The sequence below is a fragment of the Triticum urartu genome, chromosome 5, assembly GCF_003073215.2.
Source record: "Triticum urartu cultivar G1812 chromosome 5, Tu2.1, whole genome shotgun sequence".
NCBI classification, from domain to species: domain Eukaryota; kingdom Viridiplantae; phylum Streptophyta; class Magnoliopsida; order Poales; family Poaceae; genus Triticum; species Triticum urartu.
In genome coordinates, this window is record NC_053026.1 from 286,883,958 (window position 1) to 287,028,136 (window position 144,179).

General features: G+C 47.4%; 1 pseudogene; it reads left to right on the plus strand.

Moving 5' to 3' along the window:
• Positions 1-139,487: 139,487 nt before the first annotated feature.
• Positions 139,488-141,971, plus strand: LOC125506961 (annotated as a pseudogene).
• Positions 141,972-144,179: the final 2,208 nt, after the last annotated feature.

Sequence of the window (144,179 nt, forward strand, 5' to 3'; positions counted from 1 at the left end):
AGACAAGTTGTCTGCAACAGGGTTCTCAGCTCCCTTTCTATCGGTAATATGCAAATCAAATTCTTGTAGAAAGAGAACCCATCTAATAAGTCTAGGTTTAGCATCTTTCTTTTCCATAAGATATTTAATAGCAACATGACCAGTGTGAATAGTTACTTTAGAATCAACAATATAAGGTCTGAACTTATCACAAGCAAACACAACTGCTAAAAATTCTTTTTCAATAGTAGCGTAATTTCTCCGGGCACTGTCCAGAGTCTTACTAGCATATTGGATAACATTTAATTTCTTACCAACTCTTTATCCTAGAACAGCCCCTACAGCATAATCACTAGCATCACACATAATTTCAAAGGGTAAATTCCAATCAGATGGCTGAACAATAGGTGCAGAAATCAAGGCTTTCTTAAGTATTTCAAATGCTTCTACACAATCATCATCAAAGACAAATGGAACATCTTTTTGTAAGAGATTAGTCAGAGGCCTAGAAATTTTAGAGAAGTCCTTAATGAACCTCCTATAAAAACCGGCATGACCAAGGAAACTTCTTAGAGAAACTCTAGCAGACCCCGCAAAACGCCGGCCCGCAAAACGCATTTGAAGTTCGCGCGAAACAGCTTTTGTGGGCCGACGCGGGCTAGCACAGATGCAGACCCTGCAAACGGATCCGTAAAAAAGTATATTCGCGGAATATGCTTTTTACGGGTCGGCTATGCAGATTCTGCTCGGACACCACCGTGACGACCCGCAAACAGATAAACTGCAAATCTCGCATTTGACATAGGATTTCACAAATAAGTTCAAATTCAAACGACACAAACAGTTTTACGCGTAAATAGAAGCCAAGTTTGTTACGGCTAACGCAAAAGAGGGCCCTGCAAAAGGCTTGCGCCCATGTCCAGCATCATCTTGATCGATCTTCACTCCGCGCAATCGAGTCCACCTTGGAGTTCATCGGCGCCACCGAATCCACCTCCGGCGCTTGTTCCAACTCCCGCACCGAAATCATCCACATTGCCACCATATGGAGCGGAGAAAACATCACCGGAACTGTAGCACGAACCGGCCGACGCCACCATTCTTCTCTTCAAGATTTCCCTCCTTGCCATATCATGCCATGTTTTGGTGAGGTCGTCCATGTCATTGCGGTTCATTGACATGATCTTATTCTCTTCGGCGAGCAACATGGACATTGATTTGTTTTCGGCGGCTCATGCTCTTCTCTCCTCGATGGCAGCTTTGCGCAACCCCTCTTCCTTGAGCAACTGCCACTTTTCTTGCTTCTCCTTCGCCTTCTTCTCGACCAACTCTTTCTTGATCTCCAACAATTTCAACAACATCGACTCGTTAGATTGCAAGAAAAGTTTGTAAGTGAGCCTCTCTTTGGCGGGGATTCTTTGTCGATCAACTTTCACTTCTCGCACTTTTGGAGCAACTCCCAACAATGCTCTAGTTTGAAAAATTTGCCTTCCGAAGCTTCCATGTCCTTGTATCTATGTTGAGCAATCTTTTCGTACACAATGTGAACAAAGTGATCCAATCACTTCTCATGATGCAATATGATGTTGCACAATTTGAACAAAGGCAAAACAAACTCACATGGTTGGACTCCATAGTGCCACTTGGAGGTGCATTGCTTACTTGCTCCAAGCAAGCTGCCCAACGGCTGCACATAGGCTTGATGTTCTCCCAACGCCCTTGAAGCGACTGAAATGTGCGTGGAGTCCTATTGGGATACTTTGCCATAATGCGGAAGTATTGATCTTCTATCCTTTGCCAATATCTCTTGGAAGTTTGAGATGTACCCGTGGTAGCATCAAGAGACACCGCACTCCATGCTTGAATCAAAGCTTGATCTTCCAAGATCGTGTAGTTCTTCGATCTTATGCTTTTCCTAGTTTTTGCTTGCGATTGCTAAAATGCTTCCACTTCGATCTCCTCCAATTCGTCCGCACAACCATGATCATCCACGCCGGCCTCCGTTTCATTGTACTCGAATGGTTTGAAAGGGGCTTGATCAATGTCAATCACGTTCGTGTCCAACAAGTTCATGAACTCGGTTGTTCCATTGTTCGAACCACCACTGTAGCGAACGATAACAAGTCACGCGCTATCGAGAATAATGGCAAAAAATGAAAGGGAGTCGCCAAGACCGAAGGCGCATACCTTCCGGCCATTTCGTCGAACACCTCACTCGCGGGGGGAGCGGCACCGTTGAACGGCATCGCCGGAGCACCTCCTTGCGGCGGGATATAGCGAGAGGTTGAAGAAGGTGGCTTCTTTGAAGCCGGAACCTTCCTCCGCTTTACGCCCGCGACCGTGCCGACCCTCTCCGCCGCCGTCCGGGATTGCGCTTCCGCGTTGGCGCCCGGAGCGCAGGCCATCGCGGCGGGGGCGGCAGGATTCCCGCCCTACACGACAATGTTGCCCTGCCGCTTGCGTGCAGGCACGGCTTGGGCTTGGTCAACGGCGGCGGGGCCAACTTGTCCGACGACGAGATCCACCCGAGCGGAAGGGGCGTGGTTGTAACGCCCTCGATGCGGCTATATCTCCCATGTGTCGAAGCACGACTTAGAGGCATAACCGCATTGAAAGCAATGTCGCAAGTGAGGTAATCTTCACACATCCCATGTAATACATAAGGGAAAGAGATACACAGTTGGCTTACAATCGCCACTTCACACAATTACATGAATAAAGCATTACATCATCCAGATACAATCAAAGGTCCGACTACGGAACCAAAATAAAAAGAAGACTACCCCAAATGCTACACAGATCCCCGATCGACCCCAACTGGGCTCCACTACTGACCAACTAGAACGAAACAACACAAAAGGACAAGATCTTCATCGAGCTCCTCCTTGAGCATGGTTGCGTCATCTGCACGGTTCAACGGCACCTGCAAGCTGGTTTTGGAAGTATCTGTGAGTCACGGGGACTCAGCAATCTCGCACCCTCGCGATTAAGACTATTTAAGCTTATAGGAAGGGTAAAAGGTATGAGGTGGAGCTACAGCAAGCGACTAGCATATTTGGTGGCTAACATACGCAAAAGAAAGCGAGAAGAGAAGGCAAAGCACGGTTGAGAAACTATGATCAAGAAGTGATCCTAGAACAACCTACGTCAAGCATAACTCCAACACCGTGTTCACTTCCCGGACTCCGCTGAAAGAGACCATCACGGTAACACACGCGGTTGATGTATTTTAATTAAAGTCAACTTCAGGTTTTCTACAACCGGACATTAACAAATTCCCATCTGCCCATAACCACGGGCACGGCTTTCGAAAGTTCAAATCCCTGCAGGGGTGTCCCAACTTGGCCCATCACAAGCTCTCACGGTTAAAGAAGGATATTCCTTCTAGCGGAAAGACCCGATCATGCTCGGAATCCCGGTTACAAGACATTTCGACAATGGTAAAACAAGACCAGCAACATCGCCCGAATGTGCCGACAAATCCCGATAGGAGCTGCACATATCTCATTCTCAGGGCACACTCAGATGAGCTCTCCATACAACTAAAACCAAACCTCGAGTTTCCCCGAGGGGGCGCTGCACAGGGCTCTAGTTTGGACCAACACTCAGAGGAGCACTGGCCCCGGGGGGGGGGGGTTAAAATAATGATGACCCTTGAGTCTACAGAACCCAAGGGAAAGAAAAGGCTAGGTGGAGAATGGTAAAACCAATGTTGGGCATTGCTGGAGGAGTTTTATTCAAGGCGAATTGTCAAGGGGTTCCCATTATAACCCAACCGCGTAAGGAACGCAAAATCCGGGAACATAACACCGATATGACGGAAACTAGGGCGGCAAGAGTGGAACAAAACACCAGGCATAAGGCCGAGCCTTCCACCCTTTACCAAGTATATAGATGCATTAATTAAATAAGAGATATTGTGATATCCCAACAAGTAAACATGTTCCAAGAAGGAACAACATCTCCATGTTCCAACAAGGAACAAACTTCATCTTCACCTGCAACTAACAACGCTATAAGAGGGGCTGAGCAAAACGGTAACATAGGCAAACAACGGTTTGCTAGGACAAGGTGGGTTAGAGGCTTGGTTCAACAATATAGGAGGCATGATAAGCAAGTGGTAGGTATCGCGGCATAGGCATAGCAAAAGAGCGAGCAACTAGCAAGCAAAGATATAAGTGATTTCGAGGGAATGGTCATCTTGTCTGAAATCCCGCAAGGAAGAAGAACGAGTCCATGAAGAAGACAAACAGACGTAGTCGAACGGATCCTCACAACTCCGGAACGAAACCGAAGCTAACGCGAGAAGCAACCCGGAAAGAAGCAAACAACATAGTAAACAACTACCACATAAACATGGCATGATGCACAATCAAGTATGATGCATGTCCGGTTTAATGAGGCATGGCATGGCAAAGTGCACAAACAACCCTACAAATTAAGTGGAGCTCAATATGCAACTCCGTTGCATATTGACGAAACACCACATTCAAGTTATTTAGTTCGATCTCGTTTATGTACCCAACAAGATTAAATGTTGTTAGCATGGCAAGAGGTGAAGCATAAAGAAACTATCTATCTAGTCAAGTTTAAATGAGGCCGGAAGCAACGAACAACAATTCCAGTAAATCCCCATATGCATATTTTAGGTTTGGTACTGTTCTGCCCTAAACACAATTTTAGAGTTGTTAAACATGCAAAGTGATGCCACCATGTTAAACTAGACATTTTTCCACCCCATTTACATATAAAGTTTATTAGAATCGGAGCTACGGTTAATTAGTTATGAAATAAATCATTTTAACATGGCATTTAAGCAAATTAAAGCAAACATCAAGTTAAACATTTTAAACATGCATGGAAGTTGGAAATTATGAAACTAGATGAAATTCTAAGCATTTGACATATTTAAAACATTTTAATCCGATGCACGGTTGTTGAGTTATTATATGCATGAACTCAAGGGGTTTTCTGCAAATCTGTAATACTCTGGATAATTGGACAAATTCATAGAACGAGAAAAAAACATGATCGTGCTGAATCCAGCTGGGCCAATAGTTCAGGTGGCTGCTCACATCGGGCTGAGGCCTTGGAGAGGAGGCCCAAGCAGGGCGCTGGAGATGGCGAGGCTGGACGAGGCCCACGCTCGTCGTCCTGCGCTCGAAGACAGGAGGCGAAGCAGGCAGGGCTTGGCGCAGTGGCTTCAGACGAAGCAAGGCGCAGCAGCGGCAGGTCTTGGCGAGGACGCTGGCGGCGGTGAGCTTGCAGGCACGCAGAGGGAGGTCGAAGATGGCAGGCCAGCGTCAGATCTCGACGGACGCGAAGCAGGGCGGGGCCGTCCTGCTCGTGCAGGGGCGAAGCAGAGGAGGCGAGCAGGGCACTGGTGGCCGAGAGCAGAGCGAAGGGGCGACGAGGTCTTGGGCATGGGGAAGCTCGGATCGACCGGATCCAGGGCGCGGGACGAGGGAAATGGATGGATCCGGTGAGGCAGGGCATCCATGGCGCAGACGGAGCTCCTCCTGTTCGTCCTGTACAGAGAAGAGAGAGGATGGATAAGAGGCAGAGGAAGCCACAGGAGGGAAAAATGGAGGGAGGAGGAACGAGGGAGAGAGCACGGGGTCGGCCTGGTGGTGGCTTCGGTCGCCGACGAGGGAAGTGGCTCAGGGTCGATGGTGGGAGCAGCGACGAGGCAGCGGGGTGCTCGGGCAAGACCGAGACCAGAAGGAGGAGGCGAAGGGGATTGAATAAAAAAACAGAGGAGGCACTGGATTGGGCGATGGGGATCCCAAGGAAGATGCGGCGGCGGCGCGACCGGACAGGCTCCCTAGGTTTTAGGGTTTGATCTGATTTGGGTAGGGGTTGGTCTATATATAGGGAACAAAAGGATTATGTTTGGACCCTCCGATCAAAATCGGACGGTTTCGGATAAATAGGTTAGCTAGCCCAATTAAGAAAACAGAGACGTTTTATAGATGTTTGGGGGATGATCCGAACACAATGGTGGCAACTTTCCGGGTCTTGTCCGGGGCAGCTTTCGGACGCGCGCGAGAGGGGGTTTGATGCACTGAGCAAAGAGGGTCTCGGACCGTGCGATCGCATCGGAAAACTCTGGAAGCGAAGAGGGGAAGGAGGATGGACTAGGTGGGCTGTGGCGAGACTGCAAGGGGGAGAAGAGAGAGAGAGGGCCCGGCATCTGTTTCCGGAGACCGAAAACGTCCGACGTTAGACCGGCTATACTGCCGCTATAGTTATCCGTTGGGGCATCAAACGATCTCCGAATGCGATGAAACTTGACAGGCGGTCTATATACACTAAAATAAGACCACCCGTCAACTCTCATCCCATTTCGAGAACATTTTTCAGCCACTTATAAAATACTATTTCGGACATGCCGCGGGCGCGTGCAAGTGTGTCTGGGCTCAGAACGGGCAACGTACGAAACGAGGAGACTGGGACGGATGGAAGTTTCAAAAAACATGATGATGCAATGCACATGATGACATGATGAAATGCAACACGCAAGCAAATGACATGGCAACGACATCGAATAACTGGAAGACACCTGGCGCGTCGGTCTCGGGGCGTCACAGTGGTTGACCTCGACGGTGACGGGGGATAGCAAGGGGTCGTCCATGGCGGCGACGGACGGCCGGGGAAGAGCAGCCGTAGCTTGCGGAGTGGGGGCAATGGTGGCGGAGGGTGCGGGGAGCGGGAAGGGCCGCGAGGAAATGTCCCTCCCGCCAAATCTCGCGCGGGATAGGGGTTGAGCTCGGGTCGGCCTCCCAGCCCATGAAGATAGATGTTGGGAGAGAAGATTTGCCGCGCCCCGCAAAAAAAATTGCAGGCCGGGGCGGGATGCGGGGTCTGCTCATGCAGATTTTCTGGCCCCGACCCGCAATTCGGCGGTTATTTTGCGGGCCGGGGCATTTTGCGGGGTCTGCTAGAGTTGCTCTTATACCTTTAATGTCCTTAGGACACGACATCTTTTCAATAGCATCATCTTTAGCTTTATCAACTTCAATACCTCTTTCAGAAATTTTATGCCCCAAGACAATACCTTCATTAACCATAAAGTGGCACTTCTCCCAATTCAAGACAAGATTAGTTTCTTCACATCTCTACAAAACTCGATCAAGGTTGCTTAAGCAATCATCAAAAGAAGTTCCATATATAGAGAAATCATCCATGAAAACCTCAACAATCTTTTCACAAAAGTCAGAGAATATAGTAGTCATACATCTTTGAAAGGTAGCAGGTGCATTGCATAAACCAAAAGGCATACATCTATAAGCAAAGGTACCGAAAGGGCAAGTAAAAGTTGTCTTTTCTTGATCCTCTTTTGACACAGGTATTTGAGAGAAACCAGAATAACCATCTAGAAAGCAAAAATGTGTATGTTTGGATAATCTTTCTAGCATTTGATCAATAAAAGGTAAAGGGTAATGATCCTTTTTAGTAGCTTTATTCAATTTGCGGAAATCAATTACCATTCTATAACCTGTAACAATTCTTTGTGGGATCAATTCATCTTTATCATTAGGAACAACAGTAGTACCTCCCTTCTTAGGGACACAATGGACAGGACTTACCCACTGACTATCAGCAACGGGATAAATTATACCTGCCTCCAGAATCTTTAGTATTTCTTTTCTTACCACTTCTTTCATCTTAGGATTTAACCGTCATTGGTGATCAACAACTGGTTTCGCGTCTTTCTCCAATTTTATTTTGTGCTGGCATAGAGTGGTACTAATACCCTTAAGATCATCAAGAGTATATCCAATAGCAGCACGGTGCTTCTTCAGAGTTTTCAATAATTTCTTTTCTTCATGCTCTGAAAGGTTAGCACTAATAATAACAGGATATATCTCTTTCTCATCAAGATAAGCATATTTAAGAGTATCAGGTAAAGGTTTAAGCTCAAACACGGGATCACCCTTGGGTGGAGGAGGATCCCCTAGGATTTCAAAAGGCAAGTTATGTTTCAAAATAGGTCCCTGTTTAAAGAATACTTCATGTATTTCCCTTCTCTCATTCATAAACATATCATTTTCATGGTCTAGCAAATATTGTTCTAAAGGATCACTAGGAGGCACGGCAATAGAAGCAAGACCAATAATTTCATATTTACTAGGCAATTCTTTATCATGGGGTTGTCTACGAAATTTACCAAAATTAAACTCATGAGACATATCCCCCAAGCCAATAGTAACAACATCCTTTTTGCAATCTATCCTAGCATTAACAGTATTCAAGAAGGGTCTACCAAATATAATGGGACAAAAGTTATCTTATGGGGAACCAAGAACAAGAAAATGAGCATGATATTTGACTTTCCCACACAAGACTTCAACATCTCTAACAATCCCAACTGGTGAAATAGTGTCTCTATTGGCAAGCTTAATTGTGACATCAATTTCCTCTATCTCAGCAGGTGCAATATCATGCATTATTTCTTTATATAAGGAATGAGATATTGCACTTGCACTAGCACCCATATCACATAATCCATGATAGCAATGATCTCCTATTTTAACAGAAATAACAGGCATTCCTACAACAGGTCTATGTTTATTTTTAGTATCGGGCCTAGCAATTCTAGCAGCTTTATCACAGAAGTAAATAACATGCCCATCAATATTATCGGCAAAGAGATCTTTAACCATAGCAACACTAGGTTCAACTTTAATTTTCTCATAGGGTGTAGGTGTTCTAGTATTAATCTTACGAACTACAGTTGAAGCTTTAGCATGATCCTTTATTCTAACAGGGAAAGGTGGTTTCTCAATAAAAGCAGTCGGAACAACATAATCATTATAAGTGATAGTCTTTTCTTCAACTTTAATAGGTGCAACTACTTTTACTTCAATGTGGGGATTATATTCAAACCACTTCTCCTTAGGGAGGTCAACATGGGTAGCAAAGGATTCACAGAAAGAAGCTACTATCTCAGAGTCAAGTCCATATTTAGTGCTAAATTCATGGAAAGCATCGGTATCCATAAAAGATTTAACACAATCAAACTTAGGTGTTATACCTGACTCCTTACCTTCGTCGAGATCCCAATCTTCAGAGTTGCATTTAATTCTTTCCAATAAATCCCAATTTAATCCAATAGTCTTCATCATGAAAGAGCCAGTACAAGAAGTATCAAGCATGGAGCGATTATGGAGAGAAAGCCGAGCATAATTTTTTTGAATAATAATTTCTCTTGAGAGATCATGATTGGGGCATGAGTATAACATTGACTTAAGCCCCCCAAGCTTGAGCGATGATTTCTCCTTCGCGAGGCCAAAAATTATATATATAATTACGATCACGATGAACAAGATGCATAGGATAAAACTTCTGATGAAATTCCAATTTCAATCGGTTGTAGTTCCATGATCCCATATCATCACATAGCCTAAACCATGTCAATGCCTTTCCCTTAAAAGATAAATGGAAGACCTTCTTCTTGATAACATCCTCGGGCATACCTGCAAGCTTAAATAATCCACAAACTTCATCCACATGGATTACCTGCAAATCGGGATGCAATGTTCCATCACCTGTGAAAGGATTAGCTAGCAGTTTCTCTATAATACCCGAAGGAATTTCATAGTAAACATTTTCAGTAGGTTCGGTAGGTTCAGGAGCAACTCTTTGCTCTACTGGTCGGGGTGAAGATACCCCGGACAAGCCCCTCAAGGGATTACTTTCCATAGTAACAAGTGATAGTAAATTTTAGCACACTATATAAATTTTTCCTTACCAAATTCCACCTACCAAAGGCGCTTCACTCCCCGGCAACGGTGCCAGAAAAGAGTCTTGATGACCCATAAGTATAGGGGATCTATCGTAGTCCTTTCGATAAGTAAGAGTGTCGAACCCAACAAGGAGCAGAAGGAAATGATAAGCAGTTTTCAGTAAGGTATTCTCTGCAAGCACTAAAATTGTCGGTAACAGATAGTTTTTTGATTAGGTAATTTGTAACGGGTAACAAGTAATGAAAGTAAATAAGGTGCAGAAAGATGGCCCAATCCCTTTTGTAGCAAAGGACAATCCTGAACAAACTCTTATATAAAGGAAAGTGCTCCCGAGGACACATGTGAATTATCATCAAGCTAGTTTTCATCACGTTCATATGATTCGCGTTCGGTACTTTGATAATTTGATATGTGGGTAGACCGGTGCTTGGGTACTTCCCTTCCTTGGAAAAGCATCCCACTTATGATTAACCCCTCTTGGAAGCATCCACAACTACAAAAGAAGTATTAAGGTAAACCTAACCATAGCATGAGACATATGGACCCAAATCAGCCCCTTACGAAGCAACGCATAAACTAGGGTTTAAGCTTCTGTCACTCTAGCAACCCATCATCTACTTATTACTTCCCAATGCCTTCCTCTAGGCCCAAACAATGGTGAAGTGTCATGTAGTCGACGTTCACATGACACCACTAGAGGAAAGACAACATACATCTCATCAAAATATCGAATGAATACCAAATTCACATGACTACTTGTAGCAAGACTTCTCCCATGTCCCGAGGAACAAACGTAACTACTCACAAATCATATTCATGTTCATAATCAAAGGGGTATTAATATGCATAAAGGATCTGAACATATGATCTTCTATCGAATAAACCAACTAGCATCAACTACAAAGAGTAATCAACACTACTAGCAACCCACATGTACCAATATGAGGTTTTGGGACAAAGATTGGAGACAAGATATGAACTAGGGTTTGAGATGAGATGGTGCTGGTGAAGATGTTGATGGAGATTGACCCCCTCCCGATGAGAGGATCGATGATGATGACGGTGGTGATGATTTCCCCCTCCCGGAGGGAAGTTTCCCCGGCAGAACAGCTCCGCTGGAGCCCTAGATTGGTTCCGCCTCGTGGCGGCGGAGTTTCGTACCATGAGCTAGCTTATGATTTTTTCCAGGGCAAGAGACCTCATATAACAGAAGATGGACACCGGAGGCCTGCCAGGGGGGCAACGAGGCAGGGGGGCATGCCAAGGGGGTTAGGGGGCGCCCCACCCTCGTGGATGGTGGGTGGCCCCCCTCTGATACTTCCTTCGCCCAATATTTTTTATATGTTCTGAAATGTGCTCATGCTAAGTTTCAGGACTTTTGGAGTTGTGCAGAATAGGTCTCTAATATTTGCTCCTTTTCCAGCCCAGAATTCCAGCTGCCGGCATTCCCCCTCTTCATGTAAACCTTGTAAAATAAGAGAGAATAGGCATAAGTATTGTGACATATTGTGTAATAACAGCCCATAATGCAATAAATATCGATATAAAAGCATGATTCAAAATGGACGTATCAACTCCCCCAAGCTTAGACCTCGCTTGTCCTCAAGCGGAAGCCGATATCGAAAAATATGACCACATGTTTAGAGACAGAGGTGTCGATAAAAATAAAATATGAACACGAGAGCATCATGATCATTCTTAGAACAACAACATATATATTGGCATATGATCTCTTATGCTAAAGTAACAGTTCATTCACAGTTTCAAGTATGAATCATAAACTTCATTGAAAACTAACAAACTATAATCTCAGTCATTGAAGCAATTGCAATTTATCATAACATCGGAAAGAGTCAATATAAGAACTTTTCAGCAAGTCCACACAATCAACTATCATTTAGTCTTTCACAATTGCTAACACTCACACAATATTTATGGGTATGGAGTTTTAATCAGACACAGAGAAAGATAGGGGCTTATAGTATTGCCTCCCAACCTTTTACCTCAAGGGTAATGTCAACAGTAATAGTTCATGAAAACTCACATCTAATTGGCTATACATATCAGGATCTTTCCAACACATTGTGCTTGCCAAAGGATAAAATGTAAAAAGGAAAGGTGAAGATCACCAAGACTTTTGTATAAGACAAGAATAAAAGATAGGCCCTTCGCAGAGGGAAGCAGAGGTTGTCATGTGCTTTTATGGTTGGATGCACGAAATCTTAATGCAAAAGAACATCACTTTATATTGCCACTTGTGATATGGACCTTTATTATGCAGTCCATCGCTTTTATTTCTTCCACATCACAAGATCGTATAAAGCTTATTTTCTCCACAGTAATAAATCATAAATATTTAGAGAGCAACTTTTATTGTTTGCAACAATGACAACTTACTTGAAAGATCTTACTCAATCCATAGGTAGATATGGTGGACTCTCATGGCAAAACTGGGTTTAAGGATATTTGGAAGCACAAGTAGTATCTCTACTTGGTTCAAAGAATTTGGCTAGCATAAGAGGGAAAGGCAATCTCAACATGTTGGATGATCCATGCCAATATAATTTATTTCGGATGTAAGAAAACATAACCCATTACGTTGTCTTCCTTGTCCAACATCAACTCTTTAGCATGTCATATTTTAACGAGTGCTCACAATCATAAAAGATGTCCAATATAGTATATTTATATGTGAAGAACTCTCCTTCTTTATTACTTCCTATTAATTGCAACGATGACCAAAACTATGCTTGTCAACTCTCAACAACTTTTATTCATCATACTCTTTATATGTGAAGTCATTACTCTCCATAAGATCCATATGATCTCTTTATTTCTTTTTGTTCTTTCTCTTCTCTTTATTTTTATTCCCTCAAGATCATAGCAAGATGGCAAATCCCTTGACTCAACACTAATCTTTATTATATAACTCACGGACTCGATTACATAGAAGGATCATAAAGCAAAACTCAAAACTAGATCATACTAAAACTTTATTCTACTAGATCAAGATATTACCAAAAGGATCGAACTAAGAAAAATGGTAAAGATAAAAGAGTGATGATGATACGATAGTGGGGCACTCCCCCAAGCTTGGTAGTTGCCAAGGGGAGTGCCCATACCAGATACTCAGTTTTTCTTTGTTGGTGACGAAGATGATGGCGATGATGGATAGTCGCACATCGAGCGTAGGAGATCCTCCAATTTGCGGATGATGCCCTTGAGTGCAATAATATGCTCCTTCAACAAAATGTTTTCACTTGTGAGATACTTATTTTGAATGTGAGCTAACTCAATCATCTTGAAAGCTTCAATCTCCGTTGGGGTAAGGAGATTGTGATGAGGTTGAAGGATGTATTCGTCTTTTACTGCCGGAACTTGATCTCCCATGGCCTTCTTGATCCCATCATCCTTGTTGATCTCCCCGGGTTCTTCTCTCTTTAGCTCTGTCTTCATTAGCCAAGCATCGTTGCCCTCATTGTTGGAGGAGGGACAAGCCATGATGCCTGGCCTTGACAACCCTGGCAAAAAACAGCTCGAAACAAAAATAGGAGATATTTGCGTGATACGGTGGTCAAAACCTTCGGGAGATTATATAATGAATTTTTACCGACCAAAAGAACTATTGTGCAAGAAAACATAGTCCGGAGAGCACACGAGGTGCCCATGAGGTGGGGGGGGGGGTGCCCAGGGGGTAGGGCGCGCCCTCCACCCTCTATAGCGACCCGACCTCAGACGGTCAAGTCTCCGTGCTTAAGTGTCATCCCTGGATCGGTATGCTGACACACACAATACTCGAGGATTTATAACAGAGGTAAATCACATGTATAAAGTAACATAAATACTATTACCTCAATCCAAATAGCGGAAGTAACAACAAGGTTGTGGATTCCCATCAACACCAACGACAAAGTTGAGTGTAGAAATCGTAACCCTAATGTATCACTTACTCGTCGTAAGAATCCTGCAACATGAGATGTTGCAGCCACAAAGGGTCAGTACATTGAATGTACTGGCAAATTCGCACCAGAGGATAATGATGAATAATGACTATCACTACATGCATATATGGCTAGTGGAAAAGCTCTATGGTTATAAGGTTTTTGCGAAAAGCCAATTTTTCCCTACAACAAAGGAATATATTTTATTTAACTACAAAGTTGGTTGAAAAAATTTATTGAGAAGGTTCCTCCAACTCAATCCCAAAATAATAATCATTAACCCAATTAAATTAATTAAATAAAGTGTTGAGATCAACATGATAATTCAAGAACCAGATACTCAAGATGTCCATAACCGGGGACACGGCTAATCATGATTAGTTTGTATACTCTGCAGAGGTTTGCGCACTTTTCCCCACAAGACTCGAATACATCCCTGGCCGTAGATTCGAGACACAGTCTTTCTGAAGCATTAACTCTCTACTCTGGGTAGACTATACCACCTACAACCCACTACATCTGCTAGTCTACCTCTTCAAGAGCTTCACGCAACTTACTCAACTATGCTAGAGCCCATAATAGCTTGTGGCTGCACACGGAAGTTTCTAGCATGAATAATCTTATGATCCCTTTGAGCCTGGGTGGCATTCCATAGGGTGATCACATAGGTCCTCCAGGATCCCCTTGGGCAAGCACTGGGTTCTCCAGGTGCCTGGGCAAACCACTGGGTGCTCCAGGGTGCCCCTTACCATTCCACCCAGATGTGTATTAAAGTAGCCACCTTAAGTTGAACCATTAAGTAGAAAATCTCACATCTATCATGGAATACACTCAAACCCAATCCACGTCTACGAGCATAGCATGGCAATATAAGTGTAACGTAGAAGTAACTCCCAAGGGTTTGATATAGAGGACAATAGGTTCTACCTCATCAACTACTTCCCAATACCCACATGTTATCAAGTCCTAACCATGCAGTGTTTGAGGGTTGAAACTAATGCATAAAAACTGGGTAATGAAAAGTACGATCAAAGTGTGAACTTGCCTGCAGTGGTCGGGAATGACTTTCATTTTCTCCCTATCTTCTGCAGTGGTCGGGCATTGAGTCTGACTCAACTTCACACCTTGTAACACATGCAAGAACCCTTTCTTTGCCTGATCCATTTTGAACTTCTTCAAAACTTTATCAAGGTATGTGCTTTGTGAAAGTCCAATTAAGCGTCTTGATCCATCTCTATAGATCTTGATGCCCAATATATAAGCAGCTTCACCGAGGTCTTTCACTGAAAAATTCTTATTCAAGTATCCTTTTATGCTATTCAGAAATTCAGTATCATTTCCGATCAACAATATGTCATCCACATATAATATCAGAAATGCTACAGAGCTCCCACTCACTTTCTTCTAAATACAGGCTTCTCCAAAAGTCTATATAAAACCATATGCTTTGATCACACTATCAAAACGCATATTCCAACTCCGAGAGGCTTGCACTAGTCCATAAATGGATCGCTGGAGCTTGCACACTTTGTTAGCACCTTTTGGATTGACAAAACCTTCTGGTTGCATCATATACAACTCTTCTTTAAGATATCAATTAAGGAATGCAGTTTTGACATCCATTTGCCAAATTTCATAATCATAAAATGCGGCAATTGCTAACATGATTCGGACATACTTAAGCATCGCTACGTGTGAGAAGGTCTCATCATAGTAAACTCCTTGAACTTGTCGAAAACCTTTCGCAACAAGTCGAGCTTAGTAGACAGTAAAATTACCGCCAGCGTCAGTCTTCTTCTTGAAGATCCATTTATTTTCTATTTCTTGCCGATCGTCGGGCAAGTCAACAAAAGTCCATACTTTGTTCTCATACATGGATCCCATCTCAGATTTCATGGCCTCAAGCCATTTCACGGAATCTGGGCTCATCATCGCTTCCTCATAGTTCGTAGGTTCTTCATGGTAACATGACTTCCAGAACAGGATTACCATACCACTCTAGTGCGTATCATGCTCTGACCTACGAGGTTCAGTAGTAACTTGATCAGAAGTTTCATGATCATCATCATTAGCTTCATTAATAATTGGTGTAGGAATCACTGGAACTGATTTCTGTGATGAACTACTTTCCAATAAGGAAGAAGGTACAATTACCTCATCAAGTTCTACTTTCCTCCCACTCACTTCTTTCGAGAGAAACTCCTTCTCTAGAAAGGATCCATTTTTGGCAGCGAATTTCTTGCCTTCGGATCTGTGATATAAGGTGCACCCAACAGTCTCCTTTGGATATCCTATGAAAGACACATTTCTCCGATTTGGATTCGAGCTTATCAGATTTAAGCTTTTTCACATAAGCATCGCAACCCCAAACTTTAAGAAACAACAACTTGGGTTTCTTGCCAAACCACAGTCCATATGGTGTCGTCTCAACGTATTTCGATGGTGCCCTATTTAACGTGAATGCAGCCGTCTCTAAAGCATAACCCCAAAACGATAGCGGTAAATCAGTAAGAGACATCATAGATCGCACCTTATCTAATAAAGTGTGGTTACGACGTTCGGACACACCATTACGCTGTGGTGTTCCAGGTGGCGGGAGTTGCGAAACTATTCCGCATTGTTTCAAATGAAGATCAAACTCATAACTCAAATATTCACCTCCATGTTCAGATCGTAGAAATTTAATTTTCTTCTTACGATGATTTTCTACTTCACTCTAAAATTCTTTGAACTTTTCAAATGTTTCAGACTTATGTTTCATCATGTAGATATACCCATATCTCGTGAAATCATCTGTGAAGGTCAGAAAATAATGATACTCGCCGTGAGCATCAATACTCATCGGACCACATACATCAGTGTGTATTATTTCCAATAAGTCGGTTGCTCGCTCCATTGTTCCGAATAACGGAGTCTTAGTCATCTTGCCCATGAGGCATGGTTCGCAAGCATCAAGTGATTCCAAAAGCCCATCAGCATGGACTTTCTTCATGCGCTTTACACCAATATGAACTAAACGGCAGTGCCACAAATAAGTTGCACTATCATTATTAAACTTATATCTTTTGGCTTCAATACTATGAATATGTGTATCACTACTATCGAGATTCAATAGAAATAGACCACTCATCAAGGGTGCATGACCATAAAAGATATTACTCATATAAATAGAACAACCATTATTCTCTGATTTAAATAAATAACCATTTCGCATCAAACAAGATCCAAATATAATGTTCATGCTTAATGCTGTCACCAAATAACAGTTATTCAGGTCTAAAACTAATCCCGAAGGTAGATGTAGAGGTAGTGTGCCGACCATGATCTACTACCTCTTGAGCACTGTGTTGGTTTTCCCTTGAAGAGGAAAGGGTGATGCACCAAAGTAGCATAAGTATTTCCCTCAGTTTTTGAGAACCAAGGTATCAATCCAGTAGGAGGCCACGCACAAGTCCCTCACACCTACACAGTTATTCAGGTCTAAAACTAATCCCGAAGGTAGATGTAGAGGTAGCGTGCCGACCATGATCTGCTACCTCTTGAGCACTACGTTGGTTTTCCCTTGAAGAGGAAAGGGTGATGCACCAAAGTAGCGTAAGTATTTCCCTCAGTTTTTGAGAACCAAGGTATCAGTCCAGTAGGAGGCCACGCACGAGTCCCTCGCACCTACACAAACAAATAAAATCCTCGCAACCAACGCAATAAAGGGGTTGTCACTCCCTTCACGGCCACTTACGAAAGTGAGATCTGATAGATATGATAAGATAATATTTTTGGTATTTTTATGATAAAGATGCAAAGTAAAGAAAGCAAAATAAACGAAAAAGGAAATAGCTTGTTGTCGGAAAATTTATATGATGGAAAATAGACTCGGGGGCCATAGGTTTCACTAGTGGCTTCTCTCAAGAGCATAAGTATTACGGTGGGTAAACAAATTACTGTTGAGCAATTGACAGAATTGAGCATAGTTATGAGAATATCTAGGTATGATCATGTATATAGGCATCATGTCTGAGACAAGTAGACCGACTCCTGCCTGCATCTACTACTATTACTCCACACATTGACTGCTATCCAGCATGCATCTAGAGTATTAAGTTCAAAAGAACAGAGTAACGCTTTAAGCAAGATGACATGATGTAGAGGGATAAACTCATGCAATATGATATAAACCCCATCTTGTTATCCTCGATGGCAACAATACAATACGTGCCTTGCTGCCCCTACTGTCACTGGGAAAGGACACCGTAAGATTGAACCCAAAACTAAGCACTTCTCCCATTGCAAGAAAGATCAATCTAGTAGGCCAAACCTAACTGATAATTCGAAGAGACTTGCAAAGATAACCAATCATACATAAAAGAATTCAGAGAAGATTCAAATATTGTTCATAGATAAACTTGATCATAAACCCACAATTCATCGGTCTCAACAAACACACCGCAAAAGAAGATTACATCGAATAGATCTCCACAAGAGAGGGGGAGAACTTTGTATTGAGATCCAAAAAGAGAGAAGAAGCCAACTAGCTAATAACTATGGACCTGAAGGTCTGAAGTAAACTACTCACACTTCATCGGAGAGGCTATGGTATTGATGTAGAAGCCCTCCGTGATTGATGCCCCTCCGGCGGAGCTCCGGAAAAGGCCCCAAGATGGGATCTCACGGGTACAGAAAGTTACGGCGGTGGAATTAGGGTTTTGGATCCGTATCTGGTAGTTTGGGGGTACGTAGGTATATATAGGAGGAAGAAGTACGTCGGTGGAGCAACATGGGCCCCACGAGGGTGGAGGGCGCGCCTGGGGGGGGGGGTAGGCGCGCCCCCTACCTCGTGCCCTCCTGGTTGCTTTCTTGACGTAGGGTCCAAGTCCTATGGATCATGTTCGTTCCGAAAATCAGTTCCTAAAGGTTTCATTCCGTTTGGACTCCGTTTGATATTCTTTTTCTGCGAAACTCTGAAATAGGCAAAAAACAACAATTCTGGGATGAGCCTCCGGTTAATAGGTTAGTCCCAAAAATAATATAAAAATGTATGATAAAGCCCAATAATGTCCAAAACAGGATATAATGTAGCATGGAACAATAAAAAATTATAGATACGTTGGAGACGTATCAAGCATCCCCAAGCTTAATTCCTGCTCGTCCTCGAGTAGGTAAATGATAAAAACAGAATTTTTGATGTGGAATGCTACTTGGCATAATTTCAATGTAATTCTCTTAATTGTGGTATGAATATTCAGATCCGAAAGATTCAAGACAAAAGTTCAATATTGACATAGAAATAATAATACTTCAAGCATACTAACTAAGCAATTATGTCTCTTCAAAATAACATGGCCAAAGAAAGTTATCCCTACAAAATCATATAGTCTGGCTATGCTCCATTTTCACCACACAAAGTATTTAAATCATGCACAACCCCGATGACAAGCCAAGCAATTGTTTCATACTTTTGGTGTTCTCAAACTTTTTCAATCTTCACGCAATACATGAGCGTGAGCCATGGACATAGCACTATATGTGGAATAGAATGGTGGTTGTGGAGAATACAAAAAGGGAGAAGATAGTCTCACATCAACTAGGCGTATCAACGGGCTATGGAGATGCCCATTAATAGATATCAATGTGAGTGAGTAGGGATTGCCATGCAACGGATGCACTAGAGCTATAAGTATATGAAAGCTCAACAAAAAGAACTAAGTGGGTGTGCATCCAACTCGCTTGCTCACGAAGACCTAGGGCATTTTGATGAGGCCCATCATTGGAATATACAAGCCAAGTTCTATAATGAAAAATTCCCACTAGTATATGAAAGTGATAACATAGGAGACTCTCTATTATGAAGATCATGGTGCTACTTTGAAGCACAAGTATGGAAAAAGGATAGTAGTATTGTCCCTTTATATATTTTTTGGGCCTTCTTTTTTTTGGGACAATACTCTATGAATGATGATCATCAGAGTTCTATTTATTTACAACTCAATGATTACAACTCGATACTAGAACAAAGTATGACTCTATATGAATGCCTCCGGCGGTATACCGGGATAGCAATGATGCATGAGTGACTTGTATGAAAGAATTATGAACGGTGGCTTTGCCACAACTAAAATGTCAACTACATGATCATGCAAAGCAATATGACAATGATGGAGCGTGTCATAGTAAATGGAACAGTGGAAAGTTGCATGGCAATATATCTCGGGATGGCTATGGAAATGCCATGATAGGTAGGTATGGTGGCTGTTTTGAGGAAGGTATATGGTGGGTGTATGATACCGGCGAAAGGTGCGTGGTATTAGAGAGGCTAGCAATGGTGGAAGGGTGAGAGTGCGTATAATCCATGGACTCAACATTAGTCATAAAGAACTCACATACTTATTGCAAAAATCTGTTAGTTATCAAAGCAAAGTACTACGCGCATGCTCCTAGGGGGTTATATTGGTGGGAAAAGACCATCGCTCGTCCCCGACCGCCACTCATAAGGAAGACAATCAATAAATAAATCATGCTCCAACTTCTTCACATAACGGTTCACCATACATGCATGCTACGAGAATCACAAACTTCAACACAAGCATTTCTCAAATTCACAACTACTCAACTAGCATGACTCTAATATCACCATCTCCAAATCTCAAAACAATTATCAAGTATCAAACTTCTCATAGTATTCAACACACTCATAAGAAAATAATTTATTAATCTTGAATGCCTAACATAATTAAAGCAAATTACCACGCTGTTTTGTAGGACTCTCAAAATAATCTAAGTGAAGCATGAGAGAACAATAGTTTCTATAAAACAAATCCACCACCGTGCCCTAAAATATATAAGTGAAGCACTAGAGCAAAAACTATATAACTCAAAAGATATAAGTGAAGCACATAGAGTATTCTAACAATTTCCAAATCATGTGTGTCTCTCTCAAAAAGTGTGTACAGCAAGGATGATTGTGGAAAACTAAAAAATAAGGACTCAAATAATACAAGACACTCCAAGCAAAACACATATCATGTGGTAAATAAAAATATAGCTCCAAGTAAAGTTACCGATGGAAGTAGACGAAAGAGGGGATGCCTTCCGAGGCATCCCCAAGCTTTTGCTTTTAGGTGTCCTTAGATTATCTTGGGGTGCCATGGGAATCCCCAAGATTAGGCTCTTGCCACTCCTTGTTCCATAATCCATCCAATCTTTTACCCAAAACTTGAAAACTTCACAACACAAAACTTAAAGTAGAAAATCTTGTGAGCTCCGTTAGCGAAAGAAAACAAAACACCACTTCAAGGTACTGTAATGAACTCATTATTTATTATATTTGTGTTAAACCTACTGTATTACAACTTCTATATGGTTTATAAACTATTTTACTAGCCATAGATTCATCAAAATAAGCAAACAACACACGAAAAACAGAATCTGTCAAAAACAGAACAGTCTGTAGTAATCTGTAGCTAACGCAAGTTCTGGAACCACAAAAATTCTAAAATAAATTGCTGGACGTGAGGAATTTATCTATTAATCATCTGAAAAAAGAATTAACTAAATAACACTTTCCAAATAAAAATGGAAGCAATTCTCGTGAGCGCTAAAGTTTCTGTTTTTTACAGCAAGATGAAAAAGACTTTCCCCAAGTCTTCCCAACGGTTCTACTTGGCACAAACACTAATTAAACACAAAAAACACAACCAAAACAGAGGCTAAATAAATTATTTATTGAATAACAGCAAGGAAAAATATTGGGTTATCTCCCAACAAGCGCTTTTCTTTAAAGCCTTATAGCTAGGCATACTATTTCAATGATGCTCACATGAAAGACAAGAATTGAAGTACAAATAGAGCATCATAAAACACGTGACAAACACATCTAAGTCTAACATACTTCCTGTGCATAGGTGAAAGGATCGATATGGTTGACTAGAGGGGGGGGGGTGAATAGGCAACTACCAATTTTTAGCTTTTCTTTACCAAATTAAACTTTGCATCAAAGTAGGTTGTCTAGATGTGCAGCTAGGTGAACAACCTATATGATGCAACAACAACAAGCACACAAGCAAGCAAGGGAACAAACACTAAAGAGCTTGCACAAGTGAAGGTAAGAGATAACCAAGAGTGGATCCGGTGAAGACGAGGATGTGTTACCGAAGTTCCTTCCTTTTGAAGGGAAGTACATCTCCGTTGGAGCGGTGTGGAGGCACAATGCTCCCCAAGAAGCCACTAGGGCCACCGTATTCTCCTCACGCCCTCACACAATGCGAGATGCCGTGATTCCACTATTGGTGCCCTTGAAGGCGGCGACCGAACCTTTACAAACAAGGTTGGGGCAAACTCCACAACTTAATCGGAGGCTCCCAACACGACCACGAAGCTTCACCACAATGGAATATGGCTCCGAGGTGACCTCAACCGTCTAGGGTTCTCAAACACTCAAGAGTAACAAGATCCACTAAGGATGAGTGGGGGAATAAAAAATCTCTCGGTGGAAGTGTAGATCGGGGCCTTCTCAACCACTCCTGAGCAAATCAACAAGTTTGGTTGGCTAGGGAGTGAGATCGGGCGAAAATGGAGCTTGGAGCAATAATGGAGCTTTAATGGTGGAAGAGATGGGTCAAAGGGGGAAGAAGACACCCTTTTATAGTGGGGGGAACAATCCAACCGTTACCCACCATTCAGCCCCGCAAAGAGCGGTACTACCGCGGGGGCAGGGCGGTACTACCGCTCATAAGCGGTACTACCGCTCCCCCTCAGCGGTACTGCCGCGCTGGAAGAAAAGGGGCTGGGGCTGGGACCCAGAGCGGTACTACCGCGGAGGCAGGGCGGTACTACCGCTCACAAGCAGCACTACTGCCACTACTACCGCAGCTAGTACCGTAAAACCCGACACGAGAAAATGCGCACTCGAGTCGAGGCGGTAGGAGCATGGAGCCACAACGGTACTGCGGCTGAGGCCAACCAGCGGTACTACCGCTCCGAGGAGCGGTACTACCGCTTACTGAGCTTCAGCCGTACTACCGCTATACTGCAGCTAGTGCCGTAAAACCCGACACGAGAAAAATGCACACTCGAGTCGAGGCGGTAGGAGCACGGAGTCGCAGCTGTACTACAGCTGAGGCCACAAAGCAGTACTACCGCTCCGAGGAGCGGTACTGCCGCTTAGTGAGCCTCAGCGGTACTACCGCTGTGGCCCGCGGTACTACCGCTGGGTCCAGGAAAAGACACAAAAAGGGAAGAAAAGAGAAGCTCCAGAGAGACGGAAAGAAACGGTGGGAGAGAGAAGAACGTGTACGTGTTGATTCCACCCAAACCATACCGAAGCAGATCCCCTCTTGATAGTACGGTGACTACTACGAAACTTAGTCCATCAACAAAGTCACGAAAGAAGCTATACCGTCTTGAGTAGAGCGCCGAAGGGAAATAATCGTTTCGTGCCGAAAGATGAATATCTGAAAGAACTCACAGCACCCGATTAGTCCGCAAATGCATTGTCATCAATCACCAAAACACCGTAGGGATAAATATGCCCTTACAATCTCCCCCTTTTTGGTGGATTGATGACAATACGGGATTTGCATAGAAAAGAGTAATGACATAGAATGCAAGAGAATCCATGCCTCTAAAAAATAGACAGGCTCCCCTAGATGTTGTGCACACTCGATAAGTGCTTTGGACTGCACGGCACACATACTAGGATCACGGCTCCCCCTATATTTTAGAGACCAACAACCTAAGCAAGATATATGAAGATAACAAAGGTAGCATATGTCTTACACCATATGTCTGGAACCTAGGTCTCACAAGCACAAAACCAAACAAAACCAACAACGAGAAAGCAAACGAACGACACAAAGACACACTCGCAAACACAAATCCCTAAACTCTCTCCCCCTTTGGCATCAAGACACCAAAAACGGGCAGAGAGGGACACTACGACTCCAGGTGATGGGCGAGGAAGGTCCTGAACATCACATCTCTGCATCTTCATCGTGGGGTGAAAAGTGCTCGGCATCGGAGTCGGTCCAGTGACAGTTCTGATGAATCCAGTCCTCCTCTTCAGTGATCTGTCCCTCAGACCCACTGACACTGTGGCTCCCAACTGCATGATCTCCTTGTGGCGCGTCCTGGCATTCTTCTCCGCCACATGAGTCATGTACTGACCATGGGACTCCATGCAGAAGAGCTTCTTCATCTTGCGCTTGAGCTTCTGGGCCCAAGATGGTTCTGCACTGGAGTGGCTAACGTCCTCATCGTGGGCATCAGGAGCAGCCTCACCCTCAGTTCCCATGGCAGCAGCAGCAGACGGGCCCCCCCGTGGCAGCAGTAGCAGAAGGACCCCCTGTGTGAGGCGCTGACCAGTTGTCCTTCTTCCTCAGGCGCTTGATCTCATGTGACACCAACTCTCCAGTTTCTAGCAGCACTCTGGGATAAGTCTGTGCCCAGGTCCTCTCAATGAGCCTCATGATGAAGGGACCATAGATAGGACACTTGCGCTCAGACACGGCAGATACAAGTTCAGACCACATGACATGAGAGATATCCAGGCTTTCTCCAGTGTTTGCTTCCTTCTCATGCTGACAGAAAAGGAGCATGTCCACGAGGTAGGAGTGAACCTGATCCAGATTCCCAATGCGAGGGAAGAGAGTCTCACGGAATATGCGATGAAGAATGTCTAGATACGGACACAGCTCGTAGGTCTTCTTCTCAGTGACAGGGTGAACCTTCATAGTGCAGTAGGGCCAAAGAGCTTGCTTGTGGGTGGAAGTAACATGGCGGTGAGGACGGAAACCGACAGGAGTCTCAAGCCCGTTATCCACCACATCAACTAACTCCATGAACGCCCCCCACTTGACAGAAAGCCGCTTGCCATTGGTCATCCAAGTCAGAGTCCTGTCGCTATCCGTTCCAAGATGGACGGTGGCAAAGAATTGAGCCAACAAATCCGCATCGAAATCCTTGTTGAATTGCATGATCCTGAGAATGTTCAGCTGAGTGCACATCTGAAAGGCTTCTCCAAAGTACTCTGGATCCTTCTCCATAGCATCGGTGTCAATGGAGCGAACATCAACATAGAGATTCTTCTTGGCCTTGATCACATCAAAGTAGATGGCAAACTGAAAACGGTTCCAGAACGGACGGTTGACCAAAGTGGGTTCTTGGTCCACCGTATAGGGGTTGCGGCGACGCTTCTCCCAAAACTCCTTGCTGGTCATCTCAGTCACAGGATTCCCTTTTGGCTTGTTGGCGGCTCGCTTCGATTGCTGAGGAGGTGGAGGAACAGTTGCAGAAGCACTTGCTGGAGGCGGTTGGGTGCTCGAGGAACCACCGGCAGGCTCTGAGGTCCGGTAGCGCTTGGAGGTGGCACGCCCGGGGTTGATGCGGCGACCTTGTTGCTCGGAAATGACATCACCTGGAGCCAAACACAAAAGGAGGCAAAACAACCAGAAGAAACGAACATAAGCCAACAAACACAACAAAAAGATCAAGGGAAGGTAGGAAAATGATGGAAATTGGCATGCAGCGGTAGTACCGTGATCAGCCCGCGGTAGTACCGCCCTAAACGGTAGTACCGCCCCAACGGGAGCGGTAGTACCGCCCTAGGCCAAGCGGTAGTACCGCTCCAAAGGGAGCGGTAGTACGGCTTGAGGCGGATACACAGCAGTTTCAAAGCGCGAGGCGGTGAAATAGTGGTTTCCTACTACCGGCCTACCAAATTCAAAAATATTCCTACCAAACATCAATCTAGATGATCTAGTTGCCTTCTCCAACCAACTCAAGCCTAGATTTAGCCAAAAACCTAGAGATGCAACCACCATTGCCCCTAAACACAAGATCTAAAAGCAAGACCAAAAGAGAGAAGGAACATGGGCAATACCGGCATCCATGGCAAGAGGACGAGGTGGGGATTGACTCCACCGAAGGAAATGGAGAGGAATGCCCCGGAGGAGGAGATCCACCGGAGCCCTTCCGCGGCAGAACGGTGCTGGAGAGAGAGAGAGGCACGAGGGGGCGAGCGAATGGGTATGGGGGAGAAGAAACCTCCCCCTGCCCCAATAAAAAACCTTTGGCCCCGCCCCGCAGCGGTAGTACCGCGCTGGGGAGCGGTAGTACCGCTCATAGGCGGTAGTTCCGCTCGTGTGGCGGTAGTACCGCTTACACGGTAGTACCGACCATCACCAGCCGTAGTACCGCTTATCAGCTGTAGTACCGCTCGCCAGCAGCGGCAGTACCGCCCAGCACACCGCGGCAACTAGACTACATGGCTTAGCTAAAAAAAACAGAAAACCCGCAACAAAAAGCAAAAGAACACATCAGCAAGAGGCCAAGAAACCTCTCTTCAAGAGAGGGCGGTGGCCGAAGCCACCTATGTTTGAGTCAAGAGGTATGGCGCCGCGAAGATTTTAACCTTGGGCCCATGACCAAAACTCGTCTTTTGAGCACACGTGCCATCATCAATGGCTAAGGTGAAAGACTTGATCAATTTATGCATAATGGGGGGAGGGAGAGTTCATCGAGAGAACAACACTCCCCCTATGTCCATGCCTGCACCTAAACTAGACAACAAATTGAGCGTGGTAGGGTGTGCACGGGTTCAAGCAACATTGCTCGAATCAATGATATTTAGCTCATGCCTTAACTCGCGAAATCTTGCTTCATCCAAGGGCTTCGTGAAAATGTCTGCAAGGTTGTCATGAGTGTTGACATAGTTGAGCTCGATCTCTCCTCGCCTAATGTGATCCCGGATGAAGTGATACCGAATCTCAATATGCTTCGTCTTGAAGTGTTGCACCGGGTTGAGAGAAATCTTGATGGCACTTTCATTGTCACACCAAAGAGGCACTTTGTCACAAGTGACACCGTAATCCTTTAAAGTTTGCCTCATCCATAGGAGTTGTGCACAACAACTACCGGCCGCAACATACTCTGCTTCGGTGGACGAGAGAGACACACAACTTTGCTTTTTGGAAGACCAACTTACCAACGAGCAACCAAGGAATTGACATCCTCCGGAAGTGGACTTCCTATCCACTTTGTCTCCCGCCTAATCGGAATCCGAGTACCCTACAAGCTTGAAGTTTGATCCTCTTGGGTACCATAAGCCAAAGTTTGGGGTATGAGCCAAATATCGAAAGATTCGTTTGACGGCCACATAGTGACTTTCCTTAGGTGCGGCTTGAAACCGTGCACAAATTCCCACACTCAACATGATGTCCGGTCTAGATGCACAGAGGTAAAGCAAGGATCCAATCATGGAGCGGTATACCTTTTGATCCACCACTTTACCATTGGGATCTAGATCAAGTTGGCACTTGGTGGGCATTGGGGTGGGAGCTGGCTTGACGTCACTTAGCTTGAATCTCTTGAGCATGTCTTGAGTGTATTTGGATTGATTGATGAAGGTTCCTTCTCTTCTTTGCTTCACTTCAAACCCTAGAAAGAACTTCAACTCCCCCATGGAGGACATCTCGAACTTTGAGGTCATGAGAGCGGCAAATTCCTCATTGAAAGCTTTGTTAGGAGATCCAAAGATAATATCATCAACATATAATTGGCACACAAACAACTCCCCTTTGACCTTCTTAGTAAAAAGAGTGGGGTCGATTATCCCAACTTCAAACCCACGGTCTTGTAACAACTTGGTAAGGTGGTCATACCACGCACGTGGGGCTTGTTTAAGTCCATAGAGTGCCTTATCGAGTTGATACACATGATCGGGAAAGTAGGGATCCTCGAACTCGGGGGGTTGCTTGACGTACACCAATTCATTAATGGGACCATTAAGAAAAGCACTCTTCACATCCATTTGATGTAACTTAAAGTTATGATGAGAAGCATATGCAATCAACATGCGAATGGATTCAAGACGAGCAACGGGAGCAAAGGTTTCACCGTAGTCGATACCCTCGACTTGGGAGTAGCCTTGTGCTACCAAACGAGCCTTGTTGCGAATGATAATCCCATGGGCATCTTGCTTGTTCTTGAATATCCACTTGGTTCCAATGACATTGTGGTTCCCCGTTGGCCTTGGCACCAATCTCCACACTCTGTTGCGCTCGAAGTTGTTGAGTTCTTCATGCATGGCATTGAGCCAATCCGGATCTTCGAGCCCTCATAGACCTTGTGAGGTTCCACACAAGAGACAAACGCGTGATGCTCACAATAATTTGCTAATTGTCTACGAGTTCTTACCCCCTTTCTTAAGCTTCCAAGCACGTTCGTCATGAGATGATCCTTGGTGGAGAGCTTGGAAGCAACTTTGGCGGCACGACGCTCTAATTCCTCCTCGTCAGTGAGTTGAGGAGCGGTTACTTGATCATCTTGAGCGTCGTCATGAACTTGTTCTTGGTCTTGAACTTGCTCGAGGGAGAGAACTTGACCTTGGGCATCACTTGGTGTGTCAACACCGTCTTGAGTATGATCTTGCCCTAGGTCTTGTTCATGAGGTTGAGGGCCTTCACTTTGATCTTCAGAAGTGTGTGGGCCTTGGGTTGGTGATGGCTCCACTTGAGTGGAGCATTGTCCTTCTCCTTCGGCCACAAGGGGTTCCTCAATGGGTAGGATGAAGCCAACACCCATTCTTCTTATGGCTTGAGGAGGAATTTCATCACCTACATCACAAGTGCCACTTTGCTCCACTTGGGAGCCGTTATTCTCATCAAACTCCACGTTACACGTCTCCTCAATAAGTCCCATGGATTTATTGAGGACACGGTAAGCATGAGAGTTTGTAGCATAACCAACAAATATGCCCTCATAAGCCCTAGCCTCAAATTTAGACAACCGAACACCTTTCTTGAGAATGAAACACTTACACCCGAATACCCGGAAGTACTTGAGGTTGGGCTTGTTACCGGTGAGTATCTCATAAGGAGTCTTGTTCAAACCCTTGTGGAGGTAGAGCCGATTTGATGCATGACACGCGGTGTTGATGGCTTCGGCCCAAAAGTTGTATGGAGACTTGAACTCCGCCATCATGGTCCTTGCCGCATCCATCAACGTCCGGTTCTTCCTCTCCGCAACACCGTTTTGTTGAGGGGTGTATGGTGCGGAATATTGATGCTTGATTCCCTCATCACTAAGAAACTCATCCAAGGTGTAGTTCTTGAACTCGGTGTCGTTGTCACTTCTTATTGTCAAGATCTTTGCATTGTGTTGACGTTGTGCTTCATTGGCAAAGTCAATGACGGTTTGTTGGGTCTCGCTCTTCCTCTTGAAGAAATACACCCACGTGTACCTTGAGTAGTCATCCACAATCACCAAGCAATACTTTCTACCTCCAAGACTGTCGAAGGATGGAGGCCCAAAGAGATCCATGTGAAGGAGCTCCAAAGGCCTCTTTGAATAAATGATAGTCGTGGGAGGGTGAGCCTTCTCATGTAGCTTTCCTTCGATACAGGCACTGCAAGCATGATCTTTAGCAAAACTAACATTCGTTAGTCCACGGACATGGTCCCCCTTTAGGAGACTTTGCAAAGATCTCATATTGACATGGGCTAAACGACGATGCCAAAGCCATCCCACATCAACTTTAGCCATTAGGCATGTCGCGGTCTTAGTGGGTCGCTCTGAAAAGTTAATCACATATAGAACGTTCTCGACATGCCCAACAAAGGCTACTTTAAGAGTCTTGCTCCACAAGAGGGCCACGGTATCGATATCAAAGAAAGTGGTAAAGCCCATGATTGCAAGCTGACGAACGGAAAGTAAATTGTATGCAAGGGACTCAACAAGCATGACCTTCTCGATCGTGAGATCATGAGAGATGACCACCTTGCCAAGTCCCAATACCTTAGAAGATGAGGCGTCACCCCACTCGACATTGGTGGGCATATATGGAATCTTGTGCACGTCCACCACCAAGTCCTTGCTTCCGGTCATATGATTTGTAGCTCCGCTATCGAGCAACCATGATCCACCACCAGAAGCAAACACCTGCAAGAGATCAATGCTTGGTTTTAGGTACCCATTTTGTAATGGGTCCTTTGATGTTAGTAACAAGGGTCTTAGGAACCCAAATAGACCATTCAACGTGCTCATGAAGAGAACCAACAAATTTGGCATAAACATGCCCATCACTAGCACGGCACAACACATAAGAAGGATTAAAATCGCCGGCTTTGTTGGGTGAGGTGACATTGCCCTTCTTGACTTTGTTCTTATTCTTCTCCTCGGGGACACTTTCTCCTGCCCTCACAAAGGTTTGCATGAGGGGAGGAGGTCGTTTGGTCTTGTCATTCTTCTTCTTGTTTTTGGAGTCGGAGACGTACCCAACCCCTTCCTTTGCCACACCTCCCTTTTGGTTGATCAAGAGATCATTGAGGTTCTTCTTGCCTTGTATGCAAGTCGCAAGGCCTCTCTCAAGTTGCTCCTTCAACTTAGCATTTTCCTCAACAAGATGTATATGCTCACAACATGGGTTAGTAGCATTTGCATTATCAATTAAAACCATATGAGGAAAAGTTGCTTTCTCCTTAGTTAGCTTCACTTGGAGTTGATCATGAGACTCCTTGAGACTAGCGTGAATACCCTTCAAGGCCTTGTGGGCCTTGTCAAGTATATCAAACTCCTCTTTGAGTCTAGCAAGATCAACTCCGAGTTTGGCCTTCTCGGAATTTAGCACACGAGAAACAACGAGGGCATGATCATAATCTTTCTCTAACTTAGCATGATCAACGTTGTATGACTCCTCAAGAGCCAAACGAAGACCACGCTCTTCCTCAAGAGCATTGGAAAGGTCCAAAATCTCATCGGCATAGTCACGACTATGCCCTTCCATCTTTGAGATGGTGTCTTCGTGGGCCTCGATCATGTCATTGGCCTCGCCAAGTTGTTCCAAGAGAGCAACAAAGTGCTTCTTGGATTTTCCCTTGAGTTTGCCCATAAAGGCCTCAAACTCGTTAGCCTCCACATTAACTCCCTCAACTTCATTAATGCTCTCCGATGGGGAAGGATGATTAATGATGGTAGTTTTGATGTTGGAGGTTACCTTGTTGGTGGCTTTCACCATGAGGCACTTGGCGTTGATGCTCTCGTTGGGTGAGTCGAAGAGGGACACTCGTGACGTTGTGGCAATGGCGACGGAGGCCATGGCAACCGACTCATCATCTTCATCATCGTCATCATCCTCATTGTACTCTTCTTGCACAACCAAGGCCTTGGGAGGAGTCTTCTTGGTGAAGTTGTTCTTGTTGGGGAACGACTTGGCCTTGTCCTTTCGAATGAGTTTGCCACCATTGTCTTCCCTCTTCTCATATGGGCATTCCGCAACGAAATGACTCACGTTGCCGCAATTGTAGCAAGTCCTTACACGTTGCTTGCCCCTCGTGCCACTCGAGGTGTTTTTGCTAAAGTTGTTCCTCGAGTTTTTCTTGCTCCAAAATTGCCTTGAAGCAAGTGCCATGTGTTCATGATATGCATACTTTGTATCTTCGGGGTTGCTCTCCTCCTCTTCCTCTTCTTCTTCTTCCACGGTGAGCTTGGCCTTCAAAGCAAGGTTAGGCTTCTTTCCCCGTTGAGAACGGAGCACCGCATTGTCGGCGGTCTTGTCCAAAATGTTCATGGCCACAAACTCATCCAACACCTCGCTTGAGGTCAAAGTGTGGAAGTCCGGTCTTTGGCGGATGACGGAGGACATGGCCTTGTGGTAGGGCATCATTTCCTTGAGGAATTTGCGCTTGATCCAATTGTCATCCGTGTCCTTGCTCCCGTGATCTCGTAGTGAGACCGCGAGTTTGGTGACTCTCCGATAAAGCTCACGAGGTTCTTCATCTTCCTTCATTGCAAACTCATCGGCCTCATCTTGTACCACTTCATAGTTGGAGCGTTGAATGCTTGCGCTTCCCCGGTAGAGAGACACGACACAATGCCATGCATCTTTGGCCAAGGCGAAGGGACGAAGATGAGGTAGGTCTTCGGGTGGAATTGCATCTTGAATGATGAAGAGAGCATTCTCATTGAATTGATTGTCCGCGGCTTCTCGAGGAGTGAAGTTGCTTGGATCATGTGGGTAGAAACCTTCTTCAATGATTCTCCAAAGGTTAGTGTTCACATGATTTAAATGACGCTTAAAGCGGTAAACCCAAGAATCAAAATCTTCATTTTTCACAATCTTAGGAGGAGGACCGACATGATTCAAATGAGTAGAAGGAACCGGTGCACCATACACAAGTGGTGGTTCCACATGGGCAAAGATGCCGGTGCCATTCTTGCCACTAGAAGAAGGAGCCTTTTCACTACTAGCTTCCCCCTTGTCAGGGATAGCATCCGACACCTTGTTGGTGGGATCCCCCACTTTCAACGGTGCGGTGGATAGTTTAAGCCCCTCAAGAAATTTAGTAAACATGTTTTCAACATCGGTCGTCATGGAGGTTTTCAATGTCTCCAAGGCTACATTGAACTCCTCACGAGAGACCAAAGTTCCCCCATCGCCCGTAGACGAGATAGGATTCACACCGGAGTGTTCCTCCGCTCCGTCTACGGTATCAACCATACTCTTTGGACGGTAAAGTCCTTAATAAAGAGACGAGGCTCTGATACCAAATGAAAGGATCTATATGGTTGACTAGAGGGGGGGGTGAATAGGCAACTACCAATTTTTAGCTTTTCTTTACCAAATTAAACTTTGCATCAAAGTAGGTTGTCTAGATGTGCAGCTAGGTGAACAACCTATATGATGCAACAACAAGAAGCACACAAGCAAGCAAGGGAACAAACACTAAAGAGCTTGCACAAGTGAAGGTAAGAGATAACCAAGAGTGGATCCGGTGAAGACGAGGATGTGTTACCGAAGTTCCTTCCTTTTGAAGGGAAGTACGTCTCCGTTGGAGCGGTGTGGAGGCACAATGCTCCCCAAGAAGCCACTAGGGCCACCGTATTCTCCTCACGCCCTCACACAATGCGAGATGACGTGATTCCACTATTGGTGCCCTTGAAGGCGGCGACCGAACCTTTACAAACAAGGTTGGGGCAAACTCCACAACTTAATCGGAGGCTCCCAACACGACCACGAAGCTTCACCACAATGGAATATGGCTCCGAGGTGACCTCAACCGTCTAGGGTTCTCAAACACCCAAGAGTAACAAGATCCACTAAGGATGAGTGGGGGAATCAAAAATCTCTCGGTGGAAGTGTAGATCGGGGCCTTCTCAACCACTCCTGAGCAAATCAACAAGTTTGGTTGGCTAGGGAGTGAGATCGGGCGAAAATGGAGCTTGGAGCAATAATGGAGCTTTAATGGTGGAAGAGATGGGTCAAAGGGGGAAGAAGACACCCTTTTATAGTGGGGGGAACAATCCAACCGTTACCCCCCATTCAGCCCCGCAAAGAGCGGTACTACCGCGGGGGCAGGGCGGTACTACCGCTCATAAGCGGTACTACCGCTCCCCCTCAGCGGTACTGCCGCGCTGGAAGAAAAGGGGCTGGGGCTGGGACCCAGAGCGGTACTACCGCGGAGGCAGGGCGGTACTACCGCTCACAAGCAGCACTACCGCCACTACTACCGCAGCTAGTACCGTAAAACCCGACACGAGAAAATGCGCACTCGAGTCAAGGCGGTAGGAGCATGGAGCCACAACGGTACTGCGGCTGAGGCCAACCAGCGGTACTACCACTCCGAGGAGCGGTACTACCGCTTACTGAGCTTCAGCCGTACTACCGCTATACTGCAGCTAGTGCCGTAAAACCCGACACGAGAAAAATGCGCACTCGAGTCGAGGCGGTAGGAGCACGGAGCCGCATCGGTACTACAGCTGAGGCCACAAAGCAGTACTACCGCTCCGAGGAGCGGTACTACCGCTCCGAGGAGCGGTACTGCCGCTTAGTGAGCCTCAGCGGTACTACCGCTGTGGCCCGCGGTACTACCACTGGGTCCAGGAAAAGACACAAAAAGGGAAGAAAAGAGAAGCTCCAGAGAGACGGAAAGAAACGGTGGGAGAGAGAAGAACATTTACGTGTTGATTCCACCCAAACCATACCGAAGCAGATCCCCTCTTGATAGTACGGTGACTACTACGAAACTTAGTCCATCAACAAAGTCACGAAAGAAGCTACACCGTCTTGAGTAGAGCGCCGAAGGGAAATAATCATTTCGTGCCGAAAGATGAATATCTGAAAGAACTCACAGCACCCGATTAGTCCGCAAATGCATTGTCATCAATCACCAAAACACCGTAGGGATAAATATGCCCTCACAATAGGCATCTTATAGGCAAACAAATTATCAAGGCAAGCAAAAACTAGCATATGCAAGGAAGCGGGAAGAAACAATAGCAATCTCAACATAACGAGAGGTAATTTAGTAACATGAAAATTTCTACCACCATATTTTCCTCTCTTATAATAATTACATGTAGGATCATAAGAAAATTCAACAAAATAGCTATCACATAAAATATTTTCGACACGATCCACATGCATGCAAAGTTGATACTCTTCCAAAATAGTGGGATTTAAAGTTGACACTCTTCCAAACCCACTTTCAATAATATCGCAAACACTATTATCAATCTCATATTCATCATGGGGCTTAAATAAATTTTCAAGATCATAAGAAGAATCACCCCAATCATGATCATTGCAACAAGTATAGGACATAGCAAAACTAGCATCCCCAAGCTTAGGGTTTTGCATATTATTAGCACAATTTACATAAATAGAATTTATAATAAAATCATTGCAATCATGCTTTTTATTCAAAGATCTATCGTGGATCACTTCATAAAGTAATTCATCACACTTTTCCGATTCATGAATTTCAAGCAAAACCTCATAAAGATAATCTAGTGCACAAAACTCACTAGCAATTGGTTCATCATAATTGGATCTCTTAAAAAGATTAGCAAGTGCATGAGGATCCATAGATCTTAGGTTCTCTGTTTAGTAATAAATAAACAACTAATCCAACCAAACGAATGAACGATCCAAGTAAGACATCAAAGCAAACGAAAAGACGAACAGAATAAGGGCGAATAAAACGACAAGGGTGAAGTGGGGGAGAGGAAAACGAGAGGCAAATGGCAAATAATGTAATGCGGGAGATAAGGGTTTGTGATGGGTACTTGCTATGTTGACTTTTGCGTAGACTCCCCGGCAACGGCGCCAGAAATGGCTCGTTGTTGGGAGTCAAATCTTGACTTGACTTGGCGTGAACCTCCCCGACAACGGCGCCAAAAATCCTTCTTGATACCTCTTGAGCTGTGTTGGTTTTCCCTTAAAGAGGAAAGGGTGATGCAACAAAGTAGCATAAGTATTTCCTTCAGTTTTTGAGAACCAAGGTATCAATCCAGTAGGAGGCCACGCACGAGTCCCTCACACCTACACAAACAAATAAAATCCTCGCAACCAACGCAATAAAGGGGTTGTCAATCCCTTCACGGTCACTTACGAAAGTGATATCTGATAGATATGATAAGATAATATTTTTGGTATTTTTATGATAAAGATGCAAAGTAAAGAAAGAAAAATAAACGGAAAAGGAAATAGCTTGTTGACGGAAGATTAATATGATGAAAAATAGACCCGGGGGCCATAGGTTTCACTAGTGGCTTCTCTCGAGAGCATAAGTATTACGGTGGGTAAACAAATTACTATTGAGCAATTGACAGAATTGAGCATAGTTATGAGAATATCTAGGTATGATCATGTATATAGGCATCATGTCCGAGACAAGTAGACCGACTCCTGCCTGCATCTACTACTATTACTCCACACACCAACCGCTATCCAGCATGCATCTAGAGTATTAAGTTCAAAAGAACAGAGTAACGCTTTAAGCAAGATGACATGATGTAGAGGGATAAACTCATGCAATATGATATAAACCCCATCTTGTTATCCTCGATGGCAACAATACAATACGTGCCTTGCTGCCCCTATTGTCACTGGGAAAGGACACCGCAAGATTGAACCCAAAGCTAAGCACTTCTCCCATTGCAAGAAAGATCAATCTAGTAGGCCAAACCAAACTTATAATTCGAAGAGACTTGCAAAGATAACCAATCATACATAAAAGATTTCAGAGAAGATTCAAATATTGTTCATAGATAAACTTGATCATAAACACACAATTCATCGGTCTCAACAAACACACCACAAAAGAAGATTACATCGAATAGATCTCCACAAGAGAGGGGGAGAACTTTGTATTGAGATCCGAAAAAAGAGAAGCGAACTAGCTAATAACGATGGACCCGAAGGTCTGAAGTAAACTACTCACACTTCATCGGAGAGGCTATGGTGTTGATGTAGAAGTCCTCCGTGATCGATGCCCCCTCCGACGGAGCTCCGGAAAAGGCCCCAAGATGGGAGCTCACAGGTACAGAAAGTTACGGCAGTGGAATTAGGGTTTTGGCTCCGTATCTGGTAGTTTGGGGGTACGTAGGTATATATAGGAGGAAGAAGTACGTCGGTGGAGCAACATGGGCCCCACGAGGGTGGAGGGCGCGCCTGGGGGGGGGGGTAGGCGCGCCCCCTACCTCGTGCCCTCCTGGTTGCTTTCTTGACGTAGGGTCCAAGTCCTCTGGATCACGTTCGTTCCGAAAATCACGTTCCCGAAGGTTTCATCCGTTTGGACTCTGTTTGATATTCTTTTTCTGCGAAACTCTGAAATAGGCAAAAAAACAACAATTCTGGGCTGGGCCTCCGGTTAATAGGTTAGTCCCAAAAATAATATAAAAGTGTAGAATAAAGCCCAATAATGTCCAAAACAGGATATAATATAGCATGGAACAATCAAAAATTATAGATATGTTGGAGACATATCACGATCACATCGACTTTGGAACCATTTTCCACACACATCGTCACCTCGTCCTTAGCCAATCTTCGCTTAATCCGTAGCCCCTATTTTGAGTTGCAAATATGAGCAACAGAACCAGTATCAAATACCTAGGCGCTACTGCGAGCATTAGTAAGGTACACATCAATAACATGTATATCAAATATACCTTTCACTTTGCCATCCTTCTTATCCGCCAACTACTTGGGGCAGTTCCGCTTCCAGTGACCAGTCGCTTTGCAGCAGAAGCACTCAGTCTTAGGCTTAGGTCCAGACTTGGGCTTCTTCACTTGAGCAGCAACTTGCTTGCCGTTCTTCTTGAAGTTCCCCTTCTTCCCTTTGCCCTTATTCTTGAAAGTAGTGGTCTTGTTGACCATCAACACTTGATGCTCCTTCTTGATTTCTACCTCCGCAGCTTTTAGCATTGCTAAGAGCTCGGGAATTGTCTTATCCATCCCTTGCATATTATAGTTCATCATGAAGCTTTTGTAGCTTGGTGGCAGTGAAGAACTCTGTCAATGACACTATCATCAGGAAGATTAACCCCCAGTTGAGTCAAGTGGTTGTGGCACCCATACATTCTGAGTATATGTTCACTCACAGAACTATTCTCCTCCATCTTGCAGCTATAGAACTTATTGGAGACTTCATATCTCTCAATTCGGGCATATGCTTGAAATATTAACTTCAACTCCTGGAATATCTCATATGCTCCATGACGTTCAAAATGTCGTTGAAGTCCTGATTCTAAGATATAATGCATGGCACACTGAACTATCAAGTAGTCATCAGCTTTGCTCTGCCAGACGTTCATAACATCTAGTGTTGCTCCTGCAGCGGGCTTTGCACCTAGCGGTGCTTCCAGGACATAATTCTTCTGTGCAGCAATGAGGATAATTCTCAAGTTACGGACCCAGTCCGTGTAAATACCATCATCTTTCAACTTAGCTTTCTCTAGGGATGCATTAAAATTCAAAGGAACAGTAGCACGAGCCATTTATCTACAACAACATAGACATGCAAAATACTATTAGGTACTAAGTTCATGATAAATTAAAGTTCAATTAATCATATTACTTAAGAACTCCCACTTAGATAGACATGTCTCTAGTCATCTAAATGATCACGTGATCCATATCAACTAAACCATCACTGGTACAACGACGTGCTAAACAAACGGTTTTTAACCCCTTTCCGCGATGGCATTTGGAACCGTCGCCAAGTGAGTGTGTGCGATAGGGTGTCCTTCCCACATGACCCAAAAATCGTCGGGGATAGGCCCTCCTGGAACCCAGGCTAGGGCCGTGTGCGATCGGTCGAGGCATCGAAACCTAATCATTTCCGTAGGTATGTACATCCCACACGGTAATCCAAGAAAATCATTTCCGTAGGTATGTACATCCCACACGGTGAATCCCAGAAAGACATTTTTATAGGTATGTATATCACACACAGTCAATCCAAGGAATTCGTTTATGTTCTTATGTACATCCCACACAGTCAATCCAGGGAAAACGTTTCCATTCATATGTATATCACACACAGTTCTTTGTGTGGAAATGTTTGTGCAAGGTGTCCTAACGCAAACAGTTCCCTGCCGGAAGCCTTGTGTGATTGTTGTTTGATCGAACACGCCTACTTTCTAGAAACTGTGCGGGTTGTTTGAGTTCATCGCCCACGGTGCTGTCTGTGTAACCGTCTGCAATAGAAAACCCCAATAAGCAGGGTAATTAGCCTATTATTGATAATCCATGTACTAATCAAACTGATATTTCTTATAAAACATGTCAGATATTTCATATCCGTATAAAAGCAACCAGGATTTCATAATCAAATTACATCAGATAGCTTCGGCACTCAGTTACGCCATTACACAACATCACCAAGTTTCACATGCAACATCAAAAACCTTTGGAAAGTAGCATCATACACGGTAAATAGACAGATGAATCTCATCTGGGAAACTGCAGAAGCGGAAGGAAAATATTGAGCCTTTAGTGATGTTGAATGTCCTTGCAACTTTAGGCCAGTGGCTATGGATAATTGCCCGCCCAACCTTCGTCCTCTTCAGCAAGACTTCAATATTGTACCGTGGGTGTTGAATGAATACCTTCCTCGCCTCTTAACCATGTAGGTGGTTTCAGAGGTAATCATCGGTGAACTGCTTTGAAAAGTACTAAAAACAAAGCTCTGCATAAATCGCTGTTGTAAATTTTGAAATGGCGCAAGGGGTAAAAACAAGGTAAAAGAGTTGGTACCATCCTATAGTTGACTGATGTATTCTTCATTGTGCAAACAAAGATCTTGCTGTTATTCGTCGCAAGTTTCTTCATCCTAACAATCTTTATGAGTTTCTTGACTTGACAGATATTCATGGACATCTCATTTCCCCATATGCAAAATGGGTCGAACTGTGGGTGTAAGCCTCTGACAGCAGGACCTACATGTGCAAGACCAAATTGTAAGAAACCTAAATATTAGAATGATTCCTTCAACTGCACAATAATGTGCTATTAGCCAAAGGACCCTGCTTGAACAAACCTCGATGGTAAACCGCAGTGTCTCCCATTGTTTCCCTGCAACACACATAAGGAAGATCTTGATCAGGTTAACTGAGAGTTGCCATACTATCAGTAGAATATGTATTGAGTACAGCCAAATTTGATTGGTTGCACATGCATAACAATACAAAATTGTACCCACATCAAATGAAAATCAAATTGCAGAACTGTACCAAACAGCTAAATGGACAACAGACCAAATGAATCAAAATAGTTAACTGAGCACGACGTTGCAGAATAGAAACATGTACTACTCCCTCCGTTCCTAAATACTTGTCTTTCTAGGCATTTCAATAAATGACTACATACGGAGCAAAATAAGTGAATCTACACTCTAAAATATGTCTACATACATCCGTATGTAGTAGTCATTTGAAATGTCTAGAAAGACAAATATTTAGGAACGGAGGGAGTAGAAGATAAGATAGTTAACAAAACATAATGCTTGAGAACAGTACTATGAAATGTAGCAATTGTTGGACCAAAGTGTTAACTGAACATTACATTTCAGAGGACCAAACTGTTAACTGAACATCAGATTGCATATTAACATTACAAAGGACAAATCACTAGAAGGAACTGGCGGTGTCCTCGAGAAAACATCACAAACTGTATTTTAAAGTAGACAACCGTGTGGCGGTGTCGACGGTGGCCTCGAAGACGAGGTGCTCCTCCAAGATCTGGTGGTCGATATGCATGGCAGCCATAGCGACCTCCTTCGCGCGTGCGGCCGCATGCTACTCAGCTCCATGTTATACTGCGTGTAAAATGGCTGTGGGCGGCGCTTAATTGGAGGAGGGGGCAGTGATTTTGGTGGAAGGTGTCGCTCCGTCGGTCGGGGCATGTGGGACGGGAAAGGAGGAGGATGGTGTGGGTGGGGTGTGGATTACCTGACCATATCAACGTGGCCGCGCAGCAAGAAGAAGGGTCGGCGACGAGGAGGCCGCGCAACAAGAAGAAGGGTCGCCGACGAGGAGGCAGTGCTGCAAGAAGAAGGGTCGCCGGCGAGGAGGCAGCGCTGCAAGAAGAAGGGTCGCTGGCGAGGAGGCTGAGCTGCCAGTAAGCAGCAGTGAAGGTTTGAACTTGGAAAGCAAGGAGGAACAGTGGAAATGTGGCTTCTGGTAGGAGGAAGGGGGCGGGAAGATAGATATTTCCGCGGTGGCCAAAAAATTTCGCTCAGTGCTGCAAGACACTGGCATGCAAGTGTGGTTCAAGCGGGGTTGGTGGACTGTAGACAACAAAGCTTCCTGCGTAAGCCAGACAAGAAGGTGCGCCAAGATATTTTATATCGCAGCCCACACGATTCTTTCTAGTAAACTGTTTGTGGTATACCTGATTTTTTCATTATGTTTTGAAAGACAAAATGGTGTTACGGAGGGAAAGGATGGTGTTTGAATTGCTAGAACATTTACGTACAGTGAACATGCAACTAGTACATGAGTGTCGTGTTTAAATTTGGAGTTATTCCGGGTTCGTTTGGCATTTTTATGCATAATTGAGTTTCTGGGTATTTAATGTGCATAATTCAAATTTGAACTACAAGCACATGCTCCAATGCACCAAAGTTTGCTGAAAAATCACATGTGTGTCTTTGGGTGAATTTATAGGTCCCATGCAAGAAATGGGAATAAAATTCAAATATCTGGGTGTCGTGGCTCGGCCGGAATGATTGAGAAACATGGTTTTTAATTCCCGTAAATCCAAAACACGGCTGAAAATCATGAAACTTGGCATGGTGTCATGACATGGCACCAATATGCTGCAGTAATTTTTTTGGCCGAATTGGGAGAAGCATTGGTGTAAGCTTCTTGCAAACCGGAGCTTCCCTCAAGAAGGCCCTTGGTTCCGAGAGGGAACGTGTCACCCCTGTGTGTGAAACGACATACGTACACTGCCTTCTCCTGCCTTAAATTTTGTACAGCAGATTAGACTAAATAGAAGTATCATGCTAAAATTTGGAATTATTCCGTGTTTGTTTGGCCTTTTTTATACATTAATTGAGTTCCTAGGCATTTAATGTGCACAATTCAAATTTGAACTACAAGCACATGCTCCAGTGTACCAAAGTTGTTTGAAAAATCACATGTGTGTCCTTTGGTGAATTTCTAGGTTCCATGCAAGTGATGGGAGTGAAATTCAAACATCTGGGCATCGTGGTTCGGCCAGAAAGATTGAGAAACTTGGTATTTTAATTCCTGTGTTTCCCAGTCACGCGTGAAAATGATGCCAGTGCATTGTGTCATGACATAGGGCGAATTCGAGCTCGGTACCCGGGGATCCTCTAGAGTCGACCTGCAGGCATGCAAGCTTTGGTGTAAGCTTCTTGCAAACCGGAGCTTCCTTCAAGAAGGCTCGTGGTTCCGAGAGGGAACGTGTCACCTCCGTGTGCGAAATGACATACGTACACTGCCTTCTCATGCCTTAATTTTTTTCAAAGGTAGATTATACCAAATAGAAGTACCATGCTAAATTTTGGAATTATTCCGGGTTTGTTTGGCCTTTTTATACATTAATTGAGTTTCTGCGCATTTAATGTGCATAATTCAAATTTGAACTACAAGCACATGCTCCAGTGAACCAAAGTTGTTTGAAAAATCACATGTGTGTCCTTGGGTGAATTTCTAGGTCTCATGCAAGAGATGGGAGTGAAATTCAAATATCTGGGCATCATGGCTCGGCCGGAAAGATTGAGAGACTTGGTTTTTAATTCCTGTATATCCAAAACACGCCTGAAAATCATGAAACTTGGCATGATGTCATGACATGGCACCAACATGTTGCGGTAATTTTTTTAGTCCGAATTGGTACAAGCTTTGGTGTAAGAACCTCCATGTGCGAAACGACATACGTACACTACCTTCTCCCATCTTAATTTTTTACACAGGTAGATTAGACCAAATAGAAGTACCGTGCTAAATTTTGGAATTATTCCGGGTTCGTTTGACCTTTTTTATACATTAATTGAGTTTCTGCGCATTTAATGTGCATAATTTGAACTACAAGCACATGCTCCAGTGCACCAAAGTTTTTTGAAAAATCACATGTGTGTCCTTGGGTGAATTTCTAGGTCCCATGCAAGAGATGGGAGTGAAATTCAAACATCTGGGCGTCGTGGCTCGGCCGGAAAGATTGAGAGACTTGGTTTTTTAATTCCTGTATATCCAAAACACGTCTGAAAATCATGAAACTTGGCATGATGTCATGACATGGCACCAACATGTTGCGGTAATTTTTTTGGCCGAATTGGGACAAGCTTTGGTGTAAGCTTCTTGCAAACCGGAGCTTCCCTCAAGAAGGCTCGTGGTTCCGAGAGGGAACGTGTCACCTCCGTGTGCGAAACGACATACATACACTACCTTCTCCCGCGTTAATTTTTTTACACAGGCAGATTAGACCAAATAGAAGTAACGTGCTAAATTTTGGAATTATTCCGGGTTCGTTTGGCCTTTTTTATACATTAATTGAGTTTCTGCGCCTTTAATGTGCATAATTTGAACTACAAGCACATGCTCCAATGCACCAAAGTTGTTTGAAAAATCACATGTGTGTCCTTGGGTGAATTTCTAGGTCCCATGCAAGAGATGGGAGTGAAATTCAAATGTCTGGGCATTGTGGCTCGGCCGGAAAGATTGAGAAACTTGGTTTTTTAATTCCTGTAAATCCAAAACACGCATGAAAATCATGAAACTTGGCATGGTGTCATGACATGGCACCAACATGTTGTGGTAATTTTTCTGTCTGATTTGCGAAGGCACACACATTAACAACCAACAAAGTCATTTTGAAACAAGTGCTGTCACATTACAAATCGGAAACACAAGTATTATTGAAACCGTGGGCGTTCTACTTACCAATTACGTGCGGCCACACGACCCTTCTTTTATTGGCTAGGAGGTGCCGTGCGGGGTAGCTATTTGAGTACGGGAGGCATGCGATCAGACCCCTGTGCATGCTCATCGGGAGGAGAGCCCTTTAACCGCTACCAGTCGCGCACCTCCCTCCCGACGTCTCCATTAATGGTGTTCGAGCACCTGTTCTACGGCGTGTCTATATGTCTCACTGGACTGAGATTTAAGAGATAAAAATGAAAATCTGAAAAGAAAGTTTTGCACGGATCTTGATGTAAGATCCGACGGACCTATATAGCATCGACTGCGACTTATAGCAAGCATGATGAATATAAGGACGATGATAGTGGATAATAATTGTCTTACATATTTAGAAACATAATTAAAAAAGCCACATGCGGCAATGCCTGAAATACACAAGGGCAAAAGAAGAAGGAAGACAACGATCTGGCTCGCTGATCTCTACTTTCTTGATGCGTTGCTGCAGGCCACTGGAACTAGTCTCCGCGGCGAGCGGCGACGAGCTCTTTCTTGTCCTCTAGATGCTGCTTGAGAGCATCCACGGATTCTTCCACCAGCCTTCTGCGCTCGATGCGCAGCATGGCATTCTCGTCCATAAGTTTCTCGACGATGACGCCGGTCCTCTTCAACAAGGCAGTGGTCTGCTCCTGCTGCTCCGCACTTCCGATGATCTTCACCCTCAGCAGGTCGCGTTCGGCCCGAAGCTTCACATTGCTCTCATTTAGTTGCCAGATGACATCGATAGACTGTTCAGATGAGGCTTTCAGGTCATCCTGCAACCTTGCCCACCTAGAGATCTGATCCATCTTCCTAAGGAAGAGGGCACGCATGCGCCTGTAAGAGTCGTCGCCTGCTCGTGAGACATTTTCCCAGGCCGCCGTGGCGCGGGAGGACATCTCTGCTGCATTCGCGGCGTGGCGGGACATCTCTTCCGCTTTCACGGTGCGACCGGACCAGTCTGCTGCATCGACGGCGCTGTGGGACCTCCGTGCTTCTTCGGCGGCACGGCGGGACCTCTCTACTGCTACGGCCGTGCGGCGGGACATGTTGGCTGCTTTCGCGGTGAGGCGGGACATCTCTCGTGCTTCCGCTTCCAGGCTCGCCTCTCCCTGGTGGCAATCTCTCGACCCAGAACTCACGCTGGCCATGGCGGACGCAAACGATGATGAATGACTTGTTTGTTTTTGACTTTTTGTGGATGAGGAGTTGGGGAGGAATGTGCAGTCATCTTGGAGTAGTAGTATTTATAACCGCATAGTAATACGCTCCTAAGTGGGAAACCGTTTAGGTTTTGACCGGTGTGAACAGGTTTGCAATTTGGAATGTGAAGGGACGCGGCCTCCCTGTTCTTCTAAAAAAATTGTGACGGGACGCATGCTCAAAATTTGCTGACGGTTATAAGTGCGACACTATTCCCGGAAGGCGTAACGTGGGCACATACGCCTTCTCGATCGCGTACGTGGCGTTTGCACCATGGGTGCACCGCAATAGGCAATGTCATCACACGTCTTGTTCCAACAACCGTGCACGCTCGTTATTACCATCGTGCACGCTTCTTTTAATTAGAATGTGTGTGCCCGTCTAGCGTACACACGTTGATCTATCTAACTGTTTCAGTTTGTTGTGGCTAATCACAAACAGTTCATCCATGTGAAGTGTATGCCATCAATCATAGACACTTTGATCTGGCTGAGCCATTTCTGTTCTGTTGCCTAATCACAAACAGTTAATCCTTCTGGAGCATATGCCCTCAATCACACACACCTTGATCTGGCTGACCGTTTCTTTTGTGTTGCCTAATCACAAACAATTCATCTGAGTGAACCATATGCACTATATCGCACACGCCTTCATCAGGCTACCCGTTTCTTTTGTTCCGCCTCATCGCAAACAGTTCATTGGACTGAACCGTATGCCCTGGATCGCACACACAACTAAAATCTGAACTGTGTTTGATGGCTCCGTCATCGCAAACGTTTTGCACCTTTTTTGACGGTTCTTTTACACCACCGTTTGAGATTATTGCATCGCACACAGTTTCATCGAAGGGTCTCTGATCATAGTGTCGCGTTAGCAGCATCCTGCAGTAGTGCATGTCCGATCATCATGTGATATGGAGAAGTTTTCAATGGTGAACATCGCTATGTTGATCATATCTACTATATGATTCACGCTCAACCTTTCGGCCTCAGTGTTCCGAGGCCATATCTGCATATGCTAGGCTCGTCAAGTTTAACCTGAGTATTCTGCGTGTGCAAAATTGGCTTACACCTGTTGTATCTGAACGTAGAGCTTATCACACCCGATCAACACGTGGTGTCTCAGCACGACGAACTGTAGCAATGGTGCATACTCAGGGAGAACACTTATACCTTGAAATTTAGTGAGAGATCATCTTATAATGCTACCGCCGAACTAAGAAAAATAAGATGCATAAAGGATAAACATGACATGCAATTAAAATAAGTGATATGATATGGCCATCATCATCTTGTGCCTTTGATCTCCATCTCCAAAGCACCGTCATGATCACCATCTTCACCGGCTTGACACCTTGATCTCCATCCTAGCATTGTTGTCATCTCGCCAACTATTGCTTCTACGACTATCGCTACCGCTTAGTGATAAAGTAAAGCAATTACATGGCGATTGCATTTCATACAATAAAGCAACAACCATATGGCTCCTGCAAGTTGCCGATAACTGTTACAAAACATGATCATCTCATACAACAATTTATATATTGTCACGTCTTGACCATATCACATCACAACATGCCCTAGAAAAACAAGTTAGACGTCCTAGTTTTACGTGGCTGCTACGGGCTTCTAGCAGGAACAGTTCTTACCTACGCATCAAAACCACAACGATTTTTTGTCAAGTGTGCTGTTTTAACCTTCAACAAGGACCGGGCGTAGTCAAACTCGATTCAACTAAAGCTGGAAAAACAGACACCCGCTAGCCACCTGCGTGCAAAGCACGTTGGTAGAACCAGTCTCATGAACGCGGTCATGTAATGTCGGTCCGGGCCGCTTCATCCAACAATACCGCCAAATCAAAGTAATTCATTGCTGGTAAGCAGTATGACTATTATCGCCCACAACTCATTGTGTTCTACTCATGCATATAACATCTATGCATAGACCTGGCTCGGATGCCACTGTTGGGGAACGCAGTATTTCAATTTTTTTTACCCATGATCATGCAAGATCTATCTAGGAGATGCATAGCAACGAGAGAGGAGAGTGTGTCTACGTACCCTCATAGACTGAAAGCAGAAGCGTTTAGTAATGCGATTAATGTAGTCGAACGTCTTCGCGATCCAACCGATCCAAGTACCGAACGCACGACACCTCCGTGATCAGCACACGTTCAGTTCGATGACGTCCCTCGAACTCTTGATCCAGTTGAGGCCGAGGGAGAGTTCCGTCAGCACGATGGCGTGGCGATGATGATGATGAAGTTACCGATGCAGGGCTTCGCCTAAGCACTACGATGATATGACCGAGGTGTGTAACTATGGAGGGGGCACCACACACGGCTAAAAGATCAACTTGTGTGTTCTAGGGTGCCCCATCCCCACGTATATAAAGGAGAGAGGAGGGGAGGGCCGGCCGGCCCCTAGGGCGCGTCCAAGAGGGGAGTCCTACTAGGACTCCTAGTCCTAGTAGGATTCCACCAAAAGGGAGAGATGGGGAAGGAAGGAGAGGGAGAGGGAGTAGGAAAGGGGGGCGCCGCCCGCTTCCCTTGTCCAATTCGGACTGCAAGGGGGGGGTGGCCTGCCATGGCTACCCTCCTCTCTCTCCAATAAGGCCTATGGTGGCCCATTAATTCCCTCGCGGGGTTCCGGTAACCCCTCCGACAATCCGTTTTTACCCGAAACTATCCAGAACACTTCCGGTGTCTGAATAACATGGTCCAATATATTAATATTTATGTCTCAACCATTTCGAGACTCCTCGTCATGTCCGTGATCTCATCCGGGACTTAGAACAACCTTCGGTACATAAAATCACATAACTCATAATATAAATCGTTATCAAACGTTAAGCGTGCGGACCCTACGGGTTCGAGAACTATGTATACATGACCGAGACACATCTCCGGTCAATAACCAATAGCAGGACCTGGATGCTCATATTGGCTCCTACATATTCTATGAAGATCTTTATCGGTCAAACCGCATAACAACATACGTTGTTCCCTTTGTCATCGGTATGTTACTTGCCCGAGATTCGATCATCGGTATCCTTATACCTAGTTCAATCTTGTCACCGACAAGTCTCTTTACTCGTTCCATAATGCATCATCCCATGGCTAACTCATTAGACACATTGCTTGGAAGGCTCATAATGATGTGCATTACCGAGAGGGCCCAGAGATACCTCTCCCATACATGGAGTGACAAATCCTAATCTCGATCTATGCCAACTCAACAAACACTATCGGAGACACCTGTAGAGCATATTTATAATCACCCAGTTACGTTGTGACGTTTGATAGCACACAAGGTGTTCCTCCGGTATTCAGGAGTTGCATAATCTCATAGTCTGAGGGACATGTATAAGTCATGAAGAAAGCAATAGCAGAAAAACTAAACAATCATTATGCTAAGCTAACAGATGGGTCTTGTCCATCACACCATTCTCTAATGATGTGATCCCATTCATCAAATGACAACACATGTCTATGGCTAGGAAACTTAACCATCTTTGATTAACGAGCTAGTCAAGTAGAGGCATACTAGGGACACTCTGTTTGTCTATGTATTCACACATGTACGAAGTTTCCGGTTAATACAATTCTAGCATGAATAATAAACATTTATCATGATATAAGGAAATATAAATAACAACTTTATTATTGCCTCTAGGGCATATTTCCTTCAGCTTGCACACATTTCCTCTCTATGAACCGTCTCGGATTATGGTGTACATCACAAAACGTTTGTGTTTTACCAACCGTGTGTGCCGTAACGACCTAGAGAGCGTAATTTTACCGTAATTTAATTGATGTTATTTCAAATTGTACCGGATTTGAATTTGAATGTATGATACAACTTTATTCATATCCATCAGGTTCAAACAACCAATGGATTATTCGATTCATAGGTACATATGTTCAAAAATCACATAAGAACCAAATAAAGAATGATGAGCCACAGTTGTATACTTGTACTATTAAAGACGGTAAAGAAAGAGGCAAAATAAATTCTCGTTGCTGAACAAGGTGAAGCGGAATGCCCATATTGTGCCCTCCTCCGTGCAGAAGGCACACACGACTCTAGTCCAACCCCTAGTGATGGCCGACCACCCATCCTTCATGGTCTTCATGAAAACATCTATAAAATCATCGTGTTCTGATAGAAATACTTTAACCTTTGCATCCCACCAATCATGTAGTTTGAGAGGTAATCTTGAGTAAACTGCATTGGCAACCACTGCAAAGGAAAAAGATTCAGACATTGTCATCTAACACAACTCATTGTGGGCAGTAAAAAGAAGGCTGCAGAGTTCTTACTTACCATCCTACAGTTCGCTGTTGTCTTGGATAAAGTGTAAACAAATAGTTTAATTGCCATCTTTGGACCCATTTTACTAACAATCTTTATCAGCTTCCTCACTTGATGCTGGTTCATCGATTTCTCATTGCCCCATACGCAGAAAGGGTCGAAGCGCGGATCTTTACCAATAACATATGTACCTAAAAGCACCAAGTTAATATTAGAAGCTAAATAGCAATTGCACAATGATGTAGTACAACACTCTTTTATAATATCTTATAACATCCAATATACTCACATATTAGATGAATTAACATCTTATATTATGGGCCGGAAGGAGTTTAGTGCATTCTTACAAATTATCGGCTGATTAACTGATGTTGTATCCATGGGTTATAGTTAGTTTGAGCTAGTTCAGGCTCAAATATCCCTAAAGTATATCTAAACATGAGGGCTAGTTTGATCTAGTTGCATCTATAACCCACCCAAAAAAACTATCCAACCCAAGAGGTGCTAATTGGAGCTAGTTCTCCTAGTGCATTTATTATCAATCTAACCCTGCCATCCAAACAACTCTTTGGATGGAGTTAGTTCAGGGTTAGTCATGAGCTAGAAACTAACTCTAACCTCTAGCTAAGTTGAGTATCCAAACAGGGCTATGTTGTTGTTGTTGTTACTGCTCTTCTACGTATATCTAGACATCATTAGAACATTAATGTAACACTCTTGCTTGTTGATATGTAGCCTAGGATTGCATATTTAGACATTAAGTACAGTGCATGTTGCTATGTAGCCTCATATATATTACATATGGCCCTAGTTAACCTAACGATAAATGGGTTGCAGATATATTCAGTTAAAAGTCCGATTCACTGATTAGTCCCTTATCAACCCCCGACCTATATGGTACCAGCTACCGATATCCTTAACAATGAGCATATATAAGCCATGGGATGAAGCTAACCTTGATGGAAAACATCAGTCGTTCCCAAAATTGTCCCGGGTAGGTACATCAAGAAGCATGTTAAGCACAACAGGCTAAACATCAACCAAAATTATCCATGGCAGACAAAATAATCTCCAAAAGATAGCTTTAGTGTGCATGTTTAAGCACGCTAGTAAAGAAAAACAAGTGGAAAGGTGTGTTAACTGCAACAAGCCTAACATTTAACAATAAGCAAACATAGTCATTCAAACTAGTATTGTGCCGGTCTAAGTACACTGGTTATTGTTAAATAAAAATGGAAAGGCGTGTTAACTACAAGATGCAACAAACAAATGTAGTCATTCATAGTGGTATTGTTGAAACTGGTAGTGATGAAATTGAACTGCACAGTTCATACTTGCACATATAGAACATCACATTGTGAATAACTGGAATAAACAAGGCATACTACGAACAACCAAAGATAACATTTGAAACTGGACATATGCTAACTACAAACAACCGAACAATCAAAAAACTTTAAAAGAAGCATATGTTAGCTATAACAGGCTTAACAACAAGCAAATATATGCATTCCTATCGGTATGTTTAAAACTGGATTGATGAAATGTATTGCACAGTAAATAATTGCACATATAGAGCATCACATTGTGAACAACTGAAATAAACAAGGCATACTGCAAACAACAAAATATAGCAATTAAAACCAGACATATTCTCACTACACTACAAAAGGGACTCGAGAAAACAAATCATGGGTTTCCCCCTGTGAAGAGGCACGACAAAACAAATCATGGGTTTCCTCACTTGTCATAGATGGGATCGTTCCCGTGGGAAGAGCACAGACCCTGGATGCGCTCCATGTTGTCGCAATGGGCTCCTTCCCCTTGGAAGAGCACGGCTGTAGGGTGCCCTCCCTGATGTCGCAGACGGGCGCTTTCCCCTTAGAAGGGCAGATGGGATCTATCCCCTTGGAAGAGATGGAGAGGGTGCCCTCCTCGTGGTCGCCGTCGATGAGGTCTGACTTGGAAGTTGTGGATCCCAAGCCAGCGTTGCAGAACGTGTCCTTTAGAAATGACAAAGGGGCTCGATGGTGATGTAGGATGGCAAATTGTTGACAACGAGCCAGAGGAGATCAGCGGTGGGGCCATGGATGAGATCGACGGCGGTTGAACCCGAGGGGTTGGGGGTGGGCCACTTAACCTCTGACATAGCCCGCCTCAGGCCGTCACTGTCAATGACCTCGATGTCGTAGCTGACGGCCGAGACATGCCCGCATACTCTAGCCCGCTGCTTGAGTGCCTGCCGCCAATAATGGTCGTCAGCTTCCTCGGCGACGTCGGGAAAAGAGACCGCGATACACCTCTTTTGGGCTAGTCGCTCCTCGAGCTCCACGGGAAGCGTAGCCGGGCTTAGGCCATGATGCTCTAGAGTGGGGGATGGGGATCTGTGGGAAAGGGGACGTTGGCAGGCGTCATCTAAGAAACTCAGGGTGGCCTGGGTATGGAGATCGGTGGGTAAGCTGCACGGGCAAACCGGCAGATGCTGACAATGGAGGCCTTGTGGCGGCGGCGGGGACCTTTCTAGGGTTTCGAGTGAGGGAGGGTGTGTGTGCGCGCATGCACGAGAAGGTTTTGGCGTGTGTGTGTGGAGGGGGGGTGTTTGAGGAAATGACGCGGGTACTGAAAATTTTACTATGCGGGAGTCAAACGCGGAGTGAAATGCCGGGGCTATTGAATTTTTTATGATGGTGCATCGCACACGGTTCGGAGATAACAACTGTGTGTTATGAAACAAAAAAACCATCGAGGCGGGCAGATATTTTCGAGGGATGCAGGCGAGAGTAGGAACAAGAAACATTGCACACGGTCTAGAGATAACAACAGTGTATTATGAAACAGAAAAACCCTTGAGGTGGGCAGATATTTTCTAGGGATGTAGGAAGGATTGGGAACAAGAAACATCCCACACGGTCGAAACACAATAACAGTGTGTTATCAAACAGAAAAAAGCTACAGGCGGGTAGATATTTTTGAGAGGGGAAGCCTCGTGGAGCCCAATGTACTGCGCGGATGTGTGCGTAACAGGGGCACCAGCGTGGCGCACAGTTAGTTTGAGTGAACTGTGTCTGTTGCGTCATCCGACTTGTCTAATGTTCATAAATTTGGCAAAAAATGACACGGGAGAGGGTCAGAACACGAACACACTTGCATGTGGACCAAATTTATGTATGAAAAAGGGTGGTTTGATTTTCAAATACCAAATGCAACTTCGATGTGGCACCTATCTCGCAAAGCGCACGGTATTGCTTGCCCCCACTCCCTCGTGTCGGCACGAAGGGGATCCTAAGCTATGAATGCATGCCCCCTCCCCCCAACCGAGGTTCACCTAGCAAAGTGCGAAGTAGCTAGCAGCCCCCACTCCCTCGTGTTGGCATGAAGGGAATCCTAAGCTATGGATGCATGCCCCCCGACCGAGGTTCACCTAGCAAAGTGCGAAGTAGCTAGCAGCCCCCCTCCCTCGTGTCGGCACGAAGGGAATCCTAAGCTATGAATGCATGCCCCCCCCAACTGAGGTTCACCTACCAAAGTGCGAAGTAGCTAGCAGCCCCCCTTCCTCGTGTCAGCACGAAGGGAATCCTAAGCTATGAATGCATGCCACCCCCCAACCGAGGTTCACCTAGCAAAGTGTGAAGTAGCAGCTAGCAGCACTCCCCTCGGGTCGCCATGAAAGGAATCCTAAGCTATGAATGCATGCCCCCCCAACTGAGGTTCACCTAGAAAAGTGCGAAGTAGCAGCCCCCCATACACTTTCAGTCGGCGGGCCAGAGAGGCATCTCTCACCAAGATGGATCGTAAAATAGACAAAGAATAATCCACCTTGGTTGTACAACCTCTCTCTTGTTGTTGGTCAAAGTGATGGCCGTCAATGCGACCTCGGAGATGGGCTAGCTCGCCAATAATCACGCAAGTAGCTAGTCCCTGAAGACAACCACTACATGCGTGTGGCCCAAGCATATGTATGGAGAGGTGTGTTTTTGATTAACAATGGAACAACTTTGATGTGGCATTGAGATTTCGAACTAGAAATCCCCACACTGAGTGAGGGTTAGGTTGATGATGCGTATGTATGTTACACCACACTTCAAGCTAGCCAATGACGGGGATTCATGCATGCATGCGTGCATAGTATATGCACTCAAACTTAATTAGGTCTGAATCTCAGCATGACCTATACTACGATAACACGAACCAAATGAAGAATCTGCCATGGTAACCTATCTTGTTGTCGGTCAAGGTGATCATGGATGTCCATGCGGGCCCACGAATATATAGGCTTGTCGCCGATAACCACGCGAGGGAGTGTACCGTTCAAAGGCAACCACTACATGCATATATATGGAGGTGATGCGTGCATGCATGTTTGAATACCATTTCACAACATTGATGTGGTGCGTGCGTCAAAAATTGTACACTAGCTCCCCACACAGAGTGAGATCGGTTCATGACGTGTCATTGTACTAGCCACTTCGACTCGATGGGAGGGATTCATGCGTACACATGCATGTGTGTGTGCTCAAACTGTATCATGTGTGTCATCCTAGAGCATGACCTATATATATACTGTATTATAAGCAAAAAAGTAACCCCCTCCTAAGTCAAATTAACCTCTCTTGTGTTGTCAGGCAAAAAGTAGTGATGGACGAAGCGGGACCACAGATGGAAAGCATCGATATCACTGATAACCGCTTAAGTGGGTGCGAGAGGACAACCACCACCGCTTTGCATGTGGGCCAAACATATATATGTTGAATACCAAAAATGCACAACTTTGATGTGCCACATGCCTCAAAAACCGTAAACCATGCACCCACACAGAGCGAGGTTCATGAAGCATACTACATATGATGGTCCCCTTCGCCCCTCTTCACCGCATACTATATGCTCCTGCCGTAATATATACAACCCAAAAGAATCCTCATAGATGGTGAAATTAATTAACCTCTCCTGATGTATGTCAAAGTGATGCATGCATCGACGATGGCCTCGTCGGCCCACAGATGGAAGCGTCACACGTGAGTGTCCTAGCTAGGATAATCACCGCGTGCATGCATGTGGCCCAAAGAGGTGTTGTGTGATGTTTGAATAGCCAATTTCACAATTTTGATTTGGCACGTGCCCGAAAAGTCCCGACACTGAGTGAGGTGTACTTGTTCACGGGCATGTATGTATAGTATATATGCTAGTCCCCTCCCACCTCTTCGACGCATACTATATACCACCATAACACAAACAAAAAAGATTCTACCTTGCTGGTCAAATTAACCTCACTGCTGGCTATTCGTCAAAGTGATGGCCGACGACCTCGTGGGCCCATAGAAAGCATCACACGCGAGTATCGAGTGTCGTGTAGGACAACCATCGACTGCATGTGGCCAAAACATGTATGTATGAAAGGGTTGTGTAATGTTTTAAATAATGAATTCATGACTCTGATGTGGCACCGGCCTGCCTAACAAAACGGCCAACCCACACGGTGGCTCACAACTCGTAGTGTACTACGAGCCACCCGCCACCCCCAGACGCACACACCCACACACACACACACACCGCGAATCCACCGCAACTAAGATGCATGTTAAATTAATTATCCCATGGTGAACATATGTTACCAAAGGAGGGACGTTTTAATTTCAAAAAAATCACAGAGATCATTAAGACGTTTTAGTACATTAATTGATTGATTTTCTACGGGTATAATGTGCAAAAATCAAATTTGAGCTACATGCACACGTGATAGTGCACCTAAATGGATTGCAAAAACACATATGTCTCATTGGGTGCATGTTTACTCCCCCTGCAAAAAATTTCAAACATTTAGAATCTTGATTTTTAAATTCTAGTACATCCAAAACTTATTTGAAGTTCATGAAACTTATCGTCTTGTCATATGGACACCAATACAAAGTGGCATTGTACTTTTTTTTGTCAAGTTTGAGACCAGTTTTGATGTAATATTTATCTAATTACACACGTGAGATTATTAATAATTGGGAACCAATATCCCAAACAGATTATTTATTCGAACCGTGAGCATTAGACCAACAATGGATACGTGCCATGCTTCGGTTAAGCAATAAAGCGACAACATTAATCATCCAAATAGAAAAACAATATACGTGCCGCCGCACAACCCGTGTGCCGTGCGAGCAGGTGTGAGTTGACGGGACGCAAGCGAGCAGTCTGCTGCACAGGCAGACCGAGAGGCGTGCGTGTAGGTGTGTGAATTGAAGGAGGCGTGCTCGTTGCGCAGTGTTATCGGGAGGCATGCGAGTAGCTGTGTGAAACTTTGGTAGGCATGCCAGCAGTCTGGTGCGCAGGCTCACCGCGAGGCGAGCCATCGGTTTGATCGCCGCCCGCCTCTCTCCACAACTCCCACCACTCCATATTAATGGTGCGCCCGAGCGGCCGCACCCCCATCCTCGCCACACAGACAATCCTCTCTCTCCGCTTGCATCCTCAACACCGCTCTCAGTCCTCAAAGCCGTCAGTGTATGAGGATGCCGCCGAAGCGCCCCATCGGAGGGAGTGGCGACGCCGGGGCTGCTAAAGGACCGGAGCACGGCGTGGAGATGGAGACAGAGGTTGCCGTTACCGCCGGCGAGTTATCACTGCACCCTGACATCATCAACAACGTCGAGCTTCCACAACCGGAGGCGGAGTTTTAGACCATCTCTGGTGACGACCCCGCGATGACTCCGACGACAACTCCGGCAACGACTCTGACGACCACTCCGGCGACAACTCCGGCAGTTGGTTAGTAATCTATACCCATTTATGTGTCAAATAGATCATAGGGTTTCTCTGATTACTCCTGCCTCCCCCCTTTTGGAATAGAAATCCTATGGTTATGTTCTCCCAATCCATGAAATCCGAGTAAGTTTCGTTAGATCCATGTAGTGTAATGATTGTTTGAATGGTACAAGTGATAAGTGATTAGTTGTTTCATCTGCGCAAATGATTTCTGCTAGTAATCTGACTAGGGTTAGTGTTTGTGCTAATAATTCCTAGCCAGGACTTGACAATTGATTTTGAATGACCTACATATGTTTGTGCCATTATTTTCTTCAAGATTGGTCTATACATAGGCTATCGGCAAAGCCCACCGCATTTCACCACTTCTGCTTGCCGCCGCCTATCGCCATCGACTTTCTCGACGCTGCTCGCGGTCGACCCAGCTTTGCTCGGTTGGGGAATCTGCCGCACTGAGGGTTCTTTCTCATGGACAACAAGGTAACTAATTTAATGAGATATTATCTCATCTCTTATCTCATCTCTTATCCCAGTTCATCTGCCTCCTTTAATCACCCGTCCGAAATCGCCGTGAATTCATTTTTATTCAAGCTGATTTGAGGGTTTTCTTCCGTTCATAGAGTGTACAGTGTGTGGACACATCAGGGCCTTGCGGCCTCCGCTAGACATTCCATCTCATCGTACCAGATGACTTGAGGATGCGTGCGGTATGTTCAATCTCACCCTAAATTGGCTGGCATGGCCTACTTTCCTGAACATATTCTAAATATTACTACATTTGGATAAAAGGTGCCACATGCACCATATATGTCAAAGGGGATTTTCCCCCTCTTCTTTCTATATTAGGCAAATTAATGATGTATTGTTCTTTTGATTACTCTCATATTTCCATGACATCATGTTTACCCTATCTGTTTAATTATAATATTTTGTCCTTCGATTTCGACTGCTGTACAGTTCTTTCAATTTGGGCCCATATTTGCATGTTACCATATTTTCTTTAACAATCCTACCATTTTCTACAGCGTGTCCCTTGCTATGCAACAAAATCTGTAGTGCACAATCTTTCCCTTTACATAAATCAAGATTGCAGGGATGTCATACTGCACACAAACCATGGATTTACAATCGTTGCTACTGTAAGACTTGATGAACATGCTGACCCCTATTTTGGCACTGGCTTTTGAAGAGAAATTGCTAAGTTTTATGAACTGCAAGCTGGCACTGGAATTGCACTCCACATAAAAGGGCCTGGTCATGAGATATATGGTAACTTCCCCGACGATATCATCCGTCTAGACTTTGTTCGAAGTAAGTTTTCTTTTCAACTATCTGCATGTTGACTTGCCCAGCAATATCAAATGAATTGTGTAGTATTTAAGCAACCAACTTTTATTCCCTTTTCTTACTATATTCCTACCTAACAACTTCTAGTTACCAATACACTTTTCTATTGCCCTGTTTTAACTAAATATTCCATGTACTCCCATTTCTATCAGAAAGTGCTGCTGACAAGGAGACTCCGGAGGTGGATAACGGGGCTGCCAACAAGCGGAGGTGGGGCGAGCTAGAACCGCAAGCGACTCCAGGAGGCCTAGACTTCATCAGCAGCCTCCCCGATGATATGTTGACAGTCATCATCTCCCTCCTCCCAATCAAATATGGGGCACGGACAATCTTCCTTTCCCGGTGGTGGCGCCCCTTTGGAACTCCAGCCTCTCGACCTCATCGACACCCACGAGCTCCTCCATGGCTATCGCAAAAGCTTGGATGCATTCTCCAAGATCCTTGGCAGTCACCTTGGCCCAACCGGAGGCCTTAGAATGGGCAAGTTCCGTTCCAACGGCAAGGACCGAGCCAAGCTTGACGACTGGTTCTGATCCCCCGCCCTAGATCATCTCGAGGAGCTCACTTTTGATGATGGGCATATGCGGTTGCTTCCAATGTCCACACTCTGCCTCGTGCCCACACTGCGCGTCGCCAAGTTCAGGAACTGCCATCCCCCCTTAATGACGCGCCCGCTCTTATTCTACCACGACTGAAGCACCTCGAGCTCGTCGCCATCTACCTCTCAAACGGTAACATGGAGCGCCTGCTCCATGGCTGTACTGCACTCGATTACTTTCGTCTTCAGGCGATCAATGGGTTGAGTACCTTCCACATCACCTCCATGACTCTCCGGACTATTTATGTGTGTTGCTGGTGCGGTAAGAAGACATCACAAGATGTGTACTATGGTATGGTCACTAAGGACACACCTGGACTTGAGAGATTACTTGTAGTTTATCAAGAAGGTCCAACAAGAATCAATGTCATTTGTGCACCAAAATTGACAGTGGTGGGCTACTCGTGTGACAAATACTCTGAACTTGTCATTGGATCCACATCCATTCAGGTACAACAGCCTCCTTCTACCTCTCCTTCTACAAATTAACATTATTTCTAATTTTGAAGATGTTTGTTCTTCTGTCATTCAGAAATGATTCTGATAAGCTTGACCCCGAAACTGCGCACAGTGAAGTTCTTGGAACTAGAATCTATCGGCCCCAACCTAGAGCAAGTTGTCAGTTTCCTGAGATGCTTTCCGTGCCTGGAGAAGCTATATATCGAGGTGATGTTCCTTTCCTGTTAAATGTTAACCATAAGGGAGTTCAATTTGTGACACCTTTTTCCAAGTTTACAATGACAATGTACTACGATTTCTGAAGGATTCTTTTGGAGGATTTCAGTACATACATGTCCCCCCCATATTGGTTGCTTGATCCATATGGTTACAATCAATAAGCATTTCTCCTTTGGATTCATCTGTACTAGTTTTCTTAGGGAACTTTTCATCCACTCCAACCTCTTGTAAATAAGGCTACATTTTTCTAGAATGTAATCTATAAGACCCGACTCATTTTATTCAGATAAGCTGAACCTTGGGGGCTACAGATTTGGTTCTCTAAAATGACTATAAGTCCCGGCTCATCTTGTTAAGTTAAGCCGACCCTTGGGGGCTACAAAATTGGTTCTTAGCAATGATTGTAAGACCCGACTCATCTTTTCAAGACAAGCCGGCCCGTGGGAGCTACATTTTGGAAGATTTACATGAAGTCTCAAGCACACTCAATGTCTTTTCCTATACTTAAGACTTGGCGGCTATATAAGTATGTATATAAGGCGGAAAGGGGTTAAAACACACCTCATATCTTTGCTTCATCATATTTACCAAGCCAGCCTCCATATCACGCCTTGTATGGAGGTGGATTAAGTACCTTGCATGGATTTCACTTGCACTATAAGATGAATAATCTTCCAAGTCCAACTTAGCCTTGCCTTTCTCTAGTGAAGGCATTTCTTCTTTGGCCGAGTGCTTGGCTAGGACTCTGAAGACCTCGGGTGGCTTAAAAGCTGACCCGGTAATAGTGATATCATCAACATCAGTAGCGGCAGGGCTCTTGTCAGTGGACTTGGCAGGACTCGGTGGCTTAGGACTCGGCGGGTCTTGATGGGCAGCCAGGTTGATCTTAGTATCCATTGGATCAAGGACCGTAGTATAAATTGGTGATGCCGGGTCATTGACAGGCCCTTGGGGGTCTTGAATGAGGGCCTTAGAGGTTTACGCCGTCTGCTTCACTGGTTCATAAGCCTTGGGGTCTCTTGAAGAGCCGCCCACCTTTTGTTTCTTACTCGTTTTTGCTACGCCTCTGTGACAAGAATAAAAGAGTCCATGAGTATATTGCTACAAGTTATTTATGAACGAAGGAAAATACTTACTGTCATGGGTTTGTCATGGCAGATGTCCTTGTGAAAGGACTTAGTCGTGGAGCCATCGCTACGGGTTAGCTTAAAGGGGTTAAACCGGACAAGGGGACACGAGGAGTTTTATACTAGTTTGGCCCCTTCAAGGAAGGTAAAAGCCTACGTCTAGTTGTGATTGGTATTGCTAGGGTTTCGAAGGCCAGGGAGCGAATCCGCTTTGTCTGGCTCTTGAGTTGTTATTTGTCCCTAAACCGCTGCCGGGTCGTCCCTTTATATACATAGGTTGACGCCCACCGGATTACAGAGTCCCGAAGCTGGATCATAAACGTGTCCGGTTCGGTCTCTATCCTTCCTATCTTACAATACAAGTTACATGACCAGGCCAGTTTATATCTACAGGCTTTAACCCGCCTTTGGGCCTTGGGCCTTCGTAAAGCGCCATCATCCTTGCATCTTCATGGGCTTCTAATCTTCAAGGAGTTAACCCAGCTACTCCTGGCCGGTTTACATCCAGTAGTAATATCCCCAACATTAGGCCCCAGATTGGTTTGAACTTGTTCATGTCAATCTTCAACACTTAGAAAAATTCCTCCCTCATATCTTCACCTTGATCTTGTAAACCGCCGTGACGTCATACTTCACGATTATGATAAACCGCCCTGACGTCATCTATCCGTTGATGCTGAAGATTACCTTCATTTAATGTGTATTCAGTCACCGAGGCGACACTTTATTAATTTATCCATTTTTGGGCTCCTCGATTCCCGCACTTGTCGTTTTATCGCTTCGCCTTTTAAATAGGGGAAGAGGACCCCTTTCTTTTCTTTCCACTATCCTTTCATCCCTTCTTCTTCCTCGCGACGTCTCCGCACCTGAGCGCCACCGTCATCGTCAAGCCTCGCCTCTGCTTCACCATCGGCCGCTGCATCGACCTGTTCGTACCAGAGTTCCGTAGCACACCTCCGCTGCTTCCGCGGCCGCAGTAAGTCCTTTCCCCCTTCCTTTCTAGATCCATTAGGGTTTCCTTGCTCTTCGCGGTTCTTGAAGTTCATCAGAGCTTTCGGTGCTGTTCTTCCTTGGCCTATAGATGAACACTTCATACTTGACGTATCCCTTGCCGTGGCTAATTTTCTGTTACCACCACAAGCCCTTATGCGCAAAAAACTGATCTAGTCCTTCATAAATTGTTTCGGATCTCACCCTTTTTAGGTAAAATTATTTTTTCTTTTCTGTCTTACCTTAGATCCGAAATTTTCATATACCTCTGTGAAATCTGTTTCTCCTCACACCAACATAGGCGGTTTAACTTTGTATAAGCAATCTATACCATTAGCCCTCTGATAAACCAGAGGAACCTTTTACCTCCATAATTATACTACGGTTTAATAGTGTCTGAGCACCCCTGTCCTGGTATTAACTTTTATCCATTATTACATTGGTCTCCGGTTTATGCCATTTCACATATCGGTATATCTTTTACTCCATTGCATCTTTTATATCATCATGAGTGATTTATAAACCGGCCTTTTATTTTCAGCTTGTTTGTTTCGCAATGGCCAAACAATTCACCGCTTGCAATTGGGCTCGTTCCCGGGTCACCGAGGAACAGTTGAACGATATGGTCAGCATCGGCTCCTTGCCTAAGAAAACTGAAATTAAATGGCGAGTTCCAGGAACAGAAAATCCTCCGACCCCAAGGCAGGGTGAGGCGGTGGTCTTTGTTGACCACATAAGCTGTGGCTTCAAACCGCCAGGGTCAAAGTTTTACCGGGATGTGCTTGCCAATTTCCAACTCCATCCTCAAGACATTGGGCCCAATTCAGTATCCAATCTATGTATCTTCCAGGTCTTCTGTGAAGTGTACTTACAGGAAGAACCAACCGCAGAGCTGTTCCGGGACTTCTTTCACTTAAACCAGCGCACAGAATTTGTAAATGGCCCCAACACTGAACTTGGTGGTGTCTCAATTCAAAAGCGGAAAGAATTTGAATTTCCTCATGCCAAACTGCATAGCCACCCAAAGGAATGGAACCAGACTTGGTTTTATTGCAGAGACACTTCGCCTGAAGTTGAAAATCCCCCCCAGGCTTTCATGATCACCGGCTTTCTAACACCCATCCGATGCCACAACGCTTAAGCTCCGCAGAAAGGGTGAAATATGCCCCTCAACTCGCCAAACTCTGGGCCTTTATGGCCAACGGTTTAACAGGTGTGGATTTCGTGCGCTGTTGGATATCTTGGAGCATCTTGCCATTAAGCCGGCGTCCCGGTTTAATGTGTGAGTACACCGGTGAGGTTGAAGACCCTCAACACCATTACAACATTCAAATATCTGATGAAGAAGTCACTGAAGGCGTAAAGAAGATATTGAATGAATCGGAACTGGTCTGTAGTCAAACCGGTTTGAATCCCTTCTATGCCAAGAACAAACCGCCTGCCGTAAGCATTATACTTCCTTTTCATCTTTAATATTTTTACCTTATGCAACCCGTAATCCTTCTTCTGTGTATGTATGTATAGGGTGATGACCCCTTTTGGAAACGGAAAACCATAGAAAAAGCGGTAAAGCCAACTGGGGATAAAGCGGTCAAACCTTCTCGCCCCAAAACCAAAGCCGTCAAACGGACGTCAAAACGGAAAACGGCTGACCGGATCACCATGGGCTCGACGATGACACTGATGATCCGGAAGTTGAGGTAGAACTTGACTCACTTGGCTCTCTTTTCATGCATCTCATTAACAATGATCTTCCTCAGGAGGACGTAGAAGGTAGTCAAGCTGATGATGTAGAGGTAATTACCCTTTCCTCCGGTTCAGACTCTATGCCAACACAAAAAACCCGCCAAGCAGTCCGGAAAGTAAGCTTTTCTCATCCTCTTGCTCACTTGGATCCAACATTTATTTTGAAGACTCAGGAGCATGAAGCTCGCCCGACAACCCGACACAGTGGCCAACAGGTCACTTCAGCCGGTTTACCTGATACCCCGGTTCGGAAGCGCCGGTCTGAGGTCTCTCCTACTCCTGACCATTCTTACCCCAAGGCAGGTTATTTCAGAAAACCTCTTAATCCGTCCGATTCAAATTATCAGGTGACACCTCCCTCATCATCTGGCGAGTCGACAGCAACTCAGCTCCCTCCTCTGAAAACTGTGGCCGGGCAAGTTGAAAAACCTTTTCTTCAATGCGTCATAGAACTTGAATAAGATATTAATCCTTTTATATTTTTGTTTGCAGGGCCAAAGCCAGACCCAACAAGAAAGCTCGGGTCACCAATCCGCCCGAAGACCCGACCACTGTTGAAGAAGAACCCAGAGGTGAACCGGAACAAACTTGTGAACCGGAGGGCCTTCCTCCTGAAGCCGCCTCTGATGAACCGCCCCTTCAAGGCCAAAACACCGATGAACCAGCAGACGCTGAACTTGCCGCACCTGATACTGAACCGGCAAAGCCAAACCCGGCTAGTCCGGTGAGAAATGCTGATACTCCATTATCACCAGCCAAACATACTGAAGGTCAAGGAGACGATGTTATCATTACTGGAATGGGCCACAGCTCTCCTGGCCATCCCGTCATCTTGGCTCAACATAGTGCCAAAGAAGAGCAAGCTGCTAGGGAAAAAGGCAAATGGAGCAGCGATTCATCAAGCTATGCTCATTTCAATGCTGAAGAGCTTCACTCTGGCTTCTTGAACCGTTTGCACTCAAACGGGGACTATGAAGCCGGTTTGGTGAACTTGACGAAAGAGCGATATGAGGTAAGTTCCTCTCCCTTTGTTTATTGATTGCATAGCTGAAACACTAGCTCAAGTAGCCCCCAAGGGCCGTTTTATGATGTTAATCATAAATCGGGTCTTTGCAACACTTTAAGTTTCTCCTCATTGATCCTCAAAATGTCAGGTCTCTATTAAAAACCAAGACTCATATTTTAACAATTAGATAACTTTTTGCAGCATAGCCCCCAAATGTCGGTTTAACTTGGCGAGTTAATCCGGGTTTTAATCCATGCATTCGTTTTTAGGACAGACGCACATTAGCCCCCAAGTGTCCAGGATAATGCTTGCATTGTTCTGGAGACTTGTATACAATGCAGCACTTTAGAGCAAACAGGCATTAGCCCCCAAGTATGAAGTGCATAACTTGTTATATGCTTTATACTTAGAACATATATAACCTGGTGTTGAATATATCGTCAATGTTGCAGGATGAACTGAGAAACAAAGATGCCCGAAATTCTGACTTGCAAGAGAATGTGAAGTCACAACAAGCAGAGGCTGCAAAAGCCAAAGAAGAGCTGACCCAAGCCCTGGCCGTAATGGAAAAGCTGAAGGAATCTTTCAACAAAGATCGTGCGAACTGGGAAACTGAAAAATCTGGTTTAACCAAAAGAGCTGAAGACGCCGAGGCAGCCCTGAAACCAATTGTAGATGAACTAGCTGGCTTGAAACGGCAAATCAACGCTATGACTTCTGCTATCTTTGGTAAGTATCCGCTTATGTGTGTGCGTAAGTCAATGAATCTTATCACTGACTAGAATGTTGATACAAATCTTTGGCAGGTACTCGAATTGCTCATCTTGGTACAGACATGCAGATGAAACTCAAAGCGGCGTATACTTTGGTTGAACAGTTGTACTCTGGGTATCAGCGGGCTATTTGCAACAAACCGGCCCCAACTTTGATTAAAGAAACACTTGAGAAACTGGCCATGTTACCAGCCCGTATTGTCGAATTGAAGAAGGCAGCTGCCAGAGTAGGAGCTTTAACCGCACTTATTCGAGCCAAAGTCTGGATTCCATACCTTGAAGCAGAGGATATCATTAAAGGATACCCAGGTGTGAAGGAAGACGGTTCAAACTTCGACAATGATGACCTCCGGCGGCTGACCAAACAGATGCGGCCAGTAGCAAGCAAGCTGGCCGATGATACAAACTTGTCCCATTTTCAACCGGTTTATGACGCTGAAAGGAAAAGACAGCCGGCCGTCATCCATGAAGTTGAAGAACTTGTGCCTCTGATTCATAAGCACACTTATGCTCCTGATATTAACCCTCCAATCTTATCCATGAAGAAGCAGTATTTCAAGCTTTAACTGGGATCGATTGGTCGACGGTTGATTTCCAGCGTCTGGGGAGGGATGAATAAGTGCCCACACCAACTGACCCTCAACCATCCAACCGTCCAGACGAAGCGTCCTAAACCGGTCGCCGGTTTACTGGCTACTGTTTGCCGATATTGTGAAAAACAATTATGCCATTGGAGCCGTTTTGAAAGCTTCTTGTAATAGGATAGCTAAAACTCCGTTATCTGCCATGCCATCGAGCATGTTTTGTAATACCTCGTGACAACTTGTGCCACCTTTTGGGATACATTTATGCGTAAGCCATGATGAATTGTGTTCCTGGGTACAACAACTTAAAAGTATCTAGCGGTTTACCGCTAGACGGGTCATGATGTCCAAGAAGTATACAATACATAGATGAATAATCGAAGTATTTGTATAAAAAGCAATATGTATAACATACCTCACTGGTTGACCAATTGTGTATATGGCAAAGGTTTTTAATACCAATCCGGAACGTTGATAACCCCATCTTTATAATGCCGGTTTATATAGTAAACCGGACCAGGATAACTACCGGGTTTTCTTTATAACATTGGTGATTTAGTCAAACCAGACCTGGTCAACAAACACCGGTTTATAATTGATCATGTGCCGACAACTTGAAATTGAAAAGCAAGCTGGGTCAAGGACGCTGGGTTATCAGAAGATACTTATGAACTTCAAAAAAATTCAAAAAGGAAAATATGCAAGGCTTTTTACGAGCTGCCAGGCTCCAAATCGAGGCTTTTCATGGGCTGCCAGGCCTCTGAGTTAAACCATTTAACAAAGCCTTTTAAGATGGGCCTCCAATTAACCAATCACCGTTTTAACTTTGACAAGTTCAGGGTCTGTAAAAGATTGACATGTCAAAACGTTCGGTGGGTCATACCAGGATTACCTGGACAGGAGTGGCTTACTTGATGAAGGCAGGTTAACCCGGGTTTTTAGATGAATACACCAGGCTTCCAAGCCATGGCTTGATAGCCAATTACAAGGGTCCTTTCAAACTCTTTGTTGCTTTGCAAAAAGAGCCCCCAAGTAACTTTATGAGCTATGCTCAGTGTGTGCCCATGTTTGACTCTGTGCTTTGTGCAACACTCTCTTTGGCTCCACATATTTTTCTTTTGTGGCATAAATGCCTATCAAGAGGTGTAGCCATGGTATAAAAACAACCGAGCCCCCTAGTGATATCCCTTCGTGGTTTCAAAGCGATCAATAGGTGTAGCTATGGTGTGATAACAACCAAGCCCCCTAGTGATTTTCTTTATATCCGTGCAGCTGCTAAGACTGGATTAAGAAACTCCGCTTTGTCAGTAAACTCTTATAAGCACACACAGGATGTAAAAAGAACAGATACCCCGCTTGTAACAGAGGCTCCGGTTTATTATATGATATATACATTGTCATAAATATGTACATATGAAGAGCCTATGGCTTCAAGTATAGTAAGGCCGAAGAAGAGCTATGTTCCATGGCCGCTTGGTCTCCTCCTTCGATTGACGTGAATCTTTGTGCTCTCGAACATCAATGAGGTAGTAAGACCCGTTGTGAAGATTTTTGCTGACCACAAAGGGTCCTTCCCAAGGTGGGGATAACTTGTGCATATCAGTCTGATCCTGGATGAGCCGGAGCACCAAATCTCCTTCTTGAAAGGTTCTGGTTTTAACCCGGCAGCTGTGATAATGTCGGAGATCTTGTTGATAAATCGCCGATCGTGCTGCTGCAAGATCACGCTCTTCATCCAACAGGTCCAGAGAATCTTGACGTGCCTTCTCATTATCAGCTTCAACATAGGCTGTCACATGGGGCGAGTCGTGACGGATGTCACTAGGAAGAACTGCCTCTGCTCCATAAACCATGAAGAAAGGTGTGTAACCCGTAGACCTATTGGGTGTGGTGTTGATAGTCCATAACACAGAAGGCAGCTCCTCAACCCAACAACCCGGTGTCCGCTTTAAAGGAACCATAAGCCTGGGTTTGATACCTCGTAGAATTTCTTGATTTGCCCTCTCCGCTTGACCATTAGACTGGGGGTGAGCCACTGATGCTAGATCAAGCCGGATGTGCTCATGTTGGCAAAATTCTTCCATCTCCCCTTTTGACAGGTTAGTACCATTGTCGATGTCAAAACCGGCGGATCTCGGGTAGGGGGTCCCGAACTGTGTGTCTAGGCCGGATGGTAACAGGAGACAAGGGACACAATGTTTTACCCAGGTTCGGGCCCTCTTGATGGAGGTAAAACCCTACGTCCTGCTTGATTAATATTGATGATATGGGTAGTACAAGAGTAGATCTACCATGAGATCAAGGAGGCTAAACCCTAGAAGCTAGCCTATGGTATGATTGTTGTATGATGAAGTTGTCCTACGGACTAAAAACCCTCCGGTTTATATAGACACCGGAGAGGGTTAGGGTTACACATAGTCGGTTACAATGGTAGGAGATCTTGAATATCCGCATCGCCAAGCTTGCCTTCCACGCCACGGAAAGTCCCATCCGGACACGGGACGGAGTCTTCAATCTTGTATCTTCATAGTCCTGGAGTCCGGCTGAAGGTATAGTCCGGCTACCCGGACACCCCCTAATCCAGGACTCCCTCAGTAGCCCCCGAACCAGGCTTCAATGACGACGAGTCCGGTGCGCAGATTGTCTTCGGCATTGCAAGGCGGGTTCTTCTCCAAATTCCGTGTACCTGCTGAATAATGTCCGATTTTCATAATGTAGCACACCTTGGCTTCCACGCCCAATAATGGCCGTCTTCCACGTGTCAAACGAATGTGAAAAGTCGGGGTGTTTTTACATTCACACCCCTAGCCGCATAAACGAGCCACCTATTTAATGGGATGGGGATTCAGATCCAAACCACACCTTCTCCTCTCCGCGAGTAATCATCAGAGCGCCTCCAGCAAAGGTTCATTCCAACATGGCCACCCGTCGCAGCTCCTCCTCTCGCCCTTCCAGTCCCAAACCTGGAGACTGGGAGAGGTGCTCCATCCCGCACAGCGAGCTAGTGTCGCTTCAGGCCAAGGGATTTCTCCCTCAGGCCTATATGGTCCCGGTCTGAGCCGGACTCGCCACCTATAATGGCGGAGAGCAAGCGGAGAGCACCCCCAGTCCCTCCAAAGGAGAGCGGGTGTGCCTCGTCCCTTATCTAGTAAGAGGACTTGGATTTCCAATCCATCCATTTCTCCGTGGGCTTCTGAAGTTCTACGGCCTCCAGCTGCATGATCTCACGCTCGCCTCTATATTGCATATCGCGGGCTTCGTCGCTCTTTGCGAGCTATTCTTGGGTGTTGAGGCTCATTTCGCGCTGTGGAAGAGATTATTCTGTCTGCTGCCCCGCTCTCAAGAGGGGTCTATATATCAAGTGGGCGGAGCCGAAGTGTGGCGTATCGCTGGGACCGGATATCTATCCGGAACCCCAAAGAAGGTGTCTGAGGACTAGCCTTCGGAATGGTTTTATATAGATGATGTCCCACTACCGGACCCTATCCGGGTCAGTCTCCCCGAATTGAACAGTGCTCCCTTAAAGAAACACCTGAGCTGGCGTCCGCGGAGCTCTCAGAGAGAAAGTGACAGGGACTTCCTTCGCCTGATGGGCCGGATAAGACTATTGGCTCATTCCGGACTAACCATTATTGGAGTCATGGCCGCATGCATTATGCGGGGGGTGCAGCCGCTTCAATATAGAGGCCACCCCATGTGGGATTTTAACGGGGAGGATGACGCCACCCGTTACGGTCGTAAGGGGCCAGCCTCAACTGCCACTCTAGTAAAGATCTTATCCTCTTTGTACAAGGGAGAAGAGGAGGAATTCCTCCGCGTCAACCCGTAGGGCGGATTTAGTATGTACAACCCCCCGAGTTGGGTAAGTGAACAATTGTGCCTGCCCATCCACTTTATATTCCCATGATTAAATATGTAGTCCAACGATTTCAACGCAGGAACTGCTTCAGGAAGTAAAGGAAGTTGTCACAACCCTAGAGTACCTGAGTGAAATAGTTGCATCTGCACTCATGCATCATGTCTAAAATTTCTGAAAGTTGAATTGAGGTTAGTTGAAACCCTCATAAATCACTTCAAAAATAATCAACATTAAAATCTTTTCAAAGAAGTCCAAGAAAATGTTCCTCTTAGTCTCTGAAAAAATTGGAAAGAGGTAAAACTTAAAACAATATTTTTGGAATCTCAGAGATATTTATTTTGGGCCTTTGAATTAAATCAATAACTATTTGCATTGGATATATATTTATTAATTAATTAATATATGTCCAATAATTCTGATCTTTGGTGAAGGGCTTTGGAATAATCCAATTAGTCCCTACAAGAGTTATCAGAAGCAACAAAAATGATTTAGTGTCTAAAACTAAATCAAAACAAATTACAGAAAATAGCAAAACAGAAAGAAAAGTAGAAATTAGGGAGAGAGAGAGAGAGTACCTGGACCACTTACCTGGCCTTACCTGTAGCCGGCCCATTAGGCAGCCCAGCCCACCAGGCAGCCATGCCATCTTCAACCTCTGCCAGTAGGCAGAGGCAATGACGCACGCGCTCGCTGGGAGGCCTCCACCTCCCGCTTCACGCTGGCAGCGTCCCCGCGAGTCCAGCTGCTCGCCTGGAGACGCCAGCACCCCCTGCACCTATTCCCTCTTCCCCTGTGCTTCCCCTCCTCCTCTGTTCTCTCTCTCTCTCGCATGGCCGAACGCCGGCGACGCCGCCGCTCACACTGCACGCAGCCACAGCCACCCCCGTGCCTCATCATCGTGACCACGAGCTCGACCCACCCCTGTAGCACCTCTCCACCGAAGGAAGCAAGCCAGATGGCCTCCATCGTCTCCACCATCGCCTTCTCCACCGTCAGCCGCCGAGGATCTTCACCGTCGATTCGCCACCGTCATCGCTTCCCTGAGCTCGCTGACCATCTCGACGTGACCGATGTGAGCTCCTGATTCATTTCCCCCTATTACCGCACTCGATAGCGCCCCCTAGCCGCGTTTGTCGCCGAGCCCGAGAGCTCATCGCCGCCAGCCATGCCGCCGTCGTTGCAGCTGCTGAAGCTCGCATCTGAGCGTGTAATCGTGCTCAGTATGCCCTCAGGATCCTAACGCACCCACCCGCTAGCCCTGCCGTGCTCACTAAACGCTGAACCCGAGCTCGCCCGAACTCCGGCCGCCGCCGCGAGCTCCGTTTCGGTGAGCTCCGGCCAGCCCAGCCCCAGCCGCCGCCACCGTTGGATGCGGCGCACCTTCAGTTACCCGTAGACACAAACCACGCGCAAAACCGAGCCCCGTAGCGAGTTTCCGACGAACTTCCGCCGCCGATCTGGTCGTCGCCGGCCTAAGTCCGGCGATGATGATGTGGCATTATCATTAGCGGCTAATCCCCCAATTAGCACACTAACAGACACTGACAGCGGGCCCCACCACAGGGTCAAACCCCAGTCAGCACCAGATTTGACCGTGGTTTAGTCCCTGGGTCAATGACACGCGGGTCCCACCAGTCAGAGTTGACCCGGGTCAACTCGGCTGACCTGCTGATGCAGTAGTGACACAATGCTGATGTCATTAATCATTTTCTCGATTTAAACTTATTCAGGAAATTCCAGAAAATAGTGCTAACTTCTAAAATTCATAGAAATTAAACCGTAACTCCAAATGAAATAATTTATATATGAAAAATTATCAGAAAAATTCAACGAATCCATCTGTACCATTTTCATGCATGTTTGAGAAAGTTAACCTCACTGTTTAGGATGAAACATGATTAGGGCAAATTTCATAATAGGTTTGGAGTTGGAATTTGATATAGTTTTGAATTCCACTTCAATTAAAATGACTTTCTGATGCATTAGCTCAAATCACAGCATATTGCCATGTCATGATCATGCATCATATTGTTGCATTGCATTGATTGTGTCCTTCTCTGTTTGCCGGTAACCATCCCCTCTCAGTCGACGATGTTTCCGACGATGAATTCGATGACACCGATGAAGAGCTATACTATCTTCAGAAGTGCCAGGCAAGCAAAACCCCTTGTTCATTCCGATACAATCCCACTCTCTCGCTCCTGCTCTCTTTTACTGCATTAGGACAACATCGATTCAACTGTTACATGCTGCGGTAGCTGAACCCCTTTTCCTCTGCATGATCTGTCATTGCCATAGTAAATAGATGAAACCCACTAGCATGAGTAGGAGTTGTTTGAGCCCTGATGTTCCTACTCATTCATGCTTGTTTGTCATGCCTGCTACTGCTTAGAGTTGAGTCGGGTCTGGTTCATCGGAGATGAATCGGAGGTGTGTGTGAACATGTCCTACTGTGTGTGAGCTAAGTGTGTGAATACGATTTGGTAAAGGTAGCGGTGAGAGGCCATGTAGGAGTACATGGTGGGTTGTCTCATTGCAGCCGTCCTCAGGAACTGAGTTCTGTGTTTGTGATCCATGACCAGTTACTACCACACATTGGAATGCTTAAGTGCCCCTCTCGACTTATTAATCAACCTGATCTCTGTCCAGGAGTTGCAACTAGTTTCTGGTGTTTGTAGGTTGTGTTGGTAGTCTACCAAGTGGCACCCAGTACAGGTGGGCTTGGGACAGACTAGGCACAGTGGCACGGTGTACCAAGTGGCACCCGGATGGTGGGCTTGGGAACCGTGCACACATCGTTTGGGGCCGTGAGCGACACCCCGGCCAGATCTCCTTGCGGATGGAACCCGAATAGGCGATAAACCTGGACAAGAGACTTGTTGGTTAGTCAGGTCATGGCCGACTCCCTCGCCCGGTTTCCGCTTGAAGGTTGCCGAGGTACATGACGTGTACAGGGCGATAAGTGGCGAGAGCGTGTGTGAAGAAGTACACCCCTGCAGGGTTATCATTATCTATTCGAATAGCCGGATTCCTCGGATATGGAAACTTGGACCCCTTGCATAGTTCATAGACAAGTGAAAGTGGATACTCTAAATTGCGCAAGATAAGCGTGAGTGCTATGGATGGCGTTCTCGCAGGGAGACGGGAGCGGATCCATAGTGGTGTATTGGTATGGTGAATTTGTGGACTCGTGTGCGCCACCTCAAAAGAGTTACTTGTAGTCGTAGTTCAGGTTAGCCACTGAGTCAAAGCTGGCTTGCTGCAGTCAAACTCCACCACCCCTTTATTGATACCGATGCATATGTAGATAGTTCTGATGTAAGTCTTGCTGGGTACATTTGTAATCACGTTTGCCTATTTTATGTTTTGTAGAGAGACGTCAGTCTCGCTAGTAGTTCCGTGTGGACTTCGATGTTTAGCTTGATACCTCAGCTACGATCTTGTGCCCTCGGCAGGATCTGGTAGATAGTAAGGCTTCTCAGCCTTTTTCATTTGTAGTTGTCTGTACTCAGACATGTTAAGCTTCCGCTTCTGCTTTGACTTGTATGCTCTGAATGTTGGGTCATGAGACCCATGTTTGTAATATCTGTCTCTTCAGAGCCTAATGAATAAATACTTGAGTCGTAGAGTCTTGTGGTGATGCCATGTTGTATGTACTCATATCGGGCATATTGTGTGTATGATTGAAATGCTTGGTGTGAGTGGGATCCGACAATCTAGTTGTTTATCCTTGGCAGCCTATCATATGGGGAAATGTAGTCTAGTGCTTTCTGAGCGATAGTAGTCCGCTACAGCCCGGTTCACCGGAGTCCTGCTAGCCCAGCACTACTGCTCGGAACACTTGACTGGTCGGCATGTGTTTCACTTTGTTCCTGTGTCTGTCCCTTCAGGGAAATGTCACGCGGTGACTTCCAGAGTCCTGCCTAGCCTGCTACAGCCTGGGTTACCGGAGTCCTGTTAGCCCAGTGCTACAGCCCGGATTCACACGTTGATGACCGACATGCTCGTTGTGATTCATGTATGCCTGTCCTCATGGGTTAGCGCCGCTTTGGGTTCACGACTAGCCATGTCGGCCCGGGGTCTCTGTCATATGGATACTAGCGACACTATCATATACGTGAGCCAAAAGGCGCAAACGGTCCCGGGCCAGGTAAGGTGGCACCCGTGGGAATACCGTGCGTGAGGCCGCAAAGTGATATGATGTGTTACATGCTAGATCGATGTGGCTTAGGATCGGGGTCCTGATAGATATAAACAGCCGTCCCCCACAACCCGAGGATCCAGAACGGTCCCTCGATCCGGACTCCGAAGAGGATCCGGATATATCGGTGGAGTTGATTGACGGGGTGTTTCATCAGTTAAGCAAGGACAATACCTTGGTGGCCATTACGGCTGATTACCCAGGGTTAATCCCGGCCTCCCAGGTAACAGAGAGCGGAGTCTCATCCCTTTGAGAAGGAATCCATTCTCACGCATTTCAGTTTTCCTGACAACGACCGTGTTTTGCAGGGGAGGTTTCCCAGGCGGGAGGCCGAACCTGCGGCGGCTAGCCAACGAGGGGCCGCAGGGCCCTGTGGGGCAAAAAGGAATGTAGTCCGGACTGGGATGCCGGTGCAAAGGTATAGCGCATCCTCTTTTTCCCTGGTGTTATTTCTTCAGGGCATATTAACGTTCGTGCTATCTTCAGGACAAAGAGACCTCGCCGGACTACATCCGGAGAGGTTGCCAATCGCGCCTCCACCAGCCAGGCTCCAACGCCTGGCCCGGAAGTGGGAGCCAACACGAGGCGCGCACTGGACGCTCCTCCGACAGAGGATGCGGACAGGCTGTCTGCCACCAATTCCGAGGTGGAGAGTGCCATGGACCACAGGCGTCGCCAGGCAGTTCTTCGTGACGCTTGTTTCTCCCGAGAGGCATTAGATGCCTTCAATTCGGGAGATGCGTACCTCCGTGCCGCTCAAAATGGTTTAACCAGAGCCACGAAGCAATATGTAAAAGACATACGGGTAAGAAAAGTTTGGTAAATATATATGTATATACCAGTAGCCCCCGAGACTTGAAACAGTTAGAGTAACTGGTTTAAGGATCATTTGTTATGTAGGTTCTTACAGAGAAGAATACCGTACTGTCCCAGGAGCTGAAAGAGTGCAAAGCCCAACTGGAGGCCGCACTAGCCGCGGCAGGGGAGCCTAAAGAGACCCCCTCTGGTAAGATACACTTCGAAAGATTAATATCTTGCGAAGTGCGGCGTGGGTATGAATCTGCCAAATCATATTGCAGATGGCGCCGGACTGGATCCGGAGAGGCAACAACTCTTACGCCGACTAAAGGCCGGTGAGAGTATGTTGACAAGGGTGAGGCGGGAGAAGAATGAGCTTCAGGATGCCAACACCAAGCTGGACGTTGAGCTTAAAGATGTTCGTGGCCAGCTGTCGGACTCTACTAAGGAGAATCAGCGGCTTCGACGCGGCATATTTAGTAAGTGCTTAAGCGAATCTTTGAAAGAAAAGAGTTCGGCGAGGAAGTCGACTAACAGAGTAATGTCTGTAGGTATGCTAACGGGTCGTCCTGCAGAGGAGATGCCCGGTTCTATGGGTGACCTTCTTCCCGAGCTCTCGCAACTGCACGAGCGAGTTCGGCAGGCGATGCGAGGCGTTGCCCAAGCCTTATGGCCTTCCCACTCCATGCCCAAGGGCCTTGGAGAGCTTTCGGAGAAGCTTAAGGGAGCTCGGCGGCATTTCCGGTTGTGGAAGATATCGGCCTGTCGACAAGGCGCTAGGGAGGCCTGGGCCATGGTGAAGACGCGGTACGCGAAGTCTGACCCAAACCACATGGCCGAGGTCGGACCTGTGGGGCCTGACGGGAAGGAGATCCCTGTAAGCTTAGTGTACGGCCAAGTAGAATTGGCCGCAAAGTATTCCTAGCAGGACTGTAAGTTAGACAGCCTGTTAGATGGTATTGAAGAGGAATACAATCAGTCAGAGTGACTATGTAATTTTTAATTGACATGTGTAATGCCTTCTAGCCGGATTGTAGATCGTTTGTCGTTACCGACCTTTTCGCTTCAACCTCAGGACCTGACGGTCCGGAGTGTGTCCGAATACCCTACCGGTTATGTAAGAACCGGTGTATGCATGGAGACCAGGCGTATGGGTCATTAGTGCTTTATCAGACAAGTGCCCAACTAGTTATGTTATATTACATGGTTAGTAAGAAACATCTTCCAGAGAGAATAGTTCCGTTAGGGGTTCCTTTCTCTGGGAGGCATGCCCTAAAGTGCATGTCCGGACTGCAAACGCAGGAAAATCATCTGGGGGCATATACATAAATAAGTAAAAAGGTCATCTTTTAGTTCACCGACCGAATATTCCCTTAAGAACGCTAGCTTTCGGCTTCACCCAGTCTGAGGTACACATCCGGCTGATCCGGCAGTAACAATCGCAGAGGTGCTCCCTTTACCACCTAGCCGAACAATCGGGAATGTAGGGGTAAGCACAGGAGCCAGGCAACCCAGCTTGGCCAAAACTTAAGTCATATCGATGCATATAATGGTGAAGAAAAGGTACATGCGGAAGGTTGACACATGTGGTGGGCGTGAGGCCCGTATAAATAAGCTTCTGCTAAAGAAGCCCCCAGGTTTAATGAGCGCGAGTAGCACTTCACTTGAGGAGCCTTTAAGGGCTATAAAAGAGAAGAGGGGAAGGAGAGAAATGTAAGACATAAAATGTAAAAAATGGACAGAGGAAGGAGACAAACACAGAGTCCGGCGCTAGGCATAGAATCTTCGGAGACGGGCTGCGTTCCATGGGTTCGGCTCGAGTCGGTTATCCGACGCATCTCGCAGGTGGTATGCTCCACCAGTCAGGACTTGGTCGATTATGAAGGGACCTTCGCACTTGGGCTTCAGCTTGTCCTTTTTCTTGTCCGGCAGGCGTAGAACTAATTCGCCAATGTTGTAGCTTTTGGCCCGCACTTCTCTTCTTTGATATCTTCGGGCCTGCTGTTGATAGAATGCGGAACGGGCTTTTGCCACGTCGCGCTCCTCCTCTAAGGCGTCCAAACTATCCTGCCGATCGAGCTCGGCCTCCCTTTCTTCGTACATGCGCACTCGAGGTGAGTCATGAATTATGTCGCAGGGCAAGACTGCCTCTGCGCCGTACACCATAAAAAATGGTGTGTACCCGGTGGTGCGGTTCGGCGTGGTCCGCAGCCCCCAGAGTACAGAGTCGAGCTCCTCTACCCAGTGCGTGTTAGATTCCTTGAGGGACCGCACTAATCTGGGTTTGATGCCGCTCATGATGAGACCATTTGCATGTTTGACCTGACAGTTTGTGGGTGATAGACGGAAGCATAATCGGGCTTGATGCCCATGTTTTTGCACCAGAGTTTTACCTCATCGGCCGTAAAGTTCGTGCCGTTATCGGTGATGATGCTGTGGGGGATGCCATAACGGTGTACAACCCCGGATATGAAGTCTATCACAGGTCCGGATTTGGCCGTCTTGACAGGCTTGGCTTCTATCCATTTGGTGAACTTATCCACCATGACCAGTAAGTATTTTTTCTTGTGGGTTCCACCTTTAAGGGGTCCCACCATGTCAAGCCCCTAGACCGCGAAAGGCCAAGTGATGGGGATAGTTTGGAGGGCGATGGGTGGCATATGGCTTTGGTTTGCAAAAAGCTGGCAACCGACGCATTTATGGACCAAGTCCTGAGCGTCCGCCCGGGCCGTCGGCCAATAAAAGCCTGTACGGAAAGCCTTGCTTACGAGGGACCGGGCTGCAGCGTGATGGCCACCGAGTCCGGCATGAATTTCAGCCAGCAGGTTCCGCCCTTCCTCTTCGGAGATGCACCTTTTAAGGACTCCGGTAGTGCTTTTCTTGTAAAGTTCTCCCTCATGGACTTTATAGGCTTTAGATCGCCGCACTATAAAACGTGCCTTGTTTTGGTCCTCTGGGAGTTCCTGCCTAGTAAGGTAGGCTAGGAATGGTTCTGTCCACAGGGCGATAACGGCCATTAGTACGTGGGCTGAGGTTGTTATTTCATTGGCAGAGCCTCCGATTATGTCAGATTGTTCGGCGTCGGACAGTGTGGTTGGGTCCGGACTGATATTGCCATGTTCCCCTTCCCATACTACGGATGGCTTGAACAACCTTTCCAGGAAGATGTTGGGGGGACCGCATCGTGTTTTGCGCCGATGCGTGCCAGGACGTCTGCCGCCTGATTGTTTTCTCGGGCTATATGGTGAAGTTCGAGCCCTTCAAACCGAGCTGACATTTTGAGGATGGCGTTGCGGTAAGCTGCCATTTTCGGATCCTTGGCATCGAAGTCTCCATTTATTTGGGATATCGTGAGGTTCGAATCCCCGTGCATCTTTAGGCGTTGAATGCCCATGGATACTGCCATCCGGAGACCATGTAAAAGGGCCTCATATTCGGCTGCATTGTTGGAGTCCGTGTACATAACCTGGAGTACATATTGAACTGTGTCTCCTATGGGGGACGTCAAAATGACGCCGGCCCCTAGTCCGGCCAACATTTTGGAACCGTCGAAGTGCATTATCCAGTTTGAATATGTGCCGTACTCTTTAGGGAGTTCAGCCTCCGTCCATTCTGCGACGAAGTCGGCCAAAACTTGCGACTTGATAGCTCGCCGTGGCTTATAAGTTATGTCGAATAGGAGGAGCTCGATGGCCCATTTTGCAATCCGTCCCGTTGCGTCACAGTTGTTTATAATATCATTGAGTGGTACTTCCGATGCTATTGTGATTGAACACTCTTGAAAGTAGTGTCGTAGCTTCCGGGATGCCATGAATACCGCATATGCAATCTTTTGATAATGTCGGTACCGTGATTTGCATGGGGTGAGGAAAGTGGACACATAGTAAACCGGCTTTTGAAGGGGGAATTTGTGTCCGTCCGTTTCCCGCTGGACGACGAGTACTGCGCTGACAACTTGATGGGTTGCTGCAATGTACAATAGCATTGGTTCGTCGATGTTTGGTGCGGCCAGGACGGGGTTTGTTGCCAATATGGATTTTATTTCCTCGAGTCCGGCTGTGGCGGCGTCCGTCCACTCGAAGTGTTCGGTGCGCCGAAGGAGGCGATAGAGGGGTAGCGCCTTTTCTCCCAACCGGGAAATAAAGCGGCTTAGAGCCGCCACGCATCCGGTTAATTTTTGTATTTGTTTGAGGTCCTTTGGGATATCCAATTATGACAAAGCTCGGATCTTGGCTGGATTTGCTTCGATTCCCCTACCGGATACAATGAAGCCCAAGAGCTTTCCGGTTGGAACACCGAAAACACATTTTTCCGGATTTAGCTTGATGTCATATGCTCGGAGGTTGTCAAATGTAAGCCTCAAGTCGTCTACTAGAGATTCGACATGTCTTGTTTTTACGACCACATCATCCACATATGCCTCTACTGTTTTGCCGATCTGGTTTGCCAGACATGTCTAAATCATGCGCTGATATGTTGCACCGGCGTTTTTGAGCCCGAAAGGCATTGTGTAGAAGCAGAATGGGCCGTATGGGGTGATGAATGCCGTTGCGGCTTGGTCTGACTCAGCCATCTTGATTTGATGGTAACTGGAGTATGCGTCGAGGAAGCACAACGAATCGTGTCCTGCAGTGGCGTCGATAATTTGATCGATGCGGGGGAGGGGGAAGGGATCCTTTGGGCAGGCCTTGTTGAGGTCTTTGAAGTCAATGCATAGGCACCAGGATTTGTCCTTCTTTGGTACCATCACCAAGTTTGCTAGCCAGTCCGGATGTTTTATATCTCTGATGAATCCGGCCTCCAATAGTTTGGCTAGCTCCTCTCCCATTGCCTGTCTCTTGGGTTCAGAAAAACGCCGAAGGGCTTGTTTGACAGGTTTGAATCCTTTTAGGATATTTAAGCTGTGTTCGGCCAGCCTGCGTGGGATTCCTGGCATGTCCGAAGGGTGCCATGCAAAAATGTCCCAGTTCTCCCGTAGGAATTCTCGCAGTGTGGCGTCTAAATCGGGGTTTAATTGTGCCCTGATGGAAGCTGTTTTATTGGGGTCCGTTGGATGGACCTGGAATTTGACTATTTCATCCGCTGGTTTAAAGGAGGTGGACTTGGATCTTTTGTCGAGTATCACATTGTCCCTGTTTACCGTGGAGCGCAGCGTAGTCAGTTCCTCAGCCGCTAGGGCTTCGGACAGTGCCTCAAGGGCCAGTGCGGCTGTCTTGTTTTCAGCGTGGAATGCTATGTCCGGATCACTAGCGAGAGTGATGATTCCGTTCGGCCTGGGCATCTTGAGCTTCATGTACCCGTAATGGGGTATTGCTTGGAAGATTGTAAACGCTTCCCTCCCCAGCAGAGCGTGGTATCCGCTGTTGAACGGGGCCACTTGGAATGTGACCTCTTCGGACCTATAATTATTCGGCGTGCCGAACACCACATCTAGTGTGATTTTTCCTGTACAGCGCGCTTCCCGACTGGGGATTATTCCTCTGAAGGTTGTGCTGCTTCGCTCAATGCGGTTCCAGTCTATTTCCATTTTTTGAAGGGTTTCCTCATAAATGAGGTTCAATCCGCTGCCTCCATCCATGAGTACCTTGGTGAGGCGAAAGCCGTCCACCATAGGACTGAGTACCAATGCGGCTGGTGCTCGAGCTGTTTAGAATTTAGGTTCGTCGCTGGCATTAAAGGTAATACCCGTGTCACTCCATGGGTTTATTGTTGCTACTTGATAGACTTTGGCGAAGCTGCGGAGTGTTCTTTTTCGCATTTTATTTGATGCGAAAGTCTCGGAGACTGTTAAGACTGTACTGGAGTCCCTGAGGTGGCTTTCTGCGGCCTCCGGAATTAGGATATCTTCGCCCCTTTTGGCCACCTGCCGGAGTATCCAACATGCTCTAAGGCTATGAGTTGGTGTGGCGTCCTCTGTACTATGAATTTTACAGGGTCCATTAAGCCATCCCTCCAGTACGGTTCCATGCCCTGTAGAGGGTTTGGGTTTTTTGGTTTTTAACCCGGGTGTCTGATGATGATGCACCCTTTTATTTCGGACGAGGTTTCTATTTAGGGCCGGATTGTCCCAAAATTTAGTTTCGGTTTTCCGGGCGCTTTCCATCGCACAGTACTTTTGTACTATGGACGCCAAGTCAGCGAAGCATGTAAGATCACGACGACCTGTGGCGTTGAGGATTCCCTTGTCCGTGCAATTATTGCAGAAGATTGAGATTGCGTTTTCCTCGCGGCAGTCCTTTATCCTGTTCATAACCAGGAGGAACCTTGCCCAGTAATGATGTACTGTTTCTTCGGGCTTTTGCCTGATTTGGGATAGATCGCTTATGTTCGGGCGGGTGGGTGGAATTAAATCCGGAACTTCACCCAATCTAAGACTCAGAGGCCAAGGAGTTTCCGAACTCTGAGGTTTGGATTCTTGGATGTTGTCCAGTGAATCTAGCCCGTTGCCTGATTCTAAGTTTAGGTCTTGAGTTACATCCTCCCCTCCGCGGGTATCCGGCTTGGAGGGATCTGGAATCCGGACGTAGCTAGTCCTTAAGATAGATGAAGAGTCGCCGCACTGTGCCTCTACTACGGCAACGTGATGGGTGACTTGGGGAGAATTAATTTCTCTTAGATCGGGTTTAAGCCCAACCTGGTAATAATCCGTAGTGACCCCCAAGGCGGCGATGCGATCCAAGAGCTCGTTTATGGAAGAGAGCTCCATTGGATCTAACTGCTCGACGAGTTCCAAGCTGACGTGAAGATTGCTTTTGATGACCCGAGAGGTCACCGTCGGCGCAACGGCCGAACAGGCGGTCATGAGAAAATTGCCTAGCCAGAGAGTTTGGCCGACAGCCAAGGCTCCCTTAGTAACGGCGCCGTCTTTAAAGACGGGAAGAGGCATCCTTCCTGATTGCGACGACACAGAGGAACTCTCAATGAAAGCACCAATGTCGGTGTCAAAACCGGCGGATCTCGGGTAGGGGGTCCCGAACTGTGCGTCTAGGCCGGATGGTAACAGGAGACAAGGGACACAATGTTTTACCCAGGTTCGGGCCCTCTTGATGGAGGTAAAACCCTACGTCCTGCTTGATTAATATTGATGATATGGGTAGTACAAGAGTAGATCTACCACGAGATCAAGGAGGCTAAACCCTAGAAGCTAGCCTATGGTATGATTGTTGTATGATGAAGTTGTCCTATGGACTAAAAACCCTCCGGTTTATATAGACACCGGAGAGGGTTAGGGTTACACAAAGTGGGTTACAATGGTAGGAGATCTTGAATATCCGCATTGCCAAGCTTGCCTTCCACGCCAAGGAAAGTCCCATCCGGACACGGGACGGAGTCTTCAATCTTGTATCTTCATAGTCCTATAGTCCGGCTGAAGGTATAGTCCGGCTACCCGAACACCCCCTAATCCAGGACTCCCTCAACCATTATCAGTTATAATGCTGTGTGGAAAACCAAACCACTATATCACCTTTTTGATGAATTGAACCGCCGTGGCCGCATCACACTTGCTGACTGGCTCTGCTTCCACCCATTTGGTGAATTTATCCACTTCTACTAATAGGTGGGTCTTTTTGTCCTTGGATCGCTTGAAGGGTCCAACCATATCAAGCCCCCAAGTCGCAAATGGCCAAGTTATTGGAATCATCCTCAACTCTTGAGCCGGAATGTGCGCACGGCGAGTGAATTTTTGACAACCGTCGCATCTCTTGACTAAATCCTCCGCATCAGCATGCGCTGTCAACCAGTAAAAACCGTGACGAAAAGCTTTAGCAACCAAAGACTTTGAACCGGCGTGGTAACCGCAATCCCCTTCATGGATTTCTCACAAAATCTCACAACCCTCTTAAGGAGAAACACAACGCTGAATTGCTCCTGAAACGCTGTAGCGATGTAACTCCCCATTGAGTATGGTCATGGACTTGGAATGCTGGATTATCTGTCGAGCCAACGTTTCATCATCTGGTAACTCGCCCCGTTTCATGTAAGCCAGATATGGGATTGTCCAATCCGGTATGGCATGCAAAGCTGCCACCAATTGAGCCTCCGAATCAGGAATAGCCAAATCTTCTTCGGTTGGCACCTTGACTGACGGATTATGCAATATATCAAGAAAGACATTTGGTGGGACCGGTTTACGCTGGGAACCAAGATGACTTAAAGCGTCCGCCGCTTCATTCTTCGCCGGTCTATATGGTCCACCTGATAACCCTTAAAGTGACCAGCCACTGTATCCCCCTCTCGCCGATATGCAGCGATGAGTGGGTCCTTAGAATCCCAAGTGCCAGACACCTGTTGAGCCACTAGATCTAAATCGCCGAAGCACTTAATCCGGCTTAAATTCATTTCCTTAGCCATCCGAAGTCCGTGGAGCAAAGCCTCATATTCAGCTGCATTGTTAGTACAAGGGAACATTAAATGGAGGACATAACAAAACTTGTCACCTAGTGGGGAAGTTAGTATGACTCCAGCCCCTGAGCCCTCCAACTGTCTGGACCCATCAAAATGAATAGTCCAATATGTATTATCTGGTTTCTCTTTAGGTGCCTGTAACTCTGTCCAATCATTGATGAAGTCCACAAGTGCCTGGGATTTGATCGCTGTGCGAGGTATATATTTGAGCCCATGAGGTCCAAGCTCAATAGCCCACTTGGCAATCCGGCTAGTTGCTTCTCTGTTTTGAATGATATCTCCCAGAGGAGCTGAACTAACCACTGTGATGGGATGGCCCTGAAAATAATGTTTAAGCTTCCGGCTTGCCATAAACACTCCATACACCAGCTTCTGCCAATGCAGATACCTCTGTTTTGACTCAATGAGCACCTCACTGATATAATAAACCGGCCGCAGAACCGGGTATTCCTTGCCAAGCTCCTTGTGCTCTACCACAATAGCTACGCTAACTGCCCGGGCATTAGCAGCCACATACAGCAATAACGGCTCTTTCTCGATCGGTGCTACAAGCACGGGCGGTTCAACTAACTGCCTCTTCAGATCCTCGAATGCTTTATCAACTGCCTCGCTCCAGACAAAGTCATTTGTTTTCTTGAGCATCTGATACAAAGGGATGGCCTTCTCTCCAAGGCGACTGATAAACCGGCTCAAGGCTGTAATCCGACCGGCCAGACGTTGAACGTCATTGATACACGCCGGTTTAGCCAAAGATGTAATTGCTGAAATCTTTTCCGGATTAGCCTCAATGCCTTTGTTTGATACCAGAAAACTCAAGAGCTTGCCCGCCGGGACACCAAAGACACACTTCTCCGGATTGAGCATCATCTTGTAAACTCGGAGATTGTCAAAGATTTCTCTCAAATCATCTATCAATGTTTCCTCCTTTCTTGATTTTATCACAATGTCATCCACATATGCATGAACATTGCGCCCAATTTGCTTGTGAAGGCAATTCTGAACACATCGCTGGTAAGTTGCCTGGGCACTCTTGAGTCCAAAGGGCATGGAAACATAGCAGAAGGCTCCAAAGGGAGTTATGAAAGCTGTCTTCTCCTGGTCCTTAACTGCCATCTTGATCTGATGATAACCCGAATAAGCATCCAGAAAACACAAACAGTCACAACCTGCTGTCGCATCAATTATCTGATCAATGCGAGGAAGAGCAAAGGGGTCTACAGGGCAAGCTTTGTTTAAATTTGTGTAATCTACACACATACACCAAGTGCCGTTTTTCTTAAGAACCAGCACCGGATTAGCCAACCACTCTGGATGAAAGACCTCTACAATAAACCCTGCGGCCGACAAACGGGCTACCTCTTCACCGATAGCCTTATGCCTTTCTTCATTGAAGCGGCGGAGAAACTGCCGGACCGATTTAAACTTAGGATCAATGTTGAGTGTGTGCTCAGCGAGTTCCCTTGGTACACCTGGCATCTCAGAAGGTTTCCATGCAAAGATGTCCCGATTCTCACAGATGAACTCGATGAGCGCGCTTTCCTATTTGGGATCCAGGTTAGCGCTGATGCTGAACTATTTGGATGAATCGCCAGGAACAAAGTCAACCCTCTTAGTATCTGTGGCCGATTTAAACTTCAATGCTGGATCGTGTTCCGTAGTTGGCTTTTTCAAAGAAGTCATGTCTGCCGGATCAACTTGCTCCTTATAGAATTTCAACTCCTCCGTGGCACAAACCGACTCAGCATAAGCCGCATCACCTTCCTCGCATTCCAAAGCGATCTTTCTGCTTCCATGTACTGTGATAGTCCCCTTATGACCTAGCATTTTAAGCTGTAGATAAACATAACATGGCCTTGCCATGAATTTAGAATAAGCCGGCCGCCCAAACAAGGCGTGGTACGGACTTTTGATTTTTACCACCTCAAACGTCAATGTTTTTGACCTTGAATCATAATCATCTCCAAAAGCCACCTCTAGGGCTATCTTGCCAACAGGATATGCAGACTTACCAGGCACCACGCCATGAAAAACGGTATTTGACGGTTTAAGATTCTTATCTGTCAACCCCATACGGCGGAATGTATCATAATATAGAATGTTGATACTACTTCCCCCATCCATGAGCACTTTAGTAAACTTGTATCCCCCAACTTGAGGGGCTACCACCAGGGCCAAGTGACCCGGATTGTCAACCCGGGGTGGATGATCCTCTCTACTCCACAAAATGGGTTGCTCAGACCAGCGCAAATATTGAGGCACCGCCGATTCCACAGAGTTTACCGCCCTCTTGTGAAGCTTCTGATCATGCTTACACAAACTAGTAGTGAAGACATGATATTGCCCGCTATTTAGCTGCTTGGGATTGCTCTGGTAACCCGACTGCTACTGTTGCTGCTAATTCCCCTGATGGTTGTAGCCTCCCTGGTTGCCTTGGTGCCCTTGATTGATGTATCCGGTTTGGTTGCCTTGAAACCCTAAACCGAAACCACCACCTCCGAAACCCAGCCCGTGGAAACCACCTCCTGAACCGCCGGGCAGTCCGTTATCATACTGGAACATATTGGAGTTCTTGAAATCCTGCATGATATAACAGTCCTTCCAAAGATGCGATGCTGGCTTCTCCTTTGATCCATGCTTTGGACAGGGCTGATTTAACAGGCGCTCCAAATTGGGGCCTGAACCTCCACCCCTCTGGGGCTGCTTGCCCTTACGGCGCTGGCCATTCTCCTGAGCATTGGTGTTAGCAACAAAGTCCAAGCTGCTGTCGGCCTTACGCTTACCGCTGTTCCCATGGCCTGCTGGATTATGCTGCTGACCCTTGGCGTTGTCGTTCTTCTTCCCTTTCCCCGGTTTGTCCTCCTCTGAATCCGGGTCCTTGGTATTATCTGAATCGGCGTACTTAGCCAAAGCGGCCATGAGCATTGACATATCATTGCAGTGATGTTTGAGCCTTCCTAATTTCTGTTTGAGCGATAGGAAACGACAATTGCCCTCTAATGTTAACACTGCGGTGTCTGCATTGATACGATTTGATGAGTGCAAAATCGCTGAGACCCGTTTGACCCAATGGGTCATGGACTCCCCTTCCTCTTGGACACAAGCGGCCAGATCCACGATTGACATCGGCTGCTTACAAGTATCTTTGAAGTTCTAGATAAACCAGTGCTTCAATTCAGCCCATGATCCGACAGAGTTAGTTGGTAAGCTCTTCAACCAAGTACGAGATGTTCCTTCCAACATCATGGTGAAATATTTAGCACACACTGCCTCATCCACATCTAACATCTCCATTGCCATCTCATAGCTTTCCACCCACGCCTCTGGTTGTAAATCGGCGGTGTAATTTGGTACCTTACGAGGTCCCTTGAAGTCCTTGGGCAGTCTCACATTACGCAAAGCGGGGGTGAGACACGGCACCCCTAAGGAACTGAACACCACACTTGGCTCTACTGAAGCGGTAGGGTGAACTAGAGTATGTTGTCGTGCTCCGTGTCGAGATGCTAACTCGGCCTCCCGACGTGCGTGGCCATGGTCCACAACATCCTGTGCATTAGCACCTCCTCCTGCCGAGTTGTTTCCTCGCGGTGAATTTCGGTGACGTGCACTGCTGGACACAGCTGGTTCATCCTCAACATGTCTGCTATAGCTCTGGCTTGGACGGGGAGTGGAATGAATCCTTTCACGACTGTGTGAAAATATGCCTGCTGTTGATTTAGCGCTGTTTGAAGGAGATCCCTGGCCCGACGTGCTTCAACCGCAACTGGTGACTCGCCGTCGGTTGGTAGGGCTGCCAGGCGTGAAGCGGCGGCCACAATATTGTCCAACGGGTTGGAATAATGCCCGAGAGGTGTTGGCACATACTGTGGCACAACATTGTTCTAGGGAGGCGGTTCCATCATGCGCGGTTGAACCGGCGCTCCTGTTCCCAGTGCCTCCGCCCAGTTTAGTATGGGTTGGTTACCAGCTCCTGCTCCTGGTGTGTTGAAGAGATTTTGCGGCTCATAAATCGACGGGAGACGTGATCGGTACCTTCTTCTCATGACTTCCTCGGAAGCATTCTGATCCAGCCTAATCCGGTAGGCCTGTGCTTCCAATTCAGCCAGTTCTGTAGCCATCCTAGCGTTCTCCGCCGCCAGGTCCGCTTTAGCTTGAGCTATCTGATCTTTCACCTTTGCAATCTCCGCATTGTGCTGATCCCTGGCTGTTGCATCCACCTCTGTGGCCATCAACATTGCCAAAGCATCGAACAAATCAGACAGGACTTGGGCTGGAGGCGGCGCAGAGCTTCCCGCCCCTGCCGGTGTAGCCGTTCTTGAACCGGAGAGTATTGCTGTGGCGGCCGATGAATGAGGCGCTGATTGTGTGCCAGCCATGAAGATGGCAGCCTGGTTTGGCAGATCAGGGGAATCCGGAATATTGTTGCCCTCGGATTCTCCATCAATCCGGCCGTCCTGCAACTGATAAAGCGATTTGGTCTCTCCAGAAGACTCGTCATCAGAACAGACCACGGTCTCTCCATCGGACGCCGGCCCGTCCTCGTATCTCGCCCCATGGATGACACCTACGAAAACATGCCTTGTCACAGGCTGAACCGGCGAAGAACTTGCACGCCGAGCCGTCTCGATGATGTCGGTGCAGATGTCCGGCTCAGGGGCCAGTTCGCCGATCTTGCCGATGAAGACGTGAATCCCGCCTAAGGGGACCCGGTACCCGTACTCGATTGAATCGGTCTCGGGATCCCATCCTGCATTGTCGATGTAGAGCTTGCCGCGATGACTCTTCGTCATCCGGCCCACAGCGTATCCCTTAAGCCCATCAAAGCTACCCTTCAAGAACTCAAAACCATCATGAGATAGCCCCATGGTGGGCGCCAACTGTCGTGGGTTTGCCATGGCAGATGTCCTTGTGAAAGGACTTAGTCGTGGAGCCATCGCTACGGGTTAGCTTAAAGGGGTTAAACCGGACAAGGGGACACGAGGAGTTTTATACTAGTTCGGCCCCTTCAAGGAAGGTAAAAGCCTACGTCTAGTTGTGATTGGTATTGCTAGGGTTTCGAAGGCCAGGGAGCGAATCCGCTTTGTCTAGCTCTCGAGTTGTTGTCTGTCCCTAAACCGCTACCGGGTCGTCCCTTTATATACATAGGTTGACGCCCGTCGGGTTACAGAGTCCCGAAGCCGGATCATAAACGTGTCCGGTTCAGTCTCTATCCTTCCTATCTTACAATACAAGTTACATGACCAGGTCAGTTTATATCTACAGGCTTTAACCCGCCTTTGGGCCTTGGGCCTTCGTAAAGCGCCATCATCCTTGCATCTTCATGGGCTTCTAATCTTCAAGGAGTTAACCCGGCTACTCCTGGCCGGTTTACATCCAGTAGTAATATCCCAAACACTTACCCATGGCAATCTTGAAAACAGGAATTTGAGTTTCAGTTGAGTCGCCAGAAGAAGGTGGAGACCCCTAGTAGTCAGAGTCAGAGGAATTGAGAGGATGTCCTAAAAGACCAGCTTTGGGCAAAAGCGAGGTTGGATTGTGTGGTACCTCAGCTAAGCGTTTACGGGTAGAGGGCTCATTACTTAACCAGCCAGTAATTTTCCTGAGCCGCCGCTCCGGGTGTGGCATCTTGAATATGCTTTGTGAGTAGTTGTGTTTGTTCCCGAGGACATGGGAGAAGTCTTGTTATAAGTAATCATGTGAATTCGGTATTCGTTCGATGTTTTGATGAGATGTATGTTGTCTTTCCTCTAGTGGTGTTATGTGAACATCGACTACATGACACTTCACCATGATTTGGGCCTGGGGAAGGCATTGGGAAGTAATAAGTAGATGATGGGTTGCTAGAGTGATAAAAGCTTAAACCCTAGTTTATGCGTTGCTTTGTAAGGGGCTGATTTGGATCCACATGTTTCATACTATGGTTAGATTTATCTCAATTCTTCTTTCATAGTTGTGGATGCTTGTGAGAGGGGTTAATCATAAGTGGGAGGCTTGTCCAAGTAAGGATAACACCCAAGCACCGGTCCACCCACATATCAAAGTAACGGACATGAATCATATGAGCATGATGAAAACTAACTTGACAACAATTCCCATGTGTCATCGGGAGCACTTTGCTTTATATAAGAGTTTGTCCAGGCTTGTCCTTTGCTACAAAAAGGATTGGGCCACCTTGCTTCACTTTTGTTACACTTGTTACTTGTTACCCGTTACGAATTATCTTATCACAAAACTATCTGTTACCGATAATTTCAGTGCTTGCAGAAAATACCTTGCTAGAAACCGCTTGTCATTTCCTTCTGCTCCTCATTGGGTTCGACACTCTTACTTATCAAAAGGACTACGATAGACCCCCTATACTTGTGGGTCATCATAACCCTAGGTACCCCCAACATCTATATAAGCTATGGGGTTTAGTCAATAGAGAGGAAGGTCACAATTACAACCACCTAGCCATCGGGTTAGAACACAAACTTACGATCTTGAGGTAGATCAAGGTTGTACTATGTTAAATACTGTCTCCTTACGATCTCGAGAGAACATAATCATCAACACAATCAAAGCAAGACGTAGAACACTACGTCTTTCGGAGGGCCCAAACCTGGGTAAATATTGTCTCCTTTGTCCCCATGTTACCAGTAGATCCGAGATCCATAGCTTGGGACCCCCTACCCCGAGGTCTACCGGTTTTAGTACCGTCAGTGGTCCTATGACTCAATGAATAGAAAGAAGAATAACGAAATAAATGCTATGCCTTCACTTTGTCTTTAATTTCTGGACTACAGTCAAGTTCGTCGGACAAACACCGAACCAATTGCTTTGCATCAACAATTTTGGGGTCACTCTCGATAGCATAATCTTCAGTGATAATCCTTGCTGCAACACAGGAGATTATCTTCGGAGTTTGGGCCAAACTCCACATGACTTTAGGGACATGTTACTCTGTGTGCACTAGCAAACACATCAATCCCTCACTGTTTATGACAACAATCTCCAAAACATAAGGGGGCAAACTATTGCACCAACAGGGAAATACTTTTGCTACCATACTACATCACCGTTTCTCTTCAAGTAAAGCCCAACGTTATCACAAGTAGCAACGGCCAGGAGGTGTTGTTCACCCGCAGATAGCCCAGGGAGGCGGGTGTCGGTGTAAAAACCGGTGGATCTCACGTAGGGGGTCCCAAACTGTGGATCTTGGATCGATGGGGAACAGGGGACGTGGGACACGATATTTACCCAGGTTTGGGCCCTCTCTAAGAGGTAATACCCTATGCCCTGCTTGATTATATTGCTTGTGTATATGGGGATTACAGAGTTGATGTACCACGAGATCGGATGAACTAAACCCTAAACTAGTAGGATGGTGATTGTTGTCTTAGCGTCTACGGACTAAACCCTCTGGTTTATATAGACACGAGGGGTGCCAGGGCTTACATATAGTTGGTTACATAAGGGGAACACCGGATCTTCCATCTTGACTTGGATCACAGACCAAGGCACAAAAAGTCTTCAGTCCAAATACAGTGCGGCCCAACAGTGCAGCCCATGAGAGATAGGCCGGCCACCCAAGGACCCCCTAGTCCGAGACTCCCTCAGTAGCCCCCGAACTAGCCTACAACGTAGGCTTCCTGTAACTACCATTACTGCAGGCTCCGGCTTGTAGGCAAGTTCCCTTTCTTCTGAGTATTCAGAATAATCTCCCTTGGTTATCCCCGAAGGAGCCTGTCTGGCCAAGTTTGCCCACATAGTTCGTCAAGTAATATCTGGAATTAGGGTCATTGATCATACATAGACTTGAAGGCCAAACGCTTGAGTGTGAATAATAATTTCATCTGACAACTTTTTTGGCGAAGGGTCGCCTCCGGCCATAAATATCGAACCGTTGCAGCCCCTTGAAGCGTGGTTCGAGGCCGCCTCGTGTAATGACCCGAGACCGACGCTCCAGAAGCCTTCCATGTTCTTCGTTGCCGCCGTGTGTTTTATTTTTGTTGTTGTTGCATTTCATCATGTCATCATTTGCATTGCATCGGCACTCCGTTGCCATCATTGTTTTCATAAAGTCTGAATCCGTTCGTAGTTGCCGCGTCCCTCCCTTGCCTTTGTTGACCGTTCTGAGACCAACCAGGTTCTCGATTCCCTCTTGTCTGACCACCTTATCTCTCTGCACAACCATGGACTCCCCTTCACGACCTCGCGCATGTCCGAATACTTCCCTGAACCCGAACATGGTTGTCGTCACCATTGGGTCCGGATCATCCCCAAACATCCCTAAGATATCTTCGGTTCTTTATTTGGACTACCTAACCCATTTATTCCGGACTGCCCGAACGTGATCGGAGGATCGAAATCATCACGTCTTTCGTATATATATAGACCCCTAGCCCATTTCTAGACCCAAACCCTAAAATCTAGGACATCTCAAATCCCACCTCGGGATCCTCCCAGATCCCCTTCCTCCCTCGTTTCCAGATCCACCCAATCATCGCAGCCACATCCATCCGATCCAGCCGCAGCTCACCCCGAGCTCCATGCCCGCACGAGCGCCTATGCTCCCGCAGGAAAGAGCCAAGGGCTCGACTCCTTGCTCATGCCCGAGCTTCTCCTCCCATGGCGCCGTCGTCCCCGATCCCAGCTCCGGCCACCCTCAAGTGCCGCTCTGACGCCGACAACCGAGCCCCCCCCCCCCCCCCCCCCCCCCCCCCCCCCCCCCCCCCCCCCCCCCCCCCCCCCCCCCCCCCCCCCCCCCCCCACAGAGCGGTAACACCGCAAGAGGCCTTGCCTCGTGCGCCCGCGCAAGGAGACGAGCGCTCTCCTCCCCAAGCTTTCTGCCTCTCGCACCTGCTCGCCGCAACCGTGCTCAGGCCGGACTACAACCTCCCTGGAGCGCTGCCCTGCTCCAGCCGTCGGCGACCAGGTCGTGCAGCCCCTGCCTTTCTCCTCCCCTTGGTTTTCACTCCCTCGCCTCACCTTTCTTTCTCTCCTCTCTCTCTAGGGGCCGCCATGGATGGCCACCCGAGCTTCGTCGACCTCAAGCCCCTGCCGCCGCGGATCCGGCGGGTCCCGCCTCGGACACCGCACCCGTGCCCTGGATCAGCCGCGCCACCCTGGGTCCCCGTCGGCGTCGGCCTCTGCTCATTCTGCACCAAACAGAGGAGCTCGACCCCTTTGTCCCCCTCGCCTCCCTGCTAAGCCAGACCCAGATCCACCAGGCCAGCCTGCCTCCTCTCCAGCCTCCGATCCGACCCATGAGGCCTCTCCAGCCTCCGATCCGACCCATGAGGCCTCGTGAGCAGCCCCCGCCCTTGTGCATTGTTGGGCCAGCCTCTGATTCGGCCCGTTCATTTTTTTTCCAGTTATGCAATTTTGCCGAATTATCCAAAGTTTACTAGATTTGCTGAAAACCCCCTAAGCTTCATGCATTTAATAACTCATAAACCATGCATCGGATAAAAATAATTTATATATGTAAAATGCTTAGAATTTTGTCTAGTTTCATAATATCCAACTTTCATCCATGTTTAAAATGCGGTTTGCATTTAATATGCTAAATGCCATGTTAAAATGATATATTTAATAACTAATTAATCGTAGCTCCAAATTAAATGTTCTTTATATGTAAATGGGGTAGAAAATGCCTAGTTTAACATGGTCCACTTTATTTTACTATTTAACAACATTAAAATATGTTTTAGGGCAGAACAGTACCAAATTCAAAATATGCATATGGGGATTTTCCAGAATTGTTGTTTGTTATTTCCGGCCTCATTTAAGCTTGCCTAAATAGTTAGTTTATTTATGCTTCACCCTCTTGCCATGTTTAACGATATCTAATATTGTTGAGTACCTAAACGGGAGAGAACTAAATAATAGTTGTGAAGTTCTGTCAATGCATATTGAGCTCCACTTAACTTGTAGTATTGTTTGTGCACTTTGCCATGCCATGTTTCATTAAACCAGACATGCATCATCATTGATTGTGCATCATGTCATGTTTATGTGATGGTTGTTTACCATGTTGTTTGCTTCTTTCCTGTTGCACTACTTCTTGATTGTTCTCGGTATCGTTGCAATTGTGAGGCTCCGTTCGACTATGTTGGTTCGTCTTCTTCATGGATTTAATATTCTTCCTAGCGGGATTTCAGGCAAGATGACCGTCACCCTGGATCTTACTACTATCTTTGCTATGCGAGTTGTCTCGATGCTATCGCTATGTGGCGCTACCTACCACTTGTTTATCAAGCCTCCCAATATGCCATGAAACAACCTTTAACCTTTTTCACCAACCCAATAAACTGTTGTTTGGCTATGTTACCACTTTGCTCAGCCCCTCTTATAGCGTTGCTAGTTGCAGGTGCAGTTGTAGGTTGTTTCATGTTGGGACATGGGCATCATGGATATCTTGGGATATCACGATATCTCTTATTTAATTAATGCACATATATACTTGGTGAAGGGTGTAAGGCTTGGCCTTTTGCCTGGTGTTTTCTTCCACTCTTGTCGCCCTAGTTTCCGTCATATCGGTGTTATGTTCCTTGATTTTGCATCCCTAACACGGTGAGGGTTTATGGGCCCCTCTTAATAGTTCGCTTTGAATAAAACTCCTCTAGCAAGGCCCAACATTGGTTTTACCATTTGCCTAATAACAACTAAAAACTTGCATAGGGACCGGTTAGCACCCGAGGACTCTTAATCAACCCCCGGGCCAGTGCTCCTCTGGAGTGTTGGTCCAAACCGGACAGACTGCGGGGCCGCTTCGGGGAAACCCGAGGCATTTGGTATATACCTGTAGGATGACCTATCCGATCGTGGCCTAAGACGAGATACACGCGGCTCCTATCGGGGTGTCGGCACATTGGGAGGTCTTGCTTGACTTGTTTTACCATTTTCGAAATATCTTGTGCACCGGGATTCCGAGTCTGATTGGAGGGTCCCGTGATGGGGGATTGTCTCCGCGGATCATGAGCTTGTCATGGGCTAAGTTGGGACACCCCTGCAGGGTTTAAACTTTCGAGAGCCGTGCCCGCGGTTATGTGGCAGATGGGAATTTGTTAATATCCGGTTGTAGTGGACTTGAACTAAACTCAATGAAAATACACCAACCGCGTGTGTAACCGTGACTGTCTCTTTTCGGGTGCGTGCGAGAAGAGAACAAAGTTGGGTTAGGTTTGAACGTAAGTAGTTCAGGATCACTTCTTGATCTTTACTAGTTTGCGACCGTTGTGTTGTTTCTCATCTTAATCTTGTACTCGTAAGTTAGCCACCATACAATGCTTAGTCGCTTGCTGCAACCTCACCACTTATCCTTTCCATACCCATTAAGCTTTGCTAGTCTTGATACCCATGGTAATGGGATTGCTGAGTCCTCGTGGCTCACAGATTACTACAACAACAGTTACAGGTATAGGTAATGCGATGGTCTGACGCGAGTGCGATGCTTGCTTGTTTGGAGTTCTCTTTCTTCAATCAAGGGATAGGTTTCGGGTTGGGGAGCCTGGGCTAGCAGGGTGGATGTCGTTCTCCTTTTTCGTTTGATTTCATCCGTAGTCGGATCTTGCTCTTTTGTATGATGATTGCTATGTATTGACGAACTGTTGTATGAATGATGTAGCTTGTGGCGAGTGTAAACCTTTATCTTGTATTCTCATCTATTCAGTACATGGTATGTTGTAATCATATCCACCTTGCTATGTGCTCAAAATGCGATTGTGCCCCAATCATGAGTTCATCACGTGATTGGGATAGAATCACATCTTGGGTGCTATAAGTTGGTATCAGAGCCTTACCGACTTTTGGAACCCCCTTGATTGTTCGAACCACTGACATTGTTGAGTCTAGAAGAAAACTATTTTTGAGTCTAGTTATATCGGAGAGTAGGAATTCTTTTTACTCCTCAGCCCCCTTCATCGCTCTGATGAGGAATCATGACGTAGGTGTTTTCCCACTCTTCTATCCTTTTTCACTCAATTTTTTAGGACCACGCGGGTATTGTTGGATCCTTGCGATATCATTGTGACGGGGATTCTGTCTTGGTGCCTCCTGACATTTAGGGGTTGTGGCAGTGTCCCGGGGAGTTGAGCTCCAAGGTGTTTTTGTCACAATGCTTATCATTTCAGTTCCGGAATACCAGAGGTCACCGACATTGAAAATGCTTCTATACTCTTTGTGGTGAGAGTAGTTTGACGACACCCGGTACTGGGGAGAGCGATCAGATGTATTGCCACAACTAGTATATCGGATGTTTTCGAAGGTCTGAGGTACACGATTTCCGAAGGTTTCTTGGTTATGTGTTGAAGGATGGATACAGTTGGAGCATAGGGCTTGTTAGTTGTGTGAGATATTTGTGCCTCCCTGTATCCCCAACACCAGATTGCATAACTAGAAAGTTTCGGGAGTGAATAGGTGAGATATTTGTGCCTCCCTGTATCCCCGATAGATGCATGATATGAGATTGGGGTTTGACGTCTAGTGGTCCGCCTATCCACGGTCGTTTTTACAGTGGTCTCGCCATGTCTTAAAGAGTCATTGGCTATGCTAACTCGGGGACGCTTTGTATGTCATGTGCACTGCCTTGTACATGATGGTGCTGTAAGATCGAGCCCGTGTGGGCCCCACCATGAAAATTTCGGACGAAATCTCTATCATATGTTTGTTTCCGGCTTATTCTGCAAGCCCGATCCTTTGTTTTGTTTTGAGTTGTGGTATTCGAGTTGCTTCAAAGTCAAATGTGGATTCCGTACCTTTCCTAAACGGTGTTCTCATATTTCTATGGGAATACTAATCCTTTTGATCATGCAGAATGGTCATGCCAATTCTTTTTCAACTGACGTGATTTTCTTCAAGTTAATCATATCCTTTCAATTTCTGCTAGATCAATTATCAGTTCTTCACAACGGTGTTTGTTTCATCCGTCCCAAGTTGCCTTTGTTTTCCCGCCATCCCACCCTTTTTCTTCAAGGATTCAGATTTCTTAATCATGTACCCTTTTATTTGTGAGAAGCATCTTCATTCTTTTCCTTCAATGCTCTTACCCGGTTATTCCTCATGAAGATCGTCAGGAGTTTCAAGTTTATCATTCTTCGTTCTCTTTTCTTTTATGGGGGATTAAATTCAAGCTTCGGTGTTGGTCATATCTCTTCCTCTTGTTTCACATGTTTTCACATGTGGGAATTTCTTATACAAGGCTCTCTTATTTATTCACCTCTCTCTATTCATATCCGGAGTGTTGGAGATATCTCAGAAGATTCGCGTTTTCCATTCTTAATCAATTCAAGCTATTTCAAGGTTGTTACCTCATTCAAGCCATGTAATTCAACCGGTGCAATCTCTCTTCAAAAATCATTCTACGGTGTTTTCTTTTGAGTGGGCCCTAACCCACAGGTCTTTTTCCAGGATCTTACCTAACTCTTCTAATTTTTCCGGAGTTATTCTCAAATCTTTTCAAAGTTTGATGTAAGAATGAATTACCATCAGTCAGATGACTTCTCCAAGATCTTTCAAATTCTTTCATCGTTGCTTCAACCTTTCTATTATTCATTCCGGAGTGCCTCAACAATTCATGGTGGTGTTTCTCATCACCATTCTCTGCATTTGAAGACTGAAGAAGAGTTCCTCTTAAATCCTTACCCGTTCTTCCAAGATGCATAGTTCAAGCTTGATGCCATCCTCTCATAATTGTTTTCGATTGTGAGAATTCTTTTCACCCATCCAGAGCAATTCAGGAGTCTTTTCAGTTTGATTCTCTGGAGACCATCATTTCAGAAGATTTATTCGTTCTCAACTTTCTACTCTCGTTTCCCCGATCTTACTGGTGCATCGTTCAAGTATTCTTTAGTCAGCTCGTGATCTCTTCGTTCTCTCAAGCATCTTCGTTCGTTCTCTAATTCTTCCTGGCGATTTTCTCCCTTTTCTTCGTTCTTAAATTCTTACGGTGGTTTGTTCAATATTTCTCTTCCTCCGTTATCGTATCAATTCATTCGTTCTTTCCAATCCTACCGGTGGCCCATTGAGTTTGCGCTATATCTCTCCTTAACCCCTTTCAACGAGAATAAGTAGTATGCCAAATCCATTGCTTGTCATCAATTTAATTTGATGAAGGATAAACATACAATAAATCTTATTCTTTTTTTCCTCAAGGTGATTTAATTCTTTATTCTAGAGTTGTTCATGATATTGATTATCGGTTCCATGTTGTTCATCTTTCTTGTCCGTAGTTCAAAGCTTTCTCATTTCGAAGCTCCATCTAACTCACTGCAAGGCTTCAATCTTGTTCGCTTCAACCTTCAATTCTTTTCTATTATCCTTTTATACTGGAGTTCTTCATGGAGGCTCAACATGGTGGTTCATCAAGGATTCCTTTCATTCTTCATTCGTTCTTCAAGATTTCTCTTGAAGTTAAGATCCGCCAAGCTATACTCTAAAATAAACATGGTGCTCAACATATGTCTTGTTTTGAGGAGTTCAAGCATTCTTCATCTTGCATCCGAAGTGCGCTTTTTCCTATCTCATCTTTTGAGGTGGTGTTATGTCATTCTTGATAATTTCCCTTCATGTTTCATGATTCACAAGTTTTCAACAGTGACATATTTAAATCCATCATTTTCTCTTCGTTCAAGAGATCTTTTCAACTAATCAATCTCTTTGTTGGAGTTCTCTTCGGTTATATTTCACCTATAGCCTTCCCTAAGGAATGTTGCTATTGTGGTGCTTATCTATGATCCAAGTTTTCTCCTTAATTGTCACCTCGGTGGAAGGAGCTTTCTATCATTTCTGGCTCATAATCAAATCATTTGTTTCTGTTGGTGGCAGAAGCTCACCTCATAATTTTGAGATGTCTCCATAAGCCCACGAGGATCATATCCTTTAGTATTGATCTTCCAACAACTCCGTTCAACCCTTGTTTGTAAGGATGCTTTTCAAATTCAATTTTGGGAGAAGTTATAATTTTCTTCCCCGTTCTTCTCTTTCAATGATCTAGCATCTATTCTTTCATTCGGAGGCATTATGATGTTGCTCTCTTCGAACAATCATCTCACTTTATCAAGATCTTGTTCTTTCCTTGCTTGTCCATGTAACAGGAGTGTCGTGTCCTCCATTCAAGTTCTCTCATCTTATCAAGTTTTTCCTCTCTTTTCAACCGGAGTGCTGTCTGAAATCTTTCTTACCCCTTGTGCCATTCTTTCAATAGTTCCCGAGGCAGTGTGTTGTTGATTTCATCAAGTATCATCCCATCTTCAAAAGTTCATGTTCATTCCTTCCATTTTCAGTTGGAGTGCTGTTCGAATTATTTCATTCTTATTCCTTCTCTGTCTGGTTTTAACCAGAGTGGTTTCAATGTCCATCTTGTCACCTAAGCTCTTCATTCTCGTCGTATTCCTTGTTTCCTCTTGTCCAAAGGACTAGTTGCAATCTCGTTCATGTCCGTGGTGTTCTTTCTTTCAAGTTTTCAATCTCTCAAGGTTCGTGATTTCAACCGTTTGTCAGAGAAGCAACTTTGTTTTACCTCTTCACTTCCTCTTCCGTTTGTCGTCCCTAGATCTCGGGGCGAGATCTCTTGTAAGTGGAGGAGAGTTGTAACAACCCGAGACCGACGCTCCGCGGTTGTCGTCGTATGTTTTATTGCCATGTTCGAAGATGCAATGACACAAAACCTCACTCCATGGTTGTTGTCTTTCTCAAAATGCAATGACGTCCATGCTTCTTTAATAGAAAAAATGCTCGCCGAAGTATATCCGGAGAGGCTGCCGATCACGCTTCCACCAGTCAGGCTCCAGGGCCAGACACAGAGGCGGAGGCCAACATGGGGCGGACGCCGGATGCTCCTCCTACAAAGGATGCAGATAGACTATCCGCTACAAATTCAGAAGTGGAGAGCGCCATGAATCATAGGCGTCGCCGGGCCGCACTCCGTGACGCTTGCTTCTCACCAGAGGCATTTGATGCCTTCAATCCTGGAGACGCGTACCTCCGTGCTGCTCAAAATTGTCTAGCCAGAGCCACGGATCAGTATGTAAGGGATATACGGGTAAGCAAATCTGACGTGTATATGTATCAGTAGCCCCTGAGACTTGAAACAGTTGACACAACTGATTTAAGGATCATTATTTGTGCAGGTTCTTACGGAGAAGAATTCCCAACTGTCTCAAGAGCTGGACGAATGCAAGGCCCAGCTGGAAGCCGCTGTTGCCGCATTGAAGGAGTCCAAAAAGGGGCCCCCTAGTAAATTTTTTGTCTATTGCAAAGAATATCGGTACCAAGTAGTATGCGGCATGTATGCACACCTAACAATAGATGTTGCCGGTGGCCCCGGAGTGAATCCGGAGGCCGTGGAGGTGGATACGGCACACGATGGTTGACAACGAAATGCTGGCGAGCGCGTGCTGACGTGAGTCAGGTAGGAGAAAAATGATCTCCAAGATACCAATACCCGGTTGGGCGTGGAACTGAAGGATGTCCGAGCCCAGCTTGCGAACTCTGTGAAGGAGAATAAACGACTTCAGCGTGACATTTTTAGTAAGTGCTTGAACAAACTTTTTAAAGGAATTTGGCGGAGAAGCCTGCTAACAGCGTTATGTCTGCAGGTATGCTGACGGGTCGTCCCGCAGAGGAGATGCCCGGGTCTTCGGGTGATCTTCTACCAGAGCTCTCACAACTGCACAAACAAGTTCGGCAGGTGCTGGAGAGTATTGCGCAAGCCTTGTGGCCATCCGTGTCCCCGTCAGGAGGCATGATGTAACGACCAAACCTCGAAGGATTTGAGTCTCTGTGCTTACCGTGCTAGTACCTGGATCGAACTCGCTAGCACACACAGTATAGATGAATACCAGAATAGCTGCATCATTTATTACATCGTATGATCCAGAATATATAAAATAAAACAATCTGCATAGCACTTGGCTAGCTTTATTCAACCAAACAGTGGAAATTAGCAAAAAAAATAACGATGAGTCCCATCATAGCCCACTAGCGATGCTGAGTGCAGACTCGCGACCCTAATGGTACCTTACTCTTCGTCAGAATATCCTGCAACATGAGACGTTGCAGCCATATAGGTCAATACTTGGAATGTATTGGCAAGTTACACGGGAGTAATAATAAAGCAGACCTACATGTATATGCATAGTACAACAAAGGAAGGCTTGGGGGTTTATTTTGCAGAAAGCTGATTTTATCCTAATAACTACCTAATAGTCAATTTTATTATTTAGTTCTTTTATTACTACAATTAAATGCACAAGGTTGAGTTAGCAAAATCAACTCCAACCTACCCCTTATTAAATTGCCCAACAAATTTATTAAGTTTCACAATTGTCAAAATCATCCAACAACTGTAATGGCATAGTGGCTCAAAGTTGCCCATAACCGGGGGCACGGCTAATCATGATTAGTTTTAATACTCTATAGAGTTTATACGCTTTACCCACTGGACCCAACCCGAAGATTGAGATGAAGTCTTTCAGAAGCAGTCCCCTAGTCCCAACAGGAGGCCCATCCCAACTATTATATCTACATCTGCTGGCACATCCAGGTAAGGGTCCCACAACTGATCAACTAAGCCAGAGCCCATTTAGCCAGAGCCCATTTAACCTCTGGACCCGATAGTCCGGAGTGTATCCGAATACCCACTCGGTTATATAAAAACCGGGGTATGCATGGAAACTAGGCGTAGGGGTCATAAGTGCTTAAACAGACAAGTACCCAACTAGCTATGTTATATTACATGGATAGTAAGAAACATCTTCCAGGGAGAACAGTTTCGTTAATGGTTCCTTTCCCTGGGTACGCATGCCCTAATCTGCATGTCCGAACTGCGAGACGCAGGTTAAAAACATCTGGGGGCATGTAGTAATTTAAATGAAAGTCATCTTTTATTCACCGACCGAATATTCCCTTAAGAACGCTAGCTTTCGGCTTCACCCAGTCTGAGGTACACATCCGGCTGACCCGGCAGTAATAATCGCAGAGGTGCTCCCCTTATGCCCTAGCTGAATTAACGGGAATGTAGGGCATAAATACAAGAGCCAGGCAACCCAGCTTGGCCAAAAATTAAGTCATATCGATGCATATAATGGCGAAAAAAGGTACATGCGGAAGAATAACACATGTGCGGGGCATAAAGCCTGGAAAGGTAATTAGATTAAGCTTGTGTATAGGAAGCCCCCAGGTATATTGAGCGCAGTTAGTGCGTCAAGATTGTGTAACCAAGACACAAATGTAGCCCCTTAGGGCCTTGAAGAGAAAAGAGGGAAAGAAAGAGAGAGAAAACAGGTGTGCAAAAAAAATTCATGGAGGTAAGGAGACGAACATAGAGTCTGGCGCTAGGCGTAGAATCTTCGGAGTCTGGCTGTGTTCCATGGGTTTGGCTCGAGTCGATTATTTGATGCATCCCGCAGACGGTACACTCCACCGGTCAGAATTTGGTTGATAATGAAGGGACCTTCCCATTTTGGCTTGAGCTTGTTCTTTTCCTTCTCCGGCAGGCGTAGAACTAGTTCGCCAATGTTATAGGTTTTGACCCGCACTTCTCTGCTTTGATACCTTCGAGCCTGTTGCTAATAGAATGCAGAACAAGCTTTTGCTACGTCGCGCTCCTCCTCCAGGGCTTCCAAACTGTCCTACCGATCGAGCTCGGCCTCTCTTTCTTTGTACATGCTCACTCGAGGTGAGTCATGAATTATGTCGCAAGGCAGCACCGCCTCAGCACCGTACACCATAAAAACGGTGTGTATCCGGTAGTGCGATTCGGCGTGGTCCGCAGCCCCCATAGTACGGAGTCGAGCTCCTCTACCCAATGAGTGTCTGATTCCTTTAAAGACCGGACTAATATGGGTTTAATGCCGCTCATGATGAGACCATTCGCTCGTTCGACTTGACCGTTAGTTTGCGGATGATAGACAGAAGCATAATTGAGCTTGATGCCCATGTTGCTGCACCAAAGTTTCACCTCATCGGCTGTAAAGTTCGTGCCGTTGTCAGTGATGATGCTGTGGGGGACGCCATAACGGTGTACAACCCCGGATATGAAGTCTATCATCGGTCCGGATTCAGCCGTTTTGATAGGTTTGGCCTCTATCCATTTGGTGAATTTATCCACCATGACCAGTAAGTATTTCCTCTTATGGATTCCCCCTTTAAGGGGTCCGACCATATCAAGCCCCCAGACCGCAAAGGGCCAAGTAATGGGGATTTTTTGGAGGGCGGTAGGTGGCATGTGGTTTTGGTTTGCAAAAAGCTGGCAACCGACACAATGCTGTACCAGATGCTGTGCATCTGCCCGGGCCGTCGGCCAAGAAAAACCTGTACGGAAGGCCTTGCTTACAAGGGCCCAGGCTGCGGCGTGGTGGCCGCCGAGTCCGGCATCAATTTCTGCCAAAAGCTTCTGCCCTTCCTCTTCGGAGATGCACCTTTGAAGGACTCCGATTGTGCTTTTCTTATAAAGCTCTCCCTCATGGACCTTGTAGGCTTTAGATCGCCACACTATGCAGCGGGCCTCGTTTTGGTCCTCAGGTAATTCCTATCTGGTTAGGTAGGCCAGGACGACACCAGCCCCTAGACTAGCCAGCATTTTAGAGCCGTCGAAGTGCATGATCCAATTGGAGTATGCGCCGTACTCTTTAGGGAGTTCGGCTTCTGTCCATTCGGCTACGAAATCGGCCAGAACTTGCGACTTAATGGCTCGTCGTGGCTTATATGTTATGTCAAATGGGAGGAGCTCGATGGCCCATTTGGCAATCCGGCCCGTGGCATCGCGGTTGTTTATTACATCATTGAGTGGTACTTCGGAGGCCACCGTAATCGAACACTCTTGAAAGTTGTGTCGTAATTTCCGGGATGCCATAAATACCGCGTATGCTATCTTTTGGTAATGTGGGTACCATGATTTGCATGGAGTGAGGACGGTGGATTCAAGTCCAGACCTTGACCCAATCTGTGATCCCGGGGCAGGGGAGTTTCCGATCTTGGAAGTTCGGGCTCCGGGATGTTGCCCTGTGGGTTCGGTATGCGGCCTGATTCTGGGTTCAGGGTTAGGGCGATGTCCTCCCGTGAGCGAGTATCCTGTTCAGAGGGCTTGGGAATCTGGACATAGTTCGTCCTTAGGATAGAGGGAGAATCGCCGCATTGCTCCTCCACCACCGCTATCTGATGGGTGACCGGCGGAGAGTTAATCTCCCTTTGGTCGGGTTTAAGCCCGATCCGATCATAGTCTGTAGTGACTCCCAGAGCGGCAATGCAATCCAAGAGCTTGTTCAAAGAGGAGAGCTCCATTGGATCCATCTGCTCGGCAAATTTTGAGCCGATGTGGAGGCTATTTTTGATGACCTGAGAGGTCATCCTCGGCGCAGCGGCCGAGCGGGCGATCATGACAAAGCAGCCTAGTCGGAGAGTTTGGCCTACAGCCAGGGCTTCCCCAGAGGTGATGTTGTCCTTGACAACGAGGCGAGCCATCTTCCTTATGATGACGACATAGTGGAACTCTCAATGAAAGCACCAATGTCGGTGTCAAAACCGGCGAATCTCGGGTAGGGTGTCCCGAACTGTGCGTCAAGGCGGATGGTAACAGGAGGCACGGGACACGATGTTTACCCAGGTTTTGGCCCTCTTGATGGAGGTAATACCCTACGTCCTGCTTGATTGTTCTTGATGATATGAGTATTACAAGAGTTGATCTACCATGAGATCGAAGAGGCTAAACCCTAGAAGCTAGCCTATGGTATGATTGTATGTTGTCCTATGGACTAAAACCCTTCGGTTTATATAAACACCGAAGGGGGCTAGGGTTACACAAGGTCAGTTACAAAGGTGGAGATATACATATCCGTATTGCCTAGTTTGCATTCCACGCCAAGTAGAGTCCCATGCGGACATGGGACGAAGTCTTCAATCTTGTACCGTCATAGTCCAACAGTCCAGCCAAAGGATATAGTCCGGCTATCCGGAGACCCCCTAATCCAGGACTCCCTCAGTAGCCCACGAACCAGGCTTCAATGACGTTGAGTCCGGCGCGCAGTATTGTCTTCGGCATTGCAAGGCGGGTTCTTCTTCAAATCTGGAATGTCTGTTAAGTAGTGTCCGGCCCCATAAATGTTCGACTTCTTGGCTTCTGTGCTCAATAAGGGCTATCTTCCATGTGTCGAACGAATACGAGGAGCCAGGGTATTTTTACATTCACCCCCTAGCCAGGTAAATAAATTGTCTATTAAAGGGATGGGGATTCTTAGATCCAATCCATACCATCCTCCCACGGTGAGAATCCATCGGAGCGCGCTTCGGAAAAAATCCACTCCAACATGGCCGACCACCGCAGCTCCTCCTCCCATCCCCGTTACCCTAATCCTGGTGATTGGGAGAGGTGTTCAGTCCCACACAGTCGATTAGTAGAGCTGCAGACTCAGGGATTTCTCCCTCCAGCATATATGGTCCCCGTCCGAGCCGGGCTCGCCACCTATAATAGTGGGGAGCAAGCGGAGAGCTTCCCCAGCCACTCTAAGGGGGAGCGGGTGTGCCTTGTTCCTTACTAAGGGGACTCGGATTTCCAATTCATCCGTTCCTCCACGGGCTCCTGGAGTTTTACGGTCTCCAACTGCATAATTTCACCCCTGCTTCCATATTACACATCGCCGGCTACGTTGCCCTTTGCGAGCTATTTCTGGGCTGCTAGGCTCATTTCGAGCTGTGGAAAAGGTTATTTTGCCTTGTGCCCCGCACAAAGAAAGGGTCACTTTATCAAGTGGGCGGAGCCGAAATATGGCGCATCGCCGAAACCGGATACCTGTCCGGTACTCCAAAGAAGACGTCCGAAGACTGGCCTTCGGAGTGGTTTTATATGGAGGACGTCCCCCTTCCAGACCCTATTCGACGGGGTCTTCCTGAGTTCAACAATGCTCCTCTGAAGAAACGCCGAAGCTGGCGCCCACGGAGCCCCCAGGAGGAAGACAACGGAGAAGTCCTTTACCTGATGAACCGGATTAAAGCGCTGGCTCAATCAGGATTGACAATAATTGAGGTTATGTCAATATGCATAATGCGGGGAGTGCAGCCACTTCAATATCGAGGGCACACCCTGTGGTGTTTTAACGGGGAAGATGATGCCACCCGTTGTGGGCGTAAGGGACCGGACTCCGCTGCTTCTTTAGCAAAAATTCTGTCCGAGTTGTTCAAGGGAGAGGAAGAGGAGTTCATCCATATCAAGCCACGAGATGGATTCTCCATGTACAACCCTCCAAGCAGGGTGAGTTATACCTCTTTACTCCCATTCTTCCCACATTCTTCATCGTAGGTACTCACCTTTCCATTTTACGGCAGGAACTGCGAAAAGATGTAAGGGAGGTCAACAGCCCATCTCCACAACCAGAGGACCTTGGCCGGGCCCTCGGTCCCGGACTCGAAGAGGATCCGGACATATTCGTGGAGCTGATAGACGGGCAATTCTATCAATTGAGCTACGATGACGCCATGGTGGCCATAATGGCCGACTATCCCGGACTGCTCCCTGCGTCACACGTAAGAAAAACCAAAATTGCAACTCCCAAAAATAGGATCCCCTTTTAGACACTTCACCTACCATACAAAACGGTGTTTTACAGGGAAGGCATTCAGGGCGCCATGCCAAACCTGTACCAACTTGCCAACAAGAGGCACCGAAGCCGGGTAGGCCGAAAAGGAAGGCGGTCAGGACGGAGACGCCGGCGCAGAGGTATGACACAAAACCTCGCTCCGTGGTTGTCGTCTTTCTCAAAATGCAATGATGTCCATGCTTCTTTAATAGAAAAAACGCTCGCCGAAGTATATCCGGAGAGGCTGCCGATCACGCTTCCACCAGCCGGGCTCAAGGGCCAGACACAGAGGCGGAGGCCAACATGGGGCGGACGATGGATGCTCCTCCTACAGAGGATGCTGATAGACTATCCGCTACAAATTCAGAAGTGGAGAGCGCCATGAATCATAGGCGTCACCGGGCCGTACTCCGTGACGCTTGCTTCTCACCGGAGGCATTTGATGCCTTCAATTCTGGAGACGCGTACCTCCGTGCTGCTCAAAATGGTCTAGCCAGAGCCACGGATCAGTATGTAAGGGATATACGGGTAAGCAAATCTGACGATTATATGTATCAGTAGCCCCTGAGACTTGAAACAGTTGACGCAACTGATTTAAGGATCATTATTTGTGCAGGTTCTTACGGAGAAGAATTCCCAACTGTCTCAAGAGCTGGACGAATGCAAGTCCCAGCTGGAAGCCGCTGTTGCCGCATTGAAGGAGTCCAAAAAGGGCCCCCTGGTAACTTTTTTGTCTATTGCAAAGAATATCGGTACCAAGTAGTATGCGGCATGTATGCACACCTAACAATAGATGTTGCAGGTGGCCCCAGAGTGAATCCGGAGGTCGTGGAGGTGGATACGACACGTGATGATTGACAACGAAATGCTGGTGAGCGCGTGCTGACGTGAGTCAGGCAGGAGAAAAATGATCTCCAAGATACCAATATCTGGCTGGGCGTGGAACTGAAGGATGTCCGAGCCCAGCTTGCAGACTCTGTGAAGGAGAATAAACGGCTTCAGCGCGACATTTTTAGTAAGTGCTTGAACAAACTTTTTAAAGGAGTTCGGCGGAGAAGCCTGCAAACAGTGTTATGTCTGCAGGTATGCTGACGGGTCGTCCCGCAGAGGAGATGCCCGGGTCTTTGGGTGATCTTCTACCAGAGCTCTCACAACTGCACAAACAAGTTCGGCAGGTGCTGCAGAGTATTGCGCAAGCCTTGTGGCCATCCGCGTCCCCGTTAGGAGGCATGGGGAGCTTATAGAAAAGCTCAAGGGAGTGCGGCGGCGCTTCCGATTATGGAAAATATCAGCCTGCCAACAAGGTGCGAGGGAAGCCTGGGCTATGGTGAAGACACGATATACCAAGGCTGACCCAAACCACATGGCCGAGGTCGGACCTGTGGGGCCCGATGGGAAAGAGATCCCCGTTAGTTTAGTGTATGATAAAGTAGAATTAGCCGCAAAGTATTCCCAACAGGATTGTAGGCTAGATAGCCCATTGGAGGGTATAGAAGAAGAATTTAATCAGTCTTAGTGACTGTGTACTTCAAGTGACATATGTAATGTCCCTAGCCGGATTGTAAATCATTTGTCATGGCGGACCTTTTCGCTTCATCCTCTGGACCCGATAGTCCGGAGTGTATCCGAATGCCCACTCGGTTATATAAAAACCGGGGTATGCATGGAAACCAGGCGTAGGGGTCATAAGTGCTTAAACAGACAAGTACCCAACTAGCTATGTTATATTACATGGATAGTAAGAAACATCTTCCAGGGAGAATAGTTCTGTTAAGGGTTCCTTCCCTGGGTACGCATGCCCTAATGTGCATGTCTCAACTACGAGACGCGGGTTAAAAACATCTGGGGGCGTGTAGTAATTTAAATGAAAGTCATCTTTTATTCACCGACCGAATATTCCCTTAAGAACGCTAGCTTTCGGCTTCACCCAGTCTGAGGTACACATCCGGCTGACCCAGCAGTAACAATTGCAGAGGTGCTCCCCTTATGCCGTAGCCGAATTAACGGGAACATAGGGCATAAATACAAGAGCCAGGCAACCCAGCTTGGCCAAAAATTAAGTCATATCGATGCATATAATGGCGAAAAAAGGTACATGCGGAAGAATAACACATGTGCGGGGCATAAAGCCCAGAAAGGTAATTAGATTAAGCTTGTGTATAGGAAGCCCCCAGGTATATTGAGCGCAGTTAGTGCGTCAAGATTGTGTAACCAAGACACAAATGTAGCCCCTTAGGGCCTTGAAGAGAAAAGAGGGAAAGAAAGAGAGAAAAACAAGTGTGCAAAAAAAAATTCATGGAGGTAAGGAGACGAACATAGAGTCCGGCGCTAGGCGTAGAATCTTCGGAGTCTGGCTGCGTTCCATGGGTTTGGCTCGAGTCGATTATTCGATGCATCCCGCAGACTGTACGCTCCACCGGTCAGAACCTGGTCGATAATGAAGGGACCTTCCCATTTTGGCTTGAGCTTGTTCTTTTCCTTCTCCGGCAGGCGTAGAACTAGTACACCAACGTTATAGGTTTTGGCCCGCACTTCTATGCTTTGATACCTTTGAGCCTGTTGCTGATAGAATGCGGAACGAGCTTTTGCTACGTCGCGCTCCTCCTCCAGGGCTTCCAAACTGTCCTGCCGATCGAGCTCGACCTCTCTTTCTTCGTACATGCGCACTCGTGGTGAGTCATGAATTATGTCGGAAGGCAGCAGCGCCTCAGCGCCGTACACCATAAAAACGGTGTGTATCCGATAGTGCGATTCGGCGTGGTCCGCAGCCCCCATAGTACGGAGTCGAGCTCCTCTACCCAATGAGTGTCTTATTCCTTTAAAGACCGGACTAATATGGGTTTAATGCCGCTCATGATGAGACCATTCGCTCGTTCGACTTGACCGTTAGTTTGCGGATGATAGACAGAAGCATAATCAAGCTTGATGCCCATGTTGCTGCACCAAAGTTTCACCTCATCGGCTGTAAAGTTCGTGCCGTTGTCAGTGATGATGCTGTGGGGGATGCCATAACGGTGTACAACCCCGGATATGAAGTCTATCATCGGTCCGGATTCAGCCGTTTTGACAGGTTTGGCCTCTATCCATTTGGTGAATTTATCCACCATGACCAGTAAGTATTTCCTCTTATGGGTTCCCCCTTTGAGGGGTCCGACCATATCGAGCCCCCAGACCGCAAAGGGCCAAGTAATGGGGACTTTTTGGAGGGCGGTAGGTGGCATGTGGTTTTGGTTTGCAAAAAGCTGGCAACCGACACAATGCTGTACCAGATGCTGTGCATCTGCCCGGGCCGTCGGCCAAGAAAAACCTGTACGGAAGGCCTTGCTTACAAGGGCCCGGGCTGCGGCGTGGTGGCCGCCGAGTCCGGCATGAATTCCTGCCAAAAGCTTCCGCTCTTCCTCTTCGTAGATGCACCTTTGAAGGACTCCGGTTGTGCTTTTCTTATAAAGCTCTCCCTCATGGACCTTGTAGGCTTTAGATCGCCACACTATGCAGCGGGCCTCGTTTTGGTCCTCGGGTAATTCCTGTCTGGTTAGGTAGGCCAGGAATGGTTCTGTCCACGGGACGGTGACGACCATTATCACGTGGGATGAAGGTGTTATTTCGGTGGCAGAGCCTCCGATTGTGTCAGGGTGTTCGGCATCTAGGGTTGTGGCCAGGTCAGGGTGTTCGGCATCTAGGGTTATTCCGAAGGCCGTGTAGTAGGGTCTCGTATTCGGCTGCATTGTTGGAGTCTGTATATAGTATTTGGAGCATGCATTGCACCGTATCTCCGGTGGGGGATGTCAGGACGACGCCAGCGCCCAGACCAGCCAGCATTTTAGAGCCGTCGAAGTGCATGATCCAATTGGAGTATGCGCCGTACTCTTTAGGGAGTTCGGCTTCTGTCCATTCGGCTACGTAATTGGCCAGAACTTGCGACTTAATGGCTCGTCGTGGCTTATACGTTATGTCGAATGGGAGGAGCTCGATGGCCCATTTGGCAATCCGGCCCGTGGCATCGCGGTTGTTTATTATGTCATTGAGTGGTACTTCAGAGGCCACCATAATCGAACACTCTTGAAAGTAGTGTCATAATTTCCGGGATGCCATAAATACCGCGTATGCTATCTTTTGGTAATGTGGGTACCATTATTTGCATGGAGTGAGGACGGTGGATTCAAGTCCAGACCTTGACCCAATCTGTGATCCCGGGGCAGGGGAGTTTCCGATCTTGGAAGTTCGGGCTCCGGGATGTTTCCCTGTGGGTTCGGTATGCGGCCTGATTCTGGGTTCAGGGTTAGGGCGATGTCCTCCCGTGAGCGAGTATCCTATTCGGAGGGCTCGGGAATCTGGACATAGTTCGTCCTTAGGATAGAGGGAGAATCGCCGCATTGCTCCTCCACCACCGCTATCTGATGGGTGACCGGCGGAGAGTTAATCTTCCTTTGGTCGGGTTTAAGCCCGATCCGATCATAGTCTGTAGTGACTCCCAGAGCGGCAATGCGATCCAAGAGCTTGTTCAAAGAGGAGAGCTCCATTGGATCCATCTGCTCGGTAAATTTTGAGCCGATGTGGAGGCTATTTTCGATGACCTGAGAGGTCATCCTTGATGCAGCGGCCGAGCGGGCGGTCATGACGAAGTAGCCTAGTCGGAGAGTTTGGCCTACAGCCAGGGCTTCCCCAGAGGTGATGTTGTCCTTGACAACGAGGTGAGCCATCTTCCTTATGATGACAACACAGTGGAACTCTCAATGAAAGCACCAATGTCGGTGTCAAAACCGGCGAATCTCGGGTAGGGGGTCCCGAACTGTGCGTCTAAGGCGGATGGTAACAGGAGGCACGGGACACGATGTTTACCCAGGTTCGGGCCCTCTTGATGGAGGTAATACCCTACGTCCTGCTTGATTGTTCTTGATGATATGAGTGTTACAAGAGTTGATCTACCACGAGATCGAAGAGGCTAAACCCTAGAAGCTAGCCCATGGTATGATTGTATGTTGTCCTACGGACTAAAACCCTCCGGTTTATATAGACACCGGAGGGGGCTAGGGTTACACAAGGTCAGTTACAAAGGTGGAGATATACATATCCGTATTGCCTAGCTTGCCTTCCACGCCAAGTAGAGTCCCATCCGGACACGGGACAAAGTATTCAATCTTGTACCTTCATAGTCCAACAGTCCGGCCAAAGGATATAGTCCGGCTGTCCAGAGACCCCCTAATCCAGGACTCCCTCAGTAGCCCTCGAACCAGGCTTCAATGACGTTGAGTCTGGCGCGCAGTATTGTCTTCGGCATTGCAATGCGGGTTCTTCTTCAAATCTGGAATGTCTATTAAGTAGTGTCCGGCCCCATAAATGTTGGACTTCTTGGCTTCTGTGCTCAATAAGGGCTATCTTCCACGCGTCGAACGAATACGAGGAGCCAGGGCGTTTTTACATTCGACCCCTAGCCAGGTAAATAAATTGTCTATTAAAGGGATGGGGATTCTTAGATCCAATCCATACCATCCTCCCACGGCGAGAATCCATCGGAGCACGCTTCGGAAAAAATCGACTCCAACATGTCCAACCACCGCAGCTCCTCCTCCCGCCCCCGTAGCCCTAAGCCCGGTGATTGGGGGAGGTGTTTAGTCCCACACAGTCGATTAGTAGAGCTGCAGACTCAGGGATTTCTCCCTCCAGCGTATATGGTCCCCGTCCTAGCCGGGCTCGCCACCTATAATGGCGGGGAGCAAGCAGAGAGCTTCCCCAGTTCCTCTAAGGGGGAGCGGGTGTGCCTTGTTCCTTACTTACTAAGGGGAGTCGGATTTCCAATTCATCCGTTCCTCCGCGGGCTCCTGGAGTTTTACGGTCTCCAACTTCATGATTTCACCCCTGCTTCGATATTACACATCGCCGGTTACGTTGCCCTTTGCGAGCTATTTCTGGGCTGCCAGGCTCATTTCGAGCTGTGGAAAAGGTTAGTTTTCCTTGTGCCCCGCACACAGAAGGGGTCACTTTATCAAGTGGGCAGATCCGAAATATGGCGCATCGTCAAAACCGAATACCTGTCCGGTACTCCGAAGAAGACGTCCGAAGATTGACCTTCGGAGTGGTTTTATATGGAGGACGTCCCCCTTCCAGACCCTGTTCGGCGGGGTCTTCCTGAGTTCAACAATGCTCCTCTAAAGAAACGCCGAAGCTGGCACCCACGGAGCCCCCAGGAGGAAGACAACAGAGAAGTCCTTTACCTGATGAACCGGATTAAAGCACCTATGCTTCCGCAGGAGAGAGCCAAGGGCTCGACTCCCTGCTTATGCCTGATGTTCTCCTCCCATGGCGCCGTCGCCCTCGATCCCGACTTCGGCCACCCTCCAGTGCTGATCCGACGCCGGCAACCGAGCCCCCCCCCCACACAGAGTGATAGCACCGATAGAGGCCCTGCCTCGTGCGCCCGCGCAAGGAGACAAGCGCTCTCCTCCCCGAGCTTTCTGCCTCTCGCGCCTGCTCGCCAGAGCCCTGCTCAGGCCGGACTGCAACCTCCCTCGAGCACCACCCTGCTCCAGCCGTTGGCAACCAGGTCGCACAGCCCCTGCCTTTCTCCTCCCCCTGGTTTTCACTCCCTCTCCTCACCTTTCTTTCTCTCCTCTCTCTCCAGGGGCCGCCATGGATGGCCGCCCGAGCTTCGTCGACCTCAAGCCCCTACCGTCGCGGATCCAACGGGTCCCGCCTCAGACACCGCACCCGTGCCCCGGATCAGCCGCGCCGCCAAGGGTCCCCATCGGCGTCGTCCTCTGCTCATTCTGCACTGGACAGAGGAGCTCGACCCCTTTGTCCCACTCGCCTCCCTGCTAAGCCAGACCCAGATCCGCCAGGCCGGCCTGCCTCCTCTACAGACTCTGATCCGGCCCATGAGGCCTGGTGAGCGGGCCCCACCCCTTGTGCATTGTTGGGCCAGCCTCTGATTCGGCCCGTTCATATTTTTTCCAATTATGCGATTTTGCTAAATTATCCAGAGTTTACCAGATTTGCTGAAAACCCCCTAAGCTTCATGCATTTAATAACTCACAAACCATGCATCAGATCAAAATAATTTATATATGTAAAATGCTTAGAATTTGTCTAGTTTCATAATATCCAACTTTCATCCATGTTTAAAATGTTTAAAATGCGGCTTGCATTTAATTTGCTAAATGCCATGTTAAAATGATTTATTTAATAACTAATTAATCATAGCTCCAAATTAAATGTTCTTTATATGTAAATGGGGTAGAAAAATGCCTAGTTTAATATGGTGCACTTTATTTTACTGTTTAACAACATTAAAATATGTTTTAGGGCAGAACAATACCAAATTCAAAATATGCATATGGGGATTTTCCGTAATTGTTGTTTGTTATTTCAGGCCTCATTTAAGCTTGCCTAAATAGTTAGTTTACTTATGCTTCACCCTCTTGCCATGTTTAACGACATTTAATATTGTTGAGTACCTAGACAGGAGGGAACTAAATAATAGTTGTGATGTTCTGTCAATATGCAACTCGTTGCATATTGAGCTCCACTTAACTTGTAGTATTGTTTGTGCACTTTGCCATGCCATGTTTCATTAAACCGGACATGCATCATAATTGATTGTGCATCATGTCATGTTTATGTGATGGTTGTTTACCATGTTGTTTGCTTCTTTCCGGTTGTGCTACTTCTCGAAGTTCTCGGTATCGTTGCGATTGTGAGGCTCCGTTCGACTCCGTTGGTTCGTCTTCTTCATGGATTCGATCTTCTTCCTAGCGGGATTTCAGGCAAGATGACCGTCACCCTGGATCTCACTACTATCTTTGCTATGCGAGTTGTCTCGATGCTATCGCTATGTCGCGCTACCTACCACTTGTTTATCAAGCCTCACAATATGCCATGAAACAACCTCTAACCTTTTTCACCAACCCAGCAAACCGTTGTTTGGCTATGTTACCACTTTGCTCAGCCCCTCTTATAGTGTTGCTAGTTGCAGGTTGTTCCATGTTGGGACATGGACATCATGGATATCTTGGGATATCACAATATCTCTTATTTAATTAATGCACATATATACTTGGTAAAGGGTGGAAGGCTCGGCTTTTTGCCTGGTGTTTTGTTCCACTCTTGCCGCCCTAGTTTCCGTCATACCGGTGTTATGTTCCTTGATTTTGCGTCCCTAACACAGTGAGGGTTTATGGGCCCCTCTTGATAGTTCGCCTTTGAATAATACTCCTCCAGCAAGGCCCAACATTAGTTTTACCATTTGCCTAATAACAACTAAAAACTTGCATTGGGACCGGCTAGCACCCGAGGACTCTTAATCAACCCCTGGGCCAGTGCTCCTCTTGAGTGTTGGTACAAACCAGGTAGACTGCGGCGCCGCCTCAGGGAAACCCGAGGTATTTGGTATATACCTGTAGGCTGACCTATCCGATTGTGGCCTGAGACAAGATACGCACGGCTCCTCTCGGGGTGTCGGCATGTCGGGAGGTGTTGTTGGACTTGTTTTACCATTGTCGAAATATCTTGTGCACTGGGATTCCGAGTCTGATCGGAGGGTCCCGCGATGGAGGATTGTCTCCATGGATTGTGAGCTTGTCATGGGCTAATTTGGGACACCCCTGCAGGGTTTAAAATTTCAAGAGGCGTGCCCGTGGTTATGTGGCAGATGGGAATTTGTTAATATCCGGTTGTAGTGGACTTGAACTAAACTGAACTAAAATACACCAACCGCATGCATAACCGTGACTGTCTCTTTTCGGGTGCGTTCGAAAAGAGAACATGGTTGGGTTATGTTTGAACGTAAGCAGTTCAGGATCACTTCTGGATCATTACTAGTTTGCGACCGTTGCGTAGTTTCTCATCTTAATCTTGTACTCGTAAGTTAGCCACCATACAATGCTTAGTCGCTTGCTGCAACCTCACCACTTATCCTTTCCATACCCATTAAGCATTGCTAGTCTTGATACCCATGGTATTGGGATTGCTGAGTCCTCGTGGCTCACATATTACTAGAACATCAGTTGCAGGTACATGTAATGCGATGGTCTGACGCGAGTGCGATTCTTGCTTGTTTGGAGTTCTCCTTCTTCGATCAAGGGATAGGTTCTGGCTCGGGGAGCCTGGGCTAGCAAGGTGTATGTCATTCTCCTTTTTCATTTGATTTCATCAGTAGTTAGATCTTGCTCTTCTGTATGATGATTGCTATGTATTGATGAACTGTTGTATGAATCATGTAGCTTTTGGCGAGTGTAAGCCTTTATCTTGTATCCTCATCTATTCAGTACATGGTATGTTGTAATGATATCCACCTTGCTATGCGCTCAAAATGCGATTGTGCCCCAATCATGAATTCATCATGTGAGTGGGATAGAATCGCATCTTAGGTGCTACACCTCCATAGGCACATCCTATCAAGGTGAAGATCGTGCCTGCTTTTTAAGGGATATTGAGGGAGTCCTGGATTAGGGGGTCTCCAGACAGCCGGACTATCTCCATTGGCCGGACTGTTAGACTATGAAGATACAAGATTGAAGACTTCGTCTCATGTCCGGATGGGACTCTACTTGGCGTGGAAGGCAAGCTAGGCAATACGGATATGGATATCTCCTCCTTTGTAACCGACCTTGTGTAACCCTAACCCTCTCCGGTGTCTATATAAACCGAAGGGTTTTAGTCCGTAGGACAACAATCACAACATACAATCATACCATAGGCTAGCTTCTAGGGTTTAGCCTCTCTGATCTCATGGTAGATCTACTCTTGTACTACCCATATCATCAATATTAATCAAGTAGGACGTAGGGTTTTACCTCCATCAAGAGGTCCCGAACCTGGGTAAAACATCGTGTCCCCTGCCTCCTGTTACCATCTGGCCTAGACGCACAGTTCGGGACCCCCTAACTGAGATCCGCCGGTTTTGACACCAACATTGGTGCTTTCATTGAGAGTTCCTCTGTGTCGTCACCGTAAGGCTTGATGGCTCCTACTATCATCGATAGCGATGCGGTCCAGGGTGAGACTTTTCTCCCCGGACAGATCTTCGTATTCGGCGGCTTTGCACTGCGGGCTAATTCGCTTGGCCATCTGGAGCAGATTGAAAGCTACGCCCCTGGCCGTCAGGTCAGATTTGGAAGTTTGAACTACATGGTCGACATCTGCGGAGACTTGATCTTCGACGGATTCAAGCTGCAGCCGGACGCGCCGCACTGTCATGATGGGTATGACCTAGCTCTACCGCCGAACAGTACCCCAGAGGCCGCGCCCGCATCAGCTCCGACCCTTAGCTCGGAGCCAACTGCGCCAATCAAGCACGGGTGGTTAGACACCGCCTCAGGGGCTTCAGTCTCAACGGCGATCGAGCCGAACACCAGCATAATCCTCTGCGCAGCCCGTGATTCCAAGGTGCTGGACTCTTTTTCTGACTCCGAACCGCCCGCGCCCCTGCCAATCGAATCCGATTGGGCGCCGATCATGGAATTCACCATCTCGGATATCTTTCAGCACTCGCCCTTCGGCGACATTCTGAATTCACTAAGGTCTCTCTCTTTGTCAGGAGAGCCCTGGCCGGATTGTGGCCAACAGGATTGGGATGCGGACGACGAAGAAATTCGACGCCCACCCACCACCCACTTAATAGCCACTGTCGATGACTCAACCGACATGCTCGACTTCGACTACGAAGACATCAACGGTATGGACGACGATGCGGGAGGCGAAGAGGAACCACCGCCCACAGGGCGCTGGACGTCCACCTCATCATATGACGTATACATGGTGGACACACCAAAAGAAGACGACGACATGGAACGGAAGGACGCACCGAAGGCTTGTTCCCTCGAGAAGCAGTCAAAGCGGCAGCGCAAGCGCTGCCCCAAATCCCGCCTCGGCAGAAATAACGATCATACAGACCCAGCGTTGGAGCAGGGCGAACCACTGCCGCACCACGGCAATACGAAGAATCCAACCGAACAAACCAATTCTGTCAAAGATAATAGTCCGGACGACATAACGCCGGACAGGCACCCGGAGCAGCAGAATGCCCGTCAAAGGCTTGTTGCCACCGCGAGGAGTCTGAAAAAGCAAAAGCAAAGGCTCAAGGCTGCGCAGGACACACTCCAAATCAGATGGAGTAGAGTACTCAACACAGCAGCGAAGTACGGTGGCAATCGCCCCACCAAGAGCTACCCAAAGCGGAAGTTGCTACCTGAATTCGATGAGGAGGCCTCAGACCCCCCACAACCAAAAATCAAAACGGCCACCTGGCCGGATAGACGACCTCACGGCCAACATAGAGCAGCAAACAACGCCACTCACAAGCCAATACGTGATCCACGCGAGGGCTCGCAACAAAAGGACGGCGCAACCAGATCCATCTATGGACCACGCAAGCGTGCCCCAGCATACGATGTAACACAACAAACATCTGAACAACGCGGTACACCCAGATACAGGGGTGCCGCACACCCCCTATGTTTCACCGATGAGGTGCTGGACCATGAATTTCCAGAGGGATTCAAACCCATAAACATAGAGGCATACGACAGAACAACAGACCCTGGGGTCTAGATTGAGGACTATATCCTCCATATCCATATGGCTCGAGGAGATGATCTCCACGCCATCAAGTACTTACCCCTCAAGCTCAAAGGGACAGCTCATCACTGGCTTAAAAGCCTCCCTGAAAACTCCATTGGAAGCTGGGAAGAGCTCGAAGACGCTTTTCGGGAAAAGTTTCAAGGGACTTGTGTCTGACCTCCGGACGCGGATGATTTGAGTCATATAACTCAACAGCCCGGAGAGTCATCCCGAAAGCTCTGGAACATGTTTCTTACTAAAAAGAACCAAATTGTCAACTGTTCGGACGCCGAAGCCTTGGCAGCTTTTAAGCATAGCATCCGTGACGAATGGCTTGCCAGACACCTCGGCCAAGAAAAGCCAAGAACAATGGCAGCATTAACAAGCCTCATGACCCGCTTTTGCGCGGGTGAGGACAGCTGGCTAGCTAGATGCAGCACCAGCGACCCCAGTACATATGAAGTTAGAGCTGGAAATGGGAAATCACGGCGCAACAGCAATAACAAATGCCGGAATAAAGAAGACAACACGAAGAGCACGACAGTAAACGCCGGATTCAAAAGCTCTCGGCCAGGTCAGCAAAAGCCGCCCTCTAAAGGCACCAGAGACGAACTGTCCAGCCTAAACAAAATTCTGGACCAAATATGTCAGATCCATAGCACCCCTGGTAAACCCACTAATCATACCCACGGAGAATGTTGGGTCTTCAAGCAGTCCGGCAAGCTCAACGCCGTACACAAGGGGGAGGATACACCAAGCGAAGACGAGGATGAGCCTCTCAAGCAAGACACTGGGGAACAAAAGAAATTTCCACCAGAAGTCAAAACAGTAAACGTGTTACACGTGATCAAGGGGAGAAACAAAACGACACTCCCAGAAAAATATGCCCAAAGGCATATCACCGCGGAGTCCTGCCACTGGTCGTCTCAACCGATCACTTTCGACCATCGTGATTACTCAGCAAGTATCCGGCGTGCAGGATGGGCTGCCCTGGTATTAGACCCAATAATTGACGGATACCATTTCACACGAGTCCTAATGGACGGTGGCAGCAGTCTCAACCTGATATACTAGGATACAATCCGCGAAATGGGGATAGACCCAATGAAAATTTGCCATAGCAATACTACCTTTAAAGGAGTAATGCCAGGACCAGGGGCTCATTGCACGGGCTCCCTGCTACTAAAGGTTATATTCGGCTACCCCGATAACTTCTGTAGTGAACACTTAACCTTCCACATCGCTCCGTTCCAAAGTGGCTATCAAGCACTACTTGGACGCGAAGCTTTTGCTCGCTTTAATGCAATACCACATTACGCTTCCCTGACGCTCAAGATGCCTGGTCCACGCGGCATCATTACAGTGAACGAAAGTATTAAACGATCTTTGCGCGCCGAAGAGAATGCGACTGCCTTGGCAGCCGCACACTAAAAACGGCCTCACCAACTAAAGCATTTGATAGGTCGTCAAGACCACGGACGCGGTTAGACGAGTCCAGTGCTGCTATATGTAATTTGTACCGGATTGATGGCCACACCCCTATTACAAATACAAGGGGCTCAACGCGCGCAGACAAGTGGCAATTTCTACTCATTTCTAGTTATACATGGTTTCTTTAAAAACTATCTTTTTGCACAACAACTTTTTCACCTAAGTCCCTCTCTTTTACAGATGATCATCGTGCTACACCCGTCCAGGATACGGCACAACGGAGACACAGGCGCAGACGTGCAGCAGGGACCCGCTCCAAGGATTCTTTTTAGATTAAGACCCTGCGTAAACCTTTTTTTACTGTCTCTTGTTGATACACATCCCTCAAATTCTCAGTACAATTGAGAAGGATGCTGACGTCTTGGCATGTGGCCACGTCATAATAATGCACGTACCTGGACACAAGGGGCTTCTTACAAAGGGCACTATTTAGGCCCGATTTATACCATAAAGACCGCATACCTTAGGGAGTGTTCGGCGTCGCGAGTTTGGTCTTATATGCATCAGCTCCGAATCATTGTCTTTGGTCAAATGTTGGGTTTGCCTGGCTCCTGTGTTTTGGTGCCTTACGTTCCGCTTTATCGGCTAAGGCAACACTAGGAGAACTACTGCGATTGTGCCCTGGTTCATCCGGACGAGCACCTCAGTAGAGAAAGCCGAAAATTGACTGTCATGATATAGCGTGAGACTGGTTAACCACTTGATGACCTATCGGAATGTTATAATTCCTCCGCCTTAACGAAGGGCCGTTTTCCAGCCTGGCATGTACGCACCCCGAGATCGGAGAGTGCGGTGCCACCAGGGGCTATCTAGTAGCCCCACTGTCAAACTCCTATGGCTAAGTGAAAGTGTTAAAGCATTATAGTCTGGTTGCCTCATTCGCTGCGCTATCACCTCCTTAATAGGACCAAGACGTTGGGTTAAGTGTGAACAAGCGTTTTTTGCGAGCACCTCCGCATTATATGCGTGGGGGTTGAAGTCGACGACTGTAATCTTTCAGGTTATATACATATATACGCAAACGGCCGCACAAGAGGCATCACATTACTTTCCGGCAAAAGTATAAATACAGCCTTACTATATTTTATAAAAACATTGTGTTTACAATGGGAATACATGTCATTCAAACATAATATTCTTCGAGCACTGGGACTCCATCAAACGAGCACCCTCAAGAACCTCTTCAAAATAGTGCTCGGCAGCTACTCGGCCCTTGGCTGAACCTTGCTCTGCAACAGTGGTAGCATCCATCTCCGCCCAGTATGCCTTGACACGGGCAAAGGCCATCCGCGAGCCTTCTATGCACGCCGACCTCCTCATCACGTTGATGCACGGCACTGCACCAAGGAACTACTGCACTAAGCTGAAATAGCTGTTCGGCTTCGGCTTTTCCGGCCACAAATGATCTACAACAGACCTCATGGCGAGTCCGTACAACCTATTAAGTTCGGCCCATTCGGCTAGCTGATCAGTCAAGGGAAGTGGATGCTTTGGAACGTTGAATTGCGACCAGAATGGCTTGTCCACTTCATGATCTGATTGATCTTGGAAGTATTCGACCGCATCGACAGCGCTCGCCGCCAAGTCCATATATGCGTCTGCCGAACTCCACAACCGATCCAGAGGGGCATACCGTGGATCTCCGAACTTTCTCCGCAGCAGAAAGGGCTTCCCAGCCACAATATCCCCGGCTTCGCGCAGCTCCTCCTTCTTCGCCCTCATAGCAGAGCGACTGTCTTTGGTCGCCATAGTGGCCTTCTCAAGGTCCGCTGCCTTCACTCGGTTCTCTTCTTCAAGGAACTGGCAACGGTCGGCAGTGCCTTTTAATTCTACGACCATCTTGGCCATCTGTTCTTTGCTTTCACAATGGGCATCCTTCTCGGCTCTTAACTCTTCGGCCGCCTTTAAAGCAGCTGCATTATTAACCCTCGCTTGTTCCTTGGCTCGGGTGAGTTCCGCCCGAAGGGTCTCCACGGTGGCAGCTCCGTCTGCAGTCACAACATATTAAAGATACTGGCATCATGCTGCTCTTATTGTGTGACATTCACCAGAAAATATTACTTACCCTGTGATTCGTCAAGCCGCTTGTTAACAAGCTCGATGTCCGCGTCCGCCGCATCCAGTTGTCGTTTTAATTTGGCAAACTCACTATTCCGGCTAGCCACCGGAGCTTCCACCACCTGCACATAAAGGCAGTCTGGTTATTGCCTGGGACTATGATCCTCCGTTCGCCATCGTTCTCAACGACAACCAGAGTCTCACGGGCTACTATCTACATAGGGAACACCTAACATGTGCGGTACTATCACATATTATTTCACGTACCTCAAAGCCTGTCAGTAGACTCATAAAGGCTTCATGTAATCCGCTTTCGGCGGACGAAATTCTTTCCATCACCGTACCCATCAGCGCACGGTGTTCTTCTGAGATGGCCGCTCGCCCCAACAGCTCCCTCAGAACATCCGATCGCATACCAGACAGTGCCGGACTCTTTTGTTTGCTCTCTTCGGGAGCCGGACGCTGGGGACTTCGGGGGTCTAAGGGATTATCTTCTGGCCTCACTGGATCCGGAGAGGACCTCTGTGACGACACTTCGGGGTCGCCCGCTTCTTGAGCGGAGGAGTCCGGGGGAGGCATTTCGCTCTCCATCATCTCCGGAAGAAGATCCCCCAAAGACGAGCTCAGCTGGGAAGGGCTAAGACCCGAACTGCAAGATATATGCGGCGGTTATTTTCTCAGAGGAAAGATAGTATACCTTCACTATTAAAGTATTTTTTGGATCACTTACGACTCGTTGGAGGGCTGATCCCCCCGCGGACTTTGTGCGGCAAGACCACCCCCCGAGGCAGGACCCTCTGTTAGAGACTTCTTCTCTCGTTTGGAGGCCTCGGCTTCCGGATCCTCGGAGGCAGTCCTCTTCCTTCCCCGGTTATCCTCCTTTAAGGAGGCTCTCATTCCCTTGGTTGGAACTGGCAGCGATGGGGCCTGCTTCCGCCCATATTATTCCCCCCTGTATCTTCCTTCGAGGGCTCCGGGAAAGGTGCGAGCTCGAGCATCTTTTCCAATACCGGATTTTCCAAACCCTCAGCGAGGGGGGCCGAACACCGAATCATCTTCGCCTTTGTTAGCCAGCCCTGGTCAAAGAGCGATCTCTCAGAAATAACTTCATGATGAATAAAGGACAGTGTGTTCGGCTAGAGGATTTCTTACTTGTTCGGCGGCGCTGTTACTGCTCAGGCCCACGTCCTCAGTAGCATCCGGACACTCTATTTGAGGTCCGAAGAATGACTTGTACATCTCCTCGTGCGTCAGGCCGAGGAAACTTTGAATGGCACGCGGTCCTTCTGGGTTGAACTCCCACAAGCGAAGGGGCCGGCGTTTGCAAGGCTGGACTTGAGGAACCAGCATAACTTGTATTACCACGACTAAATTAAAATCTCCCTCGAAGAGATCTCGAATGCGGCTTTGTAGTATAGGCACGTCCTTAGTTGGACCCCAGCTCAGACCTCTGCTAATCCATGACATTAGTCATGGTGGGGGGCCCGAGCGGAAAGTGGGGGCAGACGCCCACTTGGCACTTCTGGGAGCTGTGATGTAAAACCACTCCCATTGCCATAATTCGGACACCTCTGGAAAGGAACCTTTCAGACAGGGAGCTCCTGCCATCTTGCCTATTGATGCACCTCCGCACGCTACATGTTGCCCCTCGATCATCTTTGGCTTCAATTCAAAGGTCTTGAGCCACATGCCGAAGTGAGGGGTAATGCGGAGGAAGGCCTCGCACACGACAATAAATGTCGAGATGTGGAGAAAGGAGTCCGGAGCTAGATCATGGAAATCTAGCCCGTAATAGAACATCAAACCCCTGACGAAGGGATCCAGAGTGAGGCCTGGGCCTCGGAGGAAGTGGGAGACGAACACGACGTTCTCGTTGGGTTCGGGAGTAGGGACGACCTACCCCCGAGCAGGAAGCCGATGCGAAACCTCGGCGGTCAGGTATCTGGCCTCCCTCAACTTCTTGATGTCCTCTTCCATCACGGAGGAGGGCATCCATCGGCCTTGAAGGTTGGATTCGGACATGATTGAAGATCCGGAGCACCTAACCTGGGCTTTGGGTGTTGGAACTCGAGGCGGGGGAAGGGTTTGATTGAGCACGAGAGGGAAAAAGTGAAAACCTTGTCCCTTTATAAAGAGGGTGAATATCAAGCATCCTCTCCGTAGCTGTTTAGGACTTGCCTATAATCTAGGAGTCCTAGACACGGTTGGGTTACCCACGACCGCATTAATGAGAATCCCGAAATTGGGGGAACACGATCTCTGCTTTGACAAGACGTGTCAAGAAACCGCCTCACATTATGTGTGGAGCTGGTTGAAGAAAAACGGTTCGAATAATCACCGAGCCATGACATAACGTCATGCTGCCAAAACAAGTTAGCAAATTGGAATTGCAAAAATATTATTCTCTCTACGGCGGTATGTGGAACTTATTTTGCAGGGTCGGACACTATCCTCGTATTCAAATTCTTCTGTGATGTATTCGGAGAAGGAACCCGCCTTGCAATGCCGAAGACAATACTACGCGCCGGACTCATCATCATTGAAGCCTGGTTCAGGGGCTACTGAGGGAGTCCTGGATTAGGGGGTCTCCGGACAGCCGGACTATCTCCATTGGCCGGACTGTTAGACTATGAAGATACAAGATTGAAGACTTTGTCTCGTGTCCGGATGGGACTCTACTTGGCGTGGAAGGCAAGCTAGGCAATACGGATATGGATATCTCCTCCTTTGTAACCGACCTTGTGTAACCCTAACCCTCTCTGGTGTCTATATAAACTGAAGGGTTTTAGTCCGTAGGACAACAATCACAACATACAATCATACCATAGGCTAGCTCTAGGGTTTAGCCTCTCTGATCTTGTGGTAGATCTACTCTTGTACTACCCATATCATCAATATTAATCAAGAAGGACGTAGGGTTTTACCTCCATCAAGAGGGCCCAAACCTGGGTAAAACATCATGTCCCCTGCCTCCTGTTACCATCCGGCCTAGACGCACAGTTCGGGACCCCCTACCCGAGATCCGCCGGTTTTGACACCGACAGATATGCTTAATGATTTCGATCATCTCACTCGCGCATAATGCTATGAGTACATCGGGAAGTGGAGAGGTCCACGGCACAGTAAGAGGACCCTTAGTCGTCCCAACGGCCTATAAAAGGGGAACGACCATTACCGTTGGAATACGCCTCCTTCCTCTTCTTGCCCACACTCTCCCGATCTCTAGAGCTCTGGCGCCCTGTGCCACTCCAGCTAATCCTTCCAAGCCACTTCCTTACTCTGGCTATGGCCGGATCTGGTGCCAAGGGCAAGGGGCGGCCTCCTCCATCACCAATAGTGACATCGAGGATCTGAAGAGCACCAATTACCTCTCGACTGACATCACTCATCACGCCCCAGAAAAGGGCCAAGCCATGCCCACGCCTCAACCGAGCGAAAGGGTGGTGTTCGTTTCCCACTTCTTCTGGGGACTAAGCTTCCCACTCCACCCCTTCGTCGGCGGCTCATGTTCTTCTACGGGCTGGATTTCCATGATCTGGCCCCAAACTCCTTCCTCCACATCTCGGCCTTCATCGTATTCTGTGAGGCCTTCCAGCGAGTTTGGCCGCACTTCTACTTGTGGTTGAAAGTGTTCAATGCCAAGCCGAAGTTAGTTAGCGGCGAGCAAGCAGACTGCGGCGGGGCCATGATTAGCAAGCTGGCGCAGGTCCAATGGCCGGAGGGCACCTTCATTGACACTATTAAACTTTGGCAGAAAGAATGGTTCTACATCATAGAACCACAGGAAGCAGCCTGGACGGCGGCTCGTGAATTCAGATCCGGCCCCCCAGCAAGGCTAACCTCGTGGACCAAGAAAGGTCTCGTCTGGGAACCTACCGAAGAGGTGAAGATGCCGTGGAAGCGCGTCTCCAACCTGATAGAGGCTAGCACTAAACTTACCAACGTGGTCCGGGTTATGCTCTGTTGCCGCCTCCTCTCCTGTTAATAGAGGGCCACCCCAATGCGGTCTTACAAGCCAGAGGATCCAGCCACCGTGAAATACTTCTACGACACTACCCATGATAAACTGTGGAAAGTGCTGTTTAAACCTCAGAAGTCGTGGCCGGCCAAGGAGGAAGACATGGGCCTTGAAGCCTCGAATCCTCCGAAGGAGGTAACTGAGTTCTCACCCGCTTGATGTTCGGATATACGTATCATGAGAGATCCAGTCTAAGTCTCTGTTATCTCCACAGGGCCGGCTCAAGAAGGCCAAGAAGATCAGCAGTCGGGCCCCGATGCCTGAAGATCCTCGGTCGGCTCCGCTGGAGGAGATGTTGATCGTGGCACCATACAAGGCGACAAAGAAGAAGAAGAAAACACCGAAGGCCAGAGAAGTCCTCGGCTCAAGACGTCATCCGGATAGCAAATCCGGAGACACCGCGACCACCTCCGCCCAAGACGGGGAGGAGGACGAGGACGAAGAGGAGAATGCCTCCTCCCGAGCCAAGAAGAGAGCGGTGTCTGAGGATGTCGAGGAGGAGCAACCTCCTCAAGCTCCAAAGAAGTGGTGCAAGCCCAAACTGGTCCTGCCTGACAGCTTAGACTCCGATGAGGAGTCCGTGCCGTCCGAAAAGGTTTTGGAGCAGAACCCCAGGGTCAAGCCCCCCGCCAAGAGGTATGTATATCATTATTTTCTAGATGTTTATTTTGCCATCCTTTTTGCCGGTAGAGTATGTATTGCATACTGCAACCCACCACGTGACCGTCCTATCGACGAGACCTTGGAGGGGAATTCTCTGCCAGCCAAACTGGTGGAGAGCGGGCCTGCCTCGCTCTCCACACCTCCCCATTTCACTGGAGAAACCAGGGAGGAGCTGTCCAGAAAGACCCCTCCCCGCCCAAGCGTGGGGGAGGTGGTGACGAAGTTATGGCCGAGGCTAACACCTCGGTCGCCAAAGACCAGGAGCACGGATCTCTCCTGGCGCACGAAGAGGGAGAGCTCGGCCAATCCGAGCCCTCCCAACAGGTCGAGCCGAAGCCACGAAGTCCTCGGAGGTGCCGATCCTGCCCGCCACCGAGGGGGGAGCCAGGGGCCCGCCCCCTATGCTGGACACCGACAACCACGCTGCCGAAGGGTGGCCGGATGTGATGGAGGAGGTATTAAACAACTCCTCCATCATTGTCGAACACCGTGCCCTGAAGGGTGTGGTTCTACAAGGTATTCGGTCCATTAATAGCAGACTAAAGGAAGCCTTCAGTGGTCTCCTGATAGGCTTAGAGGTGAGCCATGTAATACTTTCTATCATAAAGCGGATGTAGCCACCAATGATCTTATATGTAGCAGCCCCCCAATACTTGGTTAGGGTTGGAAATCTTGACTAAGGATAAAAAATCAGGAGGTTTAAATGATGCGAATGCTTTGATATGATAGGCCTCCTCCTTGGCGGCGGCTGCCAATGCCGTGGCACTGGAGGAGATAAATCGGAAGCTCAAGAGCTCTGACGGGGAGCTCAGCCTCATCAACAGGCGGTTTGATGAAGCGCAAGGTAAGCCCGATCGAAATGCTATAGCCCTAATTTTTAGCAAAGTATTCGGGACTGTTCATGAATGAGTGTTGATTAATTCACAGCTGCCACCGCTGAGGTTGAGAGCATCAAGGGAGAATTGAAGGAGACCAAGGTAGAAGCGGCGAAGCAGAAGGCAGCGGCTGACAAGGTGGCTGCCGAACTCACCACGGTGAAAACCATGAGTGAGAAGCATGAGGCCTGAGTGGCCGAAGTGCAACAGGAGCTCAAGGATGCCGTCACGAAATGGGAGGACCTTGAGAAAAAGAGTAAGGACCAGTCCTTCGAGCTATCCAAGGTGAAGCAGGAGGTCCAGGAGGCAACGACAGAGGTGCGAGGTTTCTGGGAAGAGCTCCGCCAAGTGAGGAAAATTGCTGATGGTAAGCCATATTTACTGTAGAGTGTCTTTGGTGGGAAAAAAATCATGTTGCTCACCCGGATCTGGCGTGCTGCGGGCGCTTTCGCGGAGCTTCCGAGGGGTGCGGCGGATGCTACCAAGCGCTACGCGATGAGGGAGGAGGACACCGATCAGCGGCTGTTCTGGGCGCAGTTCCAGGCGCCTGAACACCCTTCCCTCCGGAGTAACCAGATGAAACAACTCATGGAGTGGCATCAGATGGCGGAGCCATCCATGAAGGACCTTTGTGTCCGGCTATGGCCCTCAGAGCCAGTACCGATCAGCTACTTTGGCCTGGTGCAGAATCTGCGCGACGCGTCACCCCAAATTGATGCCATGAAGCGCTCCATGTGTATTGAAGGAGCGTAGATGGCCTTTTCAAGGACCATGGTGCACTGGCCGAAGATCAAGACGGCAGAGATGGCCACCGGTCCCCCTCCGGCTGGGAAGGAGCATCATCGTCCCGAGTAGTATCTCTCCGTCGTTATGGATGGTGCTCGGGCAGAGGGCCAGTGCTCCAAAGATGTAATCCTTGACTGAATTGCCTTATGTGGGAATGAAAATTAGAGCTTTTTCTTATGTAATGTTGTCCTTTGAATGCTTTTACCGGAAGTGTATCCGTGTTGATTTTACTTTGACTCCTGGGCGGTCGTTTTAAGTCTAAAAGTTACCAGTCGTTGGCTTTAGCCCCCAGGTATATGCTATAAGGGGTCTTTCATCCCCGCAGTACCCTTAGGCGATGTCTAAGTGCCCGAAGGCGGTAGTGTGTGGGGGAAACTAGGCAATCGAACCATACGACTTTAATGCTTTCACTTAGCCATAGGAGCTTGACTGCGGGGGCCAGTGACTAGCCCCTAGTGTTTTGTGATGTTCGGGAAATCCAAGGCGTGTGCCTATGATCACGTGGCTTGTGTAAGGACAAACCCTTCGTATAACATGGGGAAATCACTATCGAATTGTATTTTAACACTTGTCATTGAATCGCCGACCAGTTCTTGCTTATTATGACAGTCAGTTTTCGGCTTTCTCCACTGAGGTGCTTTACAAGACCTCCCAGAAGCACAATCACAGTGGTTCTCCCTTTACCCTTTTAGCCGGACATTCGGAATGTAAGGGGGTAAGCACAGACATAATTTAGACCTGATTCATATAATGCAATATCCAAGACGCCGGACACTCAACGAGATTGTAGTGTCGGACTTGGTGCGCGGGGCGAGTGAAATTGCGCACTTGGTTTATTAACCAATTGTATCTTTTGAAAAATATGTGTGTGCCGAGCAAGTCGAAGAGCAACAAGGAAATAAATAAAGGCGATAAAGATGTCTACCCAAATACTGTAAAAGGCGATTTTATTTCCAATAAGCTCGGGACGTCTATCTGTACAATTCAGACTGCCAAGGCCTCTATTACAGGTAAAAAGAAAAGAAAAAAATCTTAACAGATGAAAGGTTTACGCAGGGCCTTGATGCATGGGTTGAAGCCTCTACTATGCCTTGTTGCACATATGCGCCTTTTCTTTTGCTTAGGTGAAAGAGATTGGCTAATGGGTCCTTGACTAGGAACCTTGAGAAGTAGCCGTTGGAGCTTGATGTTGGATGGGTCCGAGATGGCACCCATTACCATCCGAAGACATACTTGACTATAGTTCGGTTGAGCCGAACACATGGTGTTAAGGTTTATCCTTAAGCCCCCATGACGACCCATGGTATCTTGAGCGCAAAATTGTGCTGGCAGAGCACATAGTGTGTGATTGGGGTGAATATGTTGTGGGAGGGGGGTGTCCCTATTTGCAACGAACACAAGGAGGTTCCCAAATCGAGGAAAGGGCCTGAGCCCGTTATGCTGCCCCTCGGGCCTTGATGGCAGGCTGGTGTCTAGCCCCCTCGATGCTGGTGTGGTCCTTGGTAGCCAAGGCTGCGGTGTTTTCCTCGGTCCGAAGTGAGCGTTCAGTATTACCTTTGACCGCGATGATGCCCTTGGGTCCAGGCATTTTTAATTTCAGGTATGCATAATGCGGGATGGCGTTAAAACATGCGAACATTGTTCAGCCGAGGACGGCGTGATAGCCGCTGCGGAAGGGGACTATGTCAAAGATCAAGTCTTAACCGCGGAAGTCAAAGATCCTGTATTATGGTGCCCGAGCAGCGGGCCTCCATGCCTGGGATAACCCCCTTGAAGGTAGTCTTACTGGGTTTTATCCTTGATGGATCGATTCCCATTTTCTGCACCGTATCCGCATAGATCAGATTGAGGCTAGTGCCTCCATCCATAAGGACTCTAGTGAGGTGGTGTCCATTGATAATGGGGCCGAGAACCAGGGCCGCCGTTCCTCCGTGACGGATACTGGTCGGGTGGTATCTATGGTCAAAAGTGATTGGGCATGCCGACCATGGGTTGAGTTTAGGGGCTACGGGCTCGACGACATAGACAACCCGTAGCGCGCGCCTTTTCTCCTTCTTGGGCACATGGGTGGCATAGATCATGCTCATTGTCCTGACCTCAGGAGGGAACTGTTTTTGGCATCCATTGCTCGGCTTGTGAGGCTCCTCGGCGTCCTTGCTGCAGGGGCTTTTGCCAGAGTCCTCGGCTGTGAGCTTGCCGGCCTATTTTATCACCCAACAGTTACGGTTGGTGTGATTGGCGGGCTTTTCAGAGGTGCCATGGATTTGGCAAGGCCTGTCCAAGATTGTATCCAGCTTGGTTGGTCCGTCTTGGTTGCCTTTAGAGGACATTTTCCACGGTCCTGACTTGGGTAGCGAAACCCGGCATTTACTGCCATGTCGTCAGCTTTGGCGCCATTGTGCCTTCATTTATTTTTATTGTGTTGTGGCTTTCCGTTGTCATCCCGGACTTCTGTAGTGCCGGGGTCTTCTAGGTTGGTGCTTCTACGAGCTAACCAACTATCTTCTCCCGCACAAAAGTGGGTCATGAGGGAGGTAAGAGCCCCATTGTTTTTGGCTTGTCTTGGCCGAGCTGGCGTGTGAGCCATTCGTCCCGGATACTGCGTCTGAATGCGACCATGGCTTCGGCATCTGGACAGTCGACTATTTGATTCTTCTTGGACAAAAACCGATTCCAGAATTGTCGGGCCGACTCACCAGGCTGTTGGACCACGTGGCTCAGGTCATCGGCGTCCGGCGGCCAAACATAGGTGCCTTGAAAGTTGGCTCGTAAAGCATCCTCGAGCTCTTCCCAGCTCCCTATGGAGTCTTCAGGGAGGCTGTTCAACTAGTGCTGAGATGGTCCTTTAAGTTTTAGTGGCAGATATTTGATGGCCTGGAGGTCATCTCCTGGTTCCATATGAATGTGGAGAAGAAAATCCTCAATCCACATGGCTGGGTCTGTAGTTCCATTATGGCTCGATGTTTACGGGTTTAAACCCTTCTGGGAATTGGTGCTGCATTACCTCATCGGTGAAGCACATTGGGTGAGCGGCGCCCCTTATTCGGGCCACATCACGTCGAACCTCAGATTCAATCCTGGCCCGGTGTTGATCCCTAACTCTATCGTTTTGGTCAAGCCATTCTTGGTAACCGTCTCTTCTATTGGGAGGGTAACCTCTTGATCCTATTAGATTTCGGGTTCCACAGACCCATGAGAGGTTCAAACTCTGGGGTGCGTGCAAAGAACTCGTCCTCCCCAGTCTGCCTACTCTCTAATGTCACGGCATAGCTCGACAAACTGAATGGAAAAGGGACACAACAATTTACCCAGGTTCGGGCCACCTTGCGGTGTAAAACCCTACTCCTGCTTTGTGGTCGATTGGCCTCGAGGGGCTGAGGATGAACTAGTATAGTGGGAGAACAACCTCAGGAGTAGGAGTGTTCTTGTGATCGATGAGCTGGTGGGTGTGAGGATGGTCTGAGTGATCCATCGTCCTCCTCTATGATGGTGGCTAAGTCCTATTTATAGTGGCCTTTGTCCTCATAACAAATGAAAGCGGGAAAGGATCCCACAATGGCCAAATTCGAAGGGAGACAACTAGTAGATGCTATCCTGACAAAATTACTCTTTGCCTACAAAAGCCTCTGGTCGTGACACTGTGGTGGGCTCTGCGATGACCTCCGTCCTGCCATCCTGGTGGTTTTGGTCTTGTTGCACTGGAATGGAAACCTTTGCCTGTTTTCTCGGGACTCCGCGCCTGCGCTTGCCTCCTTACCACCAAAGAGGAAACTGTTATGTTGCACCCGATGGAGCCCGCCTGGCCTTGGTCATCATGGCTCATGTCATCCGAACCTCGTGAGGTGAGCCTTGCATAGAGATCTCCGCTCCTCGGGAGGCAGCCTGAGGAGGCCGCTCCTCGTGGAGGTCTTGGCGTCGTATGCCTCACGAGGCTTGGCACCTCGCGAGGGTCTTGAGCTGTTGATGCTGAAGCTGGGCCATACCGGGCCGTCGATGGAGCCACGCCATGGGCCGCAGGTAGGCAAGTCTGGGTACCCCCATTCCAAGAACGCCGACAGTAGCCCCTGGGCCCAAGGCGCGCTCGAACTTGGCTTCGAGGCAAAGCCAAAGGGCAAGTGCGGAGCGCCGCGGGCCCTAACTGCCTATGGCCTTGGTCGACGCGTGGCGAGTGATGGGACGTGGGTGTCTTCGCTTCCCCATGCTGCCTCGATAACCATTCGGCTTGACGAGACTCCGCTGCATGCAGAGAAAACCATCATTGTGTGGGATTGTGGAGGCTGGCGGTTGGCCTCCCTCAGGCTATAAATGAGGGGAGGGGTGGAGCCCCTCTTGCTCATCTCCATCTTCTCACCGTCCTCTTCTTATCTTCCTTCTTGCCCCATCGTTTTGCTGCAGTCCTCATGGCGCCGACGAGGAAGTTCTCCGCCGCCGAGAAGGGGAAAGCACCCAAGGAGGGGCCAGACTCGCTGCCGCCCAAGAGGGGGCGAGGCCTCCCCATCAAGCATGCTGCAACATCGGTGGTAGCTCCTCAAGGGCGCGGGCGCACTTCTTCAGGGGCTGGTGTTGCTCTGGGTGGCTGCGGCGGTGCTTAGGTGGGGGCCGCCAAGGGCGAGGCAGCCCCTGCGATGAGGGGAGGCGCGCCGTTGTCGCCTGGCCTCCTTGGCCGCGCTTCCATTCGACGGATATGCTCTCGGAGTTCGTCGTGTGGTCGGAGAGGCTCGCCGACACCTGGCGCCAGCTTCCGTGATCCTTTGCCAGTGAGCTGCCGGCCACGGAGCTTAACAGCCTCTGGCTGCTGCAGCAGGGCCTCATGGTCCGGGGTCGAGGTAACCGCCGCAGGCAACGTGGCCCTAACCAGCGGTTGGCAGGCGTTCGCCCACGCACGAGGCCTGAGCAGGAGGTGCACCCTCCACTTCAAGTATGATGGCCTCGCAACCCTCTATGTGAGGGTGTTTGGGGAAGACGGTCGTCGCACGGGGTGCTGCCCCGAAGACGACAGCGGCGATGATGAGCTTGGCCTTGACAGCAGGCGTGGCGACACCGAGGGTGAGCTTGCCCTTGGCGACGGCTGTGCCTCCTTTAGCAGCGGCGGCTCCTCTTCCGGTGAGAGCACGAGCAGTGGTGGCTACGACCAGCCGCCACGTGCCGGGCTCGCATTGGGGAAGGTGGCGGGTCGTCTCGTCGCCGTGCTCCGGTGAAGCGGGAGGAGGACTCTGGCTTAGTCCGGGGCTGCCGGAGCCTCGCTTCAGGAGCTACTGCGGCCGTGCAGGCCAATTTTGTTTAACCTTTCCTTCTTCCTGCATTTTGAAAAAAATAGGGGGCCCTGCTAGGGTGTGTAATGAACTATGGCACTTACGCCACTATGTTATGCTTATTATTTTGATGTTATGCTGTGATATCTGTGCTCCGAGTAGGTGCGGTAGGGTAACTTAGCTTGACATGCTCGCAGTAGTTTCCCACCTCGCGAGGGCCCGCCCTTCGGCATCTGGTGAAGCTCTCTTCTTGACGACTCAGGAGCCATCGGCCTCAGGATGCGTCATAGAGCAGCAGAGTTGTTAGAAAGTTTGATGGGGTGCCTTGTTCTTCCTTGCGGGAGCCTCGATGCATGAGTTAGTTGTGGCTTATGACACCGCGTCGCGCTGCCCGAGGGGCACTGACTTAAGAGTGTGTGCATGTCCACGAGCTCATTCCAGAGCGTCTCGCGAGGATCAAGGAAGCCGAAGCTCTGGGCCAATAGGGCTTTGGCGAAGTGTGTTCGCGGTGCAGGCGAACCCAACACACGCACACACCTGCCCAGCCCCTGCGCGCGAGACACGCGAGGAGAAGCGACGGGTAACTGCCGATCTGCCCGAGCCAAGACTAAAAGGCAAGAGAAGTAAAAAGGGAGAATCCAACTTGGCAATCAAAAAACGTGAGAACTCCTAATTCCATTAAAAAGTTGCAAACCCACTACAGAAAGCAAGCAAATGAATAGCCGCACCCGACACCTAGTCTAGTCTTCTCACCAGCGCTGAGGTAAGTGCTGCCACTAGGACGTGGGAGGGAGCCCCCGTGAGGCCCCAAGGCGACATTTAGAAGACTCCGGGGTGTGTACAACCCCACTCATTATTACGTGAGAGTGTCATGAGCGGAGACCTTCATAGACACTGGGCCTTGCTTCATGGGTAGAACCATTAGAAGCGCTGGATGTTCCAGGCATTCTGGATGGGGAACCCATCCTACATCTCCAGGCACGCGGCACTAGCCTAGAGGCATGGGCGATCCTGAACAGGCCCTCCCACATGGGTGAGAGGTTATGCAGCTCCTCCCTAGAGAGCACCCGCCTCAAGACGAGATCACCCACCTCGAGCGTCTTGGAGCGGACGCTGCGGCAGTGGTACCACCGCAGCGCCTGCTGGTAACTTGCTGCTCAGAGCGCAGCTTGATGGCAGAGTTCCTCCCCCAGCACGAGGTCCATCCCCCGCGAGGCGTCCTAGCATGCCTCGTCAAACACCAAGACCCGCGCGGAGCGATGCCTGACCTCGTGAGGGAGAACCGCTTCAGCTCCATAGATGAGGAAGAATGGAGTTTCACCTGTTGGCTTGGTCGCGGTGGTGCGGATGGACCACAACACGGACTGGAGCTCGTCCAGCCAGCCCCTGCCGCAGGCCTCGAGCTTCTTCTTCAAGGTTCTTGCCTTGAGGCCTCTCAGGACTTCCGCGTTGGCGCGCTTGGACTGGCCGTTGCTCCTGGGGTGTGCCACTGAGGCATAGCATATCTGTGTTCCAAGGTTAGCACAATATGTATTGAAAAGGTTGCTAGTGAACTGTGAGCCATTGTTGGTGATGATGCGATTAGGGACCCTGAACTGGCTCACAAGGCCCTTGATGAACTTGACTCTTGAGCCGACTGGGATGGTGCGGACAGCCTCCACCTCCGCCCACTTGGTGAACTTGTCGACGACGACACAGAGGTAGCGGTAGCCCCGGGCACTTGAGGGAACGAGCCCAAGATGTCTAACCCCCAGACCGCGAATGACCATGAGAGCGGGATGGTTTGGAGACCCTAAGCAGGCTGGTGGATTTGCTTGGCATGGAATTGGCAGGATTGACAGGATCTCACCAGCTCGGTGGCATCATTGAGCGTCGTGGCCCAGTAGAACCCGCTGCGGAATGCCTTGCGCACGAGGGTGCGCGATGATGAGTGATGACCGCAGTCCCCGCCATGTATGTCGGCCAACAGCTCACATCCCTGCTCCCTGGAGATGCATCATAGAGAAACTTCGTTTGGCCATTTCTGAAAGAGCTCACCGTCTTGAATGCAGTAGGCAGTGGGTTGTCGAGCCACACGCTCTACGTCTTCCTCCTTCTCTGGCAGGGTCCCCTAAAGCAGGTACGCCTTGAACTCTTCGCTCTAGCACCCCTCCTGAGGCTCGAGCGCGAGGAGTAGACGTACTCCCTAGGTTGGGCCGCAAGCGGGGGCTCTCGAGAGGGGTGCTCAAGGGAGCTCCTCCTGGGGCGATGTTGGTTCCGCGGCAGGAGGGGCTGCTGAAGGCTTGAAGAGCCCCTCCTTGAAGACGACCGGCTCCTGAGGCAGGCGCCGGGACGCCCCCTTGGCGATGTCGTTGGCTTCCTTGTTCGTGCCGCGCGACACATGCTGCAGTTCTAGGCCCAAGAATTGTTTCTCAATTTTGCGTACCTCCGCAAGGTACGCCTCCATGTGCTCATCCTTAGGCTCATATACTTTGTTGGAGAAGTTTATGAGGAGCTGGGAGTCGCCCTTGATGGTGAGGCGCTTCACTCCCAAGGATGCCGCAGCCTTGAGACCGGCGATCAAGCCTTCGTACTCCGCGATGTTGGTGGAGACCTTTTCACCCTGCTGGAAGCAGAGCTGCACGACGTAGTAGAGCTTGTCCTGGGTGGGCGAGATGAGCACGGCTCTAGCCCCCGCGCCCTGACACGCGAAGGCGCTGTCGAAGTACATGACCCAGCCATCCGGTGCCTCGCTTCCTGGTGAGAGGGGTCGGTCTCGCCTGCTCCGGGGCTGAGGACGCCAGTCCATTCCACCACGAAGTCGGCGAGTGCAGCGCCCTTTATGACCCCGGTGGAGCTGAACTCCAACTGGAATGCCTGCAATTCGATGTTCCATTGGGCGACTCTCCCCACAGCATTGGGGCTCCGGAGCACTCTTTCCAGCGGGTAACAACTTTGATGGAGTGGCCTTGGAAGTAGTGGCGTAGCTTGCGGGAAGCGACAAGGAGTGCGAGCAAGAGCTTTTGCGGCATGGGGTAGCACGCCCGCATGTCGCATAGTAGCGTGTTGACGAAGTACACCGGGTGCTCGACGAGGGCAGAAGTGTTGGTGGGGTCTTGTACCTCCTGAGGTTGGAGGGCCTCAGGAGCTTGGCCGTTTGTTGGGGCAGTCAGAGCCTCAGGAGCATCGTCCTGAGGATCCTGGTCATCTGTTGGTGCTACCGAGGCCTCGGGAGCGCTGTCCTGAAGCTGTGTCGTCTTGACCGGGTGTGCGGCGTCACTGGGCGGGCCCTTGGCCTGGAGCTCCTCCCGGACCGCCACCAGCGCTGAGCTGGCAGAGTGAGGAGTGGCGGCCAGGTAAATCACCAGGGGATCAAGAGGACGCGTCTCTACCATCACAGGTGGGCTGGTGAGGTATCTCTTGATGTCTTGGAATGATGCGTCAGCCTCCGGAGTCCACTCGAATGGTCCCTTCTTTTTCATCAGATTGAAGAATGGGAGGGCGCACTCTCTCAGCTTGGAAATGAAGCACCCTAGCGAGGTCACATAGGCCGCCAGCTTCTGCATCTCCTTGAGGGTCTGTGATGGGCTCATCCTCTCTATTTCCTTGACCTTCTCAGGGTTGCCTCAATTCCCCTGTGCGACACCAGTAAGCCCAGCAGCTTGCCAGAGGGGACGCCAAACACACATTTCTTCAGATTGAGCCGTAGATCTACCTTACGCAGACTGGCAAATGTTTCTTCCAGGTCTTCAATAAGGGTCCTCGCCTCTCGAGACTTCACCACTATATTGTCAACGTAGGCCTCGGCGTTCCTCCTGAGCTGCTGACCCAGGGCAATGTGCATCAACCGCTGGAAAGTTGCTCCGGTGTTACGCAGTACGAACGGCATGCAGGTGTAGCAATATACCCACCATGGGGTCAGGAAGGATGTCTTCTCAACATCCTGCACCGTCATCTTGATTTTGTGGTAGCCCAAGAAGGTGTCCAGAAACCACAGCAGGTTGCATTCGGCGGTGGAGTCGATGATCTGATCAATACGCGGGAGCAGGAAGGGGTCTTGAGGGCAAGCCTTGTTGAGGTTGGTGAAGTCGCCACACATGCGCTCCTTCCCGCCCTTCTTGGGGGCGACCACCAGATTTGCCAGCCACTCTGGGTACCCCAAATGACACCAGCTTCTTGTAGTTTGCATGTCTCCTGGACGATGAACGACCGCTTCTCTGTGGACTGCCTCCGCGCCCTTTGCTTCACTGGGCGCACGTTAGGGCATGCCCTCAAGTGATGCTCGATTACCCCCCTCGGGATCCTGACCACATCCTTAGGCTCCCATGTGAACACATTCTTGTTCCTGCGCAAGAAGCTGACAAATGCCTCCTCTTGATCTGGAGGGAGACCGGCACCTATGGTGAAGGTGGCACGCGATGCCCTGTCTTCATCAACTGGCACCTGCTTCGTCTCGGCGCGATCTTGGGAGAACAATTATTTCTTCTTTGCTGGTGCAGCCCCCGGAGCCTCTGGGGATCCTTCCTCATTTGGCCGTGTGGCAGCCGCGGCCCTGAAGGCGAGCTTGAGGGCCAAAAAGGCTTCCTTGGTGTCTCCGGCTACAATGAGGACGCCGCTGATCCTCGGCATCTTCATGCGATTGTAGGCAGGGTGGGTCGCTGCCATGAACTGGGCCAAGGCCGGGTACCCGAGGATGGCGTTGTAAGGGAGGCAGATGCGGGCGATGTCGAAGTTGATGTGCTCGGTGCGGTAGTTGTTGCGGGTGCCGAAGGTGGCGGGGAGGCGGATCTGCCAATGGGAAGGTGGAACCATCGACGACCCCGGAGAAGGGCTTGGTGGGGTGGAGCTGGCCATGAGGCACGTGAAGCAAGCCAAGTGCCTCTACAGAGAGCACATTGAGGCCGGATCCACCGTCGATGAAGGTCTTGGTGACCGCCACATTGCAGATGGTGGGGGTGCAGAGCATCGGGAGCGCACCGGCGCCCTGTGGTGCTCGCGGGGTGGTCCTTCGAGTCGAAGGTGAGGTCCACCTTGGGTGCCTCCCAACCCGGGGGAGCCCCCTGTTGTACGCGGTGGCACCTACCTGGCGAAAGAACTGCTTGACGTGGCGGTTGGAGGGCGGCGCCTGTGAACCACCGAGGAGGGCCATGATGGTGGGGGGCGCCGGTGCCGCGAAGCGCGCTATGAAGAGGCCGCACAGCTCCTCCCAAGAGGCCATTGAAGATCCTGGCAGGTCGAGCAGCCAAACTCGCAGCGCGCCTGCGAGGGCCATAGGCAGCCAGTTGGCCATGACCTTGTCGTCGCCGCCGGCTGCCAACACAGCCTCCTGGTACGCCTGGAGAAAACCTACCGGATCCGCCACGCCGTCGTATCAGGGTGGCAGCTCCGACCTAAACTTGGGTGGCCACTTCACCCTCCGCAGGGCGGGGGTGAAAGCTCGGAGGCCCTCGGCTGCTCCGAAGGAGTGCATCGATCTGGTAAATGGAGGAGTGTCCGACATGAGAGCCAACAGCAGAGCGCAGCGGGCAGAGCGGCGGATCTTTGACGCACCCCTACCTGGCGCGTCAAATGTCGGATTTCGGGTTCCACAGACCCTTGAGAGGTTCGAACTCTAGGGTGCGTGCGAAGAACTCGTCCTCCCCAATCTGCCTACTCTCTAATCTCACGGCCTAGCTCAACGAACTAAATGGAAAAGAGACATAGTAGTTTACCCAGGTCCCGGCCACCTTGCGATGTAAAACCCTACTCCTGCTTTGTGATGGATTGGCCTCGAGGGGCTGAGGTTGAACTAGTACAGTGGGAGATCAACCTCAGGAGGAGGAGTGTTCTTGTGCTCGATGAGCTGGTGGGTGTGAGGATGGTCTGAATGATCCGTCGTCCTCCTCAATGGTGGTGGCTAAGTCCTATTTATAGTGGCCTTGGTCCTCGTCCCAAATGAAGGCGAGAAGGGATCCCACAATGGCCAAATTCGAAGGGGGACAACTAGTACATGCTATCGTAACAAAAGTAGTCTTCGCCTGCAAAAGCCTCTGGTCGTGACGCCATGGTGGGCTCGGCGATGACCTCCGTCCTGCCGTCCTGGCGGTCTTGGTCTTATTGCACCGGAATGGAAACCTTTGCCTAATTCCTCGGGACTCCGCGCCTGCGCTTGCCTCCTTAGCACCAAAGAGGAAACTAGTACACTGCACCAGTTGGCGCCCGCCTGGCCTTGGTCGTCATGGCTCATGTCATCCGAACCTCGCGAGGTGAGCTTTGCCTTGAGATCTCCGCTCCTTGGAAGGCAGCCTGAGGAGGCGGCTCCTCGTGGAGGTCTTGGCATCGTCCGCCTCACGAGGCTTGTCCCCTCACGAGGGTCTTGACCTGTTGATGCTGAAGCTGGGCCATACTGGGCCGTCGATGGAGCCACGCCGTGGGCCGCTGGTAGGCAAGTCTGGGGACCCCCATTCCGAGAACACTGACAGATCCATAGATAGACCTTGACTAACCTGCTCTAACGGCCAGGTCATGTCAAAGGTTGTATTGATATACGGGCTGTGCTGCCTCCCTTCCTTTATGGCGAGGAGGGGCAGGTGGGTATTCGGCCTTGCCCACCAGCCTGTCCCTTCCTTGAGGGGGGCGGTTAGGCTGGTCGCCTTGAGTTCGTCTGGGCGGTGCAGGCTCAAGGGCCTCGTCATTGAATTGTGGCAAGAATTTGTGCTTGGGGTAGCTCTTTGTCTGTCGTTCATTCTTCAGCTGCTAGGACTTTCGTCCATATATCATTGAGGGTGTCTTGTTTGGCTTTTATGTGTTGTTGCTTCTTCTTCAAGCTGCATGAAGTGGCTATGAGTTGTTGCTTGAACCGCTTTTGTCCCAATGGATCTTCTAGGATGATAAAGTCTTCAGCTCCAAGGCTGACCTCCTCTTCGGAGAGAGGCACGTAATTGCTATCTTTGGAATCATTGGGGTCCTCGGGAGTAAGATGAACCACTTGCCCCTCTAAGCCATCGGGCTGGTGCTCGGGGCCGGGGTCACAGAGGTCTTCCCCGTTTTCCGAGGTGTCACCCTCTTCGATGCCCGTGTTGCTTTCCCTCCCTCGTCGCCCCTTGGATTGTCAGCATTGTCTCCGGCGTTTTGGGGGCTCCTCTCCAGGCTTGTTAGTGTCCCTTCTGGGGGTGCCATCCCCATTAGCGCCATCACTGTCGTCCTTAGGGGGTGTCCACCTTGTAGATGTTATAGGTGGATGTGGCTGTCCATCGACCGGTGACGGGAGGGGCGACGTCTATGTGGGGCGTGGCTTCACTGTTGTCATCCGTGTCATCGGCCTCCTCAGAGGCATAGTCCAACATGTCAGTTAGGTCTTCGACAATGGCTACTAAGTGGGTGGTGGATGGGACATAAAATTCCCTGTGGCCTGCCTAAAGGTTACATTGAGTGTGAGCCTTGGTCGGGCCATCAACAATGGTCATCATCTGAATCCGATCGAGCGCTTCGTTTAACAGGGCGAGGTCGACTAAACTGGCGTGTGAGGTTTCGTCAGAGCTGACCTCCGTCGTCACTATGAGGCGAGGCATGGGTTCGGCTAGGGCGAGATCCTGGTCTTCGGATGTCTTACTTGCGCCAAGGCTCGAAGCCGAATCTGCGGTGAGGAGGGCGAGTCCGGCTGGGGTTAGCCCCCCATCTTTGGATGCCGAACTCCCGTTGGGGCTCGAAGTCGATCCTATAGTAAGGGGGGAAAGTCCTGACTGGGTTGATTCCTGGGCTTCGGACATATGAGTTGCTTCTGAGCTCGAAGCTGACGGAGCGGTAAGGGTCGATCCGGCGATCAGATCAGGGAAGAGCCCTAAAGTCAATGCTTCGGAGGCCGTGGCCATTTCAGATAAGGCTCAAAACCCAGTGAAGATCAGATCGCCCTAGTGTCGGTGACATACTCGAAGTTACTAAAGCTGATCTGATGCTCAGGGGCAAAACTATCAACCTAGTTGAGATGATCGCTCGAGTCAGCATGAAGGACAATGCTACCGAACGCGAAAAGCTGCCCATGGATGAAGATGTACCTGGTGCTGATCCCGTCTCCGATGATTAGGTGAGCTATCGATCCCTCGGCGATCCAATAGAGGAACTCTTGATGAAAGCACCAATGTCGGTGTCAAAACCAGCGGATCTCTGGTAGGGGTCCTGAACTATGGATCTTGGATCGATGGGGAACAGGGGACGTGGGACACGATATTTACCCAAGTTCGGGCCCTCTCTAAGAGTTAATACCCTATGTCATGCTTGATTATATTGCTTGTGTATATGGGGATTACATAGTTGATCTACCATGAGATCGGATGACTAAACCCTAAACTAGTAGGATGGTGATTATTGTCTTAGCCTCTATGGACTAAACCCTTTGGTTTATATAGACACCAGGGGTGCTAGGGTTTACATATAGTCGGCTACATCAGGGGAACGCTGGATCTTCCATCTTGACTTGGAGCACACACCAAGGCACAAAAAGTCTTTGGTTCGGGTACAGTGCAGCCCAACAGTCCGACCCATGAGAGATAGGCCTGCCACAAGAGGACCCCTAGTCCAGGACTCCCTCAGCGGGTACTCCACCACCCTTTATAGGAGTAATATGGGTATTAATTGTGAAGATTTTTCCATTTATTACATATCTCAAATATTATTTGGGCATTAATACTCCAAGATTTTCGTTATAAAACTAGGACGTGGTGCAATTATCGTATCTTATCTACTATAAGTGTGACCAATCAACTAGGGTTAACATTATCCATATGAGAAGATAATGTGAAGATCTTTCCATTTATTACATAATTCAAATGGTTTTTGGGCATTAGTACTTCAAGATTTTTGTAATAAAAACCAAGAGGTGGTCAATTATCATATCTTATGCAATTAATACCATGACATATTTTATTATGAAATGCAATTTATTGCTCTTCTTGAATGACAACCATTCATTTCATGATAGTTGCATAACTTTATAAATATGATGGTAGACACATTAACAAACGGAAAATTTCATATTTCCACCATGAAAGAAAATCCATCTATCAGTGTGACCATTCTCTTAGCATATTTTATTCTAACCATCGGAGGAAAAGAAGTAAAGTGTATAACACAAGAAGAAAATACTAGTGCGATCCCACTGAATCAAAAAATCAATAGGACTATTCTGGTATGCATAGATTCATCTTAGTTTGTATATCTATAATCATTTTTTGGACTATGAAGTTTAGGTTATACAAAAATAGGTTCATGGAAGAGATGTTTACGACTGCATCGATGTGAATCTACAACCAGCCTTTAGCCATCCACTACTGAAAGACCACAAGATCCAGGCAAGTTTGAATAATCAATATATTATAACATTCATGTACTGGCTAAGTAAAATGTAGATGTTCATGTAGATGTACATGAATGGTATGTTATTTGATATAGACAGTGGCAGGTTGGTAGCTAATGCATATAATCATGGTAGCAATTATTTGAACTCCAGTTTTTATACTAATACTTCATAAATAAGTTTTCATGACACATCTAGTGTTCTTAATTTCTCTTCATGTTATCTTTATTTTATAGAATATAAATATACAACATTTTGGTATGATCACCAAGCAGGGCAACATGCAAATTTAACTAATTTTATTGATATGTTTAATTGCGCATTATAACACATAAACATGAACATTTTTGATCATTTTTTTTCTTAAAGTACATGTTGATTAAATTTTCCTCATTAATAGATGGAACCAAGCTCTTTCCCACTAAGTACTTCTACCAAATCTCCATTGACGGATGCCATCCCACAAGCCCAATTGGCCCTGATTGAGTGCCCTACAGGAACGATTCCAATATTACGCAAAAATAGAAAGGTCCACATGCCAGTAGAAACTATTGGTAAAGTGATTAGCCAGGATGAACATGAGGTGAGTTTTTAATATATATTTTCCGGTGATTTAGTTATCATGGTAGATTATGACAATGTAAACTTTTCCTTGGAGTTGTTGAATGCACAACATTATTGTCTTGGAAACCACATGTCGGAACAATAATTACCTAACAACATTCTAGGATTGTATCACATTAGATTCATCCTTTAGATAAAATATATGGCCCAAGGTAGTCAAATAAGTAAATGCAAATGATTACTTGTATAAACATTTTTACACTTGACATTTGTGTTACCATTGGAGCGGATTAAACTTTTCTCCAAGTGTTTCATCTATATTGACCTTAGTTGCACCATTAAGTGATGTTCATAATTTTTTTTGTGATATGATGTCAATCTTTCTTATGTTTAATAGGAATTAGTATTTTCATTGTAAACAAGTCAATATCTTGTTTGGGCTTGCAGGTTGCAGGAATAGAATATTTTGATGTGCTATATGGGACGCGGGCTAAAATAAATGTCTATAATCCTATGGTGAAGAATAATAGTAAGTATCTAAGTGCATCATGGATACAAATTAGTAAGGTACAAAAAGTAGGTGTTGCAGATGGGATAGGGGCCGGTTCTTGGGTGTATCCAAGCTACAGTGGCGACAACTTTGCTAGGTTTCATGTTGCTTGGGTAAGCCATAACTGTTTCTTTGGATGCATATTCTTTAATTTAATAATAACTTACAATATACCATTTTATTGACATTGACACACATTTATGTAAAGCTTGATGGCTTAAAGACTTGCCCTGATCATGATTGTGGCGCTTTTGTGCAAGTAAGCTCAAGTGTTGGTCTAGGAGGAAGACTTAAACCAGTTTCTGTCTATAATGGACCACAATACCTCATAGATGTTATTATTTTCAAGGTATACTCATGTAAATATGTTTGCTAATTCTTGTATTTTGTTTTCTCATATGAAATGCATGAATGATATTTTGATGAAAACTTTAAGACTTTGCTTAAACCAAACTTATAGGTCGTCAACCCATAATATAACACAACATTACTAAGAACCTTTGATTGTACACAATATTTTAACATGGGGGGGGGGAGAGTCCCAAATATATCTCTAATATTATATTCATGTTAACACGACATACAATTAAAAGGATAGTTTCACCTCACCACAAACATTTTATCAACTGTTATTCATTTCAACTTTGTTAAGCATTTACATGAACCTTTGATTTATTTTAGGACCCAAAGACTAAAAATTGGTGGGTGGCTTATGGTCCACAAAACATACATATTGGATACTGGCCAAGGGAAATTTTCCATTTCATGAAGGATCAATGAATTATGCATTATGGGGTGGATATGTTCAAGGTCCAACAGCCTCATCAGACTCTCCACAAATGGGTAGTGGTCATTTTGCTTCAGAAGGATTTGGAAAAGCAGCATTTGTGAGTAATATCCAAATTGTAGATAATGAGGGCAAGTATGTTACTCCAAATGACAAGCAAACTGGTCTTGTCGCCACCAATTTATCAAAATATACTGCGAAGGTTCATGGTTATGGATATAGTCACTATGGTGTGCATACTTACTATGGTGGACCTGGTGGTTTTGTTTGAATATATATATATATGTATAATTATCAATAAAGTTTCCATAATCTAATTAATATGTCAACTTGGACAAATTATTTTGTGATTTTATCATGCTCGAATGTATTTATAGTGGTGGATAAGTTGAGTCATCCAACAGTGTAGATTAGGTTTGATTTCCTCGGCTATACGCCGTGTATTTTCCTGTTTCTTCTAAAAAGTGTTATGTTTGATGTCGTATAAGAATAAGAGAGATAAACTTGTTAATTGCACTATGTGTGTACTTCACTCTATGTAGATAAGACATTGAATATATTGCCAATTCTTGCGATAAGTGAGAACCATTTTATTTGTGTGTCTCATCTTTCATGGTACGTGAGGAAAATTTCATAGATTTCCTAAAAGTTTAAAAGGTTCCCAAGTGATGGTAAGAAGACATGATGAACTTCTAAAGCAATGATAATGCCTAGACCAATGGTGGACGAAGAGAGTGGAGACAGGGTTAAAGGAGATGAAGGGGGAGATGTAGCTTTGTCTTCTCGCAATGAAATGGTTGTTAAGGACATGCAAAAACTGCCGAAAAGGAAATGAGTGGGGAGAGATTTTACATTTCCCTCTATGAATAAAACACATGTCATCACGTTGCTCACACATTTCTGAACTAGAACAATCATTGATCGGTTTTCCTTTATATATTTTCATTATTCCATGCATGTGCATTCAATTAGCTTGTCTACAAGGTGAAGTTGTTAGGTATGTAGATGCAGTCGACAACATATAGCATGGTGATTAAGTCATCAAGGATGGGAATCGGGTCAATGTGTGAATGTGGGATGGTATTACTTCTATAAAGATGTTGGAGTACCCGCCTTCCTGGGCTCGTCGAGAGCGAAGAGCGCCTTCTGGCCGTCCGTTGATGGGTGGCATGTGTCGGGAGCCTCTCGGTTAGCTCCGCGCCATGTGATCTCCCTGAACGACAAGGACCTGGGCGACACATCTGGAAGGTCCAAGATGGGTGCACCGCCCAGTGTCCATCACGCCCCTGATGACCTGCAAGGTCACATGATTTATTGTAGCTTTATTGAAGTAAGAGTATCGTCTTTGAAATATGCCCTAGAGGCAATAATATTGTACTATTATATTTCCATGTTTGCAATTAAGAGTTTATATTCTATGCTATAACTTCTATGATCCTGGAATATGTGATCCAGTGGAAAACTCATATGCGCGTGTGGAATGATAAACGGTAAAACCTCATTCATAGTATTGCCTCTAAGACTAACTCATGTGTTGTTTGTGATCATGTTTTCCGGATCTTGGGAGATCATTAAGTGTAACGATAGTACCAAAACAAGTTTCAGAATATGACATTGGAAGAACGATCATATTGAATTGATCCAACTTGTTTGTTATACTTTGAGATGCTATCATCACAAGTCAATTGTGATAACACTACAAAAGAACACTTCCATGATGATATGTGTTTGTCACAGTAGGTCACGTTTTCTGTCATGCATGTACACCCATGAAAATTTTATGACAAAATAAAGATAGTCATACATGTGTTGTCATAGAAGTGTTCCATGATAATACTGAAATTATCATCACAGATGTGACCACTTCTATGATAATAAATGGTGCATCATGGTAGTGGTCTCGTCAAGGGTAACTAACACGTGGCATCGACCGTAACAGGTCCCCATTAAGCTATTTAGTCCGGTTTTGGATCCGATAACCCATTAATAGCAATGACCAATGGCGATTTTCCACGTGTAAAATTCTCGTTGGCGGAAAACACCACATGTAAACTCTGCGTTGGGACAGATGTCATCCAGCGAATGGACAGGACGCGCCTATGATATGTTGACACATGGCTCGGCCCAATAGTGGCCCATTCAGGTTAAAAGGCTAGCCCATTTGACTTGGTCAAAAGATGGCGGCCCGGCCCTCGGAAAGCCTGTCAACGACCTGTTTGCATATAGCTAGCCCATTTACAGCCCGCTAACTCACGACATGTTATGGCCTATTCGAATTAGGCCCAGTAGTGTCATCTGGGCCGTCCAATATGATTCCACCCATTGTAACTTCCGACCCATGTATGGCCCATGACGTATTTTGGCCCATATGAGGCCCTTTGTAACTCTGGGCACATTAACGACCCGTGGTGAAACTGGCCCATAATGCAAGCTTGTTAGCTTTCTCCTGTTTGGCGCTAAAATCCTCCAATGCTTACTG